Source organism: Dermacentor variabilis, chromosome 4 (genome assembly GCF_050947875.1).
Source record: "Dermacentor variabilis isolate Ectoservices chromosome 4, ASM5094787v1, whole genome shotgun sequence".
Lineage (NCBI taxonomy): Eukaryota > Metazoa > Arthropoda > Arachnida > Ixodida > Ixodidae > Dermacentor > Dermacentor variabilis.
In genome coordinates, this window is record NC_134571.1 from 16,480,361 (window position 1) to 16,624,539 (window position 144,179).

A 144,179-nucleotide genomic window follows, 5' to 3' on the forward strand; every position below is an offset into this window, starting at 1 on the left:
GGAAGATTGAAGAATACAAAGGGAAAGATTCTTACTTTACTCGTAAGTTCTCATAAGCCTCGAGTATAGTTGAGCGCTAAATTCACTAAGTGATAAAAAATCATGACATTAAAGATCATGGCACATACGATCGATTTCTACGAGAAGAATAAGTTGAGAACCGGGCGCACACAACACAACGTGCGTAGCACAGCAATACCGGCATTAACAGATGACACGAATTCAACAATGAGTTTGTGCGTGTGCACCTTACCAATGACATAACATACTTAGCGATGTATACAGTGCTGTGAAACGTTAAGTGTTTACCATACTTTAACTGGTCAACCATCTTCATGTCGTCCAAGTACCAATTAGTTCAGTCGAGCGGAAAAGGGCTTTCTAGTAGGTAATTACATTGCTATTCTACCAAAGACTTGTTTAACTTGCCTCTTCCAGAAAGTTAAAGGTCAACGTAGACACGATGCCCTTCGCTTGACCTCTCTGTGTTTCAAAATTACCGGTCTTCATCATTCTGTTCATTCCAGCAGCCACCACATAAGGTGCGACAACGGATAGGTGCAGAGCTTACAGTTAGTCCTTTTTAACTATTTCATCACTTCTCACCCACTTTTCTGAGTTCTTGCCCTCGCTTACCCTAGAATTGTGCAGCGCCAAATTGCGTCTATGGTTGCAATCACGCGTTTCTATTTTTTCACAATAAAGGAAATGTCCGTGCGTTTGTTATGTTGGTGGTCGAGCTAAGTTCAAAGTGGACGACTGGTTCTTGTTGAAAGTTACTAAAAAGCAAGTGTAGTCGTATCGTTACTTCGTAGCCGCTCCATAGGGAAAAAATTAAATTCTAGGTTTTTACGTGCCAAACGACGATCTGATTATGCGGCACCCCGTTGCGGATGTGTCTTGATTAATTTTGACCCCCTAGGGTTCTTTCACGTGCACCCAATGCACGGTACGTGAGCGTATTTGCATGGGCGTGCAGGATCGAACCCATGACCACGAGCTCAACAGCGAAACGCCATAGTCACTAGGCTACCGCGGAATGTGTAGGGAATAAGGGACAGACTCAATACTTCCATGAGGCACGCCGATCAACGTATGTGAGCATACGAGTTTCATCGCAGTGTCAGCGCTCGTGGGCAGCACAGTCAACTTCTACAGCGCAGCTACGAACACTGTGCGAAGTGCTGTCCTGTGGAACCTGTACATAGCGGCCAGTGACCCCGACGGCCTGCAAGCACGCGTGCAGCGCGAAATCGACGCCGCGATTGGACGCGAGGCGGCGCCCGCCTGGGAGGACAGACGTCGCACGCCGTTCACTATGGCGTGCATTCTGGAGACGCTCCGCTGGAGGACCACGGCGCCTCTCGGCCTGCAGAGGGCGTAAGTGCATTGTTGGAAACAGTGTTCGAAGATGTGGAGATTAGAACTGCGGCGCCGGTACTTGCTTAGCTTACCCGGTGTGTACTTAGAGAAAATGAAAAGAAATCGCAGGGATGTTACCCAGAAACGCACCTGTTTGGCTGCCCCATACGTGAGCAGAGTAACAAGGCATAACGAGAATCAAAAAGAGGAAGGAAAGATGTACTGAATGTATGCACGCACGCGGACAGCTCAAAGAAAGAATTTGAAAACGCAAGGATGTTGTGCGGCATACTGAATGGTGCACTGCCCAAGTAGCCACCTTTGTTTTGCTCTAATTCTTTCTACATATTGTCACGTTATAAGGCTGGTGAACAAAGAAACACTGCCAGAAGTATTACTTCTGGCAGTGTGCAGGCTGAGTAGTGAGGTCAAATATAAGGAGAACACAACAAATCACGGGCATCCTACTGAGTCCCAAACAGAAACTGCACAGCACACAAATAAAAGAAAGGAGTCTTAAATTTCATAATGAGACCTAAATGCCAATATATTCTAGATACAGCAAACGTAATTGTGCTTCCAGGGCGAAATGGTCATTGTGCAATCTGCATGCGAAGCGTAGTTCGTGAGCCAAATGTTGTACATTGTAGATAGTTGCTTGTGCCTTCATTTGGCATTGCGAATACGTTTAGCACCTTGCACGTTGTAGAGCTTTGCTTAATCAAAATATTGTCGAACAATGCGCATTTAAGCCCAGTTGTTGGCGCGTCTGAACGAATGCAAAGTGCAGAGATAAGTCTATTAGACGCACGTCAGCTCGCTGAGCTACCTTGCGCTGAGAAAAGGCATCGAAAGTAATGTTAAATACAAGTGCGGTTAAGCCACCGAAGCATTTCGCGTTAGTGGACCTGGACCGACACAAAATGTTCAGCCAAGAATCTTACATTGATTTACATGAATTGTTCTGCCTGTTAAAGCTATACACTGCGTTTAAAAGAAAAATAAATAATGCAATTTTTTGCCTCCTACGCCATTCACAAGTGAATTGTTATATAGTAGATGCGGATATTTGTTTATCGTTTAAACAATGATAGCTGATGTTGACAATTGCAATATGCATCCTTATATTACAGCGCAGGCCGCGACACGGAAATCTGCGGGTACTACGTTACTGCCGGCACAATGGTTGTTGCAAATCTGTGGAGCCTTCATAACGACCCTCTCCACTGGAGCGAGCCGCTCAAGTATGACCCGACGCGATTCCTCAATGCTGACGGCACCGAGGTGGAAAAAAAGCCAGAGGCGTTTCTTCCTTTTGGAGCGGGTAAGGCCACATTGTGACAGGCATTTCATAACGGAATCCAAACAGCCGTCTCACTCGTGTTTCTTATAATTGATGCCGTACTATACTATGCCAACGCGCGCGGCACGCCACTGCTACAGAAAGCCAGCGGGGCACCGCCAAAGTTAGGCAAGCATTGGGCTTAATGCAGTTTCTGAGCGGTATGACGATAAACTATTGCGTGATCTAACCCCATTGTGTGAATCTATGGGAAGCGAAACATAAGTAAAGCGGTTAATAAAGGCTCTACAGCTAACGGCGATGCGTAAAATTGAACCCAGTCGCACATACTGAGTGGCAAAATCAACGTAAAGTAAACCGAACAATTCCTTACATACATTTCAACATTGAATTAACAGATAGATGTGCTTTAGAGGTGCCCGTGAGCCAACATTACATGTTAATCAGGACTGCATAAAGCCAGAAGGCGATGAAGCCAAGGAAAGCATAAGGGTAATTCAACGTAGTTGAAACTGAGTAGAATATACTGAAGAAAAGAGAAATGAAAGTGGACGAAAAGATAAGTTGTCCCCGGTGGGAACCCAACCGCCAATCTTCGCTTTAATCCTTCGCCACACGCGTTAGAAACTTCCGCAGTTGCTATTGTGCTGTTGTGTCGTGTGGGCTCAGTCCCCACCAGCGACAAGTAATCTTTTCGTCCCCTATTAGTTCCCCTGTTCTTGATTACTTTCTACATTTCAATTTCAATGACAGTTAATAACCCCTATGCTTCCCTTGATTCCCTTCATTGCCTGCAGGGTTTACGTGATTGTGATTAATAAAAATTGAGCCCCTATGTTTCCCGTCTCTTCGTCATTATATGTTGAGGTTTTACGTGAAATTATATTTTTGTTACCCAGAATAGAGCGAGACATACGTTGTCAGCATAGAAGGTTTTTATAAGCCACTTCGTGGGCACCGTCATATAATGCTTTTATGTGTATAAATAAGTATATTAGGCTAGATAGCAGTCTGCATAGGGCACAGCTGCTAATGTTGCACCGTCCAAGTGCTATTGTGTCGTTAATGTCCCACAGTGATAGTATTGTCATTTGCTAGAATAATTTTTTCTAAACACGATATCAGCAGCACACGTCTAGCTAGCTGCTACGGTCAGGAAAGGTGTGGGAGGGTCCGCATGGAAAGCGTCTGAAAAAGTGTATACACTTTCTTGAGACTCCGTGAGTGCTTGGGTTGATTGCACACTGCAAAACCATTCACCAGTTGGAAAGCGATATCATGGCGTCGTCAAATGCTAAGAATTGAACAGTTAATGCAGACGGGACATCAATAACCATAATTAAAAATTCATCGCCCTTCACATCTTGGCCACTGGACAAACACAGCAAGTAAATAATTACTGAGACACACAAACACTCTGCGCATGCAGACTGACTTTTAATTGACGTCGGGTGATTCTTCCTGCGTTGCATGTATTGCACGCTTTCTTTTTTTGTCGTCGTCGTTGGTTCATTTGCAGGAAGGCGACAGTGTCCGGGGGAAAAATTGGCCCTGATGGAGGTCTTCCTGTACGTGGCTACAACGCTTCAGAGGTTCAGGGTTCTTCCCGAAGAAGGGAAAACCATCTCTCTCGCCACTGCACCCGCGCTGATCTCTGTCGTGAATGAGATGCAAGGACTGCGTTTTATACCGCGATGGTGAACAGCGTGCTTGCACGTGATTATTACTTATCTGAGAATATTATATATCTGAATATTACTATATCTGAGAATTTAATGCGTTGTTATACACCAATCTAGAGCAAACTAAAGGAAGTTGTTTAGATTTGTTCTGCACTAGATGTAATAAAAGCAAAAGATGCTTATAGATCTGTTATAAATATAGAGCCGATGCACGCAAAGCCACAAAGAAAGAGATTTTACGAGGAAGTCAAGCCCGAAACCGTGATTGACAAAAATGGAGCCAAGCAAATTATACAGCTCCACGACTTCGATGGCGTTCGGCCAGTACAATTTAATAGTGATCAGTACAACAAATAACTTGTGAAAGAGGAAAAATTATGTGAGAAAGCCTGCTTTCGAGGTGGTTTGACAAGTGAGATCATCAGATCATCACGTCTCACACAATTACTGAATTTCCTGATCTGCGCAGGTCAGGACATTCAGTAGTTATGTAACAAATGAAGATCCGCTTTACTGCTGACAATGTGCGCTGTCGTAATGTTGTTTCCAATGTTTCTGCGCAGCAATGCCGCTCGTGTAATTTTTTTCCGCATTAAACCTCTGTGGAAGTTCGGCGACTGTCCTCCGTGTATTCTTTGTTTCCCATTCTCAAAACTCGGCTTTAAAGCTATGCTCCATTAAGCATATTTATTAGAGCAAAGAATTTAGATACCATCTGTTGCTTCACTGAGTAATTTCATAGAGAACACAGCCGGCAAAGGGCACATAAGCAGAGGCAGTACATCTGGGGCTGCATATAAGCCAGTTGATTGTACGCTTCTTTTGCATAGGGTTTGCCAAGAAAGCTTCGCCTTAATCTATTGAGTAGCAATCTCGAGAAGGCCACTGGGAAAACTTCCGAACTTTGCTGCCGAATTGAAATGAAGAGTAGCGTAAGTACTGCACGTACCTTGGAAAAGGCACATGAATCAGGAATGACTACTCGTTTGGCCTGAAGCTTCACGCTACGACATTGAAAGATGACGTAGTTTCTGTGGAAAGGAACCCTGCGCGATAACTAGCCAAAAACCGCTTCCATGGTCGAAAAAGAAAAAAGAAAAAAACGTTCACAAGGTGTAAGTAAGAAATATGGATAGCACATGCAGATTTGTTGCCGTCGCTGTCGTGTATTTTTGTGTACTCACTGCCGAGGAACGCATTTACTCAGCAAACTTCTACTCCTCCTTTGACTCTCGCAAAATCTGACGAATAAGCGACCCAACAACATGCCTTATTTTTTAATGGTGTGCGCAAACACGGTTCCACCACTTCCATAAACCGCTGCAGACATTGACATGACCTGTCGCAGTGACACAAACATGCGGGCCCGCCTAGAGAAAAGTTGCGTTTTTCTGAGCGTTCGTTCGCGCTGGAGGACGCAGTCTGGGGAGACAAGAAGAGCCCATTCGTTGGAAAACAAGAGATAACTAGATGGTCATTCAGGTGAGCAAACGCCACATTATCCCTTAGCGGGTTTTTGCCCTGCTCGGAATTGCAGCCTCCAATTGCTCGGGTTGTCGTATAGATATGATGGTGTCCTCGCCTCACACGTATGCGTTGGTATCTTTACGCGAAACAATGAAGCCAGTGCTAAAGAATTTGCCGCTGCTGAAGTGCGACGTATCACAGTATCTGTAGTGTATATATATTTGAGAACTATTGAAGCTAGTGAATGAAAACAAATATAACGTCTTTCAAACAAGTTCCGGTAACAGCTACGCACACGTATATAATAACATTTGCTTGTTCACAAAAATAATGGACTGTTTCTATTGATGAACACCTGAAGTAACAGATTCTGTTACTTCAGCTGGGCCCAGGATATACTGATGTGTTCCAGTTAGAAGTAAAATATTATGCATTAAGCAACATAACAGCTTTTTGGCAAACATCGACGTGAGCTAGTTAAGACGCTGAAAACAACAACAATTATATTGGAACGGTGCCCTCTGCCATATCACTTTGCCGACGTTTACTGCACGAGTTAACATCAAAGAATGTCGTATTTTATGGCGCACGTCGAGATAAACGGCACCGATTTACATAAAGCATCATGCACGTGTCGTTAAGTTGACATTTCTGTCGCCAAGGTCGTAATGGCCACCTGACGTCGCACAACACATGTCCTGGTATTATCTATAGAGCTTATCAGGTAGTCATTTTGTGGAGAAACCGCTCCAGCGAACAACGGAAAACATATGCCGGCGTTGCTTTGCTAAAACTCCTGCGGTAATTGTACCTGTACTTATTGCTGTCGAAAGTTTGTCATGGGTAGTCTCCTTACTGCCCTAGAATGTGGAGTGCGTAGGAGCGTAAAATTTTGTTCCCAATTTGAGGGAATATATTACTCTTAGATGCAGATGCAAAAGAAAGAAATTAGATAAATAAGGCTCATGAATTAAAGATGATGAATCTAAGTGGTACCCTCACTAGACATCCTAACCCTTCACCCCCCCCCCCCCTCTAACTTCGAGAAGTAGACCATATTCTACCTGGTATTAGAATTAATGTTTCACTCCCGCAAGATTTCTTTGTTTGATGCCAATCCTACGGAAAATTTGGAAGGCGATTTAACCTCTACTTGAAGCCTATGAAAGACAAAGCCTTGCTAAGCGAGTTGGGGATGACATAGTGGTGGAGTCGCTGAGCATCGCACTTTATCGCATCACTTCTCGCGTAAGTGGGGTAGGAGCAGCGTCACACTAAAATTTTTTACAGCGAAGCTGTCTGCCGTTAGTTGGTCGGCATTTTTCGTTGGGTGCTCAGCCAAAAAACAGTACCGCCACCCAGTGGCCGCGGTTACTCAGACAGATTTCAAACGGCAGCTGGAAAAGGGCTTTGTGTTTCGGTTTCCGCGTAACAGAATTATGTTTTCTTGTATAGTCAAATTGCAATGTCGTGTAATCAAATTGCAATCCCATGCTATTATGTCTGCAGTTTGTGTCTCAGTCCTTACAAATTTTCTGACGCAGTGCACGTTGAGGAATTAAATTAGCTCAATGATGCACTTGCGCTAAGCGGAGAGCCTACAAGATAGTGGTTGTGTGTTGTAGTTTTGCAAACGCGCGTGCGCGCGTGCCGAACGTGTGCACGCAATGTATCTGCCCTTGATACGTGGGCGCTCTGCCCGTTGCGTTTTTGGCACAGCGTGTGCTGACACTGCAAACGACATTGTAACTATAATAGGGGCATTTGCAATCTATTCCTTTCATAAAACAGACACCGTCGTAGTCAGTGAACACACAAATGCAGGGAGCAGCGCAAAAGCCTCGAGCTTCTCAACCGTCATATTTTTGCATGAGCGGCACACACTGCTTCTCCAAGTATCGATAATATTCTTCACTACATTCACTTCCCTCTCCAGAAAAGAGCCATCCTGGTGACTTAGGAACAGGACACGACAGCAGGGTTATATTCGGGCTTTAGCCAGTCTATATGCACGATCTCACGCCCTCGGAGTATACAGTAGATCTGAAGATGGCTCAAGCGGCTCGATGACGTAATTCACCGGGGAAGTTTGCTTGACAACACAGTAAGGGCTGTGGTACTTTGAAACAAGTTTCGTCGACTGACCGGTGCTGGTTGACGGGATCCAGAGCCATACAAGTGAGTCGGGGGTATAAGACATTGCAGCCTTCTAGACAACCCGATGGTGTTTCTGGCGTCGCTGATCAGCAGTGGTGAGGGAGCGAGAAATCTGGCGACACTCTCCAGCGTATTTAGAGGTTTCAGAGACTGTCGTCGATTCACTCACGTCAGGGTGGTACGGAAGGATGGTGTCTAGTGTGCAGGAAGTCTCGTGTCCATAAAGTAAGAAGTATGGAGAGGTGGTCTGCGTAGCAGTGTTATGGGTGTATGTAACAAAGGGAAGTACACGGTCCTCATTTGAGTGGTCGAAAGCGATGAACATTGCCACCATATCGCCCAATCTTCCATGAAATCTTTCTGCTTTCGTTTGAGGATGGTAGGCAGTGGTAGTTCGGTGAAGTACGTGGTGCTGCTTCAGAGCCGCTTTGACAACGTCCGACAGAAAGACACGCCCTCGGTCGCTAAGCAACTCAAGTGGTGCACCATGCCGCAGAATGATGCGTTCTAAAATGAAGGAGGCAACGTCACTTGCTGGTACAGACGGCAACGGCGAAGTCTCTGCGTGTCGCGTGAGATGGTCGATGTCCACGATTATCCAGCGGCTGCCAGCATGAGTGATATGATGAGGTCCGTATAAGTCGATGCCGACGCGTTCAAAAGGGTGCGCAGGATATGTGAGCTGTAGAAGAGCGGTTGAACGACAGGGAGGCTTCTTACGGCACTGCCAAGCGAGACAAGAACGCATGTAGCGGCAAACGAAGAGGTACATTCCGCGCCAATAGTAGCAGAGGCGAAATCGGGTGTAAGTTTTCAATGCTCCGGCATGTGCGAATTGTGGGTCAGCGTGGAAGGCGGCGCATATGTCAGAACGCAGTCTATATGTACTTATATATATGCCTGAGTAGTTCCTGTGACCGCGCCTCCCAGAAAGGTTTTTCAAGTCAGGTCCTAGGTTGCATGGTACTTCGCAAGATGATATCGCGACAAGGCAATATTACAGCGGTCCAGACGAATCATCATCATCATCATCATCCTGGTTACGCCCATTGCAGGGCAAAGGCCTCTCCCATACTTCTCCAACTACCCCGGTCTTGTACTAATTGTGGCCATGTTGTCCCTGCAAACTTCTTCCCTTCCCCTGGAATCCATTCCGTAACTCTTAATGACCATCGGTTATCTTCCGTCCTCATTACGTGTCCTGCCCATGCCCCCCCATTTCTTTTTCTTGAATTCAACTAAGATATCATTAACTCGCCTTTGTTCCCTCACCTAATCAACTCTTTTCTTATCCTTTAACGTTACACCTATCATTCTTCTTTCCATAGCTCGTGTTGCGTTTCGCCTGCGACACGTGGTTTTGCCGGCGCGACTGCGGCGGGGCGGCAGACATTTTGGCCCGATCGTCGTCGCCGCAACGCTCCCCGCCAGGTGTTTCCAGGCGCGACTGCGGCGATGCGACCGCAAAGGATCACCCTCTCCTTCCAGTCATTGTGCCCGAACCAGGCGATGCGAAAGCAGGGATCACCCTCTCATTACAGTCATTGTGCCCGACCGGCAGCGCTACGACAGTGTGCTACGACATTGTGCTACGACATTGTGCTACGACAGCGCTACGACATTGTACGTTCACGTGCTCGTCTATTGAGGGGTTCCTTCTTGCCCTCAACTGCGAGAGTATAAAGACAGCTGCCCCCGGACGCCAAAAGGAGGGCTCCGATTTCTTCTGTTGAGTAAAGTGCTCTCCCGTCTCTCTACTTCGGTCAACCTGACCGCCAACGCTTTGCGATGTTAAAATAAACAAGTTGTTTTGTTGTTACCAGTCGACTCTTGCTTTGCCGGGACCTTCGGATGCTTCCAGTTGTACCCCAGGCCGCCAGGCCAACGCTACCCTTGGGGCTTGCGACCCAGGTACAACCACGGGCGTCAGCGCCGAGTTCCCAACAGATCGTACCAGCGGTGCGATCAAAACATCTGGTTGGCAGCGGTGAGATCGCCTCCGACTTCAAACAACTGTCTGCCAGCGGTGAGATCGCGACAACGGAGGCCAGCAGCGAAGAGATGCAGTTGACTGTATGCTGAGCAGCTCAACGACGATCCGGGAGCAGTGCAACGAGCCCTGTGTGACGACTGGTTGCCTGCAGCGGAACGACTGCGCGGAATTCCTGCCTGCGAGGTTTGGTGAGTGCGGGACTTTCTTCTTCTGAGCTTTGCCAGGCTTTTGTTAGTGTCAGAAACAGAGCTGGTAATTGTGGTTGTCGTTGCTGCCGGGTTAGTTTGCGGCAAGACAATAGTAAGCAGTAGAGAAAGCAGCATTCAGAGCAGCCATGGATTTGAAGTCGTTGCGCAAACCGAAATTGTTGGAGCTTGCAAGAGAGTTGGGTCTGGATGTCTCAGACAAACTAAGAAAACCTGAACTGCTAAAGGCTATTCTTGAGTTAGAGGCTGAGGATGACGAGCTGTCGGAATGCCTTGAGACTATTGAGGAGAGGTCAAAAAGACAGGAGCGCGAACTTAAAGAGCAAAAAGAGAAACAGGAGCGCGAACTTAAAGAGCAAAAAGAGAAACGGGAGCGCGAACTTAAAGAGCAGAAAGAAAAAGAAGAGCGCGAACACGCTTTGGAAATGAAGCGTCTCGAGGTAGAGATGGAACGCGCTCGTAATGGAAGTCAGGCACACGGTGCAGGAGAACGAGTATTGTTCAAAATGACTGACCTGATGCGGCCGTTTAAGCTTGGAGAGGACATTGGTTTGTTCCTGGTTAACTTTGAGCGAACGTGCGAGAAGCAGGGGTTCTCTCGGGAAACGTGGCCACAGCGCTTGCTCACTTTGTTACCCGGCGAGGCGGCCGACGTAGTCGCTCGCTTGGATAGAGAGGAGGCAGAGGATTTCGACACAGTGAAATCGAGTCTTCTAAAAAAGTACCGGCTGTCTGCGGAGGCGTTCCGTCGGAAGTTTCGGGAAAATGAGAAAGGCAAAAGTGAGTCATATACAGAGTTTGCGTATAGGCTTATGTCGAACATGCAGGAGTGGCTCAAAGAAGAGAAAGCGTTTGGTGACCACGATAAAGTTCTGCAGTGCTTCGGGCTAGAACAGTTTTATAGTCGGTTACCGGAGAACGTGCGATACTGGGTCTTGGATAGGCCAGACGTTTGTACGGTGGCTAAAGCCGCTGAGCTAGCCGAGGAGTTTGTGACCCGTCGGGCTCGCGGAGCTAAGGACGGTCAAAAGGGTGAATTTGGCTCGAAGTTTGAGAGGCCGAAGTTCACGCCCATGAGATTAAAGGGGGACACGCGTAGTGAGGATGCGAGTGAAAGCAGTCCGACCAAACGTAAAGAGACGGCGGCAGCCAAACGCAGAAAGCGGTTCGAGATGAGGCGAGCGGGCGTTTGTTATACGTGCCAGAAGCCGGGTCACTTTTCGGCGCAGTGTCCGGAAACAACACCAAAAGTTGTGTTTTTTTCAATAGGCAGCACTGACGAGAACATGAAGCTTCTCGAGCCTTACATGCGAGACCTCCTCGTGAACGGGAAAGAGTGCCGAGTGCTTCGCGATTCCGCAGCTACGATGGATGTAGTTCACCCGTCTTACGTAGAACCCCATATGTTCACGGGCGAGTGCGCGTGGATCAAGCAAGCCGTGGAAGCTCATAGCATGTGTCTGCCAGTAGCAAAGGTGCTTATTGAAGGACCTTTCGGAGCGCTTGAGACGGAGGCGGCAGTGTCATCTATGCTGCCACCCCAGTACCCGTACCTATTTTCAAACAGGTCCGATCACCTCCTGCGCGAGAAGGGGCTTTTGTTTGGTGAAGCTAGTGTTCAGGCCTTAACCAGGTCGAAGGTTCGGGAGCTCGCTGCAAAGGCGGTAGTTGCGGGGCCGACGTTATCAAACAACGAAAAAGGGTCAGAGGCGCAGCAAGCTGATATTCAGAGCACGCCCGAACTGAATAAACTTGAGTCTGTAACGTTAAAGGCGCCAGATACTGGAGAGGAAACGCCCGACACGGGAAAGTTAGAAGAGCTATCTACTGATTTGCTCATCGCGCCTACGTCAGACGGACTTGATAGGTTGCTAAAAGTCAGCCGGTCGGCTTTGATAGCCGAGCAAAAGAAGGATGGTAGCCTAGAAAACATACGCTGCAATGTCAAGGAAGGTATCGCCAGGAAAAATGCGCGTTTTGTGGAAAGAGGTGGAGTCCTGTGCCGGAAGTATCTAGACCGCAGAGGAGTGGAGTTCGATCAGCTGATCGTGCCTCAATGCTATCGTCAGGATCTGTTGCGCTTGTCACACGGGGGTTCGTGGTCCGGACACCTAGGAGTTAAGAAAACTAAGGACCGTCTCTTGCAAGACTACTATTGGCCAGGGTGTTTTCGGGACGCAGACCACTTCGTGAGGTCATGTGACACCTGTCAGCGGGTGGGCAAACCAGGGGACAAATCAAGGGCGCCGTTGAAATTGGTACCTATCATAACGGAGCCTTTTAGACGGCTCGTTATTGATACAGTGGGACCTCTGCCGGTAACAGCCACGGGGTACAGACACATTTTGACTGTGATCTGCCCAGCGACAAAGTTCCCTGAAGCAGTGCCGCTTAAAGAACTCAGCTCAGTTGAGATAGTCAATGCACTACTGTCCATATTTGCGCGAGTTGGTTTTCCTGCGGAAATCCAATCAGATCAGGGCACAGTGTTTACTAGCGCTTTGACGACAACTTTTCTCGAAAGGTGTGGGGTAAAGCTGCTACACAGCTCAGTGTACCACCCACAGTCGAATTCCGTTGAGAAGCTCCACTCCGTCATGAAGCGCGTGTTGAGAGCGTTGTGTTTTGAACATCGAACTGACTGGGAGCTGTGTCTGCCTGGGGTGATGTTTGCTTTAAGGACCGCGCCGCATGCAGCTACGGGGTTTTCGCCAGCTGAACTGGTGTACGGTCGCTCGCTTCGGTCTCCGCTTCGCATGCTTCGAGAATCATGGGAAGGCAGGGGCGACGACCCAGTCGTGGTGGAGTACGTACTTAAGCTCCTCGAACGCTTAAGAAGGGCACAGGAGTTGTCAGGTGAAGCAATGACAAAGGCCCAGCAGAGGGCCAAGGTTTATTATGATCGGACAGCCAGGGCCCGTCGTTTTGAGGTGGGCGATGAGGTCATGATATTGCGCACATCGCTAAACAACAAACTAGACGTGCAGTGGGAGGGCCCAGCGCGAATTGTTCAGAAACTGTCGGACGTTAACTACGTGATAAGTCTGCCAGGAAAGCGGAAAGCACAGCAAGTTTTCCACTGTAATCTGCTCAAACCTTATAGACAAAGGGAAGCAGTGGTGTGCATGATGGTAAACGTTCCTGAAGAGCTTCCGGTCGAGCTTCCGGGACTAGGCTCAGTGACGAACAGGGAAGACACCGGTCAAGTCATTAGTGACCTTATCAGTAATGCACCGCTGTCGCCCGAGCAGAAAACCGAACTACACCAGCTATTACAAGAGTTTCAAGGTCTGTTCTCTGAGAGGCCTGGTAGGACTTCTGTACTTACTCATGATATAGAACTTACCTCCCCAGAGCCAGTACGATCCAAGGCGTATCGGGTGTCACCCCGCCAGAGCGATATTATGGAGGCTGAGGTAAAGAAAATGCTACAGCTCGGTGTTATTGAGGCAGGTGAGAGTGATTATACCTCCCCTTTGATTTTAGTTGAGGTACCGGGCAAGGAACCTCGTCCTTGCGTCGACTACCGCAGGCTTAATTCTATCACTAAGGATCAAATTTATCCGATCCCTAACATCGAGGAGCGCCTTGAGAATGTTAGTAGCGCTCAGTTTATTTCCACCCTAGATCTTGTCAGGGGTTATTGGCAGGTTCCACTTACAGAAGAGGCTAGTAGGTATGCGGCGTTCATTTCACCAATGGGAACATTCCGTCCTAAAGTGTTGAGTTTTGGTTTGAAGAACGCGCCATACTGTTTTTCAAGCCTCATGGATAAAGTGTTGCGGGGACAGCAAGAATTCGCTTTACCGTATCTAGACGACGTAGCGATATTCTCCGCATCCTGGTCTGAGCATATGACACACTTGCGGGCAGTGCTAACCCGCCTGCGCGAAGCGGGCTTGACAGTCAAGGCTCCTAAGTGCCAGTTAGCACAGGCCGAGGTTGTCTACCTCGGTCACGTGATTGGTCAGGGTCGTCGCCGCCCCTCTGAAATAAAAGTGGCCGCTGTGCGAGACTTTCCGCAACCGCGCACCAAGACCGATATTCGGTCGTTCTTGGGTGTCGCCGGCTACTATCAGAGGTACATCCCCAGGTACTCTGATATCGCGGCTCCCCTGACGGATGCTCTAAGAAAAACAGAGCCTCAAACAGTCGTCTGGGACGAGACAAAGGAAAGAGCTTTTAGCGCCCTAAAGAGTGCCCTAACAAGCCAGCCTGTGCTACGATCGCCAGACTATACAACAGGGTTCATTGTTCAGTGCGATGCTAGTGAGCGAGGCATGGGCGTTGTACTGTGCCAACGGGAAAATGGAGAAGTAGAACACCCCGTCCTGTATGCTAGTCGTAAGCTGACCAGTCGTGAGCAGGCGTATAGCGCCACCGAGAAAGAGTGTGCGTGTCTCGTGTGGGCCGTTCAGAAATTGTCATGCTATCTAGCCGGCTCGAGGTTTATCATTGAGACGGATCACTGCCCTCTCCAATGGCTGCAGACCATCTCTCCCAAAAATGGCCGCCTCCTGCGCTGGAGCCTCGCTTTACAACAATATTCCTTTGAGGTGCGTTACAAAAAGGGGAGTCTCAACGGTAACGCCGATGGCTTAAGTCGAAGCCCCTAACGTAGGAATCAGCCTCAAAATTGTTTGTTATTGATGTTTTTCTTCCTGAGGCAGGATTTTTTTTAACATATTGCTTTTGTTTAGTGTTTCAAAGTGATGATATGCTTTCTAGTGCAATTTTTCAATTTGTGGACGCGTTCTGAGTGATACTAGACTACTGTAAGGAACTAGGCAGTGGTATAAAAAGGGGAAGGAGCCTGGCAGGGCTTAGTGAGGGTTGTGCCGTGCTTGCTGACTGAGCGGTTGAGTTTCAGCGTAGTTCTAACGCTTGCCGGGAACGAGAACAAAAATGTGAACTCTCCCGAAGTCACTTTGCAGTGTCCCGTGCGAACCTGAACGAGAGAACGAGGCCTTCTCTGTGCGCTGCGCTCAAGAAACGTCGAGGGACGCCCGACTTCGGTTATGAGCATCATCGAGCGACATCCCTCCGGACAGCGGATGCAGTCCCCTGTCCATCGGGATCTCCTTTCCCCGGCGGGGCGGTCTGTTGCGTTTCGCCTGCGACACGTGGTTTTGCCGGCGCGACTGCGGCGGGGCGGCAGACATTTTGGCCCGATCGTCGTCGCCGCAACGCTCCCCGCCAGGTGTTTCCAGGCGCGACTGCGGCGATGCGACCGCAAAGGATCACCCTCTCCTTCCAGTCATTGTGCCCGAACCAGGCGATGCGAAAGCAGGGATCACCCTCTCATTACAGTCATTGTGCCCGACCGGCAGCGCTACGACAGTGTGCTACGACATTGTGCTACGACATTGTGCTACGACAGCGCTACGACATTGTACGTTCACGTGCTCGTCTATTGAGGGGTTCCTTCTTGCCCTCAACTGCGAGAGTATAAAGACAGCTGCCCCCGGACGCCAAAAGGAGGGCTCCGATTTCTTCTGTTGAGTAAAGTGCTCTCCCGTCTCTCTACTTCGGTCAACCTGACCGCCAACGCTTTGCGATGTTAAAATAAACAAGTTGTTTTGTTGTTACCAGTCGACTCTTGCTTTGCCGGGACCTTCGGATGCTTCCAGTTGTACCCCAGGCCGCCAGGCCAACGCTACCCTTGGGGCTTGCGACCCAGGTACAACCACGGGCGTCAGCGCCGAGTTCCCAACAGATCGTACCAGCGGTGCGATCAAAACACTCGTTGCGTCGTCCTCAATTTAAGTAGAACCCTTTTCGTAAGCCTCCAGGTTTCTGCCCCGTGCGTGAGTACTGGTAAGACACAGCTGTTATAAACTTTTCTCTTGAGGGATAATGGCAACCTGCTGTTCATGATCTGAGAATGTCTTCCAAACGCACCCCAGACCATTCTTATTCTTCTGATTATTTCAGTCTCATGATCCGGATCCGCAGTCACTACCTGTCCTAAGTAGATGTATTCCCTTACGACTTCCAGTGCCTCGCTGTCTATTGTAAATTGCTGTTCTCTTCCGAGACCGTTAAACATTAATTTAGTTTTCTGCAGATTAATTTTTAGACCCACCCTTCGGCTTTGCCTCTCCAGGTCAGTGAGCATGCATTGCAGTTGGTCCCCTGAGTTACTAAGCAAGGCAATATCATGAGCGAATCGCAAGTTACTAAGGTATTCTCCATTAACTCTTATCCCCAATTCTTCCCAATCCAGGTCTCTGAATACCTCCTGTAAAGACGCTGTGAATAGCATTGCAGGGATCGTATCTCCCTGCCTGACGCCTTTCTTTATTGGGATTTTGTTGCTGTCTTTATGGAAGACTACGGTGGCTGTGGAGCCGCTATAGATAGCCTTCAGTATTTTTACATACGGCTCGCCTACACCATGATTCCGCAATGCCTCCATGACTGCTGAGGTTTCGACTGAATCAAACGCTTTCTCGTAATGAATGAAAGCTATATATAAAAGTTGGTTATATTCCGCACATTTTTCTATCACCTGATTGATAGCATGAATATGGTCTACTCAGAAGCACTGCTGTATTATGGAACATTAAAACAGCGTCCCCGAATACTAACACACACCCGAGAGTTTACGTTATTTGTCTTAACTACAGAACATCAACTTACCTCTTAGACATAACTTGACAGAACTGGTCTAGACAAGGCATGACAGATTTGCTTTCCAATGGCTGTTAAGCATATGAAAAAACTAAAGTTCACTACTAAAGATGTAGTCATCTCGTTCGAGCATTCCATAGTTAGGCTATAAAACGAATGAACACCTGTTTCAACTTCGCGAACTTCACTAATAATGCAGTGTTAACGGTTAATGCAAATGGTAGGGAGCGATCAGCGCTCGAACGAAACATATCACGTATACATGCTAACATCTATCGATCAGTGTGATATTTCTCAAGTTTTTCGCTACAGGTGGACTGGTGGGACATGTTGGTTTCCATGTTGTAAGTTATCAGCCTTTGGAATGAGTTAATTCTTAGTACGTAGTAGTCGTTTTGTTTCATAACACCCATTAGGTCTACTGAATTAACACGAAAGGCATGTCTGTTCATTCCAATAAAATGGACCAAACAGATTACTTGCCCGGTCATCTTTCGCCGCCAACGTATTTATATGGCAATCATGATGCCAGGTGCAATTATCGTATGGTACTTGAGTTCATTTGAAACAATTGATACCACACCGTTGTTTTCTAAAAAGGAAAGAAGTCCCTCTAGGAAAAAAATGGCGTTAGGTGGTAGAATAGTCCCAGTGGTGTTTCAGTGGATATGGCGTGTTGCTCCTGAGCATGCGCTCGCGTGACCGATTTCCGGCCATCGCGGCTGAATTTTTATGAGGACAAAATGCAAAAACGTTTCAGCACTCCGATATAGGCGCACTTCAACGAACCCCAGGTGTCCAAAATTAACGCGGAACTCTCCAGCACAGTGCTTCTAATTTCGGCAGTGTTCCTTTGGGACGTTAAATGTCATGAGTCTTTCAATAAAGGATGATAGAAAGTTTCTCACACATTATCTGCAAACATCCACCCCAGCTCCGACGCAAACTTTGGCGCACTCTATTGCCAATGTATCAAGAATAAGTGAATGGGCGCACGCTTGAATCAATACACCCACCGTCGTAGCGCTGTGGCTCTGGCGTTACGCTGCAACGACTGAGTGCGCGGGGCTCAATCCCGGGCGCAGCGGCGACATTTCGATGGGGATGAAATGCAAACCGTCCACATACCGCTCATTGGGTGCTCGTTAAAGAACCCAACGTGGTCAAAATTAACTGAGAGTACCCCACCACGCTGTGTCTCAAAATCATATCGTGGTTTTCGCATGTAAACTTTAGAATAAAATATTTTTTGTAGAATAACTGTTCACAACTTCACTGTCAGTTTTCTTCTGTGGTAAGAGCCTGCTTTGTGACAAGGCTTCACCAGAAGTTCACGTTCGCAGGCTTGAGCTTGGAATCAAGGACGTTGTGGTGCTGAACGACGTAGCAGTCATTCGAGAGTCGCTCTCAAATCCCGACCTACTGTATGGACCGAGCGATTTCATGTTTAGCTTTCTTGGGGTGAAAGGTACGAGCGCAGAAAGTCTATATTTTACTTTTGGTTGTTGCGCTTTTCTGTTTTAGCCTCTTTTGTAAAATTATTACTTATACGCTTCTTCGAAGGTCACCATTCTCACGCCGTGTTAATGTTTTCGTTCTTTTTCCTGTTTAAACAGGCATTGCTGGCACAAAAGGCGAAGCGTGGCTTGTGAGCCGAAGGTATTGCTTTTACATATTCAGAAAACAAGGCAGAAATTTGTGGAAGAACACATTCATGTGAGCCACCCTGCTTCCAGTTACTAGAGTCTAACATGAGGGATATTTCATGTTATCTAACAATACAAAAAGATGGTAGAAGCAAACATGCACAAAAACCAGCGCAAATATGACAATTGATAATTTATTGACTTTCGCCTCGACTGCACATGAATCTAAAGCCTTAAGTACATGTGTTCTGATAACTATTTATCAACAGGACTACACCTCCACCCCGATTTTCTGAGATGAAGTATGAGCCGCAGTACTGCCTTGAGTAAACCTACTGAGGTACTACTATGTGCGACACACAATTTAGATTCATCGATATAAAGTCGGCGCTGTACTCTTTCGTCTTCTTCTTTAAGACATTACGATCCGAAGAAACGATCCCACGGGTTTATATAGATCAAAATTTATGGCGGTATGATTCTGTCATCCTCGTGGGCGTTCTGGTTTGCTTGCTGCCTCTTGTGGTCCTTAGTGTTCTATCAAACCATTTGTTTCTCATAGGCTTGCGCGTTCTTAAACGATGATGACCCAACTACCCCATCAACAAGTTCTGACTTACCTTATTTTACTTTTGCATATGCTTTCAGGATGCACTATAATGTTTCATGGACCTTCTTGTATATCGAGGAAGAGGCGCCCCCTTCTTATAGCCAATCCACTCGCGGGTAGCGTGGCCAACAAAATGTCAGCGCTGGTGCTTGGGTGCTGGCATAAACTGGACGATGCCAAAAGCCCCTTCTTCGTAGGGCTGCTCAGCACGTTACTTCGCTGTGCAAACATCTTCTGCGTGATGGACTCTGATGCTTCACGCGCTAGCCTCTTACATCCCATACACGAGGGCGTGCATCATGAATTATGTTATGGCGGAGCTCGTGAGGTGAGCGTAGTGTTCTCAGACAGTTGCGCGATAGACGCGTTTCGTGGTCTGAAATAAACCTGTAGCTCACGTGGCGAAAAAAGGTGACTTTATTCTTTTAAAGTGCAACAAAGAAGTTGTTTGCTTGCTAGTTAGAATAGAGAGAAAGCTGTCTAGACATCTGTGCAAGTTTGCCGCAGCAGATCGAGACCTACAAAGGTATGGGTCCCTCCATATGGCGTGTCTGTATTCATGCGTACTTCTACTCATTTCAGTATTCAGTTTGGTCTCGTATTTTAAGCGTATTTTTGGACTACGAAAATGCAGTACAGTGGATTTTGCTGGTCTGTGAAAAAATATTTGCTTTGGTCAGGGTTATTGACTCTTTTCGCTTACCTAAGGAGACATATTTCTTCCCTTGCATATCAATGCAAGTATCATAAGAGTCAATTAATCAAGTCGCATAAGCGCAAGTCTGATTAAATGGTAAGTGCTGACTAATAATTATCATATGTGTTTTCAGTGGAAAGAACTGTTGGCAGAATGCCCCGAAAAATTTTAGCGATTCATGGAAAGCCTCTGTTGCTACGTTTTTCAAAGAATGTCATCATACGTCCCGTGGCGCCATTCGATCATGGCAGCATATGCACAATTGTTGAGTTGCGAGAAATAACGAGACTTACTATTGCGCGAATAACTACTTTGCTAAAGGGGATGTTTTTTTTTCAGGGATGCAAGTGATGAACGAGATGGAACCAATGAGAATTAGGCAGAAACAGACTTCATTGACGGGTACTTGAGAAAAATTCAGGAAAACAAGGGAGTGGATTCTCATTACACAGGTATTTAAAAGCAATGGACAGTTATCTGATGTTGTTACGTGATCTTCACTGCGTTGCCACTACACTAAGCTTACTATTCAGCGATACGGCTGCCACTAAAACGGTGACAATATGTTAATATCATGCATTTCTTTCTGCCATACGCTCCGTTGAGTGCCATTCACAAATATTCCGGAAGTCCGGAAGCTTCCCGAGGGCACTCTGCTGCCAAATGGCATCGTAAAATATGACCAGGGTTCATGCACCACTATACGAGTGCTTTCGGGATCTGCTTGCGCAAACCTTTTGTTAGTATTGAGCAACGTGCTCGTGCGCTTGATAAGGCGTTGACAAGTACTCGTTGTTTTCTCTCTTATTTCTGTAGTTGCAGACATTTTACTGTCGGTTACTAAATTTCTTTAATTATAATGGAGCTAATTAAAAGCCATTTATTACTGGTAATGAGTCTTGTAAGTTGTTGTAAGAATGTGACACCAAGGTGCCGGGAAAGGGACAACATGTGTTATCTAAAATTAGATGCGGTGGTTAACGGCATTCTGCCCCTGAGCGTGAGGTCGCGGGTTCTATTCCCGGCCGTGGCTACCAGATTCCGATGATGGCTCAAGTGTAATACAACGGGGAACAAGAACTCGCGTACATATGTTTAAGTGCACGTCTGCAGAACGCCATGCAGCGTCGATATTATTAAGGAGCGCTGAGCACTCCACCACGGCCTCTCATAGCTGGCGTTTTGCTTTTGTACGTAAAATACCATGATCTGATCAGCTTGAGTGAAGGTGTAAAACAGAAGTTTAGTTGTACAGATGGACGGACGAACAGACAACCAAGGCGGTAGGCAGACCATTGGTCGGTTCGGTTTCTGAGGAGACGTTGGGGCAAGCATTTCGGTAAATGTTAAAAGCATCACTTCCGGTGCTGTAGAGATCAAGGGCCAGTTTGAGTTTGGAGATCAAAGCAATGCCGATGTTCCTCTTACCGCGATATTCTGACGCTCCTTTAATTCTGAGCAAAAAGAGTTTCCGCGCATGAGTCAGTTTTCCCAGGATAGTGAAGGATGGGTAAATGGTATGATGGCAATGGGTGAGCCTAAGTTCCCTGGGAAAACAGATGCGCTCTGTAAGCGAAGAATCGCCTTCATGCTGAAGAAAACAAAAGCCCAGAAACATGGACTTTTATCCTAGGGAAATATCTGGAAGGCAGCTTCTACGGTCCCTCAACTAATTCGGTGAGAACGGTGATTGATATTGTGGAACCTGTACATCGCTGCCAACGATCTGGAGGGCATGCAGGCTCGCGTGCAACATGAAATCGACTCCATCGCGGATCAACAGAGGGCGCCCGTGTGAAAGGACCGGGTGCACACACTGTACAACATGGCGTTCATTCGGGAGACTATGCGCTGGAGGAATCCTACACCTCTCAGCTTGCACAGGGAGTGAATGGGTCACGGATTTACGAAGTGACAGAAATTTACGAAGTACCTATCGACTGCAAGTGTCCCAGAAAACGGAAAGAATGCGAAAATTATCATAATCCACAAAAAGGGAGACAGAAGAATAGAAAAATTATGGGCCCACTAGCTTGCTCCCAGTATTATATAAAATTTCCACCAAGATAATATTCAATAGAATAAGGGCAACACTGGACTGCAGTCAGGAAGGGATACCCTACAATGGATCACATCCATGTCATCAACTAGGTAATCGAGAAATCCACAGAGTACAATCAACCTCTATATATGGCTTTCATAGATTACGAACAAGCATTTGATTCAGTAGAGATACCAGCAGTCATAGCGGCATTACGTAATCAAGGAGTACAGACAGCTACCTTAAATCTCCACAAGAAAAGTAGCAAGATGCCTATAAAGAAAGTGGTCAGACAAGGAGACACAATGTCTCCAATGCTAAACACTGCGTGCTTGGAAGAAATATTCAAGATATTAAAATGTGAAGGCTTAGGAGTAAGGAACGACGCCGAATACTTCAGCAACCTTCTGTTTTCCGATGACATTGTTCTATTCAGAAACACTGCAGACTAGTTAAAACAAATGATTGAGGACCTTAACAGAGAGAGTGTAGGAGTGTGGTTGAAGATTATTATGCAGAAGACAAAGATAATGATGAATAACCGGGCAAGGAAGCAAGAGTTCAGGATCGCTAGTCAGCCTCTAGAGTCTGTGAAGGAGTACATTTACCTAGGCCAATTAATCACAGGGAACCTTGATCATGGAGAAGGAAATTCGTAGAAGAATTAGAATGGGTTGGATAGCGCACGGCAGACATTGGCAGCTCCTGACTGGAAGCTTACCATTATTACTGAAAAATAAAATGTATGATCAGTGCATTTTACCAGTACTGAGATACGGGGAACAGACTTGGAGACTGACAAGGAAGCTCGAGTACAAGTTACGGACCGCACAAAGAGCATGGAACGAAGAATGCTAGGCATAACCTTGAGAGATAGAAAGAGAGCGGTTTGGACCAGAGAGCAAACAGGTATAGCCGATATTCTAATTGACATTAAGAGGAAAAAATGCCACTGGGGAGGTCATGTATTGCGCAGGTTAGATAACCGTTGGACCATTAGGGTTACAGAATGGGTACTAAGAGAAGGGCAGCGCAGTAGAGGATGGCAGAAGACTAGGTGGTGCGATGTATTTAGGAAATTCGCGGGTGTTAGTTGGGATCGGATGGCGCAGGACATGTGTTGTCGCATATCGTAGGGAGAGGCCTTCGTCCTGAAGTGGACATAAAATAGGCTTCTGCTGCTTGTGCTGATGATGATGATGAGAAATAAGTATACAGCAATGGCTCGTTTCGCGTCCACCTTTTCTATGAGTGTACTTGAAAAGGAAGCGTGATGGGGCCACACTTTGCGTGCTGTTTTCTAAGGGTAGGTGAGGAGGGGGGGGGGCAGAAGATGAATCTTCTGTGAACGCTGTAACTGTCCTGTACAAAGCAGACGCCCGAGCGAGTATAGGCATTAGCGGTGAGCTTTCAACGGCTTTACTTTGTAGATTCGTGCTCCACAAATGTTTTCTCTCCATAGCGCATATTGGACCGGGTGCTGCTTAGCAGCTTGCAAGGTATTAATTAAGAAAAAATAAACGGCTCACGAAACGACAAAAACCACATAACGAAAGCGTTTTCTGCCATCCTAGGCAAAACATCGTGCCAGGATATGTTGTATTCCTACATAATCAGAAGGCAATAACCACTTAGAAGCCCTATCACACTAAGGGTCGCAGAAGCGTCGCCCGTCGAGAACCTTCAAGTCCTTCAATTCACCATCATCTGTACGTTGCTTGTTGTGACATGGTCAGGGTATGTCGTGCGTCTGTGATGCAGCTGTGCGTGCAGTTGTATTTGTTATCATTCCCACCTGAAATAGTGTGTTAGGTGTGCCACCACGCCAACATCTTCAGTATTCCTCAGCGCACGCTACATTTGTCGCTTGCAAAGCTTGTGGCCCTTTACAGGCAATACCTCACGAATTCAAGTCTATCAGCGAGCTGGAAGAATGCCAACCTAATAGTAATCCATGAGAAGGCAGACGTTAAAGAATTGAAAAATTATGGGCCTGTCAGTTTGCTTTCAACATTGTATAAGATATTCACGAAAATAATTTCCAATAGAATCAGGAAACACTTCAGTCAAACAAGAGAACAGGTTGACTTCAGGAGCGGGCATCCTAGAATGGATCACATTTATGTCAATCAGTAATTGACGAATCTGCCGAATACAATCAACTTCTCTATATGACTTTCATAGATTTTCATTATGAAAAGGCATTTCATTCAGTAGAGATACCAGCAGTCACCGAGGCAGTACGTAGTCAAGCAGTACAGGAGGCATACGTGAATATCTTGAAATGTCTACAAAGATCCCAGAGATACACTGGTTCTCCACAAGTAGAAAGTTACCTATCAAGAAATGGATCAGGCAAGGAGACACAATCTTTCCAATGCTATTCACTGCATGCTTAGTAGAAGTATTCATGCTATTAAACCGGGAAGGCTTAGGAAGGAGTATCAACGGTGAATATCTCAGCAACCTTCGGTTTGCAGATGACAATTCCCGGTTGAGCAACACTGGAGATGAATTGCAACGAATTAATGGGGTTGAAGGTTAATATGGAGAAGAAGAAGGTAATGTTAAATAGCCTGGCAAGGAAACAAGAATTCATGAACGCCAATCAGCCTCTAGAGTCTGCAGGAGTACGTTTATCTAGGTCTATTACTCAAAGGGGACCCTGGTCATGAGAAGGAAACTTACAGAAGAAAATAATGGTTTCGACGCCCACGACAGGCCTTACTAAATATTGACTGGGAGCTTTCCACTGTTGTTGAAAAGAAAAGAGTACAATCATTGAATTCTACCGGTGCTAACATATGGGGCAGAAGCTTGGAGGTTAGCAAAGAAATTCGAGAACAAGTTTAGGACCGCACAAAAAGTGATGTGACGAAAAACGTTAAGCGTAATATTAAGAGACAGGAGGAGAGCGGTGTGGATCAGAGAGCAAACACGGGGATAGCCAATATTCTAGTTGATAAAAAAATGGAGAAGGGCAGCTATAGTACGGTTACTATTTTTGTTCTCTTATGCCAAGACACTCCCTCACCAGAACAGGAATTGGCCTCCCTGGTGCAGTATTATACCACTCTCTCCCAAATTACTTACTGAATTACCCAATGGCCATCAGTCCCCAGCAGCTGCGGAGCACCTGACGAAGGCGGCGGTCAGACCTGTAACGCAACAAAGGGGGCCAAAAATCTCTAGGTCCGGACAGGCCGCCAATGTAAACTGACCCTTGCAACTTTTAACACCCGAACCCTGTGGAATGAGCCTAGCTTAGCAGAACTCTTTGAGGAACTATCAGACATTGTTTGGGATATCATCGGCCTTAGTGAGATTAGAAGAACTGGTGAGGCTTATACATTGCTGAATAACGGTCATGCCTCTGCTATAGAGGTCTCCTAGATAAGAAGCAATACGAGGTAGGATCCCTAATCCATAAGGGCACAGCGGGCAGCATGGACGAATTCTACAGCATGAATTAGAGGGTAGCAGTGGTCGTAATAAAAGTTAGTAAGAGGTATAGAATAAAGGTGGTACAAGCCTACGTTCCAACCTCCATTCACGATGATGATGAAATAGATCAGTTTTGCAGAGATGTTGAATTAGCGATGAGAAAAGTGCAAACTAAGTATACTGTAGCAATGGGCGACTTCAATGCAAAAGTGGGGAAAAGCATACGGGTGGATAAGCAATCGGCAACTACGGCGTCGATTCTAGGAACGCTAGAGAAGAGATGCTGGTAGAATCCGCGGAAAGGAATAAGCTACGAATAATGAACACCTTCATCAGGACTCGCAGCAACAGAAAGTGGACCTGGAAAAGCCCTAATTGTGAAACAAGGAACGAAATTGATTTCATACTTTCTGCTGATCCCAGCATAGTACAGGATGTAGAAGTGATATGTAAAGTGTAGTGATCATAGGTTTGTGAGGGCTAGGATTTACCTCAATTTGAAGAGAGAAAGAGCAAAATTGGTCAAGCACAAACACGTCAACCTAGAGGCAGTAAAAGTAAACGCAAAAAAAAATCAGCCTGGTACTTGCAAACAAATATAGAGCCTTAGAACAGAGATATGATCACCACATAGAGCTAATGAATGAAACCGTAACTAGGCTGGCTTAACACGCAGCAATTGAAGTGGGAGGCAAGGCACCAAGTCAACCAGTAGGCAAGCTCTCCCAAGTAACAAATTACCTAATAAACAAACGACAAAGAATGAAAGTGTCGAATTCAAGAGATAAGATAGAATTCGCGGAACTGTCAAAACTGGTCAACAAGGCGAAAAAAAGGGATATTCGAAACTATAACGTGAGAAAGACTGACGAACCCGTATAGGATGGACGCAGCCTGAAATCAGTGAGATAGAAGCTTGGCATAGGACAAACCAAGATGTATGCACTGAAAGATAAGCAGTGTTATCTCATCAGCAATCTCGAAGATATAGTAAAAGAAGCGTAAAAATTCTATACTGACCTGTACAATACCCAGAGGAGTCAGGATACCTCCATTAGAAACAGTAATGAACAGGATACAGAAACTCCTCCTATAGCTAGGGATGAGGTCAGAAGGGCCTTGCAAGACATGAAATAAGGAAGAGCGGCAGGAGAAGACGGACTGACAGTCGGTTTAATCAAAGATGAAGGAGACATCATGCTTGGAAAACTGGCGGCTCTTTATATGAAGTGTCTATCGACAGCAAGGGTCCCAGAAAACTGGAAGAATGCAAGCATTATACTAATCCAAAAAAATGGAGACGTTAAGAATTGAAAAGTAATAGGTCCACCTTGCTCCCAGTATTATCTAAAATATTTACCAAAATTATCTCCAATAGAGTAAGGGCAACACTGGTCTTCAGTCAACCAAGGGAACAGGCTGACTTCAGGAAGGAATACTCTACAATTGATCACATCCACGTCATTATTCAGGTAATCGAGGCTGAGCAGAGCTGGGCATGATACCTCTGACGGTACATTAGCTGTACCAAACATGTGGAGTCCTAACAAGGACTCTGCAGATTGGAATAACCCGTCCCAGCTTGACCCCACATGTTTCCTAATCACTGACCGTTCCGGTGGCGGGCGAGAAACTATCAGCCTTTATTCTTTTCAGTGTGGATGCGAGCTAACAAGCTTGGAACAGTTCGTTAAATATAGGCGTGTGTAGGAACGGTACCGAGGCTCAACAAGGTGGCGCATGGCGGCATCAGTCCCTTTCAGCTGGTTGCAGGGTTGATCTTATTTTCAGTTCGCACAAAGTAATAGCCAAGGTCAAATAAAATAGGCAAGCGCGGCAATCAGAAATATGGCTGAATGACCTAGAAACTAAAGATGTATCCTTGGAATATGAAATAAAGCATCTGAAAACAATGAAAACGTATTGGGAAACAAGTGACGGAATTTATAAAAGCTATACAGTGAAACAGATACGGATACAAATTACTGGGCTACAATATAACTGCCTCACCCAAGTGATTCACGGAAAGTGTGCAAGGACATCTACTCGTTAGGTACGTTTACGCGCTCTTGGAATGCATTTGTAATTCAGTGAAATGATGAGACATGTCCTGCTACTCTATGTTTCATTCCGAGAAATTCGCTTCTACGTTTCCACTAACAGCCGCGTAGAAATATGCTGACTTGAAGTGTCAATATATTAGCAGCACATGACATCCGCCGGGCTACGATAGTGTAGTCTTTTCACTCTCAGCAAGCAACTCCTGCTCACCAGTTAAAAGCAAGCTTTAGCTATATGGATTTCCTAGCTGAATACATGAAAATCCAGAAATCGCAAGTACCCAGTTTACAACTCTGCAACTGAGATAATAAAATAACACGATATTAAAATACTGTAAGTTGCGCCTAATAAATATCTTAAGCGGACACACACTAATGTAGTACACGCTGCTCTGAAGTGTACCACTAATTTTGATTACAAGTTTTGAAAACCTTCGGAAACATTGTAGCAATATTGTACAAGCTGTAAGTGGATAGATCACATTCCTTTGCTTGAGATACTCTATACAGTAATGTAGTGGTACGAATGTAGTACCCTCCACACGAGAGTGGAAATTTGTACATTGGCCAAATGGGCAGATGTTTGAATGTGCGTCTCCAAGAGCACATGCAGTAATAAAGGGGGCAATATTTCCACAGACAGTCATCTGGCGGCCCAATGTAAAAAGTGTGCTGCACAACCACCTTGCCATCCCCTGCTCGATAAGACGGTCATTTTGTGCCGGCACCGCAAAGACCTGACAAGAGAAATCAAATAAGCATCTGAGATTGCACGGGCAGGTGGTCTATGCGTCAGCAGGGCATCTGTGGCGTTATCAACTACAGAGCTTGAATTCAGGGCATGACGGCATGTGGTATTTTTGTTAAGTTTTTATGTCTTTTACTTCTTTCCCTTAGCAGAATCATTTGCCTATATATGCTCCTCCGCTGTGTGGAAAGTTAGCACTTGTCCTGTCTAGTCTTTGTCGATCGTCCTTCCCGCGCTATATGTGCGCCACGGGGAATCCACCGCTGTGCAATGACAAGAAAGATTCCTTAAATTTCTCCGAGGCTGAGCGGAAACAAATCCACGTCATAAGTTCTCCTCAAGGACATCAAACCGACACTTTAGCAGGCTGCGCCACAAATGCACTGGTCATGTGCAGCTTTTCAGTGAACGTCTTTCACGCCATCGCCTTGGCGAGCTGCACCATGAATGCACTGGGTACATGCCGCTCTAACATGAACCTCTCGCCAAGTTGTGTCAATGAGTACGCGCTACTGGGTGTGCAGAATTCGAGAGAAAAATTCTCAGCGTTCACAGACACACACGGACTTCTCAGCCGCACCCCTAGGTAGCGCAGCATGTCAAGAAAGAAGCGCCAGAGAGGAGCGCGTTGCCGCATGACGCGCTTTTAAGCGTTCGCCCTGCATCGGCGCGCCATGCATTTCGCAAGCCACGCGCAGGCTTCGTAGCAGCGGCGCTAGATGGCACCGTGTGTTTTTAGGAAAGCGCGAAAGAGGAGTCCCGTTGGAGTACAGGCCTCATACATAACGTACATACTCGTGTAATGCCCGCATCCATGTATAAGCCGCACCCTTGATTTTTGAGAAGGTTGGCAGTCTTATCTGTCGTGTGGTACGACAATTCCGAAGCTTCTTTTTAATCATTGGAAAAACAAGGCTGCCGTGCCGACTTTGCGGCGCTTCCAGCTAGCAAAAGCACAGCCTACGAGATTTAATGGCTGCCTCCGAGACGCTGTCGTCGCTGGTCTCTGGGGCGTCAACATTTAGTCCAGCCGGCAGGAGACGTGCTACGGGAATAGCCAAATTTTCAATGGAAAGAAAAGGAGATGTACACAAAAATGTTAGATAAAGCATGTACAGCATACATGGATAAATTAAGCAGGCTAGGCGATTATTTTCACTGTCCCGTTTCAAAAGGGGATGCCAAATCATCAACATCACCTTCTTCATCATCATCAGCATCATCATCAAGAATAGCCAGAGCCAGTACAAGCGACTACAGTTGTTCAATAAAGAGAAATACGACTGAAAATAGTTACGAAAAGAAATGTTGTGTCTTTTTCTCCGTGTGACGCACGGCCGCACCTTCCTATTTCACACCAAATCTCGAAAAAAAAAACCTGCGGCCATTACACGAGTATGTACGGTAACTCGTTTCGACGTAGTAATTGTTGCTATCGTGAATCAATGCTAAACGTGTTACCATCGACAGTCATAGTGATATGCATTCTGCCAGTTTTTTGGGTGCTAGCGGCATGTCGCGAATAACACCTAATTTTCAAGAAGAGATAACGAGAGTAATTTATTAGCGGAAAGGCAGAGAAGTAAGCCTAAGCTGTGGCTTACTCTGGCCTGCTACAATTTACTGGGGAATGGGGACGGGGAATGGGATGGCGAAAGAGATGGTCATATTCACACGTTCTAGTTTTTCTCAATAGACTATGCTCACTGTAAACAGATTTAACGTCATTGAGAGAGAAAAGTGTTTTGTGACATCACGCGTCGTTGCTTGCGAGTTTACAAAACAGCGGCAACATTTGCATCATTGAAGTTTAAAACAAGATTTCGAGGCCTTTTTCTTTCAGTCGTTACAGATCACATAGAGATCAGAAGGAACCTTTCTCTTAAAGTATCACCCATTCAAAAGCTGTCGAGAAATTTTAGACTTTTTGTAGAAAAACGCCGGAGTGCAATAGGCGTACTCTAGCTACAGGCACCATGTATGATATGGCAACAAAATTGTACCATGGGCTACCCGATTCTAACCGTTGAACACCGGGTATCACAATACCTTTTTCAAAGCTATTGTTTCGTCTTGCACTGTAGCAGTTCAAGGCCCCTCGAGTGGGGCCTAGATATATTTACTTAAGGTCGTTAACTCGCTCTTATCACATGGAAATGCGCAGAACAACAAAGTAATGACGTCTGTAGATAAGAACGCGGGCAGGCTAGGTCGGGCTCCACTGTGGTTTCATTTACGTCTGAGAAAAGGACGACGTGGGTTATGCGGTGCCTGCCATACTTAGGCCAGACTTGCAGATTTTGATATGAAACACATTGCTTTTCAGGAATTCTTTCCCAAGGTAAGTATATTCGTTTGCTATAAATCAACTGCACGTAACAGGCACGTAATTTTTCACAGTTTGTCGCTGATATAGTTGCATTTCCACAGAATTAAAGCGATTGCTGATGCAGAGGAATTTTGCATAACACAGCGGCATTGTTAATCTCTGCTGCTGCGTGGAATTTTGACAGAAGCGCAATGATAACTGAAATGAGAAAGTTAGCTAGGAACGACGGGAGCGTCCACACACAAGTTCAACTTGGCACCGTTACACGAACTAATGTCACGCTTCAAGCTACCCTCGTTAATGAAACGGAAAGATTGCCATCCACTTGCCAATAGTCTGAAAAACAGCTTTTAAAATCTTGATGCTTGCGATGCCACACGAGAGCCTTGCTCACAATGAATTAAGAAGCAGGACGAGTGTGAGGTTATGTGCGGTGGACTATATGGCGTAAGGTGGGCGTATTATCAGGTTAAGTTTTCCATCGTTTCGATGCAAACTACATGCAGTTGTGTGGATATGTAGCGACTGAAGATGAAGGCGTTAACTGAACTTTAGTTCACTTATGAGGGCGCGTGCGTCTTGCCAAAGCATCTAAGGGCCCGTTGTGTCAGCATGTTCCACAAGGGCGCTGGTGGCCCCGCTGTACTTGTTCACTTCGTACCGTTTTTCCCCATGACTCTTCCCGATGAGATGAGATATCGCCAGGCTTTCGACTTCAACCGGCCATAACAATGTTGCTAGCTTGCTAGGGAGAATTGCTGATGGATTGTTACGGAGAATTGAATTTCCCACCAAACTGTCATTTGAGGTGAATAGTAGGGCAGGGTATGCCGAGATTGACGTGCAGGCAAAGTTCGGAATTTGTTAGTTAATTACGGCGTCTGGAGAAAAAAAAACAACCTTATATGAGTGCTCAAAGGCGTTATAAAAGCGTTATACACCTGCTCATTTCGCTCATGACTCCTCACACAGGGTACATGCCAACAACAAATTATTTCGCAACAGATGTTTTTAAATTTAACAGGGTGTAGTTCAAGAGTTCCAATAGTTACGTATATATACTTCGTACTTACGTATTGATGTATACATTTGAGCGCAGGAGGTCAACGTTAAATAAACACCTTGACGTCGAGCTTAGTCATGATAAAGAGAGTGTGGGTCCCTTAATGTCGTTTGCTGGCTAGGCTCCGCAATCGAATGCCTTCAATAGACATGTACATACCATGATAACACCCGTTTAGCCTATTGCCGTGGTTTCATGACGTACCATTTCTAAGCTCATTGCGCGTCATCATCCCTCGGCTGGAAAGTGGAGCTCTAGAGAAGGAATTTCTAGGGCACTTGGAAAAAATTGCTCGGCTTCAATTACTACGGTACAAAGAAGTTGAAGATACAGTTTTCCTACGCAAACAGCTTTGTAAGCTTGCGTAAAACAAGGACGTCGCACTTTCAGAGCTAAGAGACAAAGACACAGATAAAGGTTTTTATGGCGCGTCAAGGAACGTTTTCGTAGCACGTCCGCAAAGTTCACTGAAAGAGACCTCCAACTCCCTCTCCCCACAGTTGCCTTCATATCATTGTTGGAGCTACCCTTACACAAACCTACACTTGCAAATGCGAGTGGCCGTGAGGTTCTGCTGTGGAGCTCGAGGTCACAGGCTCGATTTCCGGCCATGGCTGCCGCATTGTGAAGGGGGCGGAATGCAGAAAAGTTGTCTGTTTACATTCCGCTGCGCGCTTTTAGCTGATCCCAGGTAGTTTACAATCATTCAGAGCGCCTCACGGTGGTGTTTCTTCTACCTTCTATTTTTCTTTGGAAAGACAAACCCCATAATATTATTTTCGCAATCTTATTCAGAAAGAAGTGAACAGTAGGGACATTTACAAACATGTGTGTTGCTTTGGAACGTTAAACTGCGCAAGTTGATTTCGTCTTTATGTGGGAGTCACGTATTTTTCTGTTGGCTAAAGACTTCTCGCGGAGACTATTGAACAAATTTTAATTTAGTCATTGCTTGGTTGCTTGTTGCATTTCAGGTTGCTGCTTGGGAAGGCAACTGGTCAGTAATTTTGGCCTGCTCGGCTGTCATACTTGGTGGTCTGCTGACGATAAAGAACTTTGCTTCAAAAAGCCCACACGTAAAGGACAAACGCTTGCCACCTGGCCCAAGAGGCATTCCACTACTTGGCTATCTTCCATTCATATGGAAACCGTACCACGTGGTGTTCCAAGAGCTGAGTGAGAAATATGGACCAATCATAAGGTGCTCTTTTTTTACTCACATACTTCGACACTGATGAGCTGCAGCACATCCTCCGAATAATGCCGAAATCCATCCAATGACTGCTTGAAACCAAAAATAACTCCCCAAGAGGTTAGGCACACCTAGTAGGTTAAACTGTGTCGGGTTATGAAGGTTACTGCGCAATTAATTTATTGACACCATCTCTATTATATATTTAGCTGAGAAACAGCGCCTACGGAATGGCTGCATAACAACAGCAACCTTGTCGCAAGAACAGCGACTTGGACTGGCACGCGAATGTTTTACGCAGTTGTCAGCTATACGTAGCATGCTCGATCTCGCTTTGCAGCGCAAACCGGGGGCAGCAAATCAATCATGCATTTTTGCATGGCTCACTCACAGGGTTGCTCCTCCTTAAGAAATTGCGCGTCCTCCGAAGCGATAACTATTTGGCCTTGTTAAACAAAACAAGAAACCTTATTGTCTCATACATTGAGGCTGTATGCAAGGTATAAGACTCAACAAAATGGGCAACATTTGGCAATGGAAGTGAACAATCAATTTTACTCTCTCTTGCACTTCTGACACCAAATACTCTGCCCTTGCTGATATCAATGAACCGGCTTTGTGCGATAGGTCGGCAGGACTTAGCGCAATGTGAGAATGTCCATCCGCGAAAGAGGAAAGGCTACCGATAATAAGGGATGCGCTCAGCTCGTAAATGACCTCCGAAGGAATTAGGTTCCGCGTTCGCTTAACGAAAGCATGGCATTGTGACACCGCATCATTAAAACTTGACGTTTGCAGACTTCAGCTCGGAATCAAGGATGTGGTCGTACTGAACGACGTGGCGTCCGTTCGAGAAGGACTCTCTAACTCTGACGTCCTCTATCGATCCAACGATTTCGTCTTTAATTACCTTGACGTGAATGGTACGAGACTCGATACATTCGTATGTCCTCATCCTCATTACTGTAGTTTCTTTACGCGTGTCTTGAAAATGTGCTGGCTGCAGTACACGAAATTCGATGTCACAACTCTTAATTTTTTTTTTCTAAACAGGCATTGCTGCATTGAACGGCGAAGCATGGCTTGTCAACAGAAGATATTGCTTTCACGTATTGAGAAACCTGGGTTTTGCCAAGAAATCTATGGAGGAACATATTCACGTAAGAAAGTCGGTGGGGCGTTTTCTTGGTGTCACTTTCTTCATATTTCTCTTATTTGTGAGTACTGAAATCTGAAGCCGTAACGTCACAACCTCTTCAAGCTTGAACTGATGCTGTCATGTGTATCATTGTGCCTTTTGTTTCAATATTCAGGAAGAATTAGAATGCTTCCTGCAGTTTCTGGCATCAGGGAAAGGACAACCAATGCGGATAGCTCAGCCACTCGCAGCCAGTGTTGCCAACAACATCTCGGCACTGGTTTTCGGGCGGCGCTATGACTTGGAAGATCCCAAGGGTCGCTATTTCGAGGGTCTGCTCAGCATGTTTCTGCGCAACGCAGACTTCTTCTGTGTCATGGATTTTCTTCCTGTGGTTCGCACACTGGCTTCTTACATTCCAAACTCGAAGTTGCGCATCATGAACTACGTAATGAAGGAGCTGACGCAGCATGTCAGGTGAGCAGGCTGATCTCAGCGAAGATAGTCTAATTGGGGACAAAATGTCCAGAAGGGAACAGAGAAACCTCTTTACGAGTGGTGGTAAAAACACCCTCATGCCCAACTAGTGCCGGCGGATGTTGTCTCGTAAAATGCGAGGGAGAGAGCTGGAGTCCGCAGTAAATAATAGAGCTGACACGAACGTAGTACGCACAAGCGGTTCAATCAGCCAAGCGTAGCAACACTTAAATGGCCCTATACGTGCTTCCTTGTCTTCTACTGTATCTGAGTTATTCGCAATTTGTTGCCGATTTCATTGCATTAGTGTGCGCTTCATTCTGCATCAACTTACTTCAAATTAATTGTCGTGTGCATGTAAGATTGGAGCATATTCACGTACTGCAACATATATATATATATATATATATATATATATGGATGAGGTCGGTCCACCGATCTAAACTGTTGGCTAAATGAACCAACGATAACCGCGAGCTTGTGCTGCTCATTTTTCTGAATACACTTGGCCCGTTGAAAAATTCTGTCACTCTATATGTATATATATATATATATATATATATATATATATATATATATATATATATATATATATATATAGTATCCCAGCTTACGTTAGCCAAGCTCTTAAAAGTGACCATTGACGTAGCGCACCTGGCGATGTTTTTCATAATTTAACGTTTTGAATTATTTTTGCATAACTGAATTAAGTAATCTTTTAATTATTGAATTGAGAGCGCGAACTTCGATAGAAAAGTAATAATTGTGTTTTAAAACACCTGATTTAGCTGTTTTCAGTCTGCTATGTCTCGCGTAATTATTTTTTTCCGCGTTATAAAGAAAACGCGCTCAATATGAAAATAGCCGGAGGATTACGCATTCGCGCGCCGCGACACCAGCGGTCCCAAGCGTTACTCGGGAGACTCAGCTCTGCTCAGTGCAAATCTCGAAGGCCACGGCTAAGTGCCTTTGTCCTCCCCCTCAATGCCACTGCGCATTGCACTGGCTTCGCGCTTCATGCGAATACAGTAGCTCGCAGTTTGCGGTGACTAACGCCAATACCAATGCCTCGCCCCTCTAACGTAGGCACCGAGCCAGGCAGAAGAGACGCAGCAATAAAAAAACGGAAACGTCTGTATCGCAAAAGGTCTTTAGAAAAGCTCGAGAGTGGAGGGAACGCTTCTATTTATTGTGTTGTGGCCTAAACGACTAAACATACACTGGAACTTCCAGATATATTTCCTAATCTGTACATGGTCGCTGAACTGCCTACAGCGCTAGAAGTGTTGTGGTTTGAGCAGAGTAGGCATAATTTTGTAAGTGTTCTTTCGACAATGCACACAGAGAGAGTACGCCGCGCATGTTTTGCGCATCCCAGCGGCACGACCAGAGCTCAGAAAACGACGCCACGCCGCAAGGCTTATGGCAGTATTAAGGCGTACTACTCCCGTTGCATCCCATTGTACTTACACTAAATTGAGCGTAAACATAGGCATCGCCAGAGATAGTTGGCACTCGCACTTATTTGCCACTTCAAATATTACACAACAACAACCCCGACGCCCACCATCAACGTCGTGGTAATAGGCAAGAAGCTGGTTCAGCCGTATTTCGTAGCAGTTGTCGATCAGGATTAAAACAGCTGGTCGTAGTTCAATCTTCTGTATATATATATATTTTGTGTTTTTTGATGAACGTCGACTTCAGCTTTCACCTTCCCAAACATTTTCTTTCTTTCTCGTCATAGAAATGCAGGAAGCATCAAAACTATGCAGTGAAAAGTGCCGTTCAATATACTTGTTTGCCTAAGAGAGCAAATTTGAATGTCAGGTGGGCGCAGAATAGTTTTTCAGCTGCGGGCCTTCATTTCAACGGAAATCATTATCGCTAAAGTGATTCAAAAGACATCCTGCCATGACTTCAGAGCGTATTCGGCGATTTTAATGGAGTGAAGCTGTTGCGTCTTGGTTTTTGGCCACGCTCATTCACGGATGCACTAATTTCCTCGACGTTACAGGCAGAAATAACAATGTCTCGTCTTTATTGAAACGTAATGCTTTCACATACGAGTGATTGGACCTCCAGGCACAAGATTATAGTAGCGGGAATTGCACGTAACGATTTCACAGAAATCAGTTCGTCATAGCACTTTACATTTCAGAGACGCAGTTAAAGAGCATGAAGGAAACATGGACTACTACGCAGAGAGAGACTTCATTGATGGATACCTGAGGAAGATACAGGAAAACAAGGAAACTGATTGTCATTATACGAGTAAGTTGTCATTATTCCTTTTGAGCCTTAGGTCAAAAGGAATAAAGTGCCAGTTTATTTGACAAAATATCCCACTCGCCTGACGTGTTTTCGTCGAACTTTGGACTACGAGTAAGTGTACTTGTTATCAGGTTGGTGAAACGTAGCTATTAGGAGAGGGGGTGCAAAGTAGAACTCATACACAGATGAAGTATAGAAAGGGCAAGGGCCTGCTGAGTATGTGTTAGTATTCGCCTTTTCTTATAAGTAAGCAATCCTGGTACGCTAATAATTGTATTGCCGGGTGTTTCCAAGCCATCATTTATGTTATTTCATTGCGTATTATGACGTTGTAGTGACGGTGAAAAACACAGCAAGAACAGTGAATCACGAAACTCTTTACTGGCCGAAGCTGTGCCCAGAAAAACAGGTTGCACTCAAAGCCCAACGATAGCGGCGAGCGCACTCAGCGAGCGCACTCGGCGATCGTCGATAACCTGCAGGGGCGGCTTCCACAACATTTAATAACGAAAATAATAATGAATTTAAGAACGCGTTCTAAAGTGTACCATAGACAACGCCAAGTCCGCACAAGAATCTGTTCCTAAATTCGTTATTATTTTCATTATTAGATGTTCGCGCAAGTTGCGCCTGGTCTGCGGGTCAAGCGAATTCGCGTTTGTACGGCTCTCGTAAAACGTTCCAGTGCAATCGCTGGTGCCCGCGTGGCTTTCAGAAAATACTACACAACTGGTGTCGCGCGCATGCAATCAAAGTACATAGAATTCGGCGAGAACGTACGCAACACATAGAATCAGCGACAACATTCCAGTAAGTTCAAATTATCCAGACGCGTCTTGCACTGAGCGATAACATGAAGTTAGCGGGTGAAATAGCCATCGGAAAAAGGATAAAGAGGTGCGCGTGTCAGTATTAACCTGTATTTTTTGTAGGGTAATATATTTTACCTGAGCATACTATCTTCCTGTTCACGCCTACCCAAGTTATTGTGTATTATTCACAAAAATATGGCAATCTTAAATTTGCCCTATGCTTTTGGTGCCGAAGAAAAACTCGTTAAAACATTAGTAAGATCTTAATCATTAGTAAGATCATTAGTAAGATCGTTAAAACAAAATCGATTATATGCAGTGGCACGAAAATAGTTTTTACGCTATCAGTACAGAGTAGTTCTTATGTGTTATAGAGTTTGGTGGTAATGAGGTGAGCAAATGTAAGCAAAGAGGCAATCCCGTGTAGCCTGCACGCCCGTGTGTGTGTGTGGCAACACACACACACGGGCGTTCACACCCACTGGTAACACACACACACACACAGACACGCACAGACATGTTATTGCAATCTGTTAATTTTTAGTTCGTAATAATTAACGTAACGAATAACAACAAATGTCTTCTTGTTGTAGAAATGGCCTTGACGCCTGTTTCAGTGAAATATCTGGAAGGTAACGCGATCAACTTCTATGGACCATCAACCAATCCTGTGCGGACGATCATCCTGTGGAACCTGTACATCGCTGCCAGTGACCCCGATGGCCAGCAGGCGCGTGTACAGCGAGAAATCGACTCCGTCGTGGGCCGCCACAGGGCGCCGGAGTGGCAGGACCGCCTGCGCATGCCGTACACCATGGCCTCCATTCTGGAGACGCTGCGCTGGAGGACTACGTCGCCTCTCAGCCTACACCGAGTGTAAGTGTGACGCTAGGCCAGCGCAGCTTCCAGGGAGCCCTTTAGGGGACATTAGGATCAGTAGGATCAGTAGGTTGCGTGGTGGAGGCGGGTTTAGGTCAAACAGTTCCCGCAATTGCCCGCCCGTGCCCCAGCTACCCAATGCCGTAAAGCATGAATACAAGGGGTACATAGTAAATGAGATAGAAACTGGGTAGTGTTTAGGCTTATACTCAGGCGAATGGTGAGCCACGCAAGCAGTCTAGTAGAGAGGCTTGAGCAGAAAGAGCGCACAAAGAGCACGCTAGCTGGTGTGCGTGTCAATTACGCACTGTTTTATTTCCCTTCTGTTATTCCCACTTGCGCGTGTTCTCACGCGTTTCAGTGACGTCACGCAAACCATAACACACCATAAAATAGAAGGCTGAACAAGTTGGTATAAAGTTATTATTAAAAGCAGGCCTTGAAACACCAGCACAAGGGGCGTAAAAGTACAGTGCCAACGTGAATTACAATATCTGAAAGGTCGCAACATATAAGGAGAAAGCTGTTTTTCTAGTGAAATTTCGTTCTTCGACTATTTATCGTGATGTCATCTTATAATGCTTCTTTTACCACTGCGATCTTCTGGGGCTCGTGATATATTTTCACGCTTCTTGTCTGGAGGGAAGCAGCCGGCACAACTTCTTGGGGCCAACATCTCTTTATAATTTATGTCAATAAGAAAAAAAACAGCACAACACTGTCGGAGCATCCTCTAGTGAAAGGGGAGTAGACAGCCGCCACAGCGGGCATGCATAACCATTCCGAATTGAACACAGTTATTTGAGAATGACAAGGCATCCCGTTCGAGGACAATCGAATACAGACTTACGCACCTGTTACCGAAATTACCACGGCACGCATTACAAGGCGCCCATTCGAGCAGTTGCTTGTTTCGAAGTATACCTCTGTTTAATACTACATGTTCAGTTAGCGCTTTCAGCAATAATTGAAAAAAAAAGATAAGAAATGGAAAACCGGGAACGTTTAAATTTTGTTGTCCAAAAGGTTATCAAACGAGTAGCAGCTGTTAGAATTAGCCTCTGCTCGAATGCTGAATGGGTGAGAAGAGACCGGGAAACTAATGAGCTTTTGTTAGTAACCACTGTATGAAGCCAACAGGCAATAAAGTCAGGAGAAGCATAAAGCGGACCACTTTCGTTGTCAATATATATGCCAGTATTCTGAAATATATATATATATATATATATATATATATATATATATATATATATATATATATTGTTACACATGAAGAAAACGAAGACGAGTGAACGTGCTTGTGGTCCCGAGTAGAGGAAGGAAGAAGAGAACGACGCTGCGTTGATTAACCAGCTGGCCGCTCTTGCGCTCACCTTCGATCGCGACCTAAAGTAAACGGTCCCCTTCATCCGTAAGGGTTAAAAACGGTCTCCTTCTCACGTAACAAAGTGGTGGAGGTGCGGGGTACCACTGACAACAACGGAACCGTCACTGCCACAGCTTCGTCGAAGCCGTCGACTTGCCGGCCTCCCGCCATCAGCCGTGACCGTCTTCGACATGTCAGAAGAAGGAGCCGCTCCGAGGGCAGCGCCTAGCAGTCCACTGCCATACTACCGAGTTCCACCCACCTTCGGAGGCAAAGCGGGGGAAGATGCCGACGAGTGGCTCGTCCACTACAAACGAGTGAGCAAGTCCAACGGGTGGGATGCTACCGCTCAGCTCACCAATGTGGTGTTCTCCCTGACCGATGCCGCCCTCGTGTGGTACGAGAACCACGAGGACGCGCTTACGACGTGGGAACATTTTGTTGACGAGCTAAAGGCGTGTTTTGGGGACTCAGTCGCCAAAAAGAAGCGTGCGGAGCAGACACTGTCTCAACGGGCGCAGCTACCAGGTGAGACATGCACAACATATATCGAAGAAGTATTAAAGCTGTGCAAGGTGGTCAGTGCTCGCATGTCGGAAGAAGATAAAGTTGGACATTTGCTGAAAGGAGTGGCTGAGGATGTGTACAATTTTCTAATTGGCAAGGAGAGCCTCAGTTCTGTGTCTGACGTCATTCGGCACTGCAGAACTTTTGAAACGCTCAAGATGCGTCGGATTGCGCCAAAGTTTGGTCGATTGGCAAACGTTACGACGGTTGCCAGTGTGGACACGAGTCCTTGCCTCGACCTTCCTTCCACCATCCGACAGATTGTCCGCGAGGAACTTTCCCGCCGCGAGGAGTTGCATTCAACTTCTGACCACCATGGCGTGTACACGTCACGTGAGGCTATGACGACGCCACATTCGGCCCCTTGGCAACCGATGGTTACCGCAGCGGCCGTAGAGTACAGCGCAGCCCCACAGTCGAGGATGACAACACGCCCTCCGACTCCGCGCTATGACCAACGCGCTCAACGCACGCCTACTCGACGCCCCATGTATCGTCGTGACACACGCCACGAACCAACCCACTACACGCGGGAAAATGATAATATCCGCTTCATTGACGAACAACCAAGGTTTCGACCTCTCCCGGTGTGTTATTCCTGCGGTGTCCCGGGTCATATATCGCGGTTTTGCAACCAGCGTATGACCACGTGGTATGGCCAGCCCTCAGAGTTTTCTCGGCCCTCCGAACGGTCACACGGTGCCCCGTGGCCACCACACGTATCATCTGGCGACGAGTATTGGCTCAGCAGCTCCCGGAATCGCTCCCCGGCATCTGACAGGAGTTTGACACCCCACCGCAACGTCGTGCTCCCCGTTCTCCCTCACCGCGGCATCGCACCACGTCCCCTTCGTCACCGGAAAACTAGCTAGCGCGGCCGACGGAGGTGAGGTCGCTGGAGACATGCTACTGACAGAAATACCTCCTGTGTTGATGCTGAAAAACAAAGTGCGCGTTCTTGTAGATAATGTCCCTGTGATGGCTCTGGTGGACACAGGTGCAACAATTTCTCTTATGAGTGTCTCTTTTCAACACGTGTTAGGGTGAAAGGTTTTGTTTAAATGGGACGAAGGTTCAAAGTTCTGTGGAGTGAGTGGCGAGCCGTTGCGACCTATTGGGGTGTGTAGTGCTGACGTGTTTTTGGGAGGCCATGTTATTGCGACAGAGTTTATAATTATTCCTCGGTCGACCCATGATGTTATTCTCGGCATGGCCTTGTTGCGGGAGGGTGGTGCTACTGTCGACTGCCGCACAGGGAAAGTATTCATAAGTGGTGCGATTCCATCAGGACTCCTGGAGAACCCTGTAGATCGCGAAACTACACTGTGTGTTTGTGGTGATACGGTCATACCTGCGTCATCTACCGTTTGCGTTCCCGTTGTCTGTTGCGGCGCCGATTCCGACAGCTTCGAAGCTACCGTAGAACCGATGCACTTTAACTGTGTGAAGAAGAATGTGGTGGTGCCACATTGTGTGGTGTCAATCAAAGGCGGACGCACTGGCTTATGGACAGTAAACTGTTCTAAGGAGCCCGTTATACTACCAGGCGGCATGAAATTAGCCTTCGCCAGGGAACACGCGTCCTTATCAGTGGCTGAACTTACAGATGTGCCGGAAGAACCTGATGGCCACAGTTCGGAAACAGCCCTTATGTCGATGGTAAATAAATCGCTCAGCACGAGTGAACGCCAAAAGTTAGTGCGTGTGCTTTCGAAGCACGTTTCAGTATTCGACTTTGCGCAGAAAGACAAAATGCCTGCGATCCCTGCGTCTCGAACGCGCCATACCATCAGCACGGGTTCGGCAAATCCGATTAGACAAAAGCCATATCGTGTTTCACCATCAGAGCGCCAGATCATCGACGAACAAGTGCACGAAATGATGAAAAAGGGAGTCGTACAAAAGTCAGCGAGTCCGTGGGCAGCTCCAGTGATTCTTGTTAAAAAAAAAGATGGATCTTGGAGATTTTGCGTCGACTATCGCCATTTGAATGCTATAACAAAAAAGGACGTGTACCCACTTCCACGTATTGATGACGCAATAGACTGCCTTCATTCCGCCTCTTACTTTTCCTCAGTAGATTTACGATCTGGCTATTGGCAAATTCCGATGCATCCTGACGACAAGGAGAAGACTGCCTTTGTAACCCCTTCGAATTTATAGTGATGCCATTTGGATTGTGCAACGCTCCGGCAACTTTCGAGAGATTTATGGACACTGTTCTGCGCGGCTTGAAGTGGAACATCTGCATGTGCTACCTCGACGACGTCGTCATCTTTGGCCGCACCTTCAGTGAACACAACTCGCGCCTGGATATTGTCCTGAACTGCATCAGAAACGCTGGTCTAGTTTTAAACTCTAAGAAATGCCACTTCGGTGAACGCCAAACCCTTGTGCTTGGGCACCTTGTCGACAAGGATGGCATCCGCCCTGATCCCCAGAAAACAGCAGCGGTTGAAGCGTTCAGTGCACCGCGCTCTGTCAAGGAGCTCCGTAGTTTTCTGGGGCTTTGTTCCTATTTCCGCCGATTTATTCCTAAATTCGCCGATGTCGCGTATCCGCTGACATGCCTACTACGAAAGGACACCCCCTTTGAGTGGACTCCGGAGTGCTACTCTTCTTTTCGTCAGTTGAAGTTTCTGCTGACGTCACGACCGGTTCTCCAACACTTCAGTCCTTCAGCTCCGACGGAACTCCATAGGGATGCCAGTGGCATAGGTATTGGTGCCGTCCTAGTTCAACGCTACGGTGACCGCGAACACGTGATCGCATATGCAAGCCACTCATTAAGTAGGCCCGAGCAGAATTACACTGTCACGGAACAAGAATGTCTCGCGGTAATATCTGCGGTTCAGCGGTTTCGTTCTTACCTGTATGGACGCCCCTTCACAGTGGTCACCGACCACCACTCATTTTGTTGGCTTGTGAATCTTCGTGACCCTTGTGGCCGTCTTGCGCGCTGGGCGCTCCGACTGCAAGAATACTGCTTCACCGTCTCTTATAAGAGCGGTCGACGACACGCTGACGCGGACTGCCTCTCGCGTATGCCACTTAGCATCACGGACTGTGACCCCGACGACTTCGATCACCTCGTGACTTCTGTGTCGCCGCGTTTTCCAGACTTCGACTGCTTCAAAGCCGAACAGCGAAAAGACGATAAATTACCGCTACTACCGCCTCGACGACAGCAAACCATTTCTGTGTACGTGATGGACTCCTGCAAAAGAAGAACTTTTCCGACACTGGCGCACGTTTTCTCCTAGTGGTACCGGAGAGCCTTCGCACAGCGATTCTGAGTGCTATGCACGACGACCCTATGTCTGGCCATTTAGGTTCGGCGAGGACGCTCTACCGGATTCAGGAGCGCTTTTATTGGCCTGGAATGCGACAGTCTGTTGAGACGTATGTGGCCAGTTGCTTGCAGTGTCAGCGACACAAACGGCCATCTACTGCTCCAGCTGGTCTCCTGCAGCCGATCCCGCCTCCAAGCACGCCTTTCCAACAAGTGGGCATTGACTTCGTAGGTCCATTTCCAAAATCAGCCAAGGGAAATCGTTGGATAGTTTTTTGCGTCGACTACCTCACGCTCTACTGCGAGACGGCGGCCGTGCCCTCCGCAACTGCCACTGACGTTTCAACATTCCTGCTGCAGTATGTGATCCTGCGACATGGTCCGCCTCGCGTGATCATCAGCGACCGTGGACGACAATTCACAGCGGACGTCGTAGAGGAGCTGCTTCGTTTGTGTGGATCCCACTTGCGTCACTCGACACCATACCATCCACAAACGAATGGGCTTACGGAGCGCACCAACCGAACAATTGTAAACATGCTATCCATGTATGTTTCATCCGACCACAAGAACTGGGATGACGTACTGCCTTTTATCACGTACGCGTTCAACACCGCCAAGTACGAGACTACCGGCCATAGCCCTTTCTTCCTGCTGTACGCACGGCCACCCCGGTACACAATCGACACTGTTTTCCCTTTCTGTAGTCATGAAAATCCCACTGTCGCCGAGACTCTCTGGCTTGCCGAAGAAGCTCGTCGTATTGCTCTTTTGCGCACTTTGGCATCGCAGGACAGATCAAAAGAACGCTACGACATTCGCCACCGTCCGGTAACCTATCGCCCTGGTGATTTAGTCTGGCTGTGGACTCCAGTACGGAAACGCGGGTTATGCCAAAAGCTTTTGGCCACCTACGATGGACCATTTGTTGTTCTTAACAGACTCGCGGAAGTAACGTATAACATAGCTTGCCTCACGGCGAGTGGTAGAAGAGCTGCCAAGACACAAGTGGTCCATGTCGCCCGCTTGAAATTGTTCACGTCAAGGCAAATGGATTAACTCACCCGGCGGGCTTCGTCTGTGACGAGGGTAATGTTACACATGAAGAAAACGAAGACGAGTGAACGTGCTTGTGGTCCCGAGTAGAGGAAGGAAGAAGAGAACGACGCTTAGTTGATTAACCAGCTGGCCGCTCTTGCGCTCACCTTCGATCGCGACCTAAAGTAAACGGTCCCCTTCATCCGTAAGGGTTAAAAACTGTCTCCTTCGCACGTTACAATATATATATATATATATATATATATATATATATATATATATATATATATATATATATATATATATATATATATATATATATATATATATATATATATATATATATATATATATATATTATACTGAAGCAGTAGGAGAAGTGTATGCGTGTTAGAAAAGTTTACTTACCTGAAATCACTATTTAGGGAAACACCGTGTACAGTAACCCAACGGAGATTGACGTCACTAAATCTCGAGATTTCTTTGCAGCAATTATAAGTTGTACAGGGAGCATTCATTCGCGCCGTAACATACCTGCCTCATGAAGGAAATTGAATGCCTGCATGAAATGAGACTTTAACGTGGCGCAAAGCTTGCCGAACCGATATAGGGATATAGTTAGGCGAGAAAATTTTGGATTACGCAAGGTTTCGATATTACCTTGCCTGTGAATGAAGAGTACACGCGCAGCAACAGGCCCCCGAGTATTTCCTACTGACACATAGTCACCTACGCGCTATGGATCGGCAACATTTTTGCAGCCCAAAAGAGGAACAAATCATTTGCAGATAAACCGACAAATAATTGATGCTGGGTGGCATATGTTTCTTTAGTGAAAGCTCATCGCGAAAAATTGATTCCTTCAGCGAAATGCAGCAAGAGTTCTGCATTATCTCTGTGCTTGCACCAATCTTTTGCAAGCACTCATTATTTAGAGATTTAAAGCCGCAGCGCAAGAGAGCACTAATTTATCACCTAATCTAATTTAGAAACGTCAGAATGGCGTCTCCTGGCTCCCGATTTCTTCTTGTTCACTTCATAATGCAAAAATTGTCAATACGCTCATACGCAATTAACCCTATCATTATCGCTATTTCTATCTGTGAAGAGGGAGAGGACGCTTATATTGAAAATGCACTGTTTAGCCAGTGTATTTCCGCCTACATGGAATTTTGCAGGTATTGGGACGAAGGAGAATAAAGGCCCTAGAAGAACGTGGGTAGAAAACGAAAAGAAAAAAAATGCAAGTCGGGTGATGTTATGAGCAGTAAAGTAAATGCCGCAACTGTCCAATGTGAAGAAAAAGAAATTTAATTCTGAGGTTCCACCTGCCAAAACGACGATATGATCATGGGGCATGTTGTAGTGGAGGGCTGCGGATTAATTTCGACCACCTGGAGATTTTTAACCTGCCCCCAATGAACGGGGCATGGGCGTTCTTGCATCTCAACCCATTGAAAAGCGGACGCCGCAGTCGGCATTCGATCCCGCAGCCTGGTGCTATAGCAGAGCAGCACCATAGCCGCTAAGCCATCCCAGTGGGTCCCGATACGATGAAGTTAGACGGTAAATGTAACATAAAAGAAAATAAAAGCAGTCTTGATGAGGCGACGTGCGCAACTCATAGTTTAGACAGCAAACCAATGGACGCAATGTACAAGAACAAGTCCAGGGCTTATGCGTCATCTGTGAACATGTGACGCCCTTATACCCGTCCCCTTCTGTGTCCATCGCGAGTGCCTACACCCAGCGAGTTGTTTTGAACATGACTTCACTTTCATATTACAGTGCTGCGCGTGACACAGTAATCGGTGGATACCATGTTCCTGCTGGTACTTTAGTCGTACCGAACATGTGGAGTCTTAACAACGATCCGGCAATCTGGCGGAACCCATCCCAGTTTGACCCAACACGTTTCCTTAACACAGATGGCACAGAGGTGGACGAAAAGCCGTTGGCCTTCATGCCTTTCAGTGTGGGTAAGGACGCAACTGTATGAAATTTGGTTAGCATACTAGCAGGGACTCTATAAGTTGTTGCCAGGGAGGCTCTAAACGATAAAATCAAAACTGAAAGTAATGGTCTTTTTTCCTACATTTGCTCGCTACGCAGTATCACCGTAATGTCGAATCGGTGCGGATTACTTGGTGCGCGTGCGTGCGTGCGTGCGTGCGTGCGTGTTTATGTATGACATAGGGAGAGATAGACGAGAAAAGGGATGTTACCATAAAAGTTAGAAGACAACTGAGTGTGAATGTGTACGTCCTCACAGGTAGAAGTAAGTGTTCATAGCACATTAAAATGTGACCGCACAGTCCAGGAGTTTGCAAGAACTGCCGTAGCGTTCTTGCAGCTCTGTATATCCATGAAGACTGGCAACATGCTTCCAGGAACTACCGTTGTGTTCATGGACGACTGATTACCCGCTTAGGCTAGCACAGAGAGCGAGTACTTAGATGTTAAAGGAACTATGTGGGTTTAAACCTTACAGCAAAGGCCGACGTATTGGCGAAATAGACGATACCTGTAACATGGCTTATAGGGTTGTTGCTGTGGCCTCGTCGAATGACAGTGCGAACATTGTCTTTTTGTTTCTGTTTGAGTTGTTGCTTACTCCTTGATGATATACTCTATAATTATGTTATTTTATAGTATATGAATTTCCAACAATACTCTCTGACAACACGTTTATTTTTGCGGTTCCCCCAATGATTTTGTCTTCGTAATGCACGTTTCACAGGAAGGAGGGCGTGCCCAGGTGAAACTCTGGCTCTTATGGAAGTCTTCCTATACGTGACCACGGTGCTCCAGAAGTTCAAGGTCCTTCCTGAAGAAGGAAAAAATATCTCCCTTGACATTGAGCGTGCTCTCCTGACGGTGGTCGACGATACGCAAGGGCTTCGCTTCTTATCACGATAACTTAAAACTCTTAAACGGTCGCAATTGATCTCGTGATGGTGACTTAGGGTTAAAATAGGGACAGTTGACAGAAATATGGTATAATATCCGAATTTTCTGCGTCAGGGCTCTCTATTAATTTGTGTATTATTCGTGCTCAGACGGCCGGATAAAGCATGGTTTCACCTCTTAATAGTATCTTCGCAACCATGTTTTGCAGGGTTCGTTATCCGGCGTAGTTTTATTAATAAAGGGCGTCCCAACTATCACGCACCAAGGTATAGAGTTATCCAAATGCCACGTAGCTGGAAAGAACCAAGCTAATGTTTGCCGTCCCTTGAATATACTTAGAAAATTGTCTTGCACTTCGCCTAATTACATAATTAGTTTTAATTAAATAATCAACTACTCAAATGTTATTATTAAATTAAAGGTGTAAATGAGAAAATTGTCGAGCAACATGAAAAAATCCCGATAGAGCTTTCTATCGCCCAATAAGTGGCGCATAGAATTTGCTACATAAAAGTTATAGGAAAGCGGTGCCATACGTCCAGAAACATTCCCACAACTCGAAGAAAGTCACTAATAGGTTTGGTGGGGCAGTTGTTGTCTAGGCGCCATGCAAGTTGGCTGGACTCTGTACGCGCATAAGACGCGTTTACAAAAACTCAGTATGCAAGAAAAACCACACTAGACCATACGTGAAATGTGCGACTGGCGTTATATGCGAGGTACTGCTGAAATGTGGGAAGTCCTACGTGGGCCAAAGGGTGAGATGCGTCAATGACCAGGCACGGGACCAAGAATTGTGCATAATAAACAAGGGTAATGAGCATTTATGTACGCATTGCATGGTTTGCTTAGCAGGCAGATGTCAGCCACTACTGCGTGAGATTAAGATAATTGGCTGGAGTGGGGGATACGTTAGCAAGAGAACTTTTGGAGGCATATCACATAAAAGAGAGAGGCACGGGTTTCATTAGTGAAACGTCATTTTTTGTGTTTGACAACGAGATGTAGCTGTTCAGAAACATCACTGTAATTGCTCTAGACAACACTGATGTACGCATGCGCATTTGTTGATTCTCCCTTCTCTAGTGTAAGAATAAAATAAGTTGAAGTTCAGCACAAGAGGTTTCAGTCGGTGGCGTCGCCGCGTGTGGACGTGTCTCATCGGCTCCGTGAGTTTTTGGGTGTAGCACCCGTTCTTCTCGCTATATCCTAGTGGCTCTTTCACGCGACATGTGTGAAGATTTCCGCGAAGTTTTGAGACTATTATTGAAAAGGTCTGTGCTTTAGAACGCTTGTTATTGTGACTCTTGTGGTTCCTCGCCTACGAGAGCCTGGTGGCTCTCCGATGCCGTAGGCATTGACACGCCTCGTGCGGGCGTCATGAACCCGGTTGAGGTAGTAGAAGGGGAAGATCTTGCCCTGGAGGAGATCCTCAAGTGGCGACAAACGCACATATACGACGCCGCATATCAAGACTCACTCCGCAAGGACGCCATCGCTGCGACGGTCAAGGCTGCTGTATGGAAACAGATGATCTCAAGGAATAACAAAGTGAGGCCTACCAAGTTACCCGAAGGCTCATACAAGGCTATTTTTTTTGCATTCGCGGAAACTTCGACGCCTCCCGGTACTGCCACTTCCAACTCACCAAGATTCTCTCTACGGCAGCCTGCTTTCCAGCCACTTCGGAGCTGCGCCAAGACATCGTTACCATCAACCCCACCACCAACACAGTTACCCTCAGCACGGAAAGCTGCGATCGCTTGAAAAAATATCTCGCCATCAAGTCGCTCACGGCTGACGGCCAAGAGCACGAAGTCACCTCCTACAGCGTTCCAAACTCATAGACGTGCAAAGGCATTATCTACATCGACAGAGTATGCCTGGGAGAAGTTATCTATGAAAAAGACATTCTACCCATGCTTCGTGAGTCCAACCCACAAATGCACTTTTTAGAAGCCAGACGAATGGGAAAAACTTCCGATGCAGTCCTCGTGACTTTCTTGGGAACGAAAGTTCCTTTTTGGGTCAAATATGAAATGGCGATGCTCCAGTGCAAGCCTTTCCGAGAAAGAATGGAGGCCTGCACCCGCTGTTGGAAAGCTGGACATCGACCGGACGTGTGCCCTACGCATACTGAGGATACTTGCCATAAATGCGGAACTGTGAATCCTCCGACTGATCATTTGTGCATTCCCAAGTGTGTACTATGTAGTGGAAGTCATGAGACTGGATCCATTCAGTGCGCACTACGATATAAGCCCATAATCTCACTCCCCAAGGCTGACAAGACTCCTCCTCAATCCAAGACCACGTCTTCTCCTTCGCCCAAGAAGCAGGGACCTCTTCCTAAGCAAAAACAAGACGAAGATTGGCCTCTCCTATCCGCTGCTCCATCTAACAACAAATCAAGCTTTCCTCAGGTAAGCTGGGCATCGGTAGCTTCCCATAGCTTACCTAAACCTAAGCAACCTGATGCCCCAATCTATGCCCTCCTACAGCAGTTTCAGGAAGAAAATCGTCTTCTGCGTAAACAAATTCTAGACCTCCAAACCCCTTCTTCATGTACGACTACTATCACTCGATCTCAACCCTCTACTGATGAACAACCCACTGTAACTCCTCCCCCTGTCAGTGAGAATGGCGATCAAACTCTAACCATGGACACTTCTGCTCCTCCCACTACCATAAGAGCCACCAAGCGCAAATCTATTAATGATGCGAGAGATACTTGGGAGGAACACGATAAGCTAAGTCGTAAACTCACCGCACACATTAGAAACTCTAACAATCGCTTTGAGGCCCTTGAAGAACGCATGGATGCCGTAGAAGCCAAGCTTGAGTCCCTCACTACTAACGTTCGTAGCTTGTGCCCATATAAATGCTAAATTTAACCAGGATGACGCGCGACTTACCCAAATTGGTGAGCGATTCAATCAAATTATTTAAAGACTCGATCGACTGCATGGCCGCCATCCCCTAAGCGCTCCAACCTAGTTGTGTGGCAGTGGAATTGTAGGGGCTTTTCGAAAAAGAAGGCCAGTCTGCAGCAATACATAGCCAATCTCTCACAGCCGCCCACAGTCATTGCTTTACAAGAAACGAATGGTTACGTTAAATTCCCCGGATACAACACATTCCAATGCAAGAGATGCGAACATCCCAATACTGCGATCCTAGCACAAAAGCATTTGACTGTTACTTGCTCCCATTTCGAGAGTATCGACATTGATCACGAATTCGTAGAAATACTTCCCAAAAAGACCAGGTCGGCTCCTATTTGCATCCTTAACGTTTACAGCAGTCCCAGCTCTAAACACTAACGTTTTACTACCGTTTTTGCTCGTGCTAAACAGGAAGCTCGGAGAAACCCGCTCCTCATTGTTGGCGATTTTAACTCTCCAAATCAACTATGGGGTCATACTACTTCCACACCTAAAGGACGAGCTTTATGGACCCACATTCAGGATCATCAACTCACCCTCCACAATGACTTCGGCACACCCACTCGCTTAGGAAATAGTGTCTCCATAGATACATCACCAGATCTCACCCTCACCTCTCGGGTTAACTTAACTAAATGGGAAAACCTTCAAATCAATTTTGCTAGCGATGACTACGTTATAAAGATTTCTGTTACTTTCTCTCACAAGCCCTTTCACACTCTGCGTCCCAAACTTACGGATTGGGACAAATTTCGGAAAACTCGCGCAAATAATGCTTCCAATTCCATACTTGATCTACAGCAATGGATTAGTCAACTCGAAACGGACGTTGACAATCATACTACAACTATGCCACCTGATGCTCCTTTTCAAAGAACTGATGCCAAACTATTACACATGTGGCAAGGGAAGGAATCACTGTTAAAGCGGTGGAAAAGACGCCGCCATAACCGCAGGCTTCGCATCCATGTAGCTAGACTTGACGAGGACATTCAAGCATATGCGACCCAACTATTTAATCAACGGGGCCAAGTATGTGAGAGCATAGATGGTAATCTCAGTAGTAAAAAGACTTGGCAACTGCTGAGACATTTGCTTGATCCCTCAATCTCGCGCGCGCAACACAGTCACTACATCACTCAATTATTGCACAAACACAAGGATAATATTCCCCATCTTTTTCAGGAGCTTGCACGATTACACCTCCCTCCTACCACAACTCATGAGAATTCAGATTATAAAGGCGAGGTTACTGAACTTCTCGACGCCCCAATAACGGAGGCAGAAGTTCGACATGCCTTAGCTTCCCTTAAAACTACATCTGCTCCCGGTATAGATAATGTAAATAATGAATTACTCCGAAATCTGGACGACAAATCAATCTCTGCCCTCACAGAATACTATAATCATTGCTTCGATAACAGCTCTCTTTCGAGCTCATGGAAAACCGCTAATCTAATCTTTATTCCCAAATCCAATAAAGCCTCTGACATAGCTAATCTTAGACCTATTTCCCTCACGTCATGCTTGGGCAAAACGCTCGAACATGTCATGCTTAATCGCTTCAATAAATACGCGGAAGACAATCAGTTATTCCCGCCAGAGATGATTGGCTTTGGCCAGTCGCTTTCTTGCCAGGATGCCATGCTAAGGCACAAGCATGACCTTCTCACTCCTACGTTTAGTAAAGACACCCAAGCCATCTTAGGACTAGACCTTCGCGGTGCATTCAACAACATAGATCATGGATCTATCTTACGTGAATTGAATGTTATTAACTGTGGTAGAAAAATGCATGACTACAACCGCGAATTTCTCACCAATCGGACAGCCGTCATAAGTCTCAATGATCAAACTTCGCGCCCAAACACCGTAGGTAGCTCTGGCACTCCTCAGGGATCTGTGCTCTCGCCATTTCTATTTAACCTAGCTACGAGGTCTATTGCTGCGAAGCTAGCAAAAATACCGGATCCCCAATATTCTTTATATGCAGACGACATTACCCTATGGATTAAGGGTGGCTTGCATGGCTACATTCAAGATACCTTACAAGAGGCTGCAGATGCAGTGGCTACGAGAGCCGGGTTCATGAACCTCGAGTGCTCGCCCACCAAATCTGAGCTGTTACTTCTATCCGCAAATAAACGCGTTACGCCGAACATTCAGATTAACATTAAGGGGAAGCAAGTTCCCGTAGTAGACAAAATCCGTGTACTTGGCATGCACATTCAATCTAACCGACTCAATACGTATACACTTCAAACGGTTACTGCCAGCGTAGGTCACACCACACGGCTAATAGGAAAGGTTTACAATAAGCACGGAGGTCTCCGCAAGGCAGAATTGCTAAGACTGGTACAGGCGTTTTCTGTCAGTAAAATCACATTCTCCCTTCCCTATCTCCACTTAACTAGGGCCGAGGAAGATAAAGTTAATTCACTGATACGCAGACTCTTACAAATCTGCCCTTGGAGTGCCAAGCAGACCTTCTACTGAGAGACTTTTGGCGACAGGTACCTTGAATACTTTTAGTGAGCTCTCAGAAGCCCACCTGACCGCTCAATACCAGCGCTTATCGAACACCCACACCGGTAGGCACATCCTAAACTCCCTAAGTATTGCCCCAGCACCCATGACCAATGAGAAATTCAATATTCCCCACTCGATACATGAGTACTTTCATATCCCTCCTCTCCCTAAGAATATGCACCCTGTTCATCACGAACATAGAAGGCAACAACGAGCTAAAGCCCTGCAGAATAAGATATTTAACTACAAAGACGTGCTCTATGTCGATGACACAGAGTATCCGTATGGACACAAATTCGCCATATCAGTCGTTGACTCCAATGGCAGTATTGCGACGGGAGCATCCATTATAGCCTCTTCCTCGGAGGAGGCAGAGGAGGCCGACGTTGCACTCGCTGCAACAATACCAAATTACTCTGTCATAGTAAGTGACTCCAAAACTGCCATACACAACTTCGGAGCGGGTAGGGTTTGCAGGACCAGTCCTAGCCATTCTATCTCACAATCCGCCAGCCGCCCAACTTCTGAGTTTAATCTGGACACCTGCTCACGCAGGCCTAATCGGCAATGAAGCGGCCCACCTAAGTGCTCGACCTTTCACGAACCGAGCACAGGCTAGACTAGGGGATGGTTCAGACGCCAATAATCTCCCTCCAGCATTCACCTCCAAAGACAGATTACTTACTTACCACGACATTTGCGGGCATTACCGCCTAGGTCGCCTAACCCTCCCTCCTTTAATGATTCAGTCGTCACGCGTACACGAGGTTCTATGGCGTAAACTACAGACTCGCACTTTTCTATCTCCTGCCTTACGTCACAAAATTTATCCGGCAATATTCCCTACTTCAGCCTGCAAGTTTTGTCCGGCTAGCAGAGCGGACCTTAATCACATTATGTGGCAATGCAAGAACCACTCCCCTCCCCCTAATCTTTGTACAGTTTTAAGTAGTAGGGAGCTGTGGGAGGCTTCCATGCGCAGCTACGACCCCGAATTTCAGGACGCTATCCTGAGGTGGGCTGAGGTGGTAGAGGAGGCCTACCGCGAGTAGGATAACCTCCCTCGCCTTCTTACCGCAGCCCCTTTCCCTTTAAGATGGGATAAATAAAGTTGTCTCTCTCTCTCTCTCTCTCAGCACAAGAGATATTGTTTCCTACTTGTCTTCCTAAGTTTTTATTTTCCTGTTGGCGCAACGATGTATTCATTAGATCTCAACCAAGTCGCCCAGCAACAAGTTCTACTCAACAACAACAAAAAACAAAACAAACAAAAAACGACGTTTACGTGACAATGTAAAAAAAAAAAAGAAGGCGCCGATATACCCGTATTCTATTATTGGTTATTGTCTTACGGCTGTGTAACTATGAATACCTCGACATAAAATTACAGTGCACCTCCGGTGGAATGACCACATCACTTGAAAAGGAAGCCACGATGAAGCTTGCGTACCTCAGGATACGCCAGTCAAGACAAGAAATATAAGATTATTGGCGCAGAACTGGCAGTTGGGCGAGTTGCTAAGTATTCATAGTGAAATTTATGGCGCGCTAGAAATTTCACCATGAAGATTATTGGATTATAGAACATAAAATATTCTGGTCTTAGAATACGCCTTCATGGTTTGGCATCCGTTCACTGGGAAAAATATTAATAAACTTGAAAGCCTACCGAAAAAATCTACTCGTTTTATTTGGCTTGCGTAATCGCCAGACTTCAGCCACTGCTCTGCTTAGGACAGAGAACTTGGAATCCTTAAAATTACGACGATATCGCGAAAGAATAAAATATATGTACCTTCTCTATCTTGATAAGCTGGGCATGGAGTCTAGTGCCTACACAGGCAAAAAATTTCGGGCAGCTCCGCACTAGTGGAGCGAAGACTGCGCAAACAGCGAAGCTGGCTGTCCCACCTAGTTTATTCCTTGTTCGGCTAAGTTGATGCGTGGTCATGCTTGGAGACTCGGCCAACTCTTCTGCGTAGTTATGCCTCGAGTTTTGGTCAAGTTTTCTGCGTGGTGTCGTCGTTAGCCCCATAAAGGGCAATGGACACTCGGTCATTAAAGTATGTACATTGTTATTTTTCAGTAATTTCTTTCACCTGCATCTCCCATGAATTACCGACCTTGCCGCTGAAAGTTCTCCCCGACTCGCAGGCCCGGATCGTTCTGTCGACGCGTCTCGTTGCCCGCACGCTTTCGCTGGGTAACGCGAGCAGGCAACTCCGAATCTTCTGCAACTCGCTGACGTTTCGCCGCCGCTTCACGGGCGCGATATTTGTAATTGGACCGTCGCATCCGTTCGCGAGTAGCGGCGGCTTTCACCCCGCGCATCTTAACGCTCTTCTTCTGTCACCCCATCTCTCTCTTCGTCGGAGACCCGCCTGTTCTGTCGGCGCGGCGGCGGAGCGGAGCTGCTTTTACACCCCCATGGTGACGTCACGGCTTAGATCCGCATCTATGCATGTGCGGCCTCCGTACAGCGCGGCGAGGGAAAGCTACGGTGAAGCGGTGCGAGCGCGCGCGATGACGTCATCGCCCAGTGAGGTCTTGCTGCGGACGGTTCACCGACCTAACCACTAGCTTAACTCTTTCCCTACCATGGGGAAAATATGTGTCTTTGTAGGTAACGCCAGATCTATTTTCTGAAAATATTTACTGCACTGAATATTTTATGTAATACATAAACAAAAAGAAGAATGAATTCACTTTTCACGCATAAATGTTTTGTTAACGAGATATATGTCGTAAAAAGATATATATTGCCAGCCTCAAGGTTGTAGGATACGATTGAACACTGTTTCTAACGACACGCTTGTATCTACTAAAAAAAGATATGTAACAAAAATGATGATATACAAAATGGATTGCCGTCTAATAGGCGCTGTCTATGAAAACCATTTTTTTTTTATTGAACAGGGGCCCTATAACGTAACACTGTTCCAACATGTTTTTATTCCAATCTCACGACGTCAAATTTACGTGACCGCCAACGCAAGCATCGGGTGGTGACCCGCAGCGTTGACTGAACAGCCCAATCAAAACGCTCTATTCGTTTATAGGAAGTCACTTTTGTTTGCTTTCAAAACGAATACGATTGCCTACATCGAGGGGTTTTTGCGCTCTGATTGGCTGACAAGAGGCGATGAGCACGTGAAGTGGAAAGGGTTTGTATGGGGCCGGGCCAGCACACTGAAAGAAGATAACCGGACGAAGACGGAGGTGCCGGCGTCTGCGATTGGTCCGCTTTTCCTTACTTAGCTTGCCATGGCTTCTCTAATATCGCGGCGGCATTTAACGGACAATTAAAAATGCCGCTAAAACCGATCCTCAGCAAAGAAGACTTCGCAGAGCGATGTTATATACGTGCCGAAAGGGCTGGATAACATTATACGGCCACACAAAAAGTTTTGTTATACGTAAATAAAACCATGCTCTCCGACAGATGCGAGTAGCTAGTGCGTGGGCGATCGGCGGCAGCCTTCTTCTATTTCATTCGGAACGGCGCAATCTCCGGCTATTCATAAAAAAAATCCAGTTTTGTTCGGCGTATTAATGCATCTTTAACGCGCACACGTCACTTTGACGCAATGAGTTTTCGCGATTTTGTGACGTCGAGTGACAGACAGGTGAAGTGGATGCAGCCTGAAACCTTTTTACCAATGGCGGATGGTTAATGGCAAAAAGGCGTAGAATCAGAAATTATTTATTTTTCTGTTGTTCGGGTGAATTATGCATCATCAGTGTGTACACGTCATGTCAGAATGGGAGCAATCCCGGTTTTCGTGACGTCGCATGACAGACAGGCGAAGTAGGAGTGGTCCAAAAACGTTTATGACCAATCGCGGAGGGCTGATTGCAGAAGTGGAATAGAAAAGTTTGGAATAGCTTTACGTTTAGCGCACCAGGTTTTCCTTTGCTTTTGCTTCCTACTTGGATGATTACGAAAATTCGGAGCACGTTCAAAAATTACCGCTTCTTGGGAAAACAACGAACTGCTTATAAAACAAAAATATAGTTCTCCTCCTTCAAGTCCGATAGCGCAGTGTGTCTGTGAGCGGCTCGGAAGGTCTCGAAAGCGGCATTTCAAGCCACAATGGGCGCAGTACGGAAAGAGTTAAACATTAGTTACACTACGACCCACGCGGGGCGTCCATCTAAGAAACGAAAAGAATTTTCTTATAGGACTAACGCCTACAAGGGTTCTTTTCTCCCGCGAATTGTGCGCGAATGGAATGGTCTCCCTGGGTATGTTGTGGGTGCAGCAAACGTACCTTCATTTTTATCGCAGCTGAAAGTTTTGTAATGTTTTTGATCGTTGTATCTATCTTTTTTTAATTTAACATTAGCCCGTCTTTCTATGTATGTCATATATGCCTCAATTTTAATTGTCTACTGAATTTCACAATAGTGTTGCCGATTGTTTGTTTGGAGCATTTTATGGTGTACAATATTCAGTCTGTAATATCACAGTGTGCTATATTGTTTTTTTCAGAGCGACATGGTCTCGTCCACTCCTGCTCACGCCTTTATTTCAAAGGCTGCAGAAACCTTGTAGATTAGAATGGATTACATTAGACAAGAGCAGACAAGACAAGACAAGACAAGACAGACAGACAGACAGACAGACAGACAGACAGACAGACAGACAGACAGACAGACAGACAGACAGACAGATAGATAGATAGATAGATAGATAGATAGATAGATAGATAGATAGATAGATAGATAGATAGATAGATAGAGAGAGAGAGAGAGAAAAAAAAACATTTATTCGGACCATCGAGGTGGTCGCTCTTGAGGTCGAGTGGGTGGTGTCCTCATTCCAGGACTCCACTGGCCATGGCTGCTCGACGTACTTGCTGGACGAGAGCTTCTTGTCCCGCCAGGGTATCGCCGGTCAGCTGTACTTCCCACCGCTCAAATGACGTGCTAGGAGTCTTTAAGTGTTCAGGTTTGCCCTCGCACCCCCACGAGATGTGAAAGAGTGTAGGGCGTGTGTCGCCGCACCAGGGGCAGATGCCGCGATATGTATGTGGGAACATTTTACTGTAGCTGTGTAGGTTTGGAAATGTGTTGGTCTGTATAAGTCGGAGAGCTACGGAATCTTCAGTGCTGAGCTTTTTGTGAGGCGGAGGATAAATCCTGCGGTTGAGTCGCTGGATCTCGAGTCGGTCGCAGTAATTGGATGGCAGGGGCATGAAGGTAAAGGGTGGGGATTGATGAGACGATTGGTCTTGCCCCGCTCGGTTGATTAGCGCTCGAGCTAGGGCGTTCGCCCTTTCGTTCCCCTCCAGACCCACGTGACCCGGCGTCCACGTGATTTGATGGTATTTTTGCAGCCTCGGGCCTAGAATCTGAGCCGCCAGCAGCGGTGTTCGTCCGTTCGTAAAGTTACGGCAGGCCTGTTGCGAGTCGGTAACGACATGGACTTCCCTGCCTACCCTGTCTTCTTGCTTTATTACCAGCGCCGCGGCTATGGTCTCAGCCGCAGCTGGGGTCTCTGCCCTTACGGAGGCCGCGAGGGTCAAGGAGTTGTCTCTCCCGTTCATGGCGGCTACCGCGAAGAGGCCCCCACAGGGTACGCCGCCACGTCCACGTACGTTCCGTACGGATCACCCTTGAATTGTCGGCGCTGTCTGTCGACGCGAGCCTTGCGTCGTCCTTCATGGAGTGCATGACTCATGTGCTTCGGTATCGGGTTCGCCTTGATCTTGCCTCTGACCTCTGGCGGGAGTGATCGTTGCCCATCGAGGGCACGGAGCTCCGTTGCCGTTCCGGTCCGGTGAAGGATGGCTCTGCCCGCCGCCGTGTTCTGTAGTCTGGCCTTTTGCGAAGCCATAACCGCGTCTGACAGCGAAGGTGTTGTGGATCCCGAGGGCCGCTAACTTCTCGTTTGAGGTGGTGACAGGGAGACCCAGGGCCGTTTTGTACGCGCCTCTGATGATGGCATCGACTTGTTCTTGGTCGCGTTTGTTTAGCGAGTGCACATATAGCCTACTGCACATATGGTAATGCATTTAGTTATCGTAGAGGTCAGACTTCTTGCAAGACATAACGAGCTGCAGCGTGAAGTAAATGTATTATGCTGTAGGTCGATCTTCTCAACGACACATGCGGGCACCTAATGCACATTCTAAAGCTTATTTCGTTCTTTCTGTCATTCTCTCTTTGTTTCCGTCTTTTTCACATCTTTCTTTCGTTCTTTCTTTCATCCCTTCTTTCGTTCTTTGTTTCTTTCGTTTCTTGTTTCATATTCAGCCATTTCACATATACTCGCATCTTTGCTTGCTTACAAAATATAAGCCATTCCAGATTATGTTATTTTTTTCGGGTATGAGCCATTTCTGATAATATTTTGTGTACCACTTGCCGAATATTTTTTTGTATCACTCGACTTGACGATATCGTTTGAGCCCCTCAGCTAGACGCCGCTTTTTTAGGGTATGAGCCATTGCAACGAGCCCCTTAAGGCTCTTGCCTTCATAAATAAATAAATTAAATGGCCTGAGGCCAGGCACCCGCAAGGTAGTCGTTACATAAAAGTGGGTAGAAGTCGACAAGAATTATTTGCATTATTAAGTTCATCTTTCTGGTGTACCTAACATCCTTTCTTTATGACACTGTAATGCATTTTGTGGAATTCAAACTAGGTGCCATAGACAGACTTTTAAACTCCTCATGTCTAAGTAGGCTAGATTTATTTAGTGAAGATATATGGGGACTTTATGGAGCCTTTCTGCTTGCAGCTTTCGGGAGGTTTATGGTGACTTTTTCTTATTCGAGGTTCTTCAACATTCTACTATTGGAATATATTTGATTCAGATGATCTAGGTGCATTATGTTTATTTTTGTATCTTTTCTGTTTTATCAAGGTGAGGTGTCGTTGTGGTCAGTGTAGCAAGTTTCGAGAACTTGTGTAAAATAGTCAAGTTTTTCTTTTTCCGTCGTTCAGTAGGAGAACGCCTGAGCGCCTACGTATCGGCCGAACCTTCCGACTTGCCCGACGCATCGGCAACGTGACATTTAAGACGACCTTCAAATTCGAAGTTCCTCACACCACTTTTTAAATTTACTGTTTGCGTAAATACATATTTAGGCCGAATGTGATAAGGCAGTTGCTGTGTTAAATGCTTCTTGCTTTAAGGCTCAATAAGTCGATTTGAAGACTGGGAATTATTCAACTCAGAGGTAAGACACCCACCGACGATTATAATACTGCCTAATGCAACATTTGAGCGCTGCACTATACGTGTTTTCATTTCGCGATATATTGGCTAGTGCGGACAATCTGTCTCGTGCTGCTCGTTGCGAACGGAGCGAACTGCCTCGCTAACCTGGCGATCGCGAAAGCCAGCGCGTGGGTGACGCGTGGGCACGATGCGCAGCAGCTGCAGCCGCCGGTAGACGTCCCAGACGAAGTACGCTACTCTGGCGCCATCTCATAACCATCGTCGCCGCACTACGCTTTTTCTCTCATGCTTTCGCCATACTCTCCTCCTCTTTCCGCCTCATGGTTCCGCTGCACCCTCTTCTCCGCTTTCCACCTCGAGTCTTTTATCCGCGCTGCGCTCTACGTTCGCTTTCACCTTTCGCTGTGCTCGTTTGCTCGGTTACGCCGAGGGACACCGACGCTCGCCGCCGGAACGGGCGCCTAAGAGCTGCCCTCCAAAGCTGCAACTGATTTCCTTGAACGAGGCTGTTATATCCGAGACATGCGGTGCACTACGTGGGGTCATTGCGTAGCCGCGAAAACCGGAGTTTCAGGTGCTCTAGAGTAACGTCGCTAAATCATTCTGTTTAAGCACTACACGTACGCGCCAGCATGAACAATAACCATGGTGTGGCAAAGCAGTACGACTTCACTGCGACATGGACGCGCTAAGCGGTGAATTAGTACAAATTAGTAGGCGCCCATTTCAAATTGTGTAATTATCAAAGCGATAGTATCTCAATATCAGCGTCTGAAGGAAAAGGGCAGTTCAGAGGCGAACGCAGTTTTGGCCAGTTAAAATGCAGGATACTTCAACTATAGGGAAACATGCAAACCTATTTTACATTCGTGCAAGAGGTGAGTTAACGTTAATATGCGCATAACTAGATTATTTTGTTTTGTAAGCGTACACAACAGCCATCTATAAGCGGTGATACGGAGGGAGCGGGATGTAGTAATTTAGGATCAGGCCATGAACCACAATCCAAACGTACACAAAGTTTAAAATTGCGCGTTTTTATTGTAAACAGATCCTACTGTTTCTTTTTTCTCGTTTCTGTTCTCTACGAGAGAGACAATAGGAAACCTATGGCAAGTGGCACGGTTAATCGAAGTAGCAGTCACCTTGCGCGTATCTTGAATATAATAAGCTGACAGAAGCTTTCGGAACGTAAAAGTAGCGAAAAGCTTCGCCACTGTAGCCAAGTCGCGCATACCGATATATAGGTCTCCCAATATGATGAAAGGCTCGGTTTCAGATTAGCTCACTCTCTAGACTGAAGATAGCGTGCAAACGAAAAAAAGCGCTCGCTTATGCATATGTACAGCGGCAACAACTGATAGAGCTGATCAGCTCGCTGCTGTAGGCACCGAACTGCACAGGTAGGAAACTTTCGGCAATCCTAGCGTCGCCGGCATGACGTATCCGACTTCGCCGGCCGCTGCCTCACATGCTCGGAACGCCGGACTATAAATTTGCGCTTTAACAGTGAATCAAAATAGTAACAACATGCCTGCCTTTTTCTGACAACCCACCAATCCACGAGTATTTTGCATCCACGAACAATGGGTCCCCGAACACATCCGTGCTTTTCATCAGAATCTCTTACGGTTTCCCCCGTCACTCCGTAGTCTTTGCACACACAGCCTGACCATCCACCTCTCGTATACCGACTAAAATGACGTTCTCGGCATCAACCACTCGCTTTCCTTGAACAAAACAGCGTAGACCGAAATCACACTGCAAGATAATAATCAAATACAGCGGTAGCAGGGACGCGGACACCTCCGTGCATCCGCCATGCTGCACAGTGCAGCCAGACTTCGCCGCGCCCCATGACGTTCATTCTAGTTGGCGGATGTGGATCTCGCGAGCAACTGTGCAATCCTGTGAACAACCGTGCTACGACATAACTTTTTTCGCATTGACGTTGTCAATTTTTTTTTACCTTGTTTTTCACCAACTACCTTCTCTCGTGACGCATCCTCTAAAGTGGGCATGTGCCACATTTTAAGCTTATCATCATCATTGTCATGTTATCCTTCTTTGTGGTGCATACGCTGTTCTCACGAATACGACAAAGAACAATTGCATGCAAACATACCACCAGCTCTTCAGGAAAATGTTTTCTTTTTCCTATCACGTATGTGGCTCCTGGAGATTGGCCAAGAAATAGATGGGTTATTCCAATTTAGGATGAATAAATTTCTGATCTTTAAATTTGTTGCTATAATCTTCCATCTACTACAGTATTGCTTGTTCTGTCCTCCGAAATTTATGCGCTGACGCTGCTGCTCTATGAGTCTGTATGGAGCGGAAAGCCTTGCACTAATTGCCGAACACTTTATTTCCGTGCAATACGTTTACCTTCGTGAACGCGGGTGACGCGCGAGCGAATGGGCGCAATGGGGCACACGACGCTATCTGCCCTCGGTGCGCCTAGGCGCCTACACTGTTCGTATGGCAGATCGTATTCAAGGCAGGGCTTGTGCTGCCGCGCCATACGCCGCAGCCGCCAGACTAGAAGACCCCATGGGAAACACTCGCTTACTACCTAAATTACCCAGCATAAAGTTGGCGCGCACAGGCAAACGTGAACACTGCACACTCGATGACCGCGGACACTCGCTGTCAAAACGCTGGTGGGAGAAATCGCGGCAGCAGCCGCCGCCAGCGAAGTGATCTTAGTCGCAAACTGAGCGGTGAGAACACAGCGCTCGCAAAGCTGCGAGCCCTCAGCCCTTTTATAGGCTGCCCCCAAAGCAGATCGCTTTCAACGTAAAGCCCGCGCCTAACCGTACTCTAGGATAGTATACCGCTGGCAGGGTGGTACCGTTCAGTACCGCATCGGGCACGGTGGTAAAGGGAGCGTTAGCGTTCTTGCATTCTTCCCTCGTGGCAACTATAGGCGCTGCGCGGGGTTCGCAACGCGTTGCTTGAGGAAGTGGCACTCGAAGTACCGTTTAGATTCCCCGTGCGGGTAAGGCACGGTGGTAAGGGGGAGCACCCCCCATAACAGAGTGCAATATAGTGCCCCAAATAACCACCTACCAATGCATGCTAACGTATTCTTGAATAGTAAGCGGGGTTATTTCTTAATAAATTTTTGCCTATCCATTAACAGCAAACACTTGAGCAGCGAAATTTCAGGCATATGCGTGTCAGAGTTTGTGTTCAGAATGTTCGTTTAAAAAGTGTAAATGACGCTTAACAATTTGTATCCTGAAATTTCTGCATTGTCGTTGCCCATAGCGCTAATTAACTGTGCAGACGAAATTTGCAGACAAACCGGAGCCAGCACAGAGGCCCAGGCGCTTTCCTCGTTCGCTAGCTTGGCGGCTTCAGACGAACCGCTGATTTCACGAAATGGCCAGTTACACTTGGGCGTAGAACAGTTGCGCGATAGCTTCGTGGCCAGCGCTCTCGACTCCAAAATCATCATCATCATCATCATCATCATCATCATCATCATCATCATCATCAGCAGCAGCAGCAGCAGCAGCAGCAGCAGCAGCAGCAGCAGCAGCAGCAGCAGCAGCAGCAGCAGCAGCAGCAGCAGCAGCAGCAGCAGCAGCAGCAGCAGCAGCAGCAGCAGCAGCAGCAGCAGCAGCAGCAGCAGCAGCAGCAGCAGCAGCAGCAGCAGCAGCAGCAGCAGCAGCAGCAGCAGCAGCAGCAGCAGCAGCAGCAGCAGCAGCAGCAGCAGCAGCAGCAGCAGCAGCAGCAGCAGCAGCAGCAGCAGCAGCAGCAGCAGCAGCAGCAGCAGCAGCAGCAGCAGCAGCAGCAGCAGCAGCAGCAGCAGCAGCAGCAGCAGCAGCAGCAGCAGCAGCAGCAGCAGCAGCAGCAGCAGCAGCAGCAGCAGCAGCAGCAGCAGCAGCAGCAGCAGCAGCAGCAGCAGCAGCAGCAGCAGCAGCAGCAGCAGCAGCAGCAGCAGCAGCAGCAGCAGCAGCAGCAGCAGCAGCAGCAGCAGCAGCAGCAGCAGCAGCAGCAGCAGCAGCAGCAGCAGCAGCAGCAGCAGCAGCAGCAGCAGCAGCAGCAGCAGCAGCAGCAGCAGCAGCAGCAGCAGCAGCAGCAGCAGCAGCAGCAGCAGCAGCAGCAGCAGCAGCAGCAGCAGCAGCAGCAGCAGCAGCAGCAGCAGCAGCAGCAGCAGCAGCAGCAGCAGCAGCAGCAGCAGCAGCAGCAGCAGCAGCAGCAGCAGCAGCAGCAGCAGCAGCAGCAGCAGCAGCAGCAGCAGCAGCAGCAGCAGCAGCAGCAGCAGCAGCAGCAGCAGCAGCAGCAGCAGCAGCAGCAGCAGCAGCAGCAGCAGCAGCAGCAGCAGCAGCAGCAGCAGCAGCAGCAGCAGCAGCAGCAGCAGCAGCAGCAGCAGCAGCAGCAGCAGCAGCAGCAGCAGCAGCAGCAGCAGCAGCAGCAGCAGCAGCAGCAGCAGCAGCAGCAGCAGCAGCAGCAGCAGCAGCAGCAGCAGCAGCAGCAGCAGCAGCAGCAGCAGCAGCAGCAGCAGCAGCAGCAGCAGCAGCAGCAGCAGCAGCAGCAGCAGCAGCAGCAGCAGCAGCAGCAGCAGCAGCAGCAGCAGCAGCAGCAGCAGCAGCAGCAGCAGCAGCAGCAGCAGCAGCAGCAGCAGCAGCAGCAGCAGCAGCAGCAGCAGCAGCAGCAGCAGCAGCAGCAGCAGCAGCAGCAGCAGCAGCAGCAGCAGCAGCAGCAGCAGCAGCAGCAGCAGCAGCAGCAGCAGCAGCAGCAGCAGCAGCAGCAGCAGCAGCAGCAGCAGCAGCAGCAGCAGCAGCAGCAGCAGCAGCAGCAGCAGCAGCAGCAGCAGCAGCAGCAGCAGCAGCAGCAGCAGCAGCAGCAGCAGCAGCAGCAGCAGCAGCAGCAGCAGCAGCAGCAGCAGCAGCAGCAGCAGCAGCAGCAGCAGCAGCAGCAGCAGCAGCAGCAGCAGCAGCAGCAGCAGCAGCAGCAGCAGCAGCAGCAGCAGCAGCAGCAGCAGCAGCAGCAGCAGCAGCAGCAGCAGCAGCAGCAGCAGCAGCAGCAGCAGCAGCAGCAGCAGCAGCAGCAGCAGCAGCAGCAGCAGCAGCAGCAGCAGCAGCAGCAGCAGCAGCAGCAGCAGCAGCAGCAGCAGCAGCAGCAGCAGCAGCAGCAGCAGCAGCAGCAGCAGCAGCAGCAGCAGCAGCAGCAGCAGCAGCAGCAGCAGCAGCAGCAGCAGCAGCAGCAGCAGCAGCAGCAGCAGCAGCAGCAGCAGCAGCAGCAGCAGCAGCAGCAGCAGCAGCAGCAGCAGCAGCAGCAGCAGCAGCAGCAGCAGCAGCAGCAGCAGCAGCAGCAGCAGCAGCAGCAGCAGCAGCAGCAGCAGCAGCAGCAGCAGCAGCAGCAGCAGCAGCAGCAGCAGCAGCAGCAGCAGCAGCAGCAGCAGCAGCAGCAGCAGCAGCAGCAGCAGCAGCAGCAGCAGCAGCAGCAGCAGCAGCAGCAGCAGCAGCAGCAGCAGCAGCAGCAGCAGCAGCAGCAGCAGCAGCAGCAGCAGCAGCAGCAGCAGCAGCAGCAGCAGCAGCAGCAGCAGCAGCAGCAGCAGCAGCAGCAGCAGCAGCAGCAGCAGCAGCAGCAGCAGCAGCAGCAGCAGCAGCAGCAGCAGCAGCAGCAGCAGCAGCAGCAGCAGCAGCAGCAGCAGCAGCAGCAGCAGCAGCAGCAGCAGCAGCAGCAGCAGCAGCAGCAGCAGCAGCAGCAGCAGCAGCAGCAGCAGCAGCAGCAGCAGCAGCAGCAGCAGCAGCAGCAGCAGCAGCAGCAGCAGCAGCAGCAGCAGCAGCAGCAGCAGCAGCAGCAGCAGCAGCAGCAGCAGCAGCAGCAGCAGCAGCAGCAGCAGCAGCAGCAGCAGCAGCAGCAGCAGCAGCAGCAGCAGCAGCAGCAGCAGCAGCAGCAGCAGCAGCAGCAGCAGCAGCAGCAGCAGCAGCAGCAGCAGCAGCAGCAGCAGCAGCAGCAGCAGCAGCAGCAGCAGCAGCAGCAGCAGCAGCAGCAGCAGCAGCAGCAGCAGCAGCAGCAGCAGCAGCAGCAGCAGCAGCAGCAGCAGCAGCAGCAGCAGCAGCAGCAGCAGCAGCAGCAGCAGCAGCAGCAGCAGCAGCAGCAGCAGCAGCAGCAGCAGCAGCAGCAGCAGCAGCAGCAGCAGCAGCAGCAGCAGCAGCAGCAGCAGCAGCAGCAGCAGCAGCAGCAGCAGCAGCAGCAGCAGCAGCAGCAGCAGCAGCAGCAGCAGCAGCAGCAGCAGCAGCAGCAGCAGCAGCAGCAGCAGCAGCAGCAGCAGCAGCAGCAGCAGCAGCAGCAGCAGCAGCAGCAGCAGCAGCAGCAGCAGCAGCAGCAGCAGCAGCAGCAGCAGCAGCAGCAGCAGCAGCAGCAGCAGCAGCAGCAGCAGCAGCAGCAGCAGCAGCAGCAGCAGCAGCAGCAGCAGCAGCAGCAGCAGCAGCAGCAGCAGCAGCAGCAGCAGCAGCAGCAGCAGCAGCAGCAGCAGCAGCAGCAGCAGCAGCAGCAGCAGCAGCAGCAGCAGCAGCAGCAGCAGCAGCAGCAGCAGCAGCAGCAGCAGCAGCAGCAGCAGCAGCAGCAGCAGCAGCAGCAGCAGCAGCAGCAGCAGCAGCAGCAGCAGCAGCAGCAGCAGCAGCAGCCTATTTTATGTCTACTGCAGGACGAAGGCATCTCCCTGCTATCTGCATTTACCCCTGCACTGCACCAACCGATTCCAACTGACGTCCGCGAATTGCCTAACTTCATCGCCCCACCTACTCATGTGCCGTCCTCGACTGCGCCTCCATTCTCTTGGCACGTAGTCTGTAATCCTAATTGTCCACCGGTTATCTGACCTGCGTAATACATCCAGCTTCATTTTTTCTCTTAATGTCAATTAGAATATCGGCAATACCCGTTTGCTGACTGATCCAAACCGCTCTCTTTCTATCTCTCAAGGTTATGCCTAGCATCCTTCTTTCCATCGCTTTTTGCTCAGTCCTTAACTTGACAGCTGCTATAACGAAGCACTAAAGACTGTCAAGATAAAGCAACTCGCCCACATCAAGGTATTGTCCTTAACTTGTTCTAAAGCTTCTTTGTCAGTCTCCAAGTTTCTACCCCATTTGTCAGCACCGGTAAAATGCACGGATTGTAGATCTTCCTTTTCAATGATAATTATAAGCTTCCAGTCAGGAGCTTACAATGTCGGCCGTATGCGCTTCAAGCCATTTTTATTCTTCTGTGAATGTTCTTCTCATGATCAGGGTTCCCTGTGAGTAATTGACCTAGGTTAACGTACTCCTTCACAGGCTCCAGAGGCTGACTGGCGATCCTGAACACCAGTTCCCTTTCCCGGCTATTCATGATTATCTTTGTCTTCTGCATATTAACGTTCAACCCCACTCTTACACTCTCTCTGTTTAGGTCCTCAATCATTTGTTGACTCCAAAATACTTGATAGGAAATCACAACAACAATGACATTAATATGCACATTGCTCCACTGACATGGGTTCAGATCCCAGCGGAGAAGTTTCCTTTTTCTTCACGCTGTGCCAATGGCGAAGCTGGGGATAATGAGGTGGCCAGATAACGACACAAAGAAGTCGCTGTGTGTCGTCGATGACGACAACGGTTGCTGTCAGCGCAGCAGAACGAACGGACGGACGGACAAGGCAAACCAAATTTCGAGCGCTAAACTGCGGTCGCAGTATAAATCGCGCTGCTCATCGGAAAGAGTTGGTGTAATGGTGGTCAAATATTCGAGCCGCAGAACACGATGTTCACGTAAATAGCAACAATTCTACAGAAACAATTACTTTCTTTCTGCACACAGTCAACAGCTGGCGTTTATTCTGATGATAAAACAAACACTTCTTTTCTCATAAATCAGTATCTGTGCAGCGTTACGACCTCCATGCGCCGTCCTTTATTGCAGGCAATCTTCTGAGGCGAGTGTGGAGTATGTTGGCAATGTCTCTGTTCCTATACAGGGGGGGGGGGGGGTAGGGAGAATGAGATAACGGCCAAGGAACTCTGTAACAGGTAGTGGGGGCTTCTACATCCAATCCTAGTGCCAAGCTGCGTAGTACAACACCCTTAATCGGTTCGAAATCCTAAACGCACTGTGAGACCAGAGCCTCCGACATGGAGCTTCGTGACCTGCATGACTTGCTCGTTAATGTAAGTGCTACTTTTGTGCGCCTGTCTATATCAGATCAAATGTTATCAAAGTGCAATGTGAGGTGCTACAAGGATCCGTTCTCGGGTCAATTTTATTTTTGATATACCTTTATTTCTGGTCAAAAACCGTTCCTCGTGGTTCTCTTCTAACATCCATTTGTTCACTGACGATTGCGTTATAATTCGAGAAATTAAAAAATAGACTGATTATTCTGCTCTTAAAACTGATTTATATCCAATATCTGAATGGTGCAACACCTAGCTAATGGCGTTATATAGCGTTATGGTACACATTAGTCAATAAGAAATAATCAATTTAAATAATAAGCGTTACCAGAACACCTTCGGACTCTGAATTTGTAGAAACTTCAAGCCACTTACATTACTCCGAACTAGAGCACTGCATACAGAATATCTAATTAGTAACGGTAACCGCACGTTTGGCTTCATACGCCGTAACTTTTCCAAAACGCCATGTTCTCTTACGTTAATGCTGTATAAGAGATTATTATAGTTCGGTCTAAACTGGAATCCGCATAACAGTTTGGGACTCCAGCTAAGAAAAAGTCATTGCGCCACTAGAGCTACTCCAAGACAATTAGCTCTCCAAGACAATTAGACCAACTAGCTCAGCTTTCTGTCGTTCCACACTATTTATGTCGGCGTAAGGTTTCGCGGCTATGCTTATTTCATAAGCAATAGCGTCACACCTCTCTCCGTGATACCTCAATTACTCGTCTACCAAATATGTCCCACCGCTTCGATCGTCAGTCCTAAGCGGGAATTAAGTCATCCAACCCTAAGTGCCTTTTCCCAGTCTTTTATTCCGTGCACGACCCTGAATTGGAACCGCCTTCCGCAGAAGTCAGTGTCATCTGTAACAATAAACATGTTCTCGACGCTTTAGCTAACATTGCATAACTAGGCGCAATTTCCTCGTGTAATAACGACACTCACCGTATTCTGTTTATATTTATTACGACGTTTTGGGCTACCACTCCTCCCTATAATGTTATATGGCCGGAGGGCAGATAAATAAATCAAAGTAAATATGGTTGTAACCAGGACTGTAACCCAGGTTGTAACCCATGTTGTAACCAAGGAGCACGTTTGGAACGCGTCTAACGCTTACGGTGCGCTCGTTTGACCGAGCCTTCAAGTGGGTTTGATTTGTATGTGTAGCTTTCTTTAATGTAGTTGGTATTGTGAGAACTGCAACCATGTGCTTTTCTATTCCACGGTGAAAGTGTCATGGGACAAGTAAGCCGGTTGCATAACAGCTTTCATAACAGACCGGCCAACCCTTACGCTGTTAAAGGGCAGAGTAGCGCGTCCTTCACAAGTGTGGCAAAAAGGTGAACATGCACGGATATTTCACGCTTTTACAGTATACTTTACCTTGCTTGCGACGAGTGTAATTCTTCTGGGGCACATTGTTCTCCAACACACTGTCATCAACTTGTACCTCTATCATCCTGAGTTCGTTGGTCTGGAACAAGGTAATGCTGTGACTATTTTATGTCCGCATTCCTTCCGTTTTTATGCTGTCAGTGTCCTGCCAGTGTATTGATGCATGCAAGTGTCCTGCGTCTAGAGGCCATCGAGCTTACCGCGAATGTCTGCCTATTTCCGTTTCCCTTCATAGATCAATTAAGCGGACAGTGACCAGACCTTGGGGGCGGCATTACTGGTTTCCATTAGCCTTCTCCCTCTGAACTGGTCCACCTCCCAAACTTGCCTATCAATTTTGGTTTCTATCCCCAGCGCCCACGATGCGTCTTTCGCTGCAGCTTTTCTATGGTCTCCGTGGCCGTGTTGCCTTTTCCTTTCATTCCGTGTCTCTTCCGATACGAATACTTTCTATCAGGTCCCCTTTGAGGATTATACAGGCGCTCTGTTCTGGTGACGTTGAACGCTTGCTGAGCAGTCGAACCTACTTCCTCCTCTTCTACATCCTGCATTTTGCCTTCAGCCCTGTTAATAAATTTTATACCTTCAGATCTTCGCTTGGGAAACAACCTGGCTGATCTCGGCGTTGTGGCTGGCGCCTATACTCGTGAGTATTCTGTTCATCGTGCGACTCACAGCGGGACGTCAACGAGACGATTGCAAGCGTCTGCCTCCAGGCCCAAAGGGTGTACCAATACTCGGCTACATTCCATTCATGCGGAAGCCCTTTCCCGTCATTTTCCATGAGCTCAGCAAAGTGCATGGACCGATTGTTGGGTAGGTGTTTCCTAATCCGGCGTAAGGAGTAGCACTCCATTAGCACATCGCTGCACCCACAGAGTTTACAGAACTTCTTAGCGAAACGCATTGCGAGATTTTAGAAATTTTAACTATAATAACGGTGAAGCCATCATCTACTTTCTATGCGATATTTCTCATGCCTAATGTTGAGGTTCACTCTGAACCAATGGCACCGAATTGTTTTTCGCATAGAAAGGATACTGTCAATTGGTGTAGTGCATGGTATATAAATACGCAATAAATAATATGTACGTTATATACCTAGATCATGATAGTATATGTTATTATATATATATATATATATATATAAGGCATTTTATATGTGCACGTTACGTGTACAAGAGTATCAGAGTTGTGCATGAGCATGCACAGCAGCATATGTGCAAGGCACTATAACTATTATTGAATCAAGGAGTAGCCGACGCCGCATATTGTGCGCCAACGCCTCTCTAACATGTCAGTAAAATAAAAACAGGGAGAAAAACGTGGCTGCAGGAATCTATCTGTGTTGTGAGCTCTCTGCGTCACTTTTTGTGAGTGCTTTCTGTAGGCAACGGGTAAAACGACTCGAAATGCTTATAATACTGATATATATGATGTCTTACCGGCTATAGTGACTCCAGACTTTAGCGCGTGGCTAGCCAAAGAACCAGTCAATGAGAACGGAATCATAGGTGCTTCCGAGTCGCAGTGTCCCTTGATTGACGGTCCCTTTAGGTGCTGAACGTAGCTACGACGATTCTTAAACGCAATGTCCAATTTCATAAGCACTTTGCACTAGCCTCTGTGGAGCATGTGGAGGAGGACGAGGCGTAGAACGCCAGCGGCAAAGCGAAATCGCATTCATAAAGTGTAGGTCCCACCTTAAAACATTGGCTGTATGATTTGGCATAGCGTTACAGCTCAGCTCCGAGCACATCTCATAGACGCACATTATTGATGGCTTGCACAAGTGCCATATTGGAGAACCGTCGTGGTGGGAAGATGCGTCTGTGACGTCACGTGCAAGCTATCTATAGTTACGGTATAAAGTTGGACATCTGCAAACTACCATAAGCATATTTGTAAGTATGGGTATGCAGTAATTCAGGAGTTGAAAGAAAAGCTAATCTACAACGCAGCGGTTTCCTCTTCATCTTCTAATTGCATCCTGTGGATGTGTCTATTCTCGCAGTGTGGTCGCTTATCCGAACGGCACGAGTAATGGCCTCTGTGTTTCCTAAAATCTGTCCCTAAAAAGGAAAGCAAGCAAGACGTAGTCATTGTTTCTTGCTACAGTTCGGAATGTTGTAAAACAGTCTAAAAACACAACATTTGCAGGATTCGCCTTGGGTCCAAGGATGTGGTAGTGCTAAACGACCTGGCGTCAATCCGGGAAGGACTGGCAAATCCCGACGTGCTCTACAGGCCAGATGATTTCATCTTTCGTTACCTGGGAGTCAGAGGTTAACTAGCACTATCTACAGTTGCATTTACGTGCTTCTATGTTTTTTTTCTTTGTCTTGCAGCGCTGCAGACCTGAGATTATTCCTCGCCGACTTTATAGAATGTACTAACTTTATGGCTGGTTGTTTTTCACAGGTATTTTAACTATGAACGGAGAACCATGGCAAGTGAACAGAAGGTATACCTTTCATGTACTGAGGAACCTTGGATTTGCCAAGAAATCTATGGAGGAACATATCCGAGTAAGAAACTTATGTACTGACATACCAAATAAACTGCCTTAATAATAGTTAGACTAGTTAAGGAAGTTGGTAGGTACAGATTTGGAGAACAAACAGTGCTCGGCACAAAAAAAGGCAAAAAGATACAGAACTGCGTTTTCGGTTTTAATTGGGTTGGTCTGCCCCTGGCCATAGTCAGTTGCACTTCGCTTCTCGAACAGGCAGGATGGGTGGCGAGTGAGCTCCTGAAAAATACTTTGCGATGTGGTTCACACAGTTTAAGTAATGGATCCGTGACCTCATAGAGGTGCGATGTAGAGCAAATGCATTTCTCTCTTATTTACCTAAACCATACTGAAAATTTTTAGTGCTGTTTGTTTCCAGATATATTCATAAGGAAACATTCCATGTACTGTGAGTAGTTTTTTTTACAGCAATTAGGTCTGAGGCATGCAAGGCTGAGCCAAGATACCGTCACTAACAACCTCTCGGCACACTGCACATATAGCCGAGTATATTCAACTTTATATCGTCTTCGGCTTCTTGGACAATTTATTTCGGTATTTGTAAATAGCGCTGCCGCAATTACGGCCAGTAGTATCAAACAGGACATACTGTCATATGGTAGACATTTCCCCCTCCGCCTTGCTACGTCAGTGACATGTCCAGTGTTAATACTTCAAGTGAATGCCTGTGGGACAGACAATGCGAAATTTGTTATCTTTGCAGATGAAATACTAAAAAAATTAAGGAATGAAAACGAAGAATTATTTATTGGAGCGTACTATACATAAGGGTCCGCTCTGGGCCCGATCGTGAAAGATGCTAATACGTCTACGCATTAAGCACACACTCAAAGCTCGCATAACACTTTAAGAAGGAGCTTAGAAAGGCACAAAGCTGAGCTAGTTGACAAGTATTTATAATGAAAAAAAGGGTAGGGCTTGCAGACCCGGACCCAAGAGAAGAGAAGTGGATGGTCGTGTTGTCCACTTGTCTTGTGTCCGTGTCTGCACGCCTTGCCCTTTTTTGCATTAAGAAGGAGCTTTAAACTTCTGGATATCTTACAAATATATCTGACGAACCGCACAATAGGACGGTACGGTGCAATAGTGGAGAAAGAGGTAGACGAAGAATAAAGGCAGTGTTCTGGTGACCATGTTGCAATCGACTGGCAAATAACGAGAGGGTTCTGACAGAATCTGTAATTACCACGTTTGTGGGCACATCATGTCCATCTTAAATAAAGGTGTGGCCTCTTGTGTTGCGTGTAGAGCCGCTTGCGTCACGTCCAATCAAGTGTAAGAATTGTTGGAGATTTGGGCGCAGCGCAGGAGGATGTAAGTCTAGCTTGCCTTGCTGCACCTGTGGGGATGGTCATTCTTCAAGTGAATGCTCTACTCAATCTCAAAAGTGCTGCCTCTGTGGGGGAGAACACCGAGCCGACTATTCGAACTGCTCAGCTCGTGCTCAAGAGATACAAATTCTTGAAATAATCGACCGCCGTCGGTGCTCCCGAAGAGATGCAATTTCAGTTATCGAAGACAGGGCCTTCGGATGCTCTGGTGTTACAGCGTGCAACGCTCCAAGCATGGATCTTAATCTCTCAGAAGTAATTGACTCTGCTGTGGAAAAGCAGTGGCTAAAGCTATGGATAAATTGATATCCAGTCTCTCTGATTGCTTAGCGAAAATCATTTCGAGTCACATGATGCAAATAATGCAGACCACTAGGACACCAATGCAGTCCCCAGTATCTAACGCCACACCTCGAATGCCTAGCAACGAGGTAGAGACGCCTTCCGCAGTTGCAGAACATTCCACAGACACTACTTCTCTAGTCCAACCACGCGAGGATGAGCCCTCTTATTCAGACACTGTTAGTGTCACAGATATGGAACTTGACACTCGAGCTCCCAAACGTATGGGGTCCCCAATTTCAAAAAATATGAAACCAAAATCAAAAAAGAGTCAACCATCTCCTGTGCTTACAGAAAATATTCTAAAGGCGGCAGTTGCCGCTGCTGTGCGTTCAACACCATTGGACAGTTCAAAGTGCTGCAGTGGAACTGTCGTTCTATATTTTCAGCTTTAACAGATTTATCTTGCCTATCTATTCAATTCAATCCAGATGTCTCACTTCTTCAATATACGTGGCTTTTACCAGAGAAAAATTTTCGTTCAAAAGGTTTTCGGTCTTTCCGATTAGATCGAGACTCGCGAGGTGGAGGATTAATGATACTGGCTTCCAGTAAAATTTGTCACAAGGCAAAAATTTCTTTTCAAATCATGGACGGCGACTTCGAAATTTTGGCCATAGATTTATGTCTCCCAGGATACCATCCATTTTCAATTATATATGCTTATTTCCCCACTGGTGTGCAAAGTACACGTCAACTTGATAGGGCTGTGGCTGCCTGTAGAAAAGAAATTTTGTTTGTAGGGGATTTTAATTCGCATCACGTATCGTGGGGGCTAAAAGCAGATTTCTGTGGTAAGCGACTTTGGGAGTGGACTATTGAAAGTCACCTTTCATGTCAGAACACAGGACAAGTAACGTTTGCTAGACGACCCTTTCGTTCAGTGTTAGATTTAACATTTTGTATAGCGCTGGCATCAAGGTTTTGTCGTGGGTAGCGGTTGACTAAGAAACCAACAGGAATCATCTTCCTGTGTCATTTGAAATCAGTTGTCCAATAACATCTTTAGAATACCAGGCATGCACATTTGTGGACCATACGAAATTTAAGACTTTCTTGCGTTCTGCCGTTTCAAAACTTGCCAATGCCAATGATAAGGAAATCGCTTCAACCATTTGCTCAATTCTAGAGGATTCCCGGAAGCAAGCTGAATTTGTCATCCCTTCGGCTAAAGGCACCGCTCGTCCTTGGTGGAATAATGAGTGTATCCGGGACTATAGAAAAAGAAAGGCCGCTTGGAAAATGCTTCTGCATAATCTGTGCCCGACAAATTGGAAAAACTATCAGTTTCACGCTGGTGTACTTAAGCGTACTGTTAATCGAGCTAAAGAGGAATATGATATTAGACATTACGATTAGCTATCTAAATAAAAAAAATAAGCGCGATTTATTTGCATCCTTCGTGCTAGGAAGGTGCTACCAACACCCTTAACATTAGACTCAATTGTTTTGACCCCGCAGGAACTGAGCGTATCCGTAGAAGAGATTGCCGAGGGCTTAGAAAATCGATTTACGGCCAGGCTTCCGGCTATTCATTCTACATTAGATCCTTGGAATGGCTCTACTCCAATTTCCTTAGCTGAACTAAATGAGACTGCACTATGTTTACCGAATTCAGCCCCTGGCCCTGATGGTGTCACAAATGCAATGTTAAAGATATTGTTGCAGGAATCGCCTAACGTTCTTTTAGACCTGGTGAATTATTCAATTAAATATGCTTGGATTCCGTTGCATTGGAAACTCGCCAAAGTAATATTGATGCTTAAGAAACAAGAAGGAAGGTATGTATTGGAGAACATTAGGCCCATTGCGCTTACATCAAACTTAGTAAAATTCATTGAGAGGCTTCTTCACCGTCGTATCATGAAATTTATTAATGATAATTCCATTCTTAGTCCCTGTCAGATTGGTTTCAGGGCCGGCTACTCCATCTGGCATGCCCACGTCGACTTAGAAAGCCGAATACAACTCACTCGACGTCATAAGCAATACGCTGCCTTATTGACGTTCGATGTCGCTAAGGCATACGACACTGTGGAGCACACTGTGTTGATCAATCGGTTACTTTCCTGTGGTGTTCCTGGGTATATAGTAGCGTGGATTCAGTCATTCTTACGTGAAAGGGAATTCTATTGCTACGAAAGCGGCGAAAACAAACGAGAGGCGTACCGCAAGGCTCAGTTCTTTCCACGGTATTTTTTAATATTCTCATGAGCACACTACCTTGTCATCAAGAAATAACTACTTATGTTTATGCAGACGATATTGCGTTTTTTGCATCTGCAAACAACATCCACACGCTATACCAACGGCTGCAAACTTACCTTTATGCTCTGGAGAGGTGGCTAGATGCTAGTCACTTCACACTCAATGACAGCAAATGTGCTGTTCTCGTTTTTCCGATACGTGACATAGTGCACATTTCATTGTCTTACCACCTTCAAGACATACCACAGGTGGAATCTGTTAAATACCTGGGAATTATTTATAACGCCTCTCTCAACTGGCGCTCGCACATAGATCATGTGACTGGAAAAGGTACCCGTGCAATTGGCATATTGCGTAGGCTGAACAGTCATCGAATAGGATTGAGAAGAGATACACTCCTAATGATATATCGTATGTACGTTCGCCCTGTATTAGAATTTGGTTGCGTGCTCTTCTCTGGAGCTCCAGCTTACATGTCCCATCCTCTAATCCTCTTAGAGAGAGAAGCATTACGACTGTGTTTAGGTCTTTCTAAATTTGTTGCAAATTCTATTCTTTATCTAGAATCCCGTGTTCTTCCACTTTCGTGAAGGTTCCGGCTTTTGACGGTGCAGACGTTCTTAAGTATTTATAAATCACCGCTGCGTCATCCCGAAACAATCTTTATTTCACAGCCTGCATTGTTTTTCGGTGTCATCTGGCCGCGACTACATACTCCGCAAATTATATTCGTGCAAAAATTACTTGACTCTTTGGGCGTGCGAATATGCGATGTACTTCCTATTCCCGACAGAGGTGTTGCAACGGACATACAATTCGATGACATTTTTCCTAATAATGCAAAATTACTTCCACACCGTATTCTAGACGGTATATTACAAGATCTGAAAAACCTTCAAACAAACGTTGTAATTGCTACAGATGCTTCACAATGTGAAGAAAAGTCAGGTGTAGGAATATTTTTCCCGATTCTCGATTGGACATTTTATCTTCGGCTGCCAGATTTCATACCGATCTTTTTAGCCGAATTCATGGCCCTGGTGCTGGCATTACTCAAATTAGGACCATCAATTACGTCAGCCATGATAGTCACTGATTCGTTATCCCTTACTGCTTCTAGTGATTCTCGCGTGATGAGGAAATTTAATTCATTGGTACCTGGTTACTTGAGAAACGTGCGTTTGGTTTGGGTGCCTGGCCATAAAGGACTAATCATAAATGAAATTGCAGACTCTGTAGCCAAGACATCGATAAGTGGCCCGATTTTCCCTTGCTGCCCTTTGACTGCTTATGTTACTGCTGCTAGATTTCGCAGGAGTGCCATTATACAGACAGTATCAGGCTCCGCAATTACTAACTCTGTGGATTACGGACATCTCCTACACCCTTGAAACAGAGATTTTTGCTGAACACGGAAACTTGAAGTGACGCTCACTAGGCTGCGCTGCCGTATACCTGCATTGAACTTCTACCTCTACAGGTCTGGTCTGGTCACCTCACCATTATGCTCATTCTGTGGCGAAGCGGGGAAAATAGACCATTTCTTGCTGTCTTGTAGACGTTTTTCGATTATGAGAAAACGACTACTCGAAATCCCGCTTCGCTCTATTGGTTTAACTTTATCAGTGCCTGTGATCCTATCTTTCGGAGCCTCCATTATTGGGTTCAGCCACAGAAATGTTTGCTTGACAATCTAAAATTACCTCATCGAAACCAATCGATTTGCGTGTTATTGATCGTTCTCCCTCCCGAACGTAGCTTTCTTTTATTTCTTATCTATCATGTATTATTATTATTATTATTATTATTATTATTATTATTATTATTATTATTATTATTATTATTATTATTATTATTATTATTATTATTATTTCGCACCCGGTTTTCATCTGATTATTTCCTTTTTTCTCCAAACAGAAAACGTTCACTTTTAAACTCCAACGCTCAAATTGTTAACTCCCTTGCTATCATTATTATTCTTATGCACCTAATTGAACCACCCGATTCTTGGCCAATGCCCCACTGTGGGTATGCGCCACGGCCACTCAGGACAACAACAACAACAACAACAACAACAACCATGTTTGTGTCCGTCCGCAACCTCCTCCTCGCGCCACACAAGTCGGCAGGATAAAGACCTGACAGCCACGTTATTGACCTCAAATCATCAAGCAAGTACTCAACACCATGGCGTAAACCCGGAGCGGACAACTCCACCACCGACACCAACCAGCATCATGACCGCGTCACCGAACGCCTTGGACATACCCAGGTACACCGTATCAGCGGACGATGGGCCCGTGGAAGACTGATTTCGCCTCCTTGAGCACCACGCATCCGCTGCATCATGGTTAGAACAGGTTATGGTCGCCAACTTCAATGACTATGTCATCGGTGAGACATTTCGCTTCTACCTAACGCATATATTTGATAAGGATGAATCGTGGGAGAAAATCAAGGAAGAGATGATCGGTAGATTTAAGGTGTACGCTTCAGACTCTCTCATTATCCAACAGCTGGAAACATTACATTTGGGTTGCCGCAGCCACCCACAGTCTCCACATAGCGATCATTATAAATTCCAACAAAGTCCCGTATGACCGAATCGTAGACAACGTTCCCATGTAGTTACCCTTCCTGGAAGAGGGACGCGCTCACACCGCTGTTTTGCACGCGCGGCCCGCCACCGGGTTTCTTGGTACGTGACACTTCAACGGCTGCCAAACAACGCCCCATCTCAAGCGCAGCTGCTACTTATGCCGATGAAACGAAGTCAACTTGCTTACTGCCAGGACGAAATCGGAATAGAAGTGCCAGCACCAACACGCATACCTTTCAAGGCGAAGACAATTTGGAGTCATATACATCTAGAGATCTAGCTGCTTCGCGACTCTCAAGCCTTCTGCGTACTACACTTCTACAAGACGCTACCAGTGCAGAATCGTCGTACACGCAGAGCAGCATCACACACTGCGGAATTACTGAAACCGCCATTCCTCATGTCGCTGCGGCAGCCTCGGAAAAGCCTTCTGAGAAGGCTGCCACACTGTACTCGCCACCAGACAAATCTCACCAAAAGGAGCGGTGTACACACTACTCATTCATCCCTACGTCAGTTAGCACCAGTAATCAAAAGCATATTCCGATAGACACGATACCTCAACAACTGTCGCAACATCACAAGGATCAACGTCCGCAACTTCAGGAACAACTTCGACACGGACGACGATGGAGAGCGTCGCCGAAAGCACAGATGCGACAAGGAAAACGTCATTGCGCAAGGCAACTAAACCCGAGGCAAATGCAACGAATATGACATTTTGCAAGAAAGAAACGTTGCCGAACACACCTTCAGCAACACCTATCAAGACTGCTCCCATGCCAAGGATTCCTGCAGCAACTCTGTGCACAAGGACAAAAAAGACAACAGACATTTTCCAGGCGTATGTCGTCATAATGACCCAGTCCACCGAAGGTCCGAGCAGGAGACACCACGTGTCTCCAAGTCGCAACGACACCAGAGTTCCCACAGCTCCCATGCATCGAAAATTTCCTTCATCGGGGCATGCATATGTCTCCGGAGTGCAACAGCCAGCCTCGGACACCTGAGCACTGCTGGACGTCACCGGACTGCCAGACTGACATCGTCCATATGTGAGGACATTATGACGATATCATCCGCCCTTGTATCTACGACTCTCTCGGCGGGAGGGGCAAGCGTGTGACGAACAGCACAATAGGACGGTACGGTGCAATAGTGGAGAAAGAGGTAGACGAAGAATAAAGACAGTGTTAGGTCGACCATGTTTGTCTCCGTCCGCAACCTCCTGCTCGCGTCACATGTACATCAATTTAGAAATCATTTCGCTCAGCCTTCACTAAAATGATTTTTCATGTGATTACATAAAATAAACTCTTCCAGAGTTGGAAGCAGATCCGGGATTTAGGCTCTTAAACTTTTTTGCAAAGGTTGCCGAAAATACGACAATCTTCTAAAAACAGAAATGATAGATATTGAACAGTCTCATTATTTCGTTGTTAGTTGTTTTTCCAGCTTTCTTGTTCTTGCTTTCTGTGCACCAGCACTCAGACCTCAGTGACGTTCTTGGGCACATTAAATAAATTATTGATTGAATAATTGATTGATATTCAAACTACCTATGAAACGGGGCGCCGATAATAGTCCCCTACAGTGTTCGTGCTAATCAGGTATTATACATATGTATAGCGGTCGAGAATTATGCCTGGCACCATAAACAGCCATATCGATGGCTTATGGCGCCGCCAACAGGCAACTATAAGAAAGGTTTGAGAGCTACTAGAGTTTGCAACCGGAAGAACTATACAAATTCCGAACCATGCCTACAGTCGAGTGAAGAAAGTTTAACAGCCCCTGTAGTTGCCGCTAGCATCTGTAAAGCTTGTTGCGTACGCTTGGTGTCGGGAAGATAAGCGGCCACTTCGGATCGGAGGCCATGCGCTCTTATAAATGCGGTTTATGTATCGAATCATGAAATATGAATTGGCCTAAAGCTGAACTTTCTTCTTATTCCTGTCCCATGTATTCAGGAAGAGGTGCAGGACTTCACCGACTACCTGTTGACAAAGAACGGTCGACCGACGTTGGTGGGACAGACGGTCGCGGCCAGCGTGGCCAACAACATCTCGGCGCTGGTGTTCGGGAGGCGGTATAACCGGAAAGATCCCGAAGGTCGCTTCATCGAGAAACTTCTCACCAGCTTTCTGCGCCACTCAAGCTTCCTATCGCTCGTGGATTTCCTGCCAGCAGTTCGGTTCATCACTGCGTACATTCCGAACACGAGAACGTACATCACGAATAATCTCTTTAAAGAATTCGCCCAGCTCGTGAGGTGAGTCCGTGAGGCAAGTCTTACAACGCGCGGAGCTTCGGTAAGCTACAAAAGAAGCAACAAGAACGACGGGCTTGAAGTTCATGCTTTAGCTCCTCCGTATATTCTGAGCATTGGACAGCCTGTGCTCGGCCCTAGGGAAATGAAGTTCTGGATTTTAGATGCCAAAAGGCATCCCGTAGCGGGGGACTCCGGATTTATTTTTACCATCTGGAGTTCTTTAATGTGCACCCAATGCACCATTCACTTGCGTTTTTCCATTTCGTCCCCATAGAAATGAGGAAGCCGCGGTTTGGATTAGAGCCCACGCCCTCGGGCTTAGCACCCAAACCCCAAAGTCAATACGCCACCACGGTGGGTATCGGCCCTATAGTTAACAGTTTGTCGCTAAAGAAGGGTTACGTTTTATCCTGAAAGTACCCAGCACGGTACCTAGTGAACTTCGAGAACCTTCCCAGAAACAAAAACAAAAGCGGCCATAGCAACTGAAAATACATTCAAATCCCTCACGTCATACTAAAACAAACATAAAGTTTCCTACAGTAATTAAAGAGGAAACTCTGGCTCTGCAATCGTTGAGCCACCGTGGGAATGATGGCTAGTAGATGAATTTGTCTGATCTTCGTGCTTATGGACTGAGACTTTCTTATGGCTCCTTTTATTGCGCTTTATCTGCCTTCGTTTTCCTAACTTTGAGCAAAAGTTATACTTTTCTAAATAAAGAACGCAGTGAACACGCACAATCGCTACTAATTGCTGCGGTTCAGCCTGTTAGGCAGCCAAATCGAAACGCCCTGGCTTGCCCGCGAGAAATTTATAACGACACAATCTTAACTCCTTATGCCTTTCCTCACCTTCTCTCGCTCACCCAAAACACACCATTCGATGCCACATACATGCAAATATACATATACCACCACCTTCTAAAAAGATGTAACCTATACATCCTATCCTACACAGGAGGAAAAGGACTAAGGGCCTACAAAGAAAATTTTCCAACTCAACCGACGTGCTCTTTGTCGACGCCGCCGAAAATAGCACTGGTTCGACATATCCCCTCTCAGTAATCAATTCGCAGGGCCAGTTACCTACGGCCGCCTCTGTCCATGCTTCCTCTCCGGAGGAGGCGGAGGAGGCGGCCATAGCCCTGGCTTAAGCTATTCCAAATTTCTTCGTCATTGTCAGAGACTCAAAACCAGCCATCCGCAAGTTCTGAGTGGGCAGGGTTTCGCGGCCAGCCTTTTCCCTAATTCTCTCTCACCTGCCCACACAAGACATAGGCCTCATTTCGACCCCAGCAAGGGCGGGTCTCCCCCGCAATGAGATGGCTCACACCAGTGCGCGAGGATTAACGGACCCGGTGCAGGCATTAGCCGAGTCACAAATCGTTGCCTTCGAGACGCCGCTTTCCGCGCGTGATCCCCTTCTTAGATTTCACATCAGTGCACATTATACAGTTGGTCGTCTGCCGTTTCCTTCGTTGGCATGTAATTCTCCGCACAAACGCGAGATGCTGTGGCAACAGCTACGGCTCGCACCTTTCTCCACCCTCACCTTCTTCACGGCTTTCACCCCCCTCTCCACACCGCACCTTCCTGCCATTTCTGCTCAGCAGCCAAGGCAAATCTCAACCACATTATGTGGCGATGCCCTCATCACCCCATTACTCCTTAATAATTTCATAACTAGTGAGGAGCAGTGGGGTTCCGCCTTGCGCAGCTCCAGGCTCGACGTTCAGAAGGGCATCCTGGGGTGCGCTTAGAGGGTGGTAAAGGACTACGTCATGTAGACCCCTCCCGCCCTCTACCACTCGGCCCCTTTACCTTTAAAAATGATAAATGAAGTTGATACTACTGCTGCTGTAAGTGCATTCTACGCCGCTTGTCGATGCATGCGTCCATGGCGTTCAGGAGCTTGACGGTTTGGTATCAGTGCTGGCCTCTTTCAAGGCATTTTAAGTAGATACAGTCTAACCAAAGAATGCGTTCATATTGTTTAGTAGCAAGTGATCTGCTTTGTACGTCTGTGCGTATTGTTGTGAAGGAGAACAAAGTGTAGCACGGGCGCTATAATGTAAAGTTATTCCAAACTTTTTCCTCTCAACGATTGGTCAAGAAGTTTTCGGGCCACCCCACTTCGCCTGTCTCTCATGCGACGTCCTGAAAACCCCGAGAACTGATATATTCTGATATGATGCATGCACACTTATTATGCGTGATTAGAACAAAACGAAATAAAAATAATCGTTTTTCATTTGTCGCCTTTATCGCCATGTGCCCTCTGCTACTGGCGAAAGGTTTCGGGCGGCGCCCACTTTGCCTGACTGTCACGCGATGTCACGAAAGCGCGAAAACTCACCTCGTCAAAGTGACATGCACGCGTTAAAGACGCATTAAAATGGCGAACGAAATTGATTTGTTTTTCTGAATGGCTGGAGTCTGCCTTGTTCTGAAAGGAATAAAAGATGGCTGCACGCCAATCGCTCTGGCACCGGCCACTCGGAGCTGCCGGGGAGCATGGATTTATTTTCATGTAATAGAAATTTTTACTTGGCAGTATAACGTTATCGAGCTCTTTCGGAACGTATGCGACATCGCTCTGGCAACTATTCCTGGCTGAGGATCCGTTATGACGGCATTTTTAACATTCCGCTACACGCAGCCGCGATTTTCGACCAGCCAAACAAGCGAAGTAAGGGAGAAGCGGGCCAATCGCAGACTCCGGCACAACTCTCTTCGTCTGGTTATATACTTTCACTGTGCTGGCTCGGGTCCGTCGGAACCCTCTCCACTTCAGTGTGCTTCTCGCCTCTTGTCAGCCAATTTAAAAGAAAGTCTGCTCAATCTAGGCAGTGGTATTCGCTTAGAAAGCAAAAAAAAAAAGTGACCGCCTATGAACGAGGAGCGCGTTTGATTGTGCTTTTCAAACAACGCTGTGGGTTACCGCCCAATGCTTACGTGGGTCGTTATGCGTAACTTTGGTGTCAGGAGATTGGAATAAAAAGAGATTAGAATAAATTACGTTATCGGGCGCATGGTTTCAATATCGGACTTCTATGCGAGATGTCCTGTCTTCGAATCCTGCCATAGCATAATAATAATATTGTTTCCGTAATTATTCTTTAGGTAGCACTTTGTTGAAAATTACGAATTTCCAAAGTCAGGTTCTCCTAGTAATTATTCTATGAAAGCAATGACGCTGTGGTTCGTGAGATTCGAAATCGGGAATTTGCGCTTTCGTTTTGAATGTTTAGGCCGAACCCTTGAACTGGTACTTTATTATGAAGTCGCGGATGTCAAAATATTCTCACTTGCTTTGGGCGGTTTTCGTTTTGGATTCTGGGACAGTTCCTGCCCAGGCACTGCGTATAGGCGAGCAGAGAAGTACCAGCGCCGCCTACATCTTGGATCGCCTGCTTGAAAGCCGCGGGTGGTTACATGTATGCCGTAAAGAACGATTTAGCCATGCACCCTAATGTAGCGCTTTCAAGATCAACAGAAAAAAAGACTGCAGATTAAAACAAAGGTATTTTTTGCGCATTTCTGGCACACTGTACATCCCCAGGTGCGGCTGCGGCGCATGGTATACAAAGTGACCTATGGCAGCGCTGCAAGCGTTGAAGAACAGCCCTTCCTACGCCGCATCTTATCAGGCCGGTCAAATGTGTCAAGGGGACACATAGCTGTTCACTGACCGATAGTCTAGCGGGAGTGAAGGCAATGTAGGCATGCGTTGCTCGCCATGCGTTTGATCTCTTCGCAAAAGTTGCTGCCTACTTTTTTATGTCTTCTATGTTCTAGCTTTCGAAGTACTATTCTGTAGTTGGCCCACTTCCTTTTGTGAGGATGCTTTCTATGTCTACTTGTATCGTGACATGCGTCAGGAAAAAGCATGGTTTTATTTTCTGTCACTGCTGATGACATTTGTTGGTAAAGCCATATCCTTCGTTTGTCTGGTCCCTACTTCGCCGTACGCTGCTATTTATAAATACGGGTATTTATTGCAGTGTCATGTTTACATAATATTGCGTGTAAATCAAACTATATGTACTTATATTCTGAACCATACAAATAATCAATGAGTGTATCCTGCATCGTTCCGACGACTCTCATGTCCGATATTGTGGAAAGATGTAAATCGCCTTTAACTTTTATGCATTTGAATATGCAGTCAGCACGTCGAAAATATGACGACTTTTGTATGTTTTTACATGAATTTGGGTCTTCTTTCTCGGTTATAATGCTAACTGAGACATAGTATAATGATCATGACACTATACATTTGGATGGATACAGGGATCTTTACTTGAATAGGAAATCGAGAAGGGGTGGCAATGTTTGCATATTTGTAAACTTGTGTATTAGCTGCGACTTCCTAGATTATCTTTCATGGTCCACAGCCGATATTGAAGCTCTTTGTTTAAAACGCGATAAATTTCTGTTTGCTGTGGTGTATAGACCACCTGATGCTAGTTTGATAGAGTTTTTCAAATGTCCAGATGCTGTTTTTTCGTTTGTTAATGCAAATCAATACACTTTAATTTTAGGAGGTGACTTAAACATCGATATGGTTGTAAAATCTACTAAGCGAAGTGAATTATCTGCAATCCTCGATTCTCATTTTTTGTCTAATGTAATAATCGCCCCTACGCGTATTACTGCAAACAGCGCAACACTTATAGACCTTTTCATGACCAACCACTTGATGACCTATTTTCTGGTGCCATTAATTTGACCCTTAGCGACCATTCGCCCATTTATTTAATCACTGACACGTATCATACGACCAAAGACATCACTGCGAAAATAATATATCAGGACATCAACACGGTTGCACTGTCTCAGTTCCGAGATTAACTCGTCACGACGGGTTGGAACGAGGTTCTTGCGTGCTCTTCGTCTGATACCGCATATGAGCGTTTCATTGACTTTTCACCTCTCTCTATAAACGATGCTTCCCTTACAAAGAAATAACGAAGCCAAAAATGCACGTAAACCTCGGATAACAATAAGTCACTTAAAAATGATACGTACAAAAAACAGGCTGTACCAGATGTTCTTGAAAAATCGTGATTTAGATGCACTAAAAATGTTTAAGACTTACAGAAACAATCTTGCCAAAATATTAATGCAAGCCAAACGTAATTATTACTTTACTATCTTCGACGAAATCAAAGACACCAAACAAATGTGGAATACCTTAAACACAATTATATTTTTGCCCAAACAAGCGCCCCGCACCGACGAAATTAAAATTGACAAACATATATTTAAGTGAAAAACTTTAGCAAATAAATTTAATGGCCACTTTAGTTGCAGTACTCACGATGGAATGAGATTTAAGGCCACAGTACTCACGATGGGAATGCTTTACGTTATTTACCAACGCCAATAACACCCCCGATATTTATTTGCCCCACAGAACAATCTGAGGTAACTAATGTTTTTATGAAACTTAAAAAAAAAACAAAAGCGAAGACATTGACGGCATAAAAATAGAACCGGTTAATTTTGTCGTCGATTTATTAGTACCTTGTTTGACTCAAATATATAATCTTATTTTAAGCACAGGTCTGTTCCCTCAGCGGTCACGGGGTATTCCCGTGACCGCTGTCACTCTGCGCGGACCCAACATAGAAGTTGCCGAGGAAATTGCAATCGCATTAGCTTGCGCTGGAACGGACGCGAAATTTGTGATCAGTGACAGCAAAACTGCCATACAAAATTTTAGCAAGGGAAGGATCTCGCCCTTAGCGGCCAGAATCCTAGGCCAGAGAAAGCTAGATAGAAAAATTCAAATAATTTGGACTGCGGCGCACGAAGCCGTCCCCGGCAACGAGGCGGCCCACGAGCTGGCTCGAGATCTCTACCGCCGAGCCGCTACGGGGCCCCTTGATAACCGAGGGAGTGGAGAGCGCATGCTAAAATATGGGGAGATCACGCAGCATTATAGATTGGCTCGTAGACTGGTGTCCCCGCCAGACCCAAAATTAAACAACAGACAAGCAGTCGCGTGGAGACGATTACAAACTTATACATATCCGCACCCGGTTATGGCGAACCACATGTTCCCCGAGGCCAGGAGCGATAGATGTAATCTTTGTGGGGCGAGAGGGACCCTCAACCACATAATATGGGAATGTCCGTACTCTCCCGGGGGAACGCAACAAAATAGGTAGTAGAGACACCTGGGAGACCCTGCTGAGCAGCTCGGACTCTGAGCTCCAGCTCCGCCTCGTCCAACTGGCTGAAGAGGCTGCTGGGACCCAAGACCTCCCAGCCTGCATCTGAGGCGGCGGTACTCGCCCCCTGACCTGCGTGTCGGGGGGTGGGTAGATCACCTTATCCGTTGGACATCAAAGTTTATTCTGTCTATCTATCAGCGCATGAAAAAGGCCAAGGTCGCGGTACTTTACAAAAGGGGTGACAAAAACGCAGGCCAAAAACTACAGGCCAATATCGGTATTGCCAATATTTTCAAAGGCTCTGGAAAAAATTATTTTCACTATACTTTCAAAATTTTTGGACACGCATTCAGCGATTACAGCGGCACAATACGGTTTCAAGTCAGGTGTATCGACACAGACAGCACTTCTACATCAGAAAGAGGTCATACTCGGCAACATTGAAGCAAGAAAGCTCACGCTAGGCGTATTCGTAGATGTTACAAAAGCGTTTGATGGGATTGATCACCAAACTTTGTTATAAAAGTTGCCCTATTATGGCATCAGAGGCATTACACTTGACTTAATAAAGAGCTATCTTAACGATCGGTACCAGTGTGTGTCAATAAATAGGCGAATATCTATGACTCAAAAAATCAAACTTGGTGTACCGGAGTGAAGTGTATTAGGTCCCCTTTTATTTAACCTTTATATTAATGATATTGTAAACATAAATCGATCAATAACATACATTATCTAGGCAGATGACACGAGCTTATTTTTTACAGGAACAAACGTAGATGAGTTGATTCAAGCAGCTAATGAAAGATTAAAACAAAGGCCGTTCTTTTCCGCGCGAAAGGAACAGCTTGCACATACTCGCATAAACTGCTACTAAATAATCTTGAAATTGAACTTTCAGAGACTCAAAACATTAGGTATTATCTTTCATCAACAGATGCTGTAGGATTCCCACATTAAAGAATTATGTATTAAGCTAAGAAAAGCCCTAGGTATGCCAAGGAGGTGTCAGTCGTTTCTGCCGGTTCCCCAGAAACTTCATATTTTTAATGCGCTTTTTAGTTCCCACCTACGCTACTGCCAGTTGGTATAGGCATCTGGCATCAAAGAAAAAGAAGAAAATCAAAGAAAAAGTTATATACACTTCAGAAATGTGCATTGCTGGCTGTTGCATATTTTGGCTATAAAGATCATACATCTAGTTTATTTGTGAAGTTTTAGGTTTTAAAATTCAGTGCTGCCTATGAACATCAATCGTTGTCGTTAAGGCCTGAAATTCGCAGAAATAGCCTAAACTTAAGAGTTGTTGGCTCATTTACAGCCGAACATTTCATTGCGTCCCACCCAAAATTCTGAACACTGGCACATCCCCCGAACACGAACGAATTACGGACTCCAAATGTTAAAATTCACCATTCCACACGTACTCAATATGTTCAAGCCTACAGAAGGTCACTTACATGTCCTTTCAGGAAGGGACCTATTCAAGATGTTCACATAATCCGCTACATGCCTAGAAAAATTCTGTCGAAATAAAGCACTCCTTTCTGCTTACAGCATGTCTTACTGTTATGTTACCCTGCAGCAATTTTCTTGTCTTTGGTTTTTTGTGCGTGAACGATTGATGTACTTGTAGTCACCCAAGGACGCATATAATTATGTCTACTTGACAATTATCGTACAAGTTTTATTTATTTCTTTTGTTTATTTTTCTATCATACGTTAAGCTTGTCTGAAGTTTGCTGTGCTGTCGTTCTGCTGCTTTCTATAGATGGGAGGTGGGGCTAGTCAAGCTGCATCAGCGCAGCTTTTTTATGCGAAGCATATTACGAGAGCTCAACCCAGCTCCTCAGGCGCGGCGGTGTCGCCTTCAATACCACGTGACACCGTGACGTCACGACAGAGGAGAAACGGGGCTCCAACTCGCGCCGTCGCTCGCGGCGTCGCGGCGGTATATAAGCAGCTGCGCTTGCCTCTGCTAGACACTCACGAGGTGAGATGCCTCCTGGAGACAGAGCTGCTCGTTGGAATGAGAAGCGAAGGTTGCGGCGTGCTACAGAGACTGATTTTCTAGGTGGCTTTGGCTCAACTCTTGCAAGATGGGCTGGGTGGGAATCGAACCAGGGTCTCCGGATTGTGAGACGGAGATGCTACCACTGAGCCACGAGTACGATGCTTCAAAGCGGTACAAAAGCGCCTCTAGTGAATGCGGTCTTGCCTTAGAAACGAGCTGTTTCTAAGGCTCAGGCGTGCGTCGCTTGCTCAGGCGCACATTTCGTTGCCGCGGCGAACGCTGCGTTGCTCGACGCTCACCGCGTCCAATGCGGGGCGCGTAGTCGCTGCGCCGTAGCCCATTGTCTTACACCCCTTGGCGGGTCGACGGGAACGCTGTCGCGTTCCACTCTTGAAGGCGAAGCAGAGTAACGCATGAGTTGTTTCTTCGTCTAGCCGAACCAAATATAGCCAAGCAACAGCAGTTCACCAGGCTAAACAGTGGTTCAACAAATAAAATAAAGGCTAGTATGCTTCGCATCCTGGGCTTAACCTTAGCTAAGCCACAGCCATTTTTTTCCCACTTTCCACACTACAACTGTTCTGTGTAAAACACACTGTACTGTTGGTGGTGAAAAATAAACTTCTACTTCAACATCAACTTCCTAGCATGTCTGCTAGCATACAACTGTACATATGCCGTTCCCGCGATGAGGTCAAGCTGCACGGTTGGTAATAATGAACTTCATTCAGTTCGTGATCTGCTGACTTCATACTTTCTGTCTCTCAGGGAGGAGGTGGAAAAACGAGAAGGAAACATGGAAATGCACTTGGACCGGGACTTCCTGGACGGATACTTGAGGAAGATTCAAGAGCATGAAGGCACCGAATCCCACTATTCTAGTAAGTAACTATAGACCTGGGTCAAATAACATTGCCACCTTACTAGGTACGCGGCTACTCTAAATGAGGCGTAATGCAGTGCAACGAGCAGAATTGCGAAGAGGTCATGTCATTGTAGGTAATATTCTCTTCGTAATAGCATGCAAGATAATCATCAAGTTAGTAAAGCTGTCATTTGATTAGGCAATGTAACTATAAGAGGATGGTTGTTTCGTTGTTTCGAATTTGCTTAAGCGCCAGAAATATTGCTAGGCATTGAAGTTCTCTGCAGTAATGCGGTCATTTTTAGAATATATATGTTGAGCCCTTACTAATCGAATGCAACAAAGCAAAACAGACGTGTACTAGAACACGGGGTGTCTAAATCAGTTTTTGTTCCCCATCTCGCTAAGAATTGGCCGAAGTATTCGCATGGTGTTCTAGACTTTTACATAAATTGAAAAAATATGTAGACTTTTCCGTCATACTATTGTGAAGGCAACGGGAAGCCACTTCAGAGGTGTATGCGCCATTTCTTCTTGCTTCGGGTTCTAAATTAACGAAAAATTCTCGGGGAAATAATCAAATGAAAGGTGGTATTATAGCCATTATAGTCATCACTGAACATGACCATCGCGATAAACCCTACATGATGCATGTACTGTTTACCTTTGTATGCGCACGTGTGACCGTAATCTTGGAAACTTCTAATACACGCTGCTGTGTTCATGCGATAGCATAATAATAATTCCGCATAATAATAATTATTCTCTTACGCGTATGTTGTATCGTAAAAATGTGTATCACAACTAATTCACTGCACATTTAGGCAAAAACCAAGTGGCTTCGTGGCCTACAATCAACTCATTCTTATTATACCTCGCACGCAACACTCAGGAACTTACCTCTGACGGGTGCTGCTGCCCAGCGTGTACGTAGTGGGTACTAACGCTCGGTCGGGCTCGAATCTCTCCCTGTTACAACGATCGGTTCGCGTGTTTCTGGCGTATAAGCGTGTAGTCGCCTGGAATAACGAGCCTCCACGCGCATGCGTGATCAGCGCAGTTGCGTGACCAGCGCAGTGTCGCTTCATTGCACGAGAATCGCCATATATTGGCGGAGTCCTTTGCTATTCATTTGGTATTGAGATACTAGCGATCAATTTGTTCGTTGCCTTTGCTTACGTTTGAGGAAAGGGGCGTCAACAATATTGCTAATTCATTGAATGAATTCAACAACGAAATATTAGTATGTTGAGCAGCACCCGTCGACTCTTATAATTTACTCTTACGTCTATTGTCAGTGTGCCGACATCTCTTTATCCTCGTTAGAAAGTACACTTTGGTTACCGAGCCACGAAAACGTCCAATGAACTATCTTGCATTCCACACCGCAATACTTATAAAATGTATGTTGTCTTACTTCTATGCACTATAAAGAAGAGTCTTCTTTGCCTTGACGTGAGCTTCCTGCTGATTGCAGCACGCTACTTGGAAGGTACCACAATCAACCTGTACGGCGCGTCAACCAACACCGTAAGGAGCACCATACTATGGAACCTGTATATTGCTGCCAATGATCCAGATGGCCACCAGACACAACTGCAGCGTGAAATTGACAACGTCGTAGGCCACAAGAGATCACCTCAGTGGCAAGACAGGTACAGCATGCCGTTCACGATGGCTTCCATACTGGAGACTCTGCGCTGGAGAACTATGGCCCCCATCAGCATACACCGGGCGTGAGTTACTACCGAGATTTAGTACAACGTATGGCCCCGCTGGCGTTGACCACGTCACAAAACTTCTTCCGCCAACGCGAATAGTTGCGGTGCCCATTTGGCAGACGGAAATCAAGACATCTTTGTGGCAGCAATGATGTATTTTGACCGGACTAGTGGCGTAAGAACAAGTTCGTCACAAAAGCAATTAAAAGCCATCACAACAACCCTATAAAAAATCTAATGTCCCCATAAATCCCATAAACTGTAATGCCATGTGACATGTATGAGCATACGGGTTTTTATATACGTTACTGTATGTTTCATGTAAGATTAGTTGAAATGGGGTTATGACGCATACGGCTTTTCTCATCCTTGCTCTCTTATTTGAGTTTTTGCGAAGGCGAGAACGGCGCATGAGAAATAACAAATCCGGTTCAGTGGGGATCAGTGCGCCCTGGTTTCCTTTGTATATTGTGTGTGTTTTCACACAGTATAGTGAGCCTGTTGGTGTAAGCCAACAGTAATTAGTAAGCCATTCTAAGAATGGCTTACTAATTATATAGTTAAGAAATAGTAGTTGTTGAGATGGGGGGGGAGTCCTTGTAATTCCGGTGCGCCCTGTTAAATTTGTCGCAGATGTAATTGCTAATCAACTAGCTGATGTAATCAACCTTTGCATTTCATATGGAATATTCCCTGGTAAACTGCAGAAGGCCTAAGTTAGTGCCTTGCTTTATAATGGGGACAGAAATGAGCTAGCGAATTACAGACCGATTCCAATTCTGCCTATACTTTCCAAAACTTTCGAGAAAGTTTTTATTCTTGGTTGGCGCCTTTTACCGATAAACACAACATAATCACAGAATCTCAATTTGACTTTCGTAAAAACTATTCCATGTAACTGGCACTCCTTAATCAAAAAGAATATATACTGCAACAAATTGAGGACAGAAGGTATAATAAGGTAAACAAGGTACAGAAGGAAAGAAGAAGGACAGAAGGACATCGAAACATGTCATCGTGTTCCCACCCGGAAGCCTGCCATAACAAACATAGTGGTTCAATTTAAGTCAAGAACAAAGCGTGATGCTGCTCTCAGGAAAGCAAAGAAGACACGGCTCACTAACAAAGACATAGGACTAGGGGATGAAACACCGGTATATGTGAACGAACACCTTTGTCCAGCACAGAAAAAACTGCTAGGAATGGCAGTGAAAAGGAAGCATAACTATAAATGGAGACCAGTTTGGACAAGCAATGGTAAGATCTTTGCAAGGCGGGCTTATGACTCTGAAGTTACATATATATCTTGTGAAGGGGACCTTGCAAAGATAGGCCCGGTCCCTGAAGCTACAAGTGCTCCTTTATCTGGTGAAGCGGACTCGGCCTAGGCGGACCCTGAACCAAGTTCCGCTATTTGATACGTCGATACGTCAAAAATGGTCAAAATGGAATATTACGATTTCATTTTACCCTCTCGTGTTCAGCTTCCACACCAGCCTCTTAGTTCAATTTTACATATCAATGCTCGCTCCGCTAATAATAAAGAAGACCAGATAACAGAACTGTTCAACGAATTTAGTTTTCATTTTAGTATTATTATGCTAACAGAAACATGGTTCAATAGCGATAGTAACGCACTACGGTTAAAAGGATACAGCAATTATTAAATTACCCGGCCGAACAGGCGCGGTGGCGGTGTTGCCGCATATATTGAAACACAGCGCCATTGCGTTCCTGTTCCGGAGTTCTGCATTTCAACGAATGATTATGAGATGTTAACGTTGAAATGCAACTTGGAAATAATAACGGTAGTATACCGGCCTCCGAATGGCATTATTTGAAGTTTCATAGACTTCTTTGAAACATTTTTAGACTACGTTAGCGCAAATAATTTTCGCCTCATCTGCGGAGGAGATTTCAATATAGATGTCACAGGGGATAGCACCTTAACCCAACGTTTCCTTATTACCGTTCAGTCGACTGGTTTCATGAATTTAATCAACACACCTACACGTGTTACGCAGACTACTTTATCCTGTATTGATCTCCTCATTACCAATATTGAAACTATCGTCAACCAAGCTGGTACCATTACCTCAGTTATTAGCGATCACTGTCCTGTGTATATGTTCTATTACACAGATCCGAAAAATTGCAAGCGTCCTGAAACGCCAATTTATGCTCAATATATATCAAATAGCGCTCTGGAAACATTCAAGTATAACATTAGTATTCACGATTGGTCCGACTTATACAGGGGAAAAGACGCAGATATTGAGTACACAAAGTTCATTTCCGAATTCATAACAATATACCCTTCACATTTTCCTTTCAAAGAAATTAAACACTAAAAAAAATCAGAAAACCGTGGGTCACACCCGCACATATTAAATTGATAAAGAACAAGAATAAGCTTTACCACGCTTTTCTACGTACTCGATCACCAGAAATTTTGATTAGATTCAAAATCGCACGAAACAAACTAAACGGTGAGCTTAGACACTCCAAGCGAACATATTATCAGCAAATATTTTCTGAACTTGCAAGGAAACAGCCCAATGTAGTTTGGAAATTGATAAATGACGTTATGGGCCGCGCCAGAAAGAACGCGTGAGTGGGAACAATAAACCATAAAGGAAGTGAGCTATCGGGGAAAGCACTTGCTGACCATTTCAATAGTCATTTCACGAACATTGGAATACCAGTAAATCAGATACCGAATTCAGAAACGCCGATGAACACACGCGCCGACAGTTTTCCTTGAGCCTACCGACGAATTAGAGGTTTACAGGACATTCACGAACTTAAACTATAGCAAGGCCTTAGACATAGATAACCTTCAAATAAAACCAGTTAAGTATGTCATAGAATTCATAGCTCCTGTGATTGCTCATATTTTTAGCCTGATTCTAGAAACTGGCCTCTATCCTGTTGAAATGAAGAAAAGTAGGGTGACCGTCTTATTCAAGGGCGGTGACAGAAACGACACAAGCAATTATAGGGCAGTCTCTGTCATTCCTATCTTTTCGAAAGGATTAGAAAAGGTGATATTCATTCGTTTGTCTAAATTTTTCCATTGTAAGAATATTATATGTGGCGCCCAATTCGGCTTCCGGAAAGGGCGATCAACCGAAACCGCCCTGCTAACCATTAAAGAAATCATCGTGCAAAATATTCAAGACAACCTTTTCACTCTCGGCCTGTTTATCGATTTTAGTAAGGCGTTTGACTGTCTCAAACATAATATTTTAATTTACAAGCTTTCACTTAGTGGAATCCGCGGAACACCTCTGGCTCTAATAAAGTCTTATTATACTTAGAAAACAGGAAGCAGGCAGTCTATATACACAATCAACAATCCTTTCTTTACCAGTGCAAAACGGTGTACCACAAGGCAGCATGTTAGGGCCTTTGCTTTTTAATATATATATTAATGATATTGTGAGAATTGATTCAACCGTACAATTTATCATATATGCGGACGACAGCAGCATATTAATTTCGGGTCCTAATGCAGACGATCTAATTATCAAATGTAATCAAATACTTGACAAATTACACCTCTGGTCCAATTTGAATTGCATTAGAATATATCCAAAGAAGACGAAAGTAGTAATATTTAGAGCTAAAAATAAGATAGTCAAAACATGCCATGCTGTCAAATGCCAAGACCAAGAAGTTCAAGTAGTGAATGAACACAAAATTCTCGGGGTTACGTTTTCTTCAAACTTAAGTTGGTATAAACACATAGAAGGTGTTTGTAGTGACTAGCCGCAGTGACAGGAATCTTATCTCGTTGCCCACAGCTTCTTCCAACACAGGCTAAAATCCAAATTTATCATGCACTGTTTGCTTCATATACTAACTACTGTGGTCTTGTATGGGCTACAACGACTAAAAATAAGCGATGCAAAGATAGGCGCACTTCAAAAGAGGATCATGCGACATATTGCAAACCTTGATCACCAGTCCCCCACGCGAAGTGCTTTTATAAGCTACAATATAATTAGTGCGGAATATACGTATCCGTATCACCTCCTCCGCTCTTTTTATTTGTCCACTGTAGCTTTCCATTATATTTTAATGAATCTAGCATCTCTAAGAAAAAGACATGTTACACTATCCACACGTAACGATGATGTTTGGCTTCGCCAGAAATTTCGAAATAATTATAAAGTTCAGTCATTACAGCATAATCTGCCATCTATTCTAAATGAGCATAAATGTGTGATCAGTTACGGCGTAAAAGGACTGAGAATGTATTTTGTATCCAAAGAATGAATGGCTATGTATGTTTGCCTTTTGTTTTGCAAGTACTGTTTAACATGAACATGTATGTATTCTATTTTATTTATATTCTGGTGTTTTAAACTTCTTTTGTTTGTATTGTCATATGTTCACAACTATAGATAGAGTTATTACACACATTTTAAAATCATATGCTGTAGATTTATTAATTAATTACCCTTATGCTACTTTATAATTAATTGTTCTTCACATTTCTTGATGTCATGGACACTACCTGTTGCTGTACATCAATACTGCCTTGTAGAGGGGGTCATAGGCCTAGTCAAGCTGTCGAGACAACTTTTATCTCTTGACGCTTTCCAGGACCTATTATTTCTTGAAAAGTAAAAATTGAATTGAACTGAATACCAGGACATATTACCAACAAAGAGTAGGCTTTCAGTTCTTCACTCTTTATTTATGTCTTACATCGAATAATATTTTCTCGTGACTCGTGTGGAGAACCACCACTTCTACAAACATTTTAAAACCCAAAAGACTTCAAAGCAATATAATAACAGTAATTGCTAGTGTCACTCCCGATCATCCGGCTCGGCCCTTACTTAAGAAGTGTGGCCTAATTAGTTTGGACGCCCTCTATTATTTTAAGCTCTCTTATGCGCTACGAAATGAAACGAAAGAAATATTCATTATTTACGCTTTCTATGTAACGTAAACGTAAACGCAGATACATATAACACTAGACGTTTCGAATATTGGGAAATGTGTCCCATCAGAACTAATTATGGTGAAGACAGGATATATTTTATCATTCCCAGAATATTAAATAATTTTTACGAACAAAATTTAAATATAGAGTATTTTACACTCCACCAACTTAGGCTGTATATATTATATGAAACGCTGATCTTATACTTCATTCTATTTTCTTTGTAAGCTCTTTGCGTGTGCATAGTAAAATGTCTATTTGTGTAGCTTGAAATGACTCATGTGAAATTTATAGCAGCTGTTTTGTACCTCTCTTACATGTGATTATAGCGTGCACACTGGCCCATATCAGTGAATTGAATGCATGTAGTTCACCACCTGATGTACGTACATTCAATAGATACGTGACCTAATGCTGACCCATGTCAAAGATACAGGTAGTGAGAGCTTCGTCAAGCTGCCTAAAAGCAACTTTTTCTTTCACTGCTCATGTTCACTATTGCACATGAAATGAACTTCCACTTCTAGAAAAGTGTAAACATGCTCTCATATTATTTTTTTCTTTTTATTAGCCGCCCTATGTTTGCTAACGTTCAACTGAAGTTAAGAGTTTGACGAAAGCTCCCCTTGTCGAATACAAATGTAGTACGATAACAAGGACGATATATTGTGAACAAGGTTTCCGCAGGAAAGTCGAAGCGTCACTATTTTATTTTTTCACTTTACTTTTCAAAAGTACTATTTTGTACAGTGTCCTTTCTTTCGTTCTATTGTTCGCTCAGCACTCTTCAACTTTGTTTTAAGCTTTTTTGTTGGTTTCTGCGCCAGATGTTAGCACCGGTAGAATGCAATTATTTCGCACTTTTCCTTTCGAGGAAAGCGGTAAGCTGCCGCTCATGACTTCCTAATGCCTGCCACATTCGTCTGATTTATCTAACGCTAAGAGACAGGAACACAGTGGTGTTATTAGAGAGCAAAGGGAAACAGCAGATAATATAGCTCATTTTCAGAGGACGAAATGAAGTTAAGCAAGCTATATGTAACGCGTAGGCCAGATAACGGGTGGTATATTATAGATTCTTTTCACGGAGTACGTTGCTCAGGAGCTCAGGAGCTGCACCCCGTTGCTCAGGCAGCGGGGTGCAGGTTGCCTCAGCGAAAGCTAACGAATACAACATGATTTGAATGCCTGCCCTGCTTCTGTGGGATAAGCCGACGGAAAAGGAACTGGATGTTCGCTAACACTTTGTGCTCTATTTATGCTGCAGAATGTAGAACGGTAGAGGGAAGATGTGTGCAGTAGCTGGCTGCAAAAACAGTGGCTGCGTGTCATATCAAGAAATGAAATGAATCTGTGGCACCAAGTTCATGGACCACTGTGCCGCCTGTGTTGCCGGCCCTTCGAGATACACGGCTTTGCCCGAGGATAAACAAATTCACTTATCCGACAACGGTGTGTCACTAAATTCCAAAGAAATGATTTTAAAGACGGAACGTCGGCAAGAGCGAATACCACTAGTTACGCAGTAACAAAGACAATAGCACCGCTTCCTGGCATAAGAAGTCTCTCGCACGTTAATTACACACATCCACTCCAACTTCGACGAAAACTTTCGCCCAATCTATCGCCAACGTATCAAGAATAAGTGAACCGGCGCACACTTGAATCGATGCTCTCGAAGCATGGCTGACGGCGACTACACTGACAGCGCAAGAATTCGATGAGGATAGCTATAAGGACTTGTTGGTACATCATATCTTATTTTGTTGCAGCGCATGCTGAACAAGGAGATGTGTGTGTGTCCGATATGCCTTTCTGTTGACCTTGTTTAGCTTGCGATACAACAAAATAAGCACACGAATGTTCGAGGCTGAACATTTCGCTACAGTTCATATAGAGTAGGCGAGTGACTAGCGATAATCTATCTTTGCTACAAACAACTACAAAATACACAGCATCTACGTTCCAAGCCTTGTGCGCAGCAAGAACTTATCTATCGCAGCTGAGCACACTCGCGAGCGATTACAGGAAGAAAAAGAAAGAACAATCGAATAGCAACCGCACCAATGAATTATACCAAGTCAGAAACATGACAATCCGCTACTTTAACGTATTAGCCAAATTCACAAGTGGAACGTCTGGACAGCTTGTAATTACATTTCTAGGCCCACTTCTAGTATCAGCACCGTAAACGCTGCTCGCGCCGTTTGTCGAAGGCGTAATGAAAGCCTTTGCATGACCTCTGAAGCTGTGGCGAAAGCTTCGTTTTCATCCACACAGTCACCTCTACAATATCCGCCGAAATAGAGCGGCACTGGCGTCATGTACATCCCTTGTAAACACGGAGGAAGCTGAAGCAAGCATGTTTGATCACGTGATCAAAGATGGCGGCACCCACGGGATCGCCATGATAAGGGTGTATAGTTAAAGAAAGGGTGCTAATGGATGGGAAGCGCAACCGTGCACGGCCGAAAATTAGGGGATGAAATTAGGAAATCTGTAGACATAGGATCGTGTCAGCTGGCGCAAGACAGGGGTAACTGGCCATCTTTGAGACAAGTTTTTGTATCGCAGAGTACATAAAATAGGGCAACAATGATGATGATAATGATGACAATTGCGTTTTCTTGTTCCATTGTTTGACTAAGTGGAAAGGGGTAGCGGACATCATGCTATTCCTCGAGGTATAGAATATAACCCTGCTCGCTTGAGAAGTCAAGCAAGATCTTAAGGCAACGCTACGCGCTGTAATATCTCGCACTCTATTTAGGGAATGCACGCTAAAGCTTACGCAATAACTGTGTCATGGGTATACATTCACACATCTCTCATTGAAATTACCAAGACCCACTATATACCTGCAGTAGATGAGCTAAAGATGTTGCTCCGTACTCACGAAAAGTTCGTACGCTAGAATTGTTTGTTAGGGCAAATTCCAAGCAGTCCCAGTGCTCAATATATATTAGGAGCGAAGGCCACCAGCCAATGTAAATGATCACGTATGAGAGAAAAGCTTTGTGAAATCAGCCCGTGCTTCTCTTCCATGCGATTCTTCTGAAGCTTATTGCACTTCGCGATTTCCTTTAACTACAGCGCAGGTCGGGACACTGTCATTGGAGGGTATCACATTCCCGCTGGCACCTTAATTGTGCCAAACCTATGGGCCGTCCATAATGATCCTGCCTGCTGGCTCAACCCGTCCAAGTACGACCCCACGCGATTCCTCAGCACTGACGGCACGAAACTGAACGAGAGGCCTCGGGCATTCATGCCTTTCAGTCTGGGTGAGTAGGAATTTTATCTTCGGAATAGCTGCTTGACCGCATTAATACTGCGTTTGAACGTAGAATTAGGGCTGTAACTCCAGGCGCTCGATATTGATGACTTGCGTAACTTTATATTCAATGGACAACGGACACAGCGTAAAAAAGACAAGGACACGAGAGAGCGCTGCACATACAGCGCTGTACACAGCGCTGGATTCAAGGCTTGCACATAGGTACAAGAGCGCAGAGGCCGCGAAGTATTGATAGAAATGTGCACGTAGCGGCACTACGCGTTTACTCGAATGGCAACTCTCTGGAATAGCAGAATGCACTCGCGTTCCGTTTAATCGGCTAGGTATGCATACGCGGCAAGCGAGTAAGTGGAATGGTAACATTAAGATGTTGATATCAATTTCTTCTCAGCATGGCAAGCATTAAGAAATTCGCACTTGCGTGATAAAGTCGTCGTCTTCGTCTGCTGCTGCTGCCGGTTTAGCAATGACGGACGTCTCAAAACAAGCATTGCACACAATTTAAACAACTTCGACTACAAGCCTCTGGCGGACGAGATAATCGTCCTACATTGACATGACTATATCTTCTCCGAAGGCTGACAAAGCACTGTTATGATATTTGCGATCCACAAGACTTAGTGAACGCCTATACTACTTCCTCTTTTTATTTCCGCTCTTTCCTACTCCCTTCTTTACAACCCCCTCTTCTTCGATCAACGAGCAGGCTATCAAACCAGAGACTTCCTTCTGGTTAACATCCGAGCCTTTTCTCTCTCTCTCTTCGACGTTAAACAAGTAATTTTAATAAGTTTTTTCCCCTCTCTAAGTGAAGTTTCAAGCCCTATGTAGACCCTATAAAACATACTGACAAGCGTCATAGAGTCCTGAATAATTCAGAACATCCACTGTTTTCTTTTTCTTCTTAAGAATCAGTTTCAGAATTTGGTACGCAGGAGTGGATGCTGCATAACGTCTTGGCGCAGTGTCATGACGTCATCTCTTGCTTGATGCGATCCTTGTGGCTATCACGCGTGAGCGCAGCCCTCATTATTTTTTGTTACGATGAATGTTATTTTAGTTATTGTTATTGCTGCATGGCGTTAGCGAATTTCTGTGTGTATCAGGACTTCACAATGATGCCGATGACAGCAGGTCCAACGTATGGCCTGCCCCCCCCCCCCCCCCCCCTCCGTACAACCAACTATAGCATCAAATTAAATTATCTTATATTTCTTAGCCTTCACACTAGCCAAATGCCATCCTTTCATTTGCTATGAGCGTGTGGTAGAGCTGCACCAAATTTCAACACATGTCCCCAGTACTCCTTTAAGAGACCACAAATTAACTTGAAATGAGCACAACTGAAGAACGGATTAAACTGCAACGTTAAAACCGGTCGATATGGTAAGAATTTTAGTACAGTAGAAATCCTGAATTTAGCAAGTGTTTGAGACATTAGTCTGATAAATTTAGATTCTAATTAATGTTGTCCCGCTGGGATCAAGAAGCACATTTCTTAATAGTTGCAGGTGGAAAGCTAAAGCGTATATCTTACATTCCGTGTGTAGGCGGTACATACGTTGTCAGATGTTTGGCATAGTTCGAATGCCACAGCAGCGAGAGGCACTGCGAAGACGCTAGGTGTAATCCACACGCATATATCTTTGGAACGTACAGTTGTAGAAACGAAGTTGAGAGCGAACTAAATCAAGATAACTGATCAGAAGTTAGGCCCTGGACAACAGACCAATTATAATTTTGCTAGAACGAACAGAATAATGCTTTGTATGCGACGGCAACGTACTTCGCCTCTTCATAAATGGCTTCATTTAGGAACGAAAAAATTTGTGACAACCCTGTTAATTGTTGTTTCCCTCTCATAGAGATGTCGCATTATCCTTTTTGCTATATTTGTAAAGCTGACTTCTCTCCCTGAATTCAGTAGACACTTATCTCGACAACACGCAAAGAAGGCGACAGATGGCTGATATTGTTAAAATAAGTGTTTGTTGGATTCCCGGAATGTATGAGCCAACTAGAGCAGCTGAAAGCCATTGATTTATTCCTCTGTCAAGCGTACAGTCAGCATCAAAAGTTTAAGGATTGAAAGAAAGCTGAATATTTCCACAGTCTGGGCATTCAGCCTGGTATTCTGATTTATTTATTTATTTATTTATTGAAGGGTGCCGAAAGCGAAGTCGGAGAACATCAGAGGGAGCCGTGAGATAGAGAAGAAGAATAAAGTTAGAAATGGCGATCTGACGTTTGTTTGATCTATTTGATAAGTGCGGGCTTATTATATTTGTTCATTTATTTTTTTTATTTATTTACGCAATACCTAGCTATGTCACCTCGAAAGCATTATCGTAAGGGGCACAGTTAGAGAAACATGTGTTAAACTGTACGCAGAAATAAGCAATAAATAGATAAAGCAAAGTATGACAAAGAAAGCCGTACACCGACCAAGTGAAACTTAAGGACAAGACGTCTTTCTTTGTCATGTCTCATCCCAACAAGACGGGCTTCCGTCCAGCTCTCGATTACATAAAGCAAAGTAATGTCGAGGTGGAACGTAAGATCATTTAAATGGACTCTGAAGTGATCTTGAAGGTACTTTACAAACGTACTGAGTCGTTGTCACAGATCCTTGTGATCATTAATTGACGCAACTAAGTGTTCCGCATAAAGCGTGTAATTTATTATAAGGTTTTAAAGATGTACATCGCTACCGATCGCAGCGCGCTGAGTTTTCAGTCGCCCCTGACCAGGTGACGCGAAGTGGCCATATGATGCCAGTACGGCGAGCTTTCCTATGGGTTGCCAAGGGTGCGCAACCGATAATTTTTCCAACTTTATGGCGAACGAATGTTGTTCGTAATAGTTGGAATGTTAATTTGCTTCTATAAAAAAGAAAGTAACAGAAAGAGAATGCACAAGGACAATTTATCACTACACTCAAGCACTTCCAGCACACAGCAAGTGCAGTCTGCTTGTGTTACAACATGCTCCATGCTGAAGAGAGCTCAGCGCTCAGTGTTGGTGTCGATCTTTGTTTTCGCGAGCACCATGGTTCTCCCATGGTGCTCCCAAGGAGAACCATGGTTCTCCTTGTTACGTTGTGGGCTGCAAACGTAGCAATTGGCAACACGTAAAGCTGCGACACCGTGACCCTCTGCAAGGCCGCAGACGAGCGGAGTGGCTCTACAGCGCACCTGGCTGTTGGTAACCGACCGGTGCCAGAATGAGCGTGTTTGCGGCCGCCTATTTGCGCTGGAGGATTACTACCACAATAGAGCATTATCACATGTCCGGTATTCGGGTAAACATAAGCGCAAGCTGACAGGGCCTGCGCGTTCCATAATATAAACGGAGTTGCAAATAAAGTTTATTCCTATCCTATCCAAACGTGAATGGTCTTCATGGTAAAGCCATCTGCTGGCACAGAGCTCAAGCAAACAAAGAACTAATATAACAATAACGAGGTGAATTCTACTTTGCTGCTGGCGTCAAATCTTGGCAATAGCGTAATCGTGAGCATGTTTTTCTTAATGTTTAAAATGTTTTACACTTGGTTACAGTGATATTAGCTCTTTGTTTGGCTTGGTAAGCCCTGCGCCACCAGGTAGTTGGACCGCCCAGGCCGATCGGGCCACTCACGTACGTCTACGCTAAAGCTCCATCACAGCAATTGTACGTATCATGAGGGCGCTTTAGTTTACGCCTCCACCCATCCGTCAAAATGCCCAGCTCCTCTGTGGTTACCGGAATACCGTACAAGCTCGGCGCTACAGCAGAACGTTCGCAACGTATGCTGCTTCGATAGCTCTCGCTTGGGATCGACTGCCAAGCGGCTGGCGGAGAGGTTGGAGAGGCTTCGCGCGCTGGCTCCAAGACAACCGGAAGTGAACGAGACGGCGTCCCGTCACGACGCAGATCCAGTGAAGGCGGAGCTTAGTCCAGATCACTCGGCGAACGAGTTGAGGAGAAAATGCACGGCTGTGGAGGACGGTAATTTGTATTCCTCCGTAGCTCTTCTAATATGAGACGCTTCACACAAATTGTGGCGTGAATGATTAACTTTAGCTGTACCCTAAGCTCCTACAAAATTTGTCCGAACTGTTTCAGGGACCCTTTGAGAGGAAGCTTCAACTCGGGCTGAACTCTCATGCCGCCTATTCAAATACACGTACAACGCAGAAACCCTTTTCGGAGATAACCACTTGGCCGATTTTAATGAAATTTATTGCATTTCAGAGACAGAAGGAAAGTTCTAGTGATTATTGGAATCGCAATTTCGATAGGGCCTGAATGTTTTAAAAGAAACTATCAAAAATTGGTAACGAAAAGCGGGAAATTAAATGTCATCGGTTCTACTATGGGCTGCTGAGCACGAGGTCGCGGGATCGAATCCCGACCACGGCGGCCGCATTTCAATGGGAGTGAAATGAGAAAACATCTGTGTATTTAGATTTAGGTGCACGTCAAAGAACCGTAGGTGGTCAAAATTTCCGAAACCCCCCACTACGGCGTGCCTCATAATCAGGTCGTGGTTTTGGCACGTAAAACATAATATATTAATTTTTTATTTAATAAGTTCGATTTGTTTTTATATATTTCCAGAAAAGCACCATTGCACGTGAACAGAATGGCACCCTTGCGCACGTGAACAAGATAACGCTGCAGCGTTTCGCCCGCTGCTGTCACTAATCGCTCGGAAATTGAACGTTTTCTCAAATCCAACGTGCCACCGGTAAATGGAAGCAAAAGCAAATGCCAACCGTGCATTGGCTTTTGCTTCCATTTACCGGAGCATACCGATGGTATATGGATATCTGTGGGAATGGCAAGCTGACTTCAATATGCACTTCAGTGAAAGCATCACTGTGCCTTCTCTCCTCGTTACAGGAAGACGCGCATGCCCAGGTGAATCTCTGGCTCTTATGGAAATTTTCCTATACGTGACCACGGTGCTCCAAAAATTCAAGGTGCTTCCGAAACATGGCACTACAGTCTCTTTCGATATTCAGCACGTCCTCATCTGCGCGCCGAACGACGCGCAAGCCTTGCGTTTCATCTCACGTTGAATATATCTAGCGGCACTGCTTTGAAGGTTTCGTGAGAAACTGTAGGAAAAGTTCCATTAAATGTTACTGGTGAATCTGATTTGTCATTTTCATTTTGTTTTCATTTTTAAGTTGTACTTTCAACTAGTCACTTAGTCAAAGTCAAAGTGTTCTATTTAGGCATCAAAACAGTTGCCTAGGAGGCAGACATAAAGGCATAAGTTCGGAGACTTTAATCAGAAGTCTCAGAACTTTCGGCTATAGGGCCACATTGGTGACCAGTGGCGGCGTCTATAGAGCCGGTCAATACAGAGATAAATAAAAATGAATGGAAATAAATGTGTAAACCTAAATGATAATAGTGGACGTAGACTGAAATGTTACTTGAATTATTTGACATGAGTCATTGAAAGAATTCCTCTATTATTCCTTTGTTTTTTGCGTTTGCCTACTGGAATAAAGTTCAATAAATGAGCAAAATAAGTACATTAGGATTGTAATTTAGCTTTTACTGCATAGTCTCCGTGAGGATATCGATTTGAAGTATTAGTAAACGTTCGTGGTGGCACAGAAGCTTCTTTACTGTTACCGATAGCACGTATGTTTTTTTATATTTATTTCAGTCATTTTATCAGTAGAAAGCAGCTATCCACTAGAGATTAAGGCGGTCTGGCAAAGGTAACCGTTTCCTTACGAAGCACCCTTTGTTTTGCTGGTGTGTCGTGTGTCGGACTCTAGAATTTTCATGCTTATGTGTTGACTTTTGTGCGTAGTGTTTACGCTTGAATAGCGTATACGATTGGAAAAGCATACACCGGTTGGTGCAGCATTGTCAAGAATAGCACAGTGCTCTATACAGCGCTGAAAGTGCTCGTGCTGTTTCCTGTCGCTCTACGTGCTACGTGTTGTGCTCTTTCATGCTTGAAGGTGTTGCCGTTTTAAGAGTTACCAAAAAAGACGACTCGTGTAAGTTGAAGTTAAGCCTATTTCAATAAAGTGAGACATAAAGATGTTGCGCGAACTTGCGTTTTAAAAACTGCCTAATTTTTTTATGTATATATTCCGCGATCGAAGCCATGCAACTTTAATTCCCTGTATTTTCTGGGTATGTTATTTGTGAACAATAATCATTGCGGCACTGTTTACTCCTTAAAGACGAGTTACATCAACAGATCGAGAGTTACGTAAAATATGGCGTTTGGTGACAAACGGGCCCCAACCTACTCGTGCGTTGGTCGCCGCCGACAATCTTCCATGGATCACCGCCTGCTGAAAGATAACGCGCCCCGACACGTGGTTACGTGGGCCACGTGACGTCAGCATAAGATAGTTCCCCACCAGGTAGTTGAAGATGGCTAAAAATGCCAAAGAAATTTATCAGTTTTAAAAAATAAGGCAGCTATGAGGCTTTCCTTAGCTTCATGCTCGTCCGTGGGGTCACCGTGTGAGGCTTTGAACTTCGATGGCGTACCCAGAGTTACACCGCGTGCTCTGCTTGGACGAGAATTCGGAAGCAAACAGTGCTAAAAACGAGACAGAACAAAAAGTAGCTTTACAAAACGGGAGTACGCATCATACTAACCTGAATACCAACTGAAAGGTGTATTTCGTGAAAGCTGCCTTATAAACCTCATACGGGCAAGAAAGAGGAACGAAAACAAGGTAAAGAATGCCTGAGGGATCGAGGAGCTGTAGGTGGTGATGGGAACTTAGCTTGCGCGACCGGGGCAGATCAAGTTATGATAAGCTCATGAACAAGGCAACGAGGGACGAGGAAACGAGCTTTATGCTATACAGCTATTTACATGCAGTGGTTTCGATGGCGAAAAGATGGCGAACGCTCTGCGGGCCCAGCGTGCTTGGGTAAAGTCGAGAAGATGTCGAAGCGTCTTCTGATGCGGCTCCTCGAAGCGTCGCGTTCTCCTCACGCGATGGTGAGGTTCCCGATTCGTTGGTGCTGTTTTGGACGAGGTGGCGTATTCCCGTAACTGCCATGAAGCCGGCTCCAAGTAACAAGCGCTCTCAGATGCATGCGCAATGGAGTCTTTGGGGGGAAAAGGCTAGCATGCGGGCCGGCCATCATCGGAAGGACCACTGCCGGCCGCTGGGCAGTCGAAAGGCCCTAATGTGGCACGCAGGCCGAGTGCGGCCCGCGTGCTGTCCCCTGCCTTAAATCGTTTCAACCTCTTTTAGTACGAACATTAACGAAATGTAGCAGAGATTGTGTCCGCATATACACCGAATTTTTAATCTATTCAAAAGGGAGATAAAGAAGCAGGAAGCAAGTGTTCCCGGCCACTCCACGTGATCTTGCGTGCATTCCCAACTCCTTACATTGGCATTTGAGTGTGCCGCTAAGTAAAAGATAATCACAGGACGTCATGAGATATCATTACTGTCGCGCTAATTCAGGTCCGACTCCCCCGCATTAACCGTACGTACTTTCACTGATGGCTTTTAAATGAAGCAGCATTCGATTACTGTATATATAGTTATCGCAACACAAAAATAAAAACACTTGCTTTGATAAAATAAAGTCCTTCTAAGCTCCCCTGCTGTTCGACGTTTGTGGTATTTGTTTATTTGCTTATTGATACTGTCAGCCTTAAAAAGGAGCCATTACAGGAGTGTAACTGCAGATAGTAAGAGCTGTCAAAAATAATTACGCCCACATCAATAAAATAAAAGACAACGGACATAAGGTTGCACTACCCATTTCTCATACAATAAGAGCCGCAATAAGCCGAACGCACGGGACTCGTCGTGACCACTGCACGGCTTATCGAAGAATTTGATCAAGAACACTGGACGAAATACCAAACAAGACGATCCGAAATCTCGGTGAAGCCTCTCTAGAACAACTTACCAAGTATATGAACGAATGCTGGCAATCCGGTACAATACCGCAACAATGGAAAACGGCTCAGATCCTTCTAATACCTAAACCAGGCAAGCGGCTACATATGTATACAGTTGCAGAAACTGAGACCTATTTCACTCACGTCCGCTGTGAGCAAACTCATGGCGCACGTTGTCCTAACGAGACTGACCAACTATATCGAGGATAACGACGTTCTTCCCCCTACAACGTTGGGCTTCCGGAGAAATTTGTCCACACAGGATGCAATGCTTCAACTTAGGCATCAAATTATAGATAACACAAGTCGGAACACCAAAGCTATCCTAGGATTGGACCTAAAGAAAGCGTTTGATAGTGTTACCCACGAAACAATACTAAACAGAATAAATGAGCTAGGCTTAGGCCAGCTAGTATACACTTGTATACGATACTTCCTTACTAACAGAAGGGCACACATTAAGATAGGAGACCTTAACTCCGAAGAACTACAGATCGAAAGCGCAGGTACGCCCCAAGGTTCAGTAATATCACCGATGCTGTTTAACCTGGCTCTTAGCGGATTACCAGCAAAGCTATAGGAAATCGGTGACCTCAATCATACCATCTACGCTGACGGTATTACCCTTTGGGTGAGCGATGGCAACGATGGACAGGTTGAAAACACGTTACAACGTGCAATAGAGGCAGTTGAACAATACCTAGCAAAAACCAGACTGGCGTGTTCGGCAGAGAAATCGGAGTTCCTCATTTATGTTTTATCGTGACGTGGCTGAAAACGACGCTACTACGAGGAACGAGACAATCCGCAAATTCACCTAACTACGGCAGATGGTACGCCCATACCCAAGGTTGACAAGATCAGAGCATTGGGCCTCATCATTGAAAGTAACGGCTACAAGGGAGAGACCATACGCAAACTAGACAATATAACATCTGAAATCATCATGCGACTACTTAAACGAATAGCCTTCAGGCATAGTGGAATGAAAGAAGGCAATCTGCTTAAACTAGTCCAAGCGTTCATAATAAGCAGAACAGTATACGTGGCATCGTACATACGACGGTACTCATAAAAAAAATACAAATTAGACTGCTTAATCAGAAAAATCTACAAGCAAGCGATCGGAGTCTTCGTCACCACCAGCAATGATAGGCTACTGCAGCTAGGTCTCCACAATACACTGGATGAGCTAATCGAGGCACAACGAATAGCACCAATATGAACGCCCGTCCAAAACTAAAACAGGGGTGCTATGCAGGATGCGCCGAGTTTCTCGTTCACCCGAGTTTTATCCGAGTTTGCTCGACGGCAGTCAGTGAACGGAGATAGCGTGAAACGCGCAAAGGCTGCAGGCAAAAAAAATATGTAATATGTCGACAAAAAACCGCGTATGACAACATGAGCGCACCCTGCGCGCACGCTGCTTCCACGTTTCAAGCGCAGACGGCTGCACAACGAAACGCACCAGCGCCGCGTATTGTTATCAACGGATTATCGCAACTTAGCAATAACGTGACTGTCCCGCTGTCTGTCTACACACTTGCCGTGAGCCGCTTGCCACGCCTTTCCCGGGCGCGTCAAGGGCGTGCCTCCTCTTTCGGGCACTATCTTTCTATCCTCTATCGAATGCGAACAGGGTGCTTGCGGCGCATTCTTGCACCTACGCTTTCGCTCAAACGAATACGTTAAAATACAACAAATAAAATAACAAACATTTTTATTTCTTTACGTGTCTGTTCTTCGTTTTGAATGCTAGAAATTTCTGATGACAAACGGAGATCGAGCAAATTATTAAGTTTTGCACGTCCTGCCGCGAGTGGCGACACTGAGGCGAAAGCTTAGAAGCGGATAGATTGAAGCGTGTCGCACGCACGAGGCAGTTCATACAGTGAGAAGTCGCCTAGGGGCGCTACAGAGCTATTCTCAATAATGTCAGTGATCACCACTCTTTCTCTATTAGGAGAATAGAAACGCAGCGCCGTGGTACGGCTGTTCATCGCAGGCACTATAAGGCCCCAGCTTTACCAACTAAAAACGACACACTAGTCATAAATACGGGAGCAACGGCTGTCGCTGCAAAATGGCGGTCCGTAGTGCGCGTAGTGACGCAGTTCATTGAAAATGTACCAGCAGTTTATCTTTGTGCGCGAAGCCTCGGCGATGCATTGCGAAGAAGTGCATGCTTCCCAGCGACACAATTCATCGCTTGTCATCGCTTGCCCAGTGAAAGTGCCTCTGAGCGCATGTACGCAGTATTTGAGTGTTTTTGTGCGCACCAAGGTGCTTGCGGATTGGTTATGCTGGAGCCAGCAGCGATCGCAGAAGGATATCGCAACGACACCGCAGCAATCGCATTTTGGCAGGTGAGGTATCTTGTGTGCGGTTATGAAATGAGACTTCGAACTGAGGTGTTGAAACTGTTGAGTGCGCAGTGCTTGTGATGAAGAAATGCCATTGCACTGGGTTTAGAAGAGCGAGTGATTCTCGGACGCTGATCGTGTTTACGACGTTGTGGCTCCGATACATCCCCGATGACAGAGCAGCCATCTCAAACGACTGCTGCGATACGCACTCCTCAGCATCGTCGTCACCCTCGGCGCATGGACGCCTTGCAAGCAGCTACAGTGACGTGCCGATAATTATTTACTGTGTGCAACGTCGCCACAATGCAGGCAATGAAACCGTGCTGTGGGGCTATCTCAGCCCGAGAAAGGATGTATGCATAAGCCAGCGACAGTCAACGCTTTGTTTTTGATAGTGGTGCTCAGTACATCACCGATGACAGTGCGTTGTGCGTGTTTTATGTCGGCGGTCAAGATTGTTGATGCCTCACAGCTCAACACCGCGTCGCTGTTGCCGAAAGATAAGTTGGGCGTGGCCCAACCGTGGTGGGTGCGCGCACAAGAGTTACATGCCTCGCGCGGGGCGTGACCTCTGGCTTTGATTGACAGGCGAACTCCCGCTAAACCAATGGTTAAACTCGTACATCGCGAAACCCCCTCCGAGTTCAACTCGGGAACATGGCGGCGGCAGCAGCAACATCCAGCGGCAGCAAGCATCAGTATGACCATCTGGACCCGTTCACGTACATGACCGCGTGGAGTTTCAGCGTCATTTTCGCCTGTCGAAGACAACAGGGCGCTGGCTGTGTGACGAGCTAGGCGAAGACTCTCGTCTGTGGAGACAGCGTGGCGGGCTTCATTCGCTCACCGTCGAAGCGCAAGTCCTCTGAGCCCTCCGTTTCTACGGGACTGGGAGTTTTCAGGGAAGCGTCGACGCCGAGCATTACATTGGACGTCATCAAACTACTGTGAGCCTCTGTATTAGAGATGTCTGATGCGTTTATTGATGCGGCAGCGCGGAAGCAGTGGCTGGCTTTCCCGAAGACTGCGGCTGAGCGGGCATTTATAAAGGAACGCTTCTTACTTCGCGGAAACATTACGAACGTAGTCGGGTGTGTCGACGGAACGTACGTAGGAATTAGGGCGCCTTCAATGTCAGCGTTACTGTTATTAGCATTGAAACAATAGCTAGACGCACCATATTGCCAAATTTGTCACTTCTGTGTAGGCGACTTAAATTTTGTGTTACCGACATCACACATGCGGCAGCCTATGATACTTACTTTTTCGCTGGTTGCTGACTTTTTACCGATTGTTCTACTTGTCTATCAGGGTGCCTTCCAAATGGCTCACTTTTTGGGGAAAGAGCTTAATGAAGTATAAATAGATAAATGGATATCACAAATTGTGTGAAGTACCCTGTGAATGCTAATCTCATAAAGAACTTTTTTTTTATGAGATTACTTAGTACAAGTTACTTAGTATGCATAATGCTGAATTTTGGTCATGCGTCATCTATCGGCCGCACTATGACACAGCAAGGCATTGCACAATTCGTTGCAGTGCGAGATGCGGATGTCGCGCCAAGCCGGTTGTGCCTATTCGTTTATGGCGAAATGAAAATGCATTGAGAATCTTCTTGTGCTGGCTTGCACGAAGAAAATACTTCAGAGTGTTTGCTGTGTTCACTGTTGGTGCATGTGCCAGTGGTTCAGTGTATTTTCTGTTGGGGGGGGGGGGGCGCAGCATTATTCTGTATGGACAAATCGTATATTTTCGTCTCATAATGGGGCTCTAATTCTTCAGCAGTAGAACAATGCAGATCCAATGCTCTGCAGAACTTGGTGTGCGTGAAGATGTCGTGAAACACCAAGACAAAATTCCATATCGGGGGAAATGTGGTCCAGATGCCAATGAAAAGTGAGTCTTTAAACCGCCATGATAAAAATAAACATTGCAGAGCAAATAGACCTTTTGTACAGCTTTAGAGCAATGATTACACAAACTGTGACATGCTCAAACGAGTAAACGCTTGCCGCAATGCCAAAGTAGGATGAGCAACATGCAGCATATATAGACCGTTTCATCGGGCGAGGAGGATAGTGCGCGCGGAGAGCCTTTCCTCCTCTCTGGTTGGGGCGATCCGGCGCGGCGCTGCTTAAAAGTATTGCTGTCGCGTGCTGCGGAGCGATTTTGAGATGTTTTAGATGGTATTTTATGAAATTTACGCCGTGTCCGTTCATATAAGGTCGTCAGGGAAGCCTTTCGGTGCATCGGTAACTACAGTAGGCGGAAATATCTTTTGGGAGCGCAGAAATGTGACGCGTTTTATAAGCCGCGGTGCACGCACATTATCAGTCGCGGTGTGTGTATGTGTTGTGAACTATTTTACTTATATCGGTTTTCATTCAACAAAGAAACCCGGTGTCTCTGTATTAGGAACATGAAATGGTAAATCTGCTCAATATCTGATCGCTTGGCGTAGGGAGCAAAGCATAAACATAAGAGCGCGTGCTCGTGCACGGCCAACCTAAGGCAACCACGAAACATCTAAGCGGCAGGCGCTATCAAGTATTTGTGATGCACCGGCATTGTTCTCGCGCATTTCAAGTCTAGTAGGCTTCAAATTTCCATATGTCTACGCTAGCCTTCCTGCATGAGGCCGATGGCGCTGCTCAACAAAGCGATCACTGCGGTTTGTGAACCAGCACGGTACATATGTAAGCTGTGCGCTTCGGCATTGCCTTTTTTGCCTGCATACAGCCATAATATATGAAGGATCGCATAAAAAGAATGCGATGCCTATTTCTGAGGACAAAATTTCCGTAATGCGTGTGAGTGCGTCGTAGTGAACGGAACAAACACAACCAAAGAAGAAATTCGGTTATAATCCTCTTTCTCGAAAAAGCAAGAGAAAACGGGCCAACGCCGCAATAGGGCCTCGCATAGTCACGCCGCACAACGTTTATAAATATATAACCGCTGATGCGGTATGCTTGGACCATGCGGTATATAGAACAAAGATATATGTAATCCAGCACTTACCACTGCTTAGGACGCTCGCGCAGTTCGTAAACAGTCCCTTTGCTGGACAAGCGTAATTCAGACTGTAAGGTATGCTGCTATTACTTGCCAAAACTATTTTATTCAGGTGCGGAAACCTCACCCATCGAACCAAGTAGTCGCGCAATGTAACCTGCAGCAAACAGTTTGAACGCTTGCCAAAGTATAACATCACAGCTTCTATCGTAGCAGAACGATACCCACGATCACGCTGTTATGATCGTAGCGTATGTTTCCGCAGCTTAGAAATAGAGGATAATACTGCAATAAGGTCACATTAGTGACTGGAACATTCAGAAATACACAATTCATCTCCGAAGCTGATTGCAGACTCGTATATGCGCGCACACATCGCGTTGCGTGTTCTGTCCACCTCAACGCCAGCAGAAATTCTGGCATGATGCCTTAAACCACTTCAGCACGTCTCACAGAACCGTTTACTACGTAGAAGACGCACGTCATACTAAACAGACCGCACGACAGCGAAAACAAACGCCAGAAGCTGCCGCCAAGTGTATACCTGCCATGCAAAAGACCGCTTTCACCCAAGCCAGTATGGCGCTGCTCATAGGCGGCGCCACTGCGTTCGCAATATGGCGGCGCCTACGAAAAAACGGTCTATTGACATTGAACCTGTCTCGTAACCGTCATTTTTATTGTAAGCCCTCGCTGTCACACCTTTCCCTCCAGCACTCCCTTTACTGAAACGTGGCACTGTCTTTCCATTGGTGTCATGATGATAATGGTAACGGCAGCAGCAAGGCTGGTTAATGCTTGCCCCTTTGATTCCTGTGAGTTTAGTGGTAAAGAATATGGCACGTGCATACATACACCTGTGCTGCAAAATTTAACACTTGTGGTTTTTTGGAGAGCTAATTTGTGTTGGGAAATTTCAAAGATGTGCACCATTGTGGCCTAATAACTAGAGCATTGGTGAGGTTGAAGACTGGTTGTATTGGTATAGAAGCTTGAAGTGGAATTGCACAACAATTCGACGGGACACAAAAAAGAGAAATACACACAGCAGAACGCTCTGCTGTGTGTGTTACTCTTCTTTGTGTGCCATCGAATTGTTGCGTGATCCAACTTCAAATAGAGCATTGTGCTTCTTTGGTGCAGGACTGAGGAAGTGTGAGCTATTCGACACCATGCCAGTGCCTTGCCACACAATTATGGAAGTCTGAAGGTTTGCAAACAAAGCTTTGCTTACAAATCCACCTGCTCATGTAATACAAGCACTGATTGAAAGAACCGTCATACAAAAATAATGGTGAAATGAATGGCCTTTGAAAATTTGTATGTTGACACAAATGACATAATAGGTGCCACAACGAACTCGACAATTGCACTGGACAGAGCAGTTTGTTTGCTATGTGAAGCACAAGCTTCCACTACATGCTGAGCAGATAACCAAGCTCAGTTTGTTTTAACGTGGTCCACAACATTCACTGTAATCTGTTTTTGATTCTAAAGAAGTGCCAAACACCACCTCTTTTTCAAGGATGTCATGGGAATATTTGGCGAGACCTTTTTACTGCCCCTCATAATAGAAGTGTGGCCAGCCAGCTTTGCTTGGGTGCCTTTATAGATTTCTCTTCCTGATCATTGTGTGCTATCAAGTTGCTAAAGTCTATGCAACCAGTGCAAGGCATTACGTGATTCTATAGTCGGATAAAACTTTAGGAGGCCGCAGAATCTGCACTTCAATGGCAGGGGAACACAAGCCTGCACCAATGGGCACACACTCTACACTGACGTCGTGCCGCCAGACGCACTAATACCCGCTCGTTGGAGAGGGACTATTTCTTTCAACGTGGAGGCAATCGGCTGCTGCGCTTTGGTCATCTGGGCGGGGCCTCTCCTGTCTTGTGAAGTTGTATCCGACTAGAGGATGCCGCTTTTCATACAGCACAAAAGGACTAAGTGTACAATTAATTGGCCTATGAATGGATACATCAGAAGTGATCTATGCATGGGCTTAAGCTGTGTGAAAATTAGTACATGCAAATATATGACATTGTTAAAGAATATGTGGTATCGAACATGCATGTAATGGCACGTTTAAATCGGGGAGTATCGCATTCATATGCACAGTCTATAGGTGATAGCACTATTAAGCTCATGCCGTTTCCTGTCTTTTCATTGTGAAATATACACACCGTTCATCTTGTGGCTAGTCAACACTCACTGTGTTCTTGCACATAGAAAGAACAAACAGCACAATGACGTATGTGCTGCATTAGTGTCCTTTTCATTTACACGGTCCAAGAGTGGCACAGGTTATGGCACAGGTTGTCTTACGTTTTTGCCCATTTTGAAGAGACATCAAGTGCATGTTAGAAGCGTCCCAATATGCACAGCACAATGTTTACTGCAATTATTTTATTCATGCTCCTGAATAATAAACAAAATAATAAACTGAAAGCTCGTTTATAAGGTGTGTTCTGGGTGCTCGACTGGAGAGCAGTGAGGGCACTGATCCTACTGTTACGGAGCAGCCCTCTGGACCTTGCCACACTCTCAAGAGCACGTGCCTGGCGCTCGCCTACTGCCACCAGGCGGTTGAGTGCCTCCTGCAGCAGTTGTTTTGCTGCAAAAAAAGTGGATTGTTGGAATGAATCAAGTGCATATAAACCATTATTTACAAATAAAAATGCTCATTGCACTATTGGCACTAAATGCCCTTAACTGTGGAAGCCTTTAGTGTATGCATAATAAAACAATTTGTCGGGACAACGTTGCTTTATTTTTCATAACGGGTTGTTTTTTTCAGAGCCAATTGTAATGTTTATTGGTGTGCCAACAGCTGAGGTGTCCACCCACCTTCACGAGTCTAGTGTCAGCACCACAAACCTATTTTTGTTCACTGCAAAACCAATGCCGCTCCCTACAATCCCGTCTTATGCGAGCCGATTGCATCCTATGCCTACAAACATCATATTTTTGTCCCATTATGCAATTTTCTACCATCCTCGGCTGCAGTTCTCCCTCCTTGACATCCATTCTGCCACGCTTATGTAATCACCTGTTATAAATTGGCAACAAGTGATTGAAGACGCGCATGGCCTGCCCACCGATTCCATTTTTTTTCTTAATCTCAACTAGCATATCAGTTGCCACGGTTTACTACGCCACTGTCTTCCTGCCTTAATGCTATCTCCAACAATTTTTGTTACTTAGCTTTCTGCACAATCACGACTTCTCAAGTTTCTTTGTTAACCTCCAGGTTTATGCCCATATTGCATAACCAGTAGAATGCAATGATTCTAAACATTTTTCAAGGATATCGGTAACGTGGCGATCACGATTCGGGAATGCCTCCCATGTGCTGTTCAAGCCATGAAATTTTTGTATCAGTTTCCTGCTTTATATCAGTACCTGCTATTGATATTTCACGTGGATAAAGATACGCTTCCATAGATTCTGCGGGCTGAATGTCACTGATGAATTTCTCTTATCTCACCAAGTTAGTGAAGGTTACCTTTATCTTTTCCATATTTCGCAGGCCCACGTACATGTAAAAGCACGAACACTCATTGGTTCTCAATGCCTTTTTTAAACTGCTGGACATTCTGTTCGTTACTGCGAAAGTGACTTAATCCGTGCACTATTATTATGTTAAATATGAAACAGTAGAAATATACTTATCTGCAGTTTGTCGATGTCTCCTTCACTGTGTTGGTTGCGAGATCCATCGTCGGCACCACCTCCTTGTCGCATCGTAGCTATATCGGCTGTCTTCCTTTTGCGCACACTATGCAATGTTCGTGACGCTCGCAGTGACGCAGACTGGAGGAACTCAGCGCACTCGCAGAAGCATTACCGAACAAGTTGTTTTTTCAGCATTGCACCGTGAACAGTAGATGCGCGTTGCGATCTGTAAAATCGCCGAGCAGTCTTTCGGGGTGCACGGAAAAATTGCTCACGGAGGAACAGAACTATCCAAGAAATAGTGGCCATCGTCAAGCCTGATCACTACGTCGCGCACTGCGAGCTCGTTGTACGAGTTTGTTTACACTGGGCCTCTTCGATGTTTAGCCGCCATGCTCGTCCGGTGAGTGTATGTGATGACGCCACCACAGCGTTCCCTCGTGGTATAATGCGAAGGGTACTAAATTGCAAATTAATCGAATACACATTCAGTGTACATGTTGTAAGCGTTAAAATGCTTTTAAACCACGTTAAACTAACTGATCATTTTGTACTAAATGCATTTGTTTTACAACTCGCTTGTGCGTGTAATGCACTTGGTGGAACGACAAACAAGTGAAAGAAGGCACGACCATGCACAGACTGTATGATCACGTGAGCCCCAGTTTGTCGACCGCCCAGAAGGCAACGCCCAAGGAATGATAGCCACCCAGAGTGAATCTAGATAAACCAATGAAAATGGATGCTTGTCGAAAGATTAACTGTGTCTCGGTACCATTTGTGCTTTCATCTTGGGGTGTCGCCAGAGCTCGTGAAGATTCCGAGTTTCGCCAAACTCGGCGCATCCTGCATAGCACCCCAGCTAGGCAGATATTGGATCGCCTGGGTATAAAGTATCATACCCAACATGGCGTCATAGTAGATATGTCCAGACACATCAGAGACATGATAACCAATCCTCCAATACCCAAGAATATGCACCCTACCCACTATCAGGGTAGACGGGAAAGCAGAGCACGCAATCATCATCATCACCATCAGCCTGGTTACGCCCAGTGCAGGGCTAAGGCCTCTCCCATACTTCTCCAACTACCCCGGTCATGTACTAATTGTGGCCATGTTTTCCCTGCAAACTTCTTAATCTCATCTGCCCACCTAACTTTCTGCCGCCCTCTGCTACGCTTCCCTTCCCTTGGAATCCATTCGGTAACTCTTAATGACCATCGGTTATCTTCCCTCCTCATTACGTGTCCTGCCCACGCCCCATTTCTTTTTCTTGATTTCAACTAAGATATCATTAACTCGCGTTTGTTCCCTAACCCAATCTGCCCTTTTCTTATCCCTTAACGTTACACCTATCATTCTTCTTTCCATAGCTCGTTGCGTCGCTCTCAATTTAAGTAGAACCCTTTTCGTAAGCCTCCAGGTTTCTGCCCCGTACGTGGGTACTGGTAAGACACAGCTGTTATAAACCTTTCTCTTGAGGGATAATGGCAATCTACTGTTCATGATCTGAGAATGCCTGCCAAACGCACCCCAGCCCATTCTTATTCTGATTATTTCAGTCTCATGATCCGGATCCGCAGTCACTACCTGTCCTAAGTAGATGTATATCGCTAAGTATGGACAGCTGGGCTAGTTGGTTATGATTAGCATTATGAAACATCGTTCCAGCGCACAACTGAACAAGGACGAGAAGAGAAAGACAACACGAACGCCGGCGTTCGTGTTGTCTTTTTCTTTTCGTCCTTGTTCAATTGTGCGTTGTAACGATGTTTCATAATGCTAAGTAGATGTATTCCCTTACCACTTCCAGTGCCTCACTACCTATCGTAAACTGCTGTTCTCTTCCGAGACTGTTAAACATTACTTTAGTTTTCGGCAGATTAATTTTTAGACCCACCCTTCGGCTTTGCCTCTCCAGGTCAGTGAGCATGCATTGCAGTTGGTCCCCTGAGTTACTAAGCAAGGCAATATCATCAGCGAATCGCAAGTTACTAAGGTATTCTCCATTAACTCTTATCCCCAATTCTTCCCAATCCAGGTCTCTGAATACCTCCTGTAAACACGCTGTGAATAGCATTGGAGAGATCGTATCACCCTGCCTGACGCCTTTCTTTATTGGGATTTTGTTGCTTTCTTTATGGAGGACTACGGTGGCTGTGGAGCCGCTATAGACATCTTTCAGTATCTTTACATACGGCTCGTCTACACCCTGATTCCGCAATGCTTCCATGACTGCTGAGGTTTCGACTGAATCAAACGCTTTCTCGTAATCAATAAAGCTATATATAAGGGTTGGTTATATTCTGCACATTTCTCTATCACTTGATTGATAGTGTGAATATGGTCTATTGTTGAGTAGCCTTTACGGAATCCTGCCTGGTCCTTTGGTTGACAGAAGTCTAAGGTGTTCCCGATTCTATTTGCGATTACCTTAGCAAATACTTTGTAGGCAACGGACAGTAAGCTGATCGGTCTATAATTTTTTAAGTCTTTGGCGTCCCCTTTCTTATGGATTAGGATTATGTTAGCGTTCTTCCAAGATTCTGGTACGCTCGAAGTCATGAGGCATTGCGTATACAGGGTGGCCAGTTTCTCTAGAACAATCTGCCCAGCATCCTTCAACAAATCTGCTGTTACCTGATCCTCCCCAGCTGCCTTCCGCCTTCGCATAGCTCCCAAGGCTTTCTTTACTTCTTCCGGCGTTACCTGTGGGATTTCGAATTCCTCTAGACTATTCTCTCTTCCATTATCGTCGTGGGTGCCACTGGTACTGTATCGATCTCTATAGAATTCCTCAGCCACTTGAACTACCTCATCCATATTAGTAATGATATTGCCAGTTTTGTCTCTTAACGCATACATCTGATTCTTGCCAATTCCTAGTTTCTTCTTCGCTGCTTTTAGGCTTCCTCCGTTCCTGAGAGCCTGTTCAATTCTATCCATAAAATACTTCCTTGTCAGCTGTTTTACTCTTGTTGATTAACTTCGAAAGTTCTGCCAGTTCTATTCTAGCTGTAGGGTTAGAGGCTTTCATACATTGGCGTTTCTTAATCAGATCTTTCGTCTCCTGCGATAGCTTGCTGGTATCCTGTCTAACGGAGTTACCACCGACTTCTATTGCACACTCCTTAATGATGCCCACAAGACTGTCGTTCATTGCTTCAACACTAAGGTCTTCTCCCTGAGTTTAAGCCGAATACCTGTTCTGTAGCTTGATATGGAATTCGTCTATTTTCCCTCTTACCGCTAACTCATTTATCGGCTTCTTATATACCAGTTTCTTCCGTTCCCCCCTCAGGTCTAGGCTAATTCGAGTTCTTACCATCCTATGGTCACTGCAGCGCACCTTGCTGAGCACATCAGCGTCTTGTATGATACCAGGGTTAGCGCAGAGTATGAAGTCTACTTCATTTCTAGTCTCGCCGTTCGTGCTCCTCCTCGTCCACTTTCGGCTATTCCGCTTGCGGAAGAAGGTATTCATTATGCGCATATTATTCTGTTCTGCAAACTCTACTAATAACTCTCCCCTGCTATTCCTAGAGCCTATGCCATATTCCCCCACTGCCTTGTCTCCAGCCTGCTTCTTGCCTACCTTGGCATTAAAGTCGCCCATCAGTATAGTGTATTTTGTTTTGAGCACGCAATATACAGACGAAATTCGGTAACAGCAAGGACACCACATTTGTAGACGCAGCTAGATACGGACACAAGCGCGCCTACACAGCAGTGGTGATAAATTACGAAGGAAAATGCACGACGAGCGCTACAGTCAACACGCTACACGCAGAAACCGCAGAGGAAATAGCTATTGCGCTAGCCATAGCACAAACACAAGCGGGCATAATCATCAGTGATTCCCAGACGGCCATACGAAACTTCGCCAATGCTCGAGTCTCCACAGACGCACTACGACTCCTAAAATTAGCTAATAACCACGACAAAAGTGTCGATCTCATCTGGACACCCGCTCACACACTACCAGACGGTAGCGATGAGGTGGTGCATCGCATGGCTTGAGAGCTTACGAACCGAGCCTCGGTTAGCCCCGCCTCACCGACTACCGATGAGTGGGAAGGTCGAATGACCATATTTCACGAATTTACACAACACCATAGATTGCAGAAGCGTACATTCCCGCCGCCGCACCCAAAATTAAGCAAAAACCAGTCTGTTGAATGGCGGCAGTTACAAACCAGATCCTGTCCGAGTCCAGCTATTATGCACCTAATGCACCCAGATTTATACACGACGGACAAGTGTAGACATTGCCACTCTAGAGCCATCTTGGAGCATATCCTATGGGAATGTACGGCTGTAATACAGGATAACGGTGGTGCAGCCTTAAACAGCGACAGCCTCCGCGCGCGCTGGGAGTCTGTGTTGCTCAGCTCGGGTCTGCAGCGCCAACTCTGGGCCGTCCAGCGAGCCGAGGAAGCCGCCAAGGGCCAACAACCTTTGGCCGAAACCTAGGCGGGGTCCAGGCCCAGCCCACCAAATCGCAGGGAACTGAATAAGTTTATTTGAATGAATGAACAACGCTGCGCGGCCTCCATAAACAAATGCACCTAACTCATTCAGATATGTTTTAAACGAAGGGGAGGAAACCAATGAATCGGCAAGCAAGTTTAATTCCTTAATTTCCCTAAGAGAGAAACTATTTAAAAGCGTCATTACACGTTAATGGTGGTTCCATATACACGCTATGTGTGTGAGTGAAGCGCTCATTCGGTGATAATTTAAAAAAAAATCTGACCCGTTAATTTTAAGTTCGTTGCGAATGATGACAAAGAAAAATTTCAGTCCGTCAACTGTTGGCCTTATTTCTAAAGCAGGAAGGTTTGCGTTGAGCGGCACACTTTAGAAGGGGAGTGACAGTGGCGATATTTGGTGAAGATAAAACTAGCAGCCAGACGCTGGACTCGATCTAATTTGTAAGGGTTTGTCACCGTGTGATAGTGCTATACTACCTTAGTTTATTCTAGAATGGGTCTTATTATGGTATTAAGTTTCTCCCTAAGTTATACGCCTATAACCAGCTGGTTGTGCGAATTTCTAGTGGGCGCACGCGGTGGATGCTACAGACGCCAAAATAACAAGTCGGCCTTGCCTTCCCTCTATCTGTCTCTCTTTCGCTGTCTTTCTATCTTCTTCTTTTTTCTCCTTTTCATTATTATTATTATTATTATTATTATTATTATTATTATTATTATTATTATTATTATTATTATTATTATTATTATTATTATTATTATTATTATTATTATCATCATTTTTTTGCTAGGGCGCTTCAAGCAATTCCACAAGCACCGTCTCCTGGTTTCGCTTCGATAAACATGAGCGGATCAATTTCCAGAGCCAGAAAAAACAGCGATGATCTGCATAATTGAATACATACTCGTGAGGCCTTTGTTGTTCCCCACGAGCAATATGGTATTTCACGCAACTGACAGTGTTCAGGCAGATGAATACAAGGCCGTCAGATCAAGGGAGCAATTATGACAGCTGCTGCTTTGAGCGGTGGCTGTGCGGGGAGAAAAAGCAATGCCATTCCTTCGTTTTTCTTTTTTTATCTTTATTGTAGTTCGGGGGGGGGGCAGCGTCATTATTTCCGCCTTTTGTTGATGTGGTGCTGTATAAAGACGTATGCCTTATCCTTAGAGGGGGTAAAAGAAGCAGTACTTATAATAAAGAAACACTCTTGTCAGCACTGATTCTAGATCCTATTTGGTCCAGAGAGGATAGCTAGTAGCCCAGGTGAGAGCATTGTCCTACGTGATCGCTAAGACAGGCACGTCGGCGCTTTGAGGCTGGGCGAACCAGACATTGTTGGCCATTTCTGGCATGGTGTTCTAACGCATGGTGTCTGCTATTAGTTGCTTACCGGAGCAAAACTGTTAATCCCAGACATCATAGAGAGTTGTTCGTAAAACTTAGTCGAAGTAACCCCGCCATTAGGCGAGGCAATGAACGAGAGATAGAGAGAGAGAGGGAAAGAAGGAACGGCGGCAGCACTTTTGGGATACTTTTTCAACGTCGCTTGCAGTTTATTGAAGACGTTATTTAGCAACGATGCCCAAAAGTGTTCTGAATACCAGCACCGTTCTCGAAGTATAAATGACTGAACTATAGGAGATGGAACATGTAGCCTATCTTGTCGGTGCAAAGTTTACATGTTACCTTTAGGAAAACATAAGATGAAGAGAAATACGCCACCTATTTGTGCATCGTCTTCATCTATGGCTACGTGTACATGAGAAGACGTCTACTTATGTACGCCGAAGACGCTGCTCAAGTCTACCAGTAAAGAAGATCACAGCCAGGCGAGAAAAATGAAGCTAAGGACGGTGCCTATCAAGGGACTGCCATCCGCACTGACATGGAATGGGACTAAGCCTTACAGGGGGAAACACTTACGGCGATGCTGACCTGTCATGGAAACATAAGGCATTAAACAACTGTGTTCTTTCAGTACGAATGTTCACTAGCCTTTGCAGAGCTCGAACTGCTGGCGATCAAGATGGTACCTGATTGATGGGAGTTATCCTTAATTATACCCTCTGGCGAGACAGTATACGCTAATTGTTTTCACCCTATAACGTTACTATTCGGCTAAAAAAAAATATGGGGTTTTACGTGCCAAAACCACTTTCTGATTATGAGGCACGCCGTAGTGGAGGACTCCGGAAATTTCGACCGCCTGGGGTTCTTTAACGTGCACCTAAATCGAAGTACACGGGTGTTTTCGCATTTCGCCCCTATCGAAATGCGGCCGCCATGGCCGGGATTCGATCCCGCGACCTCCTGCTCAGCAGCCTAACACCATAGCCACTGAGCAACCACGGCGGGTCTATTCGGCTAACCAAGAATACGCACGACTGCGTAGTCCGTCAAGTACGTTTGCAAGAAGATCGCAGAAGAAACTGGGAGCCGGGTTTTGGTAGATTGCGTGCTGGGCCTCGCGGGCAACCAACTGTCCATGCAGTGGCGAGCGACTTGATGCATTCCCGCTCTTCCGGTGCAGTACCAACCGCTCTTACCCCTCCTCTGCCGAGATATCCAGGTTGTGAGCGGGCTAGAGCTCCTGCCGCCCGGTACATGAGGCTATGGGACACAGTGGCACCTAGCGAATGCCGGTTACCGGAAAGGCCTCCCGAGAGGTGCACAAATGCTCACTCACAAATCCCGCAGTGGCTTTTCGTTCACCGAAGACGTGCTCGACACGGGGCGGTCTTCTGTGCCTGTGGTGAAGCGCGCATCACTTCAGGCCCAAATTCACGTCACGCAGTCGCAACCCCCCAAGGTCACGTGCTGGACTTGGCAAAACGGACTCCTGCCCAATATTCGCCACATGCTCTGGGATTGCCCAGGACTCCAAGACGCCCGTAACCACCAAACTCGGCAGAACTCTGGAAGAGTAGATCGATCCGCCTGCAGTGCTGCCCAGGGCTGCCCTCCATGTGGGACTTCGCCCAGGAGACTGGCGAGGCCTGCTGTTGTTGTCCCCGGAGGTTCTTAGGAGCGTCTCATCTTCGGCGGCGATGTTCACCATCGCTCGTCTGCTTTACACCCTACCCATCTTCTTGCACCCCAGCATAGTACGCACAGACAACCTATTTTGAATGAATTTTATTCGTTCATTCATTACTGGGCGCCGCGAATAGGTGGTGTCCAAAACCCGACGTCTAGACGTGTTTCCGGCTCCCAAAATCACTTCTTCCGCATTCAACGAGCAAAAGCATAGCCTTTAACGTTCGTATTTTAACTCTAGAGAGCGCCCACCTATGGACCCGGGTTGCTGTGAAATAAGTTGTGCTGTTTTATTTGACAAGCGTTCATATTATTATCTGCCGTTAAAATGTGAAAATACCTCGTTCATTGGACGCGGTTTCTATTGAGTAGCCAGCTGCGCACGGCGCGAACGCCCGAAGAAGGTACTTAGCGATAGTTGCTGGCTTATACATGTATTTGTTCTATAACGCATCGACCGAACATGCGGCATGATGATTCGTGGTCGTATTGCGCCATTAGACCATGTTCTTTTTTTTTCATGCGTAGTAATCTATATCGAGTCGGTCGAGAAATATCATGTGAAGCAAGAAAAACCCTTTCCCAATACAGAGCCACAATGCGCAGCACAGTTTAAGCCCAGTGTGCGCGCGGTCGATAGCTACTATCCGAAGTACAATGACAAACGATCCATTGTCCACGATAACAATAGGCACGCCTGCACAAAACATTCATCCATCCGCCATCGCCATTGCCCCTACGTCATACGTAGAAAGAAGGCGTAAACCTAGGGTGGAAATGCCTAAACCTAAATATGCTAAAAGGAGGATAGCAACCACTAGGTGGTGCCCTGGTAAACACCTGACCACTACGCTATGCCTACGTTCGCCTCCTGTAAGAGGCCAATGGCGTGGCTCAACACAGGGATCGCTGTGGCTGGTAAACCAACATTATACATCAGTTGCAGAAGGGTTGAAAACTTAGGTTGTTGTACACTTTGAATTTTATTTCGAGGATCTTATTCTACATAAGCTTTGTGCATCTGCATCGCCTCTTTGGCCTGCAAAACCGTGATATCTAACCGGACAATAGCGTGAGTATGGAAGGTGACTAAACGGGACCCACAACGAGAGGATCCGTCATTCATGTGGTAATTACGCATGCATGCGGAGCCGGCCCCCCTCGGCTTCGTATGAAGGCAGTAACGCGTTGATTATGTCGCGCCCGGCATCGCACGAACAAATTAAACGGAACTTCCTTCAACGGGAACTGTCGAACGTATGTGCAGCATCATATGGCTGTTGGCGTGGTTATTAACGCATACGTTCGGCAAAGTAATTATGTCCCTCTCTCTGCTCGTACTCCTCACGCATATATAAATAAATAACGCGTACTACATCAGCATACCCCACTCCCCCTTCCTGCGTAATATTACCACGCATAACAAATTCCGCACTACGCCGACCACTATAGAATGCTGGACATATCTTGAAAAGTTGCTGCCTAAGTAGAGTTTCGCTTAATGTTTTTTTCTCGGTAAGTGCCGATAAGATCGGTCGGTTGACCACTTTCACATTGTACAAGCCGCAAGGGAAGGCTAAAAAATATAACTTAAGGTTTTACGTGTCAAAACCGCGATGTCATCATGAGGAACGCCGTAGTGGGGGCTCGGGCCTAAATGTATGTGCATCAAGGGATCAAAGCCCGGTTTTTTTTTGTTCGGGTCTTGTTCGCCCTGTGCAGGACGATCTCAACAGTTTTGTGGAAACTGTGTCTGCCCAAATAGCCGTCGCATTCTTTTCATGTGATCCCCGTTGGATATTACTGCTTTGCAGAAAAAAGAAGCAATGCAGACGCACAATGCTTATGTACAGTATATAAGCTCCTCCAAATAAGTTTCAAAATGTACCAACAAGCTAAGTTTTCAACACTTCTGCAACTTATGTATAATGTTGGTGTACCAAATACAGTGATCCCTGTGTTGAGCCTATCCCTGCCTATGTTGGCCTCTTACAGGAGGCTAACATAGGCACAGTGTAGTAGACTTAAGATTCGTGAGAAATACGCCGGTGGATGGCGCAAACATTCTAATGCTTGGCGACAGGCACAGCGGTTGATGATTGGTGTCGCATGTTTGCGGAGCCAGGAGAATCTCTGACGTCTGACTGTGTAGTAACTCTGCACCCAAAGGCTACACAGTGGTATCCTGACGACCTTGCAGAATGTGACGTGACATAAATCTTTCGGAGAACTAGCTAAAACATCGCCAAATCATTTGACACCACGCGACAGCAACGCATTCAAGCAGCCCCGTGGCGGCTCGCACCAGCCACACAGGAGGAAAGGCTCGCGGCGAAGCGGTTGCCAGATATTTCATTGTCACCCAATGAAAAGGGTTGGGCCTGAACAATACGCATGTGCCAGGCAGTGCGAAAACAAGCAAATGAAATACGGGCGGTAGATCATCCATCAAGATACCAGACATCAGCGGCATTCAACACGACGCGTTAAAATTACTGGACGCCTTCCCCCCCATAAATACAGCTGTGCATCGGCACCCGTGTTGAGACTTTCACCGTCTTTCGTCAATAGTGCGCGGTTACTTTAGTCCACTAAAAGCAGGTCGAGTCAGAAGTAGGACTCAGACAGCCCGACGTTACCGCATTTACACGAGTTCATGCACTAAATGGGTGCAGAGAGAGAGAGAGAGAACGAGAGGGAGATTAGCCAGTGTAGACCTGCTGGCAACCCTGTACTGGGGTAAGAGGTAATGGAAATAAATATCATAGAAAAAAGACACAAGCAAAACGAAAAAAAAAGAACTGCAGAGACACCTAATACTGCTTACCTGGGGAATGCGAAAGCACTGGAGTCATTTTGGTGAAATGTTCTCGATTGATGCTATTGGCATGCATTAAAGATCTTTCTGCTGATTCGGTGTGTGCGTTTTCGCATATATTTGCCACAGACCGGCTCATTTTATACACTTAAGACGTAGCATCGAAGTCCATCGCAGCAGACCCAGCTGCGATGAAATGCGAAAAGCAAGTGACGCGGTGGAGGCGGCGCGCTCATTTTATACATTCAAAAGGCAACACCACCACATCCCCATTGGCTGCGCTGTCACATGCCTAATGATGCACGCAGTAGGCGACACTTTATTTAGCCAGAACCATGGAGCCGCCGTGGCGTCGGGGAAGAGTGCAAGTCTCGCATCCCGGCGGCCCGGGTTCGATTGCCACCGAGACCGAAATATGCGAAATCTTACTTTAAAAGCCATTAATTTACTTCGTTTACAGGACCAAGAAAGCGCTACTGCAGTTTACGTTATACCATCGTTACAGGTAGAATACGCATGTCGGCTAGGACGCATGTCGTCACCAACACTAGCGGAATTAGTGACAATCCTCAAAGCCTTACTTTATCAAAACATATGAGACACCAAAAAAGTGGGTAATTTGTACGCACTCCTCATCGGCTTTAACGCGTCTTGAACATATTGATGACAACCAACCACACGCACGAATAACATACGCAGTATTGAAATGTTTAACACAGGCGGAAGACGACGAAGTTACTCAGTGCTAGAACGCACCTGTACGAGCTAGCCAGTTTTTCGTCATATTTTCATCAGTCTCTGGGGCGCTTTCCGCCTCCTGGCTTGAGCCGATGGACGCGGAACGTTCCGCAGGCTCGTGCAGCCAGAAATCTGCAACTGCAAGCTCTTCTATGAGTCAAGGCACCTGGTCAACCACCAGTGAACGCTCAAGAGAGACTCCTACTCCTGTGGCCATGGATGCAGAGCCTATTGCCGGCCCGTGTGGCCAGATCACTACATTGACAAGTTCCTCAAGGAAACGAGGCACCTGCTCCAGGACCAGTGAAGACACAGAGGCCTACTCAATCACAGGTGACGACTCATCCGATGACAGCTTCGTGTCGGTGAGGAGCCGAAGGGCTAAAAGGAGGCGTATCAAGGCGTCATCACCAGCGAGTACGTCAACCATGCAGGCAGGTAGTGAACGCTGGCCGCACACCATCCTCTTCATGCCAGTGGATTCTTCCGTCAACCTTCGAGTATTGAACAGGCAAGCTCTCTGTTTTTCTTGAGGAAAAGGCGCCAAACGAAATCAAAGAAGTCCGGCTGAACGCACGAAAGAATGTTCTAGCTGTCGACACAACCCGTGGAACCACGCTGGAGACGCTACGACAGATAACAGAATTGGGGAACATAAAAGTACGACCGGTCATACCTATGGATGGGGACTGCACTGCAGGTGTTATCTACGATGTTGACTTGGCTATTTCGAACTCGGACCTGCCAATTGTGATCAAACCGGCATACGAAGGAGTGGTCATCACGCACGTATGCCGACTCGGCAACAGCCGTTGTGTGAAGATTGTGTTCAAGGGGGATTCCATCCCTTCACACGTAAAGGTTGGTCACTTCCGACATGTCGTACGGCGGTTTGTCCCAAAGCCGCTTCAATGCCACAAGTGCTTCAAGATCGGACATGTTAAGGCACCTGCGCAAACTCCCCAATGTGCCCCCGGTGCGCGGAGTCACACACTGTAGATGCCTGCCGTGCAACAAACCTTAGGTGGGGCAACTGTGAAGGCACCCATGAAGCGACATCTAAAGAATGCCCAAGAATCAAAAAAGAGTTCGAAGTTCTGAAGCAAATGGTCAGGGATAACTCAACCCATAGAGAAGCCTCAGAAAAGATCCGGCGTCGACGTCGTCATCGACGAAAACACTCAAGACAGGGTGGAGTTCGTGCGCCGCTTGCGCCAACGCCATCATCCTCAAATAGAACGTCCGAGAGCACAAGGCCTCAGACGGGAAACGCTGCCCCCGTGGAAGAGTGGCCGGCGCTTGCAAGCTCTCAGTCTTCTAAGGAGCCTCCACGCTTGATGCTCCCATCGAAGCCCGCTTCCGTTGTTGAGGCTTTAACAGTCGACTGCCGAATGATCCCGGTGCTGCGATCCCTTGTGAATGTCATCAGGGCCATGCTGACAAGCATTGACACTCCATCTGCTCGAAGTGGACTACAAGTGCTCGACGCGCTGAGCCCCGTCCTAGCATGCCTTGAGTGAAGCCATGACTGACAATCACCAGTCATTTCGTAAGGAGGTCAGAGAAGCGTCGATCCATCAGTGGAACGCGAGAGGTCTAAGATCTCGCATCGCCGATTTTCGTCAATTTGTTCTCACTAACCGATTTCCAATCATTGTCATCTGTGAACCAAGATTATCCCATTCAATAAGACTATCCGGCTACGAGACAATATTCTCATCAAGCGACATCAAAAGTAGCAAGGTCGTCGTGTTTATTCGCCGTAAACTTACTTACGTCATCCAACCGGTGCAACCTCATGACGACAATCAGTATGTGTGCATGACTGTTAAAAATAGGAAAGTCACCTTTGCACTCTTGGGGGTGTGTGTGTCTCCATCAAGACGAGTTGACACCAAAAGGCTAGAAGACATCTTAAAAACATAACCTGGTCCATGGATTATCACCGGGGACTTCAACGCACACCATACCATTTGGGGAAGCTCTAAGGTTAACGCGACGGGAAGACGACTAGCTTCATTAGTGTCCAACAATGGTCTCTACCTGCTGAATGACGCGAGTCCAACATTTCTGCGGGGAATAACGTACAGCAGCTGCCTCGATTTGACTTTCGTGTCCCACCGCCTCGCCGCACACGTTAAGTGGTTTTTGGACATTGAAACGCACGGAAGTGACCACATCCCCACTTACCTCAAGATCAAGGGAATGTCTAACACGTATACGTCCACCACGATACGAAGAATAGATTGGACTGTCTTTAAATCCCACATTGAGGACGCTTGTCACAAAGGCCTCTCTCGTGGACTTCAACAAGCTATCAAGGAAACGGCACAGACAGCCACGCGCACACTCACGTGTTCTCCAAGGTATTCTGAATTCGACCTGGAATTGGAGCGGCTTCGTGCGATTCGCCGTCGTGCCGAAAGAAGATATCGACGCACTAAGTCAATTCAGGATCTAAGAACAGCCAGGCGAATGCAAAAGAACATACAACGCCGCATGGACAAACTAGAGGCTCAGCGGTGGTCGAAATTTTGTGCGTCGCTAGATCCCCGCAAACCGCTATCTCAAATATGGAGAACTGTGCGAGGTCTACGTTCTGTTCCGGAACAGCGTTTCCCGTTTAAGGCCCTAGCACTATTCCAGCGCCGACAAGACATTGATGTGGCGGAAGACTTCTGTGCTATAATTGCGGGCCAACCAACTCGTAAAGGTTCGCTTACATTGAACCGTATTCCAGATTCACGAGATTCACGCATGGATCTGCTTTTCACGACGCAAGAGCTTGACGCGGCGCTCGCCCTATGTAATCGGTCGTCGTCGCCTGGTCCGGATGGCATATCTTACCGCATGCTATGTCACCTTGGTGAACGGGCACGAAGAGCACTCCTTAATATCTATAACGAGTCATGGCAGGATGGCAAAGTTCCCCAAGATTGGAAGATCAGCCGCCTGGTACCGCTTCTTAAGCCTGGCAAGTCTCCCTTGGAGATTACTTCATACCGACCAATTGTGCTGGCAAGTTGCGTTGGGAAGGTAATGGAGCGAATGATTCTCGCCAGACTTGAGTGGTACCTTGAACATTACGAAATCTACCCGGACGCCATGGCTGGTTTTCGACGTAACCGATGTTCTATCGACAACGTTATCGATCTGGAAACCTATGTTCAACACCAAAAGACGTGTAAGAGGTTATCTGTCGCAATGTCCTTAGACATAAAGGGAGCCTACGACAACGTTCTCCATGACGCCATACTTGAAGCATTGGAATCGGTGGGCCTAGGCGGTCCATTATATCGTTGGACTCGCAGTTATTTACATAGGCGGTCTCTCTTTCTTAACACGGAAGCTGGCCCAACCCTGCAATACTATACGCACCATGGAGTTCCACAAGGCGGTGTCTTGAGTCCCACACTTTTCAACCTTGTACTCATTGGTCTCGTGGAACGACTTCCGAACACAGTTAAAATATCAATGTATGCCGATGACATCTGCGTCTGGGCATCTGGTGTGACACGGCCGCAAGTACGCGCCAGGGTTCAAAAAGCTGCCACGTCCACATCGGCGTACTTAAATGAACAAGGCCTCAAGATCTCGCCAGAAAAATGCGCATTGGTCGCGTTTAGCCGAAAGCCAATGAGATCATACGATGTCTCTATCGACGGTCAAACCATACCTAATGTCAGGACACACCGATTCTTAGGCGTAATAATTGATCGTGACCTCTGCTGGAGTCCTCATGTGGCCTACCTAAAGAAGCGCCTGACGGATATCTCTAATGTGTTTAGGTTCCTTGGAGGAAATGTCTGGGGTACTTCAGTACATGCAATGATGCAACTGTACAGGACACTCTTTCTTGGGTATTTGCGATACAGCTTGCCTGTGCTGACCAACACCTGCAGAAGTAATAACCGTACACTCGAAAGCGTCCAGGCCCAGGCACTTAGAGTGTGTCTTGGATTGCCGTGGTGTTCGTCAACGGCTGAAACAATTGCCATTGCACACGATTTCCCAGCCAAGACCCATATAGTCATGGAAGCGCTCAGAGCACACGTAAGACACCTTGCTCGAGCCCCTGCCCATCATCTAGCCTCACTGCCAGAGGATCGTCCACGTGCTTCCTTTTGTGAAACAGTCCTGCCTTATCGTGCATACCTTCCATCAGGTTATACAGCTCCAGTGAAAGTTCCGTTTCCACCATGGTGCTTGGCTCAAGCAAATGTTCGACTAATGGTACCAGGAGTACGAACAAAAGCCCAACTCTCGTCTCCAGCACTCAAGCAGCTTTCACTGCTCTTGCTGTACGAGACGTACAACGAGCATCATCATCTTTATACTGACGCTTCAACCACGGTGAATGGGTCTGCAGGATCGGTGATCTTTCCTGCAAAACCTTCCACCATAAAAATTCGACTATCTCACCAGATTACATCTTGTGCCGCGGAGCTTGCTGCTATTCGTTGTGCACTTCGTGTAATTTCTGAAGAACTACCCAAGAAATGGAGCGTGTTCACTGACTCCAAGGCTGCTCTTCATTGTTTGGTTTCTGCCTTACGCCGAGGACCCCACGAACAACTAGTTATAGAAATCAGACTGCTGCTTCACCACCTCGTCGAGCAAGGACACGACATCACGTTGCCGTGGATTCCAAGCCACTGTGGCATAATGGGCAATGAACATGCAGACGCAGCAGCACGATCTGTACACGAGGAGGCCTTGCAAGACTCCATTACATTCTCAAGAACAGACGCTGCAACGAAAATTCGTGTGCTTGCAAATGAAGCCATCAAAACTTTATGGAACACACCCAGCTTAAAGCATACACGTCTACACCGACTGGACCCATCCCTTCGACTTCGACCCCCACCTGGACTCTCTGGACTCGAAACAGCAGTACTTTGCCGACTGTGGCTTGGTGTCGCCTACACAAGATCCTTCGCCTTCCGAGTCGGTATGGACGACAGCGCCGCTTGCAGACACTGCGGCGGCGAAGAGACTATCGAACACGTGCTTTGCCACTGTCCTCGATACAGCGCGCACCGGCTGTCACTAGCGACCGCGTTGGCACGCCTTGACAACAGGCCACTTTCAGAACAGTCAGTTTTGGAATGCCGACGTGAACTGTCGTCGCAACAAAAGTCGGTCAAGGCTCTGTTGACTTTTCTACGTGACAGTGGCATATTAGAAAGACTATAATGACCCCATTTCGTGCCTTTTCATATTTTCTTTCGCTTTTATTTTTGTCACGCTCTTCTTTCCGTCTTCACTTCCCCTTTCCCTTCTCCTAGTGCAGGGTTGCAAACCCGACGTTTTGAGTCTGGTTAACCTCCCTGCCTTCCTCTCATTTGCATCTCTCTCTCTTTTAACACAGGCTACTGAAAGATACCATAACGTGATATTACAGTCGGTCCCAGGACATGCTGGTATAGAACGCAACGAATTAGCGCACTCGCTGGCAAAATCGGCCCATAAAGATGCAGAAATTCAACTCATCCCTTGAACACGAATGGGCACGCAACGCATATTAAGAGAACTAAAGAAGGACTTGTGTATGACAACCTGGTTCAATGAACATAATAAGGAAGGGATTGTTTACGAAGTGGACCCTCAACTCAAACACCGGCCGGATGCAGAACTTTCGAAAAGTACCGAGACACTAATTCATGAACTGCGCCTTGGGACAGCTTATAGCAAATATTTTCTATATCGAATAAAACGGGCTTCTTTCCCGGCTTGCTGCTGTCGCCACGACGATGAGTATGTTCGCCATCTCCTCCTCGAATGTCCTATATACGCGACGCAACAACGGCAGCTAGAAGCTCTCCACTCCATTAATGCCCACCGACCTTTTTCGCTCGCAAAATTGCTGGGCCCATGGCCATCGAAAATAGCATAGCGAAAAGCATTGAATGCATTTGAACATTCTTACGAATATACAGGCATCCTAAAGAAATACTGGACATCGCACTAAATAGACCCACGATGTAACTACAACTTGCTTTCAGTATTTCTAATTATTAGTGCTTTTGTATTACGTGCAATACTCTATTCTGTGCTGAAACTCATTCTTGACTGTCATATTCTGTGCGTGTATTATTTTAACTTTGTAATTCCTCATCTGTTCACATGCTCACCGCAGCCTACATCGCGGCCGCCTCTGTAACTTTGTTTATGTCTTCGTGTACAAACTTAATGTAATGCGACTTGCCTTTGTCTTTTATATGTATATGTTCGTGGATCTATAGAACTGCATGTTTTGGATTTCTAACCCTGTGACGTCGTTTCTTTTTATCTTCCTCCTAGATAATTTTTATAAATTATTATTTCTGCTATGAGAAAGGAGTAGCTATCAACATTATAGGGCGAATGCAGTTCTTTCTTTTGTTGTCATTTAAAAAAAAAAGACCTCCCTGAGAGATTTGACGTCAAGCGAGCGTTTTTACGTGTCTTAAATTATTGCGCCTTCGCCCATTTTTGGTAGTATCGATGGGTGACGCCGCCGACTACAGCGAATTTTCGTGTAATAGGGCACATAATACTTTCGCATTAAAAACTTGGTCGAGATCAATGCGGCAGCTTGCTACTTGGCGAGAGAGAACACAGTGCGTTCCTTTTGTCGTTGCTGACTGGGAACCACTGACCCGACCTGTCAGCGTTCACATGCGCGTTGCTGGTGTATCGGGTAGAGTCCCTACCCTGCGCAGTCGAGCTGACGCCAGCTGCCTCGATTCTTGCTCAGTCCAACTGGATACCGTTTACATGAACACCAGTTGCAAATATCAGCCTGGCATGTTGACTCGACATGTTTTCTGTCGCACCCTGTAGGCAGCGCAATGTGTTGTTGTTGTCTTCGTCTATGCGCTGCGCTAAATCTAGCGTGTGGATTTGGATCTGGCATGTTAATATGTAAAATGTGGCTTTCCCGTTGAGAATTTGATGTCAGTGAAGACTTTTATGCAGAACATGTGTGTTTGGCCACCACTAAGGCCATTCGAAAGCAATGTGAGTGCTCTTTCTAATTTTGCTCCAAGGGATATATGAACGTCGACCGGCTCACGCTCACGCACAGGCACTCAACCATTCACTGCAACGCAGACATGACCGTATGTAGACGTGTAGGTATTCCCATTCAAATGTTCATAAGCGACACGGTTGCAGCCAAGAAAGTAGATCGAATCAAAGGATACAAAATACAACCAAAATGGTTCCATACGAGAAGGAAACGAAAGCAAGAAGTAGCTGATAGCAAACACATTGTTAATTCCTCATGATCTCATCTCGTGTTGCTTATTGGCAACCCCAGAGAGGTGCTGACGAAACAGTTATGCGCGCTAGCTCTTGTTGCCGACCCAGCATTCGGTGCAAGAGCTTGCGTCGGCAACAGGTTTCCTTTTCTTCGGGGTCAAGCGGCTTTCATCGCCAATTTTTACGCTTACGTAACACACTGCGTTTTTTATGTTTTTTTATCTGCAAACATCTCACTCTAACCATAGTGATTGGCGATAAATGCCGGTTTCGCGCTGTCTTGTAACCAGCAATGTCTGCGCACCATTCCGCTTTTCCAGAGAGGATTTTTTCTTGTTTCTTTACCGGATTCAATAGTAATAGCCTGATCGGTTGTTCATCGTTTTAATGTGTTGTTCTCATCAAGTGCAGGTACTCAGGTATTGTTATGAGTGAAAGCATGAAGCTATACATATAACATAGGCCTCATTCAGTATCTCCCGTCTTTCTTTGTGAGCCTGCTGACCAAACCACTGCGCAATGCTTCTACCAGTTCTTCATTCTGTTTTGTAAGCACGACCACAGGACAATTGCGAGCTTGTGAAAGGGGTTCATGCAAAAGGCCATGGTTATAGCTGCGGCTGGTTTTGCGGTGCGCAACACAGACTGGGCTTATACACTATTGAACGGAGGTTTTGCGGGGAAAAGCAAGAAAAAATATGCAGAAACCAGCACTACTTTATTGCCATTGTAAAGGAATAGCCGCATGGTTCTAGAAAGTTAATGGTTAATGGTATGGTTGAAGGCGTACTTTTGTTGCAGTGAGAGCGTTCGTTGTATCACTGTGTAATTCTGTAGAGAACAGAGATGTTAACCATCAGATTTGTAGCGGCAGTACAGGGGGCTATACATATAAGCTCATTCGCCACAACCGCCACAAGGACAGAGGACGGCTGGAAAACAGGAGGGCTATCCTTTCCAAGCGCTCTACCAAAACATCTAAACTGTCAGACACCCAACGCTCTCGCGCGAGAGCACATTCGCCTCAGAGAATTTTGGCGTTCAGCCACGGATGCGGCCCCACAGTTTGGTTGCGCGAGAGCACGCGCCCTTTGCATCGTCGGTGATGATGATGGTGCTGAAGACGTTCACTGAAGGAGTAAAATGTTCCTGGAGATCCCATGGGTGAGGCCCCACTTACTAGGCTCCACTGGTCTCGGCTGCCCGCCTGACCTGGTTCAGGCGCCTCTAGGTTAGAGCTGGCGAGCTGTACCTTCTATTGCTCCATACTGTGGGTTAATGGTTTAGCTAGGTAATTATCTAGACTTCTGAGTTCACTCTAACACCCCCACAAAATGTGGTAGCGTGTGTGCCTACCTCTGCGCCACGGTAGCGCGTGTAGCTTTAGCAAACGCGGATAACCATACACTTGTACCTTTCTAAGATCGACAGCCTCTTCCACCGAGAGGGACTTGTGAGGAGTCTCGTATTTTTGACACTCGAAGGGCTGCTTTTCCAAAATTTCTGTAGGGCGAAATAAGATATTAATCCCGGGCGACGGGGACGGTCCGTCTGCCGCGCCTCGGTTACAAAGTTCGCGAGCTAGCGCGTCTGCCCTCTTGTTGCCCTGTAGTCCGGCCTGACCCGAGCACCAGGACAAGCGGTGGTGGTAGGTATGAGCAGTCGCGCCGCGGCTAGGGGCACGCGACCCACCGTAAGAAGGCGGCACGCGTCTTGCAAATCTAAATTATTACGGACGACCTTCCTTCGCGCTCCCATTCTCTGATGGCTGGGGCATGGGCCGTGGACTCTGCTTCTGCCGAAGAAGCGGTGCGCGTCAAAAAACTCATTCGGAAGCTGAGATTTTGGTCCACTATCGTCAAGATGTGGCCTCGGCCTCCTTCATGGTACATGGCCGCGCCGGCGTACGTGGTACTAGGGTCCGATTCCTTCTGATGCGGAGCCGCTCTACACTGGCAATTCGCCTTTCTCTGCGCTTTTCTGGGTGCATGTTTCTCGTTAACGGAGCCACCGAAATGTGTTTCCTCGTTTCTCTCAGCAAGAGACCAACACCTCGTCTAGATGCTGCGGATGTGGCGGGATGTCCACCTTGCTCAAGATTGTTCTACCCGCAGATGTGCCGCTCATTCGGTCCCTCTGCGAGATCAATATGCCGCTTTTAGCTCGGTGTACGCGTTGCGTAAGCCGAGGGCTAGCAGTGCCTCTGTCGGCGTGTAATGCGGCAGCCTATAGGGCAGCATTGTACGCGTTTCTGAAGATGGCATCCGCCTGCCTTTCCTCGGTCTTGGTGAGCGTGTGACAGGGTAAGCCGTAAGTTATTCTGCTCATGAACAACGCTTGGAGGAGCCTGACGGCGACTCCCTTCTTAATGCCTTTCTTATGATATGTAATTCTCATAGTCATTCGGGCAATCCGCCTGGACGTAGTGTTTAGTGTACTGATCGTGTGCGTGGCCCTTTCATTGCTTTGGAGCTCGAGATTCGGGCTTTTAAAACTTCAGCAATTGCGTAGTTGTCAACGCTTAGGTTTATCTCTCCATTACTCCTGTAGTATCGGCTGTGCACGCGGATGACCTGCGACTTTACTCTCGTACAGCAAAGTCCGCTACTCTTGACAAACTCTGAAATCGCGTGTCACGACCCTCCATGGCGTTTCTTCCTTTTAGCCTAGCGATCCTTTCGTCGCCCAAAGCGTAATGTCATCTGCGTACAGCGTGTGGCCAACCTGCGGGATCTCGTCTAGAGCGCGAGCTAGGCTTACGCATCGCGATGTTGAAAAGCAGGGGTGGTACGATCGTTCCCTGCGGCGTGCCTTTGTTGGACATGAGGAAAAGGTCCGAACTCGTTCGTCCGATACCAATGGTTGCCGTCCGACCGGGAAAGATTTAATGCAGTTGAAGATCCGTTCGCCACAGCCCACTTCGCTCAATTGCGAGAGGGTGGTCTCGTGTGAAATGTTGTCAAAGGCCCCCTTGAGGTCTAGGCCAGCATGAGGATTTCGATTTCGCTCCCCACAGGGACTCGACTCAGGACGTCCTTCATCAAGAAGAAGGGTGCCTGGGTAGAGAGCCTAGGTCGGAATCCAATCATCGTGGCGGGAATAAATTCTCCCGTTCAATGTGGTTTTGGAGCCGGGTGTGCCCCACCCTCTCGAAAATTTTGCCCGTACAAGACGTGAGCGAGATGGGTTGCAGAGTCCCGATGACTGGAGTCATTCCCGGTCTGGGGATGGTTATGATCTTGGCAAAAGCGTAGCAGTTTGGGCGAGTAGGTATGTCATGACGTTTTTAGGCTTGTATTGCAGTTCAGAACGCGCCTTCTTTGTTCATTCTGAGCTGCGCTACAAGCCTAAAAAAGTTATGATCTTGGCCTCTATCCATTCCGGCTGGACGTGACCTCGCGACCATCACTAGTCGTTAAATAACGTCGTAATTCGATCTAGAATCTCGTCGTCGAGGTTCCTAATCATTGCGTCAGTTACGCAGTCCGATTCTGGGACCGAGTTTTGCTTGTGCCGCTGCGTAAACCTCCTGCAGCGTTATCGGGGCATTGATTTCAACGTTCCCCGGATCAGTGAAATTTTAGGGGTAAGGTGGGACGTCAGCGCTGCTGACGTGGCGGTTTTTTCGTGCCTGTAGCAATTATTCGTCTGTCCCTGGAAAGGAAACATTTCTGCGGTCGTTACGAATCGGCGGTGGTATAACAGTGACCATTGTAATGCGAAGGCGGTTGTCCTAGAATTGTAGGTCAGCAGATGACGGCTCAGAGGCGCAGAACTCACCAGGTACGCGAAGTATCGTGCCGAAAATGAGCTCGACCGAGGAACACTGAATCTGCTTTCAGAGCTGTGCGAAGACCTAGTAGAACCATAGGCAGGCGCTCTGCCTATGAAATCATGGAGCCATGTGCACGAAGTGCTGCTTTAAGTTGACGATGGAAGCGTTCTACCATGGCATTCGAACTTGGGTGATGAACACAGGGGGGAGAAAGCTTGAAAGAGGGACGAGTCAAATTGTCTTTCTCTGTCTGTCATTACGGTGTGTAGTACGCCCTAACGAGAAATCCAGGTATTTACGACTGCCTGGACTACAGACTCTACAGTAATGTGAGAGAGTGGCATTGCTCCAGGCCAGTGTGTGCAGCGGTCGATACAAGTGAGTATTTATCGTTGTTTCGAGGACGGTGGCAGCGGATCAACGATATCGATGTGAACGTGGCCGAAACGAACGTCTGGTGGGGGAAAATGACCAGGCGCGCTCATATTGTGTCGACTGACCTTGGTGCGATGGCACTGCATGCATGCCCTAGCCCAGCGACGGGCGTCAGCGTTCATACTCAGCCACAGACAGGGGGAAGTGACCAAACATGTGGCACGTGCTCCCGCGTGTGATAAGGCATGTAGTGCGTCAAAAACTTGCTGCCGAAGTTGTTGTGGAACGTACGGTTGAAAATGACCCGTAGACATGTCGCATATCACTGTGACTTTGCAGCCAGGCAGTAAGATATCTTCGAAGCGCAAAGAGTCGTTGGCAGTACGGAGTGTTTGAAGTTCACGGTCTGTGCATTGAGTGGCAGCACGGCAGACGAAGTCAATGCCCGAACGATTTACTTGGCTTGCATTTATATGAATCCGTCGCAACTCACAGTCAGTGGTGCGCCGTATAGAGAGAGAGAGAGAGAGAGAGAGAGAGAGAGAGAGAGAGAGAGAAGGGAAGACGGAAAGGCAGGGAGGTTAACCAGACTGAGTCCAGTTTGCTACCCTACACGTGGGGAGGGGAATGGGGAGTGAACGACAGAGAGACAGAGAACTTAGGTGTAGGATGTCTATAGTCGGGCACTCAAGTCCGTTGCCCTCAGGTAGCGAAAAAGCGCTCGAACTGCTTTCTGGGCTAATGAACTGTGAGGCCAGGCTCCCAAGATCTTCGCTTCCGTAAATGGCCTGTCATACAGTCTATTTAAGGCACACTGGAGAGTCTCACGTTGATTATCGAAGCGAGAACAGTGGCACAGAAGGTGACTGATGGTCTCTTCACACTTGCACTTAGCGCACATTGGTGAATCCGCCATTCCTATACGATAGCTGTAGGAGTTGGTGAATGCTTCTCCTACCCACAGCCGACACAGCAGTGTTGCGTCACGTCGTGGAAGGTTCGCTGGTAATTTAAGTTTCAGTGATGGGTCGAGGCTGTATAAACGACACTTAGAGTTCTGTGGTGTATGCCAGCAACCTAACGTGATGGTACGAGCGAGACTGCGAAGCTCTCTTGCAGCGTCGACTCTGGATAAAGGTATAAGGAGTGTCGGTGAGCCAGCCTGGGCACGTCGGGCAGCGTCATCGGCGAGGTGATTACCAATGATGCCACAATGTCCCGGCAGCCACTGAAATATGATATCATGTTCTCGTAGTACCCGCTTAAGGGTATCGTACTGATCATCGGGTGGAGAAGCTAGCAAAATGTCGTGGACCAAAGCTGCAGTGGTCGGGTTAAGCGCACTCATGACGTTGTAGTACTTGGCCGCTTGAGATGTGACTCGGTGACGGCAAAACTGCGCTTCGATGTGGATGAAACAGTTCACAGTCTTAGGACCAGAAATTGGGAAGTTTCAGTTCGGCGACGGAAGGCGTTCCGTTTTCTTCGAGACATCGTTGTTCGGCGGCCGGTTCCATGGCGGCAAGAAGAAACTTATAGACGTATACCGTTGTGATGTGGTATCACGTCCGGGTGACCAAGTTGTAGGGACAGAAGGAACACAAAGAATTGCCATTTATTAAACAGACGACTGCGTTAATGTCGCGGCTGCCATCGTCGAGGCTATATGCCTGATGGCGCTAGTCATGTCTCTTACAGTTCTACCGCGGGGCTCTATGAGTACTGATCACTACATATTGTCTGGTTCCAGCATGCTCCTGAGTATCGTCCAAGTCTGGGCGGTACCCAGGGTACCTCTGAGGGACCCGCAAAACTGTACGGTGGCCAGTTTTGCCACGTACTCATTTGTCTGTTCTGACACAGATGCTATTCGCTTGTAGAGCCGTCGGTTGAGGCACAGCCTCTGCAATCTTTCTAGCATGCTTGGTCTGCTCTCACAGAGGTGAAGCTGGTGCGGATCGACCGTCGGTGCCTCCATCGTGCGCCTAATATAATCATAATTTTCTTATACACGGGGTTTTCGGTTATCGGAGCATTGGGAGAAAGAGTCCTCGGCCAGCTCAGACAACCAGCTGTTTCCTGTCGCCACTCCTGGCTCGCGATCTCGAACGGGATCTTCGCCTTCTTTTTCGATCTCGATCTTGAACGATTCTGTGGCAGGGATCAGTCGTTGTCGTCTTTGGTGTCGGTTCCTAACCACTTCGGGCAACGCAGCTCCTGCAGCGGTTTCTTGTTGAGCTGCGGCATAGGCTTTGATGAGATGCTGGAGCCTTGAGACGTTTCCGGCACTCTTGGCTCCGGTCAAGTGCTCTTCCCCACACGGGATGCACTTGGGGGTGCAGTCGCGTTCCGGCTGCGGCTACTTGGCGCCACGCTGCTGACGGACCGGCAGGTGCTGCTGGAGGCACACATCCGTGCGGTGTCCCGCCTGCTTGCACGTACTGCAGAACTGCACAGTGCTTCCATAAGGGTGCCAGGTCAGTTCGTCGCCCATGTAGTATGCAAATCTTGGAGTTGAGGGGGCATAGAAGGTGATACCCGTGGACTTGCTTTCGTCGAGCATTCGGGCGCGCAAGATCTCCACGCACTGCGCGCGTTCGCAGAGGTTGGCGACGAGCCTATGGTCAATTGTGCGGCGTAATCCCATGCACCGCGCTTTTATTCGTATTCTCCCCGGTTGTGATGTAATCGGTTTCTTTGTGCAGGGTTCCACTCACCTTCAGCCGGGTTATGTGGCGAACGGCGTCCGTGCCTCTTGGCTGGGTGTTGAAACAATAATTAGGTTGAATACCGGCTTCGGGCGCAGCAGAAATTGGTTTCCGCCGACACCCACAGGCTCCGGTTACAGCTTCAGAGAGCGGTGGCGCAGTCACGCATCACGTCTCTGACGGGTAGCGCTTGGCGTGGCCGGATAACAATACTCAAATTTTCTTTTTGCAGGGAGGGAAGGCGCCTCCGCCTCCTCTTCTTCGTCTTTTTGGCTGGAGTCGACTGGGGCAGGGCGGTAGCTACTCAGGGAGGCTGCTGCTACTTCAACGCCAACTCGGCTTTTTGCTGTTTGGCAAACCTTCCTCTGTCGGAGAGAACCTTCCTCTGTCGGAGAGAAAAGGCGACTTGCTAATCTCGATCATATTTCTCGCTATTGGGGGCACTTGGATTCAAAAGCGGGGGTCGTTGAATATCCATGGCTTCGGCAGTGTCGACTACCATAGTGGCGCACGGGCGGCTAAGCATGACCACACCTAGGCCTAGCGCACCATATGCGTTTCTATGGGTGTCTGTACCTGCGCTTTAGGGTTAGCGCGATCACCTCTGTTTCGAAACTCGAAGTGCCGTCGAAAGGTCAATGCTAGATTCATGGCTTTAAACTTGGTGTTAGCGTGGGGCGTTTGTCGAGGTCTTCCTTCTCGTGTCGTCGAAAGCGTGCCACATTCGAAAAACTAAGGGAAACGATTGTTGGAAGCGCAACCCATGCGACGCGCGTTCGTACGCTCCGGCCGCCTATGATTCCTTCAACCCCGATCTGGCGGTGAAAGTTAAGCCGCCACCTAAAACCCTCAACGACGAAAATAGGCGAATGAGGCAAATGAAGCTATTAACTTTAAATGTGAAAGAGAGATATAGGTACCATGTCGATCGGCATTTAAACCCCTTCATCGACGCGCCTCCGGCAAATGTTCGGTGGAAAACTTCAAGGAGGGCTCTTCAAGAGGCACTAGCTCTCGTGTCCTTCTACCTCCCACGCCAGCGCAAAATACACAAGGTGCGAATGGTGAAGGAAGTTGGGAGTCGTTAACAGAAAAATAGAAAAGAAGCCGCTAATATTGCCACATGTTGTTTTCTCCGCATAGCTCCCGTCTCCTGCAACCCGGCTCCATAGCGTGGCTTTACGGCTGCGGTCGGTGTGCTTGCAGAGTAGTACGAGAGATGGTGAGAGTGTTGCGCTGCTAGCGCCACCTAACGGCGGGCTTTTGTTGGGCGCAAACGGCTCTTTGGCTCCGAATCGGCAAGGGGCGCGGACGTTCCACGCGTGCGCCGGTCCATGCTTCGGCGAGACCGTCTCGCGAGGCCTCGTTCGAACGCGCCGCCATTCACGTGATCGTACACGAGAACGACCAGGCGTTGCTGTCCAGCACGGAGCGAACATATTCGCTCGCTATCCGGTCGCGGTGAGTCGGCCTTCCCAGATTTGTCGCGCGCCCGTCGACACGTTCTATGTATTGTGAGTCGGCTAGCAAGCATTAGTGTATGAAAGGTGCAATAAAGGCCCTTGTGATTGTTTACACTAATGTGTTGTCGCTCCTTTGTCCCAAGAGCACGTTTGTGACCCACACAATCTTTCGGGGATGAGAAGCATATGCTCTGTAAACGGACAGACTATGGAATCGCTCTGAGAGCGGCGAGCAGAGTCTCTGGTCGTCGAATATAATCTCATGGGTCGAGTTCGACCGCTTCCGTTACACGCGTCACCATATACATTCCAGAACAATCGCTGGTGATCGCGTATTTATTCAAGAATGTACAACGCGATTCAGAACTCTTCCTTCGCTTTAAAATTGGCGACAATGAACAATAACTTTTGAATGCTGTATGTGCGTGTCGCGTGAAGCGACAATTATTAATACTGAGAATTAGGTGAAAACGAACACCGACAAAAAGTAACAGCAAGGCCTAGGAAAAAATAATATGCAAAATAGGTTTTGATAAAACAGATTTTAGAGCCGGTGCACTGAATCTGACACATCATAATTATTCTGCCTCAGAGGCAAAAAAGTAAT

General features: G+C 46.5%; 2 protein-coding genes across 3 annotated transcripts in view; both read left to right on the forward strand.

Annotated features, from left to right (window-relative positions):
- The window catches only part of LOC142578714 (cytochrome P450 2H2-like), a 20,364-nt gene extending 15,403 nt beyond the window's left edge, over positions 1–4,961 (forward strand). For both annotated transcript variants that reach the window (XM_075688215.1, XM_075688216.1), the window contains 4 exons: positions 1–42; positions 1,122–1,380; positions 2,496–2,686; positions 4,185–4,961. The exon at positions 1–42 is cut by the window's left edge and continues 71 nt beyond it. In XM_075688215.1, coding sequence (XP_075544330.1) covers positions 1–42; positions 1,122–1,380; positions 2,496–2,686; positions 4,185–4,366 — 674 coding nt within the window. In that variant the 3' untranslated portion in view covers positions 4,367–4,961. The remainder of the gene's footprint in view (positions 43–1,121; positions 1,381–2,495; positions 2,687–4,184) is intronic.
- Positions 4,962–30,290: 25,329 nt separating this feature from the next.
- On the forward strand, positions 30,291–105,116 carry LOC142577789 (uncharacterized). Its single transcript, XM_075687240.1, has 19 exons — positions 30,291–30,390; positions 32,416–32,642; positions 33,432–33,556; positions 33,687–33,793; positions 33,947–34,248; positions 36,410–36,522; positions 37,952–38,210; positions 46,265–46,455; positions 47,217–47,388; positions 48,715–48,937; positions 49,669–49,809; positions 70,221–70,447; positions 71,792–71,916; positions 72,053–72,159; positions 80,615–80,916; positions 89,883–89,995; positions 91,457–91,715; positions 99,751–99,941; positions 104,843–105,116. Exons 1-19 carry the CDS (start codon positions 30,355–30,357, stop codon positions 105,019–105,021), a joined length of 3,399 nt encoding a protein of 1,132 aa, XP_075543355.1. The 5' UTR covers positions 30,291–30,354; the 3' UTR covers positions 105,022–105,116.
- Positions 105,117–144,179: the final 39,063 nt, after the last annotated feature.

What these genes read in the sequence shown, in the direction of transcription:
- LOC142577789 (XM_075687240.1), top strand. Translation starts at nt 30,355, where the DNA reads ATGAAACACATTGCTTTTCAGGAATTCTTTCCCAAG. An exon ending in AAATATGGACCAATCATAAG is followed by an intron (nt 32,643 to 33,431) that starts GTGCTCTTTTTT and finishes TGACGTTTGCAG; the next exon opens with ACTTCAGCTCGGAATCAAGG. An exon ending in GTGCATGGACCGATTGTTGG is followed by an intron (nt 70,448 to 71,791) that starts GTAGGTGTTTCC and finishes CAACATTTGCAG; the next exon opens with GATTCGCCTTGGGTCCAAGG.